A 107,515-nucleotide genomic window follows, 5' to 3' on the forward strand; every position below is an offset into this window, starting at 1 on the left:
CTTCTGCGGAACCGCCTGCCCATTTGCTTGCCAGCTCCCCGAACTGCACCATGCCACACTCCCCTTCCCTGCTTTTAATGCCGTTCGTGTAGTTGTCCTCGGGTTTGGGAAGCAGCAAAATTGTACATGTGGATTCAATTCACATCTCAACCCAGACAGACCCTAATTATTCTGTGCTTTGATGAAAGTGAAGTTTACATGCGACCAAAAAAAACTTAGAGATTTTAAATAGCCTTAATTAAAAAACAAAACAAAACCATACGTATATAAATACGACACTTGTCCCTCTGCAGATTCCTTCATTTCTGGCAATTTCGAAAAGCGGCTAAAATCTTGAAAGTCACAGCAGCGTGGCTGCTGCACTGCGGACGGCCCGTTAAAAGGGATGTAATTCAAGGCAGAGACCCCCACGTACAGACCAACTGGCTCTACTTCTGCTGGCCAAGACTTCTTTAAAAACTGCACTCCTGTCTTTTGTCACTTCTCCTGTGACATTACTGCTTCAGTTTTCTTACCTGTAAGTAAGGTTAGTCACACCCCTCCACCTCTATTAGGTTGTTGGATTAAATGAGCCACAAATTAGTAATCACTTTGGGTCTCAGGGCTCTACGCCAGTCACTGCCCTCCATCCAAAGGTCTGCGCCCTTGAAATGCTCTTTGCCAGCTGGCCCCGCGCTGCACTGGGTCTGTAGGGGGCACCAGAGAGACACCACAGGAAGCTGGCCTTGTGTCTCTGGGCTGTGGTGCCCTGGGTCCCCAGGGTTCTCCACTGGGAGCGGTGCACTCAGGCAGTAGAAGCCCGGGTGTGGGGCTGACATCTGCTGTACTGGTGTGACGTGTGGGCGTTTGTATGCGTGCAGGGCGTGTGTCCACAGACACATTTAATTCCTAGTTCTGTGTGGTTCGTAAGAAACGACCCCTCGTGGGGCGCCTGGGAGGCTCTCCGTCGGTTGAGCATCTGACTCCGGCTCAGGTCACAGTCTGTGACTTCAAGCCCCACGTCAGGCTCGGTGCTGACGGCTCAGAACCTGGAGGCTGCTTCGGATTCCGTCTTCCCCTCTCTCTGCTCCTCTCCCCCTCGCTCTCTCTTGCTCAAAAACAAGTAAACATTAAAAAAAAATTTTTTTTTTTAAATAAAAAAGAAATGATGCCTCAGTAGCTATGCACACACCTACCTCCAGATCTTGGTTTCCAACCACCGTGCTCCGTGAAAGCAGGGGCTCCCCAGGGGTGACTCCAGGACCCAGCATCTCACCGTATGAGAAAGCAGCATGACGGGTGCATGTGCAAGGCCAGGGGGACCAAGTGGAAGCAGCTCCCAGCAGCCATTTCGGGGACAAGGTGGGCAACATCAGGGATATACATAAATGAACGTGAAGTGACCAAGTGACCGGAGGAGGAGGAGGAGGAACAAGGAACGTTGAGGACAAACCAGTAACGTGGCAGAGCGGTGGGGGACAGACCGCCCGGAGACGCTGCAGCCGGGAAGCCTGGTACGGAACAGGTGTACGCAGTCCTGCGGCGTCTCCCGGCAGAGTGCGGGACCTTCTCGTGGGGACACGAGGCCAGCACACGCCACGCGAACCATGGGAAACCACGGGAAACCTACCAGGAGGCAGACAAGTCCACGAGGGCCTTGTCCCACGTCCCAGTGAGCGAGCGGAGCTCCTCTGCAATATTCTTGCTGAACACAGGACACAGACCAAAACCGAAGCGGTCCACAAGGTAACTGACCTGTGACCCCCAAAAATGTCACGATCACGGAGGACAGACAGCCGCTCCGCATCGGAAGGGACTCGAAAGGCGGGACAGCTGGACCGGGCCGACAGGTGGGATGGGGGCCCAGGACTGAGGGTCATCTGACGTCAACGTCAACGCTAACATTTATGCTGCAACCACCTACCAGGTGCCGCAGGAGGACACGGGGTCATTTGCCACAGAGAAAAAAGGTCCTCATCTTGGAGTTGTGATTCAAAGAGGTGGGTGGGGGAGGGGAATCAGCAAGGGGCTCTGATATACTAAGATGGTAACAACTGGGCCAGCGAGGGGGCAGGGACCTGACGGTTCTCCACACCGCACTCTCCTTTCTCACAACCATCACACTTCTGGAAAACCCTCGCCACCAGCCCCAGGACCTTGCCTGGCACGTGGCAGGAACTCAGGAAGCAATTGAGGGAAAGGGCCCCCTGCAGCGCCTGCCTGAAGTGTATCACCTGCAGGCTGGGAACCACGGTGCCCCAGGGGCCCAGGTGAGCCCCCAGCCAAGCCCACACCTCCTGTGACCCGACCGACTGGACCCTCTGGCACAAGGAGGGCGAAGCCCACAGGAACGCTCTGTGACACCTTCACGCTAAAAGTCCTTTGACCAGCTAAGAATGCGTGAATTCTACCATTTCCATTTGCCCAAAAGGAAGTTTAGTCCTTCCGCCTCCTGAAGACTGAAACGGGTCATTCGCACATACACATCGTCATCAACAATTTATTTAAACGTTCCAAGGATCCCAACCCCATTTAAAGACTAAAACCGCAACGTCCCCCATTCAATAAAAGCACACAAAGCTCTCAGAGTTAGTACCACAGCCCACGAGACAGCTCTTCCTCTGAGAAAAGTTTATTTGACTTTTATTACGAAGGCACACAAGTCATCTGAGGCTTCAGATATTAGCCCACCGCGTGTGAACGTCACACTGTTAACGTGCAACTTCACAGCTATTAAGGTTTACAAAACGGTCTTCCGACGATTCAGGACTTAGATTCTTTCTATAAATAATAATTAAAACAATAATTAAGCCCAATAGAGGCGTAACAAAAGGGACCTGAAAATTCCTTCAAGGGCAGTTTTGTTTCTCGATAGAAGTTTAAGACCTTAACGGTGAAAGTCTACGACTGCCTGAAACACGCACCATGGACCAGCTTTGCCAAAGAAACCGTAAACGGGCTAAAAAAGTATCGTGAAAGCAGCACTGAGGTCATTTACAGACTGTTCTATCATTTCCACCAGTTTTCAAAAATATGCACTTTGTGGGTCAGAAGCTCCGGGTTTGGCTCTGGGCACCAAGGTGGAGGCCTCCTCACCGGGGCAGGGTGCCCTCGGCCGGGTCGGGGCCCGGGGCCGCATCCACGCTGGCACTGGCGGCCGGCTCCACGCCGTGTTCGGCCCCCGCCTCCTCGGCCTCCGGCGGCCCCGAGCCGCCCGCGCTCTCAGGCGCCAGGACGGTCCCTTCCTTCTTCTTCTCCGCCAGCACCTCCAGCCCCATCATCCTGAGATAATGAAGCCGTTCGTTCTTGGGCACGAAAGTCCGAATGGAGGCCTTTCCCCGCCATCCACATAACACGATGGGACACTGGAGGGTGTCCGGTTTCCTACGAACAAGATGGCTGTGCGTGAGCGTTAAGCGTCCTCCCTTCATCTAGAGAGGGGAACACGCAACCTCTCCAGAAACAACATGCCCAAACCCCGGGGGGGCATTTTAGTCTGTGATCCTACGGAAGGTTTTCTCAAAGGCCGATCAGCAACTTCCTCACGTCCTAAATATCCTCGACATCCTCACGTTGGCCGGTTTTTCTTTCTACAAGCTCCCAGTGGAATAAGCCCCAAATCCAGAGTTCACACACACTGCCGATGCCAGAATCTCTAGATTCTTCCAGCTGCTCAAATGCGAACACGGGTCACACCTCACACCACCGACAACAGGCACGGCTGCCCGGGGCCTCCCCGCCCATCGTCGGAGACGAGGCTCCTTGCAGGTTGCAGAGCCGGGCCTGGAGCCACACAGCCCTTCCTCGCCACCCTCAGTGCTTCCCCTACCTCGGTCCAGGTGACCCCGAGTCTCCTTGGCCCCCCCCCCCACCCCGCAGAGCAGCGTGGGGCCCCCACACACCGTGCTCACTTGTTTCCAGCCTGCTGGGTCACCGCCTCCCACAGTCCAGGGATCCGCCTCAGACCCGCCCACCCGCTGGCCTTTCCTCGGCTGACGTGGCAGTGACTGTCCCGCCCCCGTGTCCCTGACGAGCACTACGCAATCATCACTGCCTTTCAAACGAGACTCTGGTCTGGTTTTGGGGCTCCTAAAGCCCTGCTCCATTAACCCCACGTCCCACCGCCGTGCGACGCCAGGCATCAGTGACGTGGGCGGAGAGAGGAACACACTCTAGGTTAAAAAAGCAAACAGGGAGGCTCCCGGGTGGCTCGATCCGTTGAGCGTCCAACTTGGGCTCAGGTCATGATCTCGCAGTCCGTGAGTTCAAGCCCCGCGTCGGGTTCTGGGCTGACAGCTCAGAGCCTGGAGCCTGCTTCGGATTCTGTGTCTCCCTCCCTCTCTGCCCCTCCCCTGCTCGCTCACTCTCTCTCTCGCTCTCTCTCTCAAAAATAAATATTGGGCACCTGGGTGGCTTAGTCGATTAAGCGTCTGACTTCAGCTCAGGTCATGATCTCACAGCTCTCGTGAATTCAAGCCACGTCAGGCCCTGTGCTGACAGCTCAACAGCCTGGAGCCTGCTTTGGATTCTGTGTCTCCCTCTCTCTCTGCCTCTCCCCTGCTTGTGCTCTCTCTTTCTCTCTCAAAGAATAAATAAACATTAAAACAAAAAAATTTTAGGGGCGCCTGGGTGGCTCAGCCAGTTAAGCATCTGACTTCAGCTCAGGTCATGGTCTCACTGCTCGTAGGTTCGAGCCCCACGTCAGGCTCTGCGCTGACAGCTCAGAGCCTGGAGCCTGCTTCGGATTCTGTGTCTCCCTCCCTCTCTGCCCCTCCCCTGCTCGTGCTCTGTCTCTCAAAAATTAACAATGAAAAATAAAAACAAACAAACAGAAAAAGGGGCTGAACCAACACGAGAAACAAGCCACTACCAAGAGAGGGAAGGACACCCGTGTCCGTCTCTCCGGGGGGGGGGCGGGGGCGGGGGGGGGGCGGGGAAACGTGGACAGCACGTTGGTAAGAAGGATGAGAGGAATCGACCAGAATTCCCGAACTCCCACTTGCTTCTTCTGTGCTTTCTCCCCAGTAATCCCCGCAGCTGTCTTTCCGCTCGTACAACAGGTCAGCACGGGAGAAGCACCTGGCATCACTATTGCTAAAGACCGCGTCCGGGTCCCTGTCTGAGCAGTTCTGCGAAACCGCCCCCCGTTCCCGACACCACCGGCCCTCCCTTTTTCCTTTCCGTGGACCTTCCGGGGGTCCGGGAGTGGGAGAGGCATCTCCCACCTGAACCACCTCCTGGCCCGGCTGCGCCAGGAAGGCCCGTCTCCGTCGTGCACAGAAGACACCTGGCAAGCGAGGTCGACGCGGGCGCTCCGCGGCTCGGTGTGTGCCTGGGTCTCCTCTGCCCTGCTTCGTGCCCCTCCCTTCTGTGCCCGTTTCACAGATGCGGACCTCGGATGCTGGCCCAGGAGCCCGCGAACCCTGGCTCCCGCCCACACCGCCCTCCGGAGCTCCGGCACTGTGCTTGTGGCGGGCGCGGCATCAACACACTCGGGCCCGGAAGGTCCACACCTGGGACTCCGAGTCCCCTCGCTTCCCAAAGCGTGTGAGCGGCGGCCTGCCAGCGTCTCCAGCACGTTCCGACCCCGCAGGTGAGCTCTGCCCTCACTTCCCCCTTCATCAGACGACACCTGCCCAGTCAAAAGCCAGAAGCCGACCCATGAGCTCCCGTGCCTTCGCCCCCACAACCCACCTTGTCTGCACCAGCCCCAGACGCACCAACCCTTGGTCCCCGGCACCCGGCTCCCACTCCCCTGCTGCCCGATGCCGCACAGCTTGGGCCACCGTCTTCACAGCAGCCGGAGGCCGTGGAGACCGTGCGGGGTGCTGGGGCCTGCCCCACCTCCACAAGCTCCACCCAGGCTGCCTTCCGGCCCGTTCCATCCCCCGGACGGGTGCTTTCTCAGCCTCCTCGTCACCACCCAGAGTCAGGCCAAACACACCTCCCCGAACACGGCCCGTGGCCCCACCTAAGCTCTCCTGCAAACCCCTCTCCAGCCCCGTGTTCTTGCTCCTCCTGGAAGAGGGGTTTTACTTGAGAAAGCGGCCCTGGGTGCAAACCCTCACTCCCCTCTACCTAGCGGGGTGCGCTGGCCACGCCCCCTGGGCTCCTCGCCCCGCTTCCAGCAAGTGCTGCCCACGGGACCTAGTGTCCGCGGGCACGCGAGGGCCGCCAAGGAACAGCGGTCAGTGAGTGAGCTGTCTGTCTGCTTCAGCGAAACCCCACACCCGGCCTTCGAACAACGCTGCCTGATGCATGACAAGAAGCCCACGGACACTGGCCGACCCCTCAGTAGAGACAGGACTCCACGTCTCCTGACTGTTCAACCTGTATGCTCCTTCTGCGGGAGACAGAAATCAGAGCTAGATTTCCCAGGCCCAGGGAGAAAGTTCTATACGTTTAATTCTCTAGGTAGAAGCTGAACGTCCTAGGAGAAGATGACGTACCGGAACGCCTGTCCTCAAGTTCCCACAAGGCCGTCTTCAGGAGCACATTCCCGACAGGCCCCACGGCCACCCACAGCCTCCCCCCACCCCCCGCTGGCAGGAGCGCCCGCACTTACGTGGGGTCCGGCTCGTACTTCAGGACGATGCTCCCCTTGGCTGGAAGAGAGACAGACAAGCGTGGGCCAGGCTGCCGGTCAACGGACGCCGTCTGCGTGTCCGGCACTGTGGACGGCCAGCAACACACAGCCTGCACTCCTGGCCTCGAGGACCTCCGTGCGGAGATGGGGACTCTTTGTACCCGGACACGCAGAGCCTCTGGCAAGCCCGGCACCGAGTGGGCGGTCCACGCAGCCTGGCGGAGGACAGGTGGGACCCTCAGGCATTTCCGGGAAGCCTCTCCGTCACTCTCAGCAGCAGGGGGATGGGGAAAACTATGGGTGAATCCTCAAAATTTGAGACGAAACACGTAACTGCTCCAACTTCCAGAAACAGCATGACACACATGTGAGAACCGTCAACAACGAGACTGCCACCACCCCCCTGCAGGATGAAGACGAAGAAGAAAACAAGACGGTGCCCTCGTCCCTGCGATCGCGTCTACTTCAGGTGCGGCTCCTGCCCGAGACCACGGGACACCGCGTCCACCCAGCACGTTTTACGCCCTTCCATTCCAAACAGAAAACACAGAACCACAGAACCACAGTAACTTCGTGGGTGCAGTGTGTGTGCAAATTGAGCCAGAAACCGTGAACACGTAATAAACAACAAGAAGAAAAGAAAACTTAGCACCTCTGGTGGGATTATTTTTATTCTTAGGTGAAAACATCACCAGAATAACTTGAAGTGGAAAGTTTATGAAATACCCAAACAACTTGACCAACAACCTTTTTTGGCGGGCTAGGAAAGCAGCCTGCTTCAAGCTGGCTGATTCAATGCCAAACGAACCTGACGGCCTGTGCTGGTGAGTGCCCTGTGCCTCCGCACAGGACGGCCAGGCCCCAGCACCCACAGAGCACCCCCCTCCCCCCACGAAGGCCTGGGGAAGCAGGGCAATGTAATGGATGCCTCTGACCCTCAGCGTGCTAAGACACCAATCCCATTTCCACAGAGCCCTCTGGAAAATGACAGTAAAAAGAAAGCCACGCTGTGTTAAACGTAAGACGGAGGAAGATCTAAGCAGCTTGAACACCGACACCCTCACTGTCTTTATAAGAGCAAATTACGCTTCTATGCAAGTTAAACTGCTTACCCAAGTCCTTGGCTTGGCTGTAGGTCTCACTGCTAAGTTTTCTAAAAAATGGGTTTTCCTGGGTTAACAGAATTTTAACATCTTCCATCGACACAGTGATAATTCTTGAATTAATAAATGGATACAACGTGTATATTCCCTGCGGGGAATAAAGAGACGCCACCATTATGAACGGTAACAATCACCCACTGTCCCCAGGGCCTTTCCACATGCCACGCCCAACCCTCCCCTCACCACAGCCCCTGGAGAATGTGTAAGCGAACGCGCCCAGGGGAGTCAAAGAGGCCGGCAGGGCTCTATTCGCCCGGACCCATCGGACTAGCTCAGCAACAGCCGTCTGCCACAGAGCACGGCAGGTCAGCTCACGGCTGCTGCTACCCCAAGTCTCTTTCCCAAATTACCTCCTGCGCTAACCGAAAAGCACAATCAAACTCTTCGCCACTGTTATTCCGACACCAGACTTTTATCCCAGTGTTTATAACCTGTCGGTGAAGACACAAGACGAAACACGTATGACCAAAAGGCAAAGAGTCGATTGAAATACTCCCTTCCACCACAAGGCAGAGCCGCGAGGACGTGCTGACAGAGAAGAGACGGCAAAGCTGTGGAAGTCGTGGGATCGGAGCAGAGGTTCTCCTAGCCTGACGCTCTCAAACGGCGTTGGTTTTAGGTGGCTTAGATCGACTAACTATCACCACAACAGACATTAAAACCAAGAAAGCTCTGAAAACGCAGGGACACGACACACACATTCCATGGGCCGTCAAGAGCAAGGAGGCCGTCGCCCTGGAAAACACCAGGGGACACCCAAGCGAGCAGAGAAGAAGGGGCGGAAATGAGGTCTCAGCATTGGTTCAGAAACCACTTAGATGTCGTGCACCTCCAGACCACACCTGGAGATCTGCCAGGGAGGAAGCAGTTGGGAAAAGAGCAGAGCAATGAAGGCAGGGCCGAGGGGCAGAGAAACGAAGGAGGACAGAAGGGCCCGTAACAGCAAGAGCGCCCAGGAGCAGCAGCCGGAGCTGTGGACGCCCCGTTCCGTCCTCCCGGACACGCCCGCCGAGCGCGCAGCCCGCACCTGCTGGGCGGGGCTCAGGGCCCCTGTGCGAGCCACCCCAGAAGCGCACCCAGCCGGGCCGTCCGGCAGTCCCACGCACGGCGTACCTTCACCCTCTCGCTGTTATTCAGCAGGACGTTCCTCAGCTCCTTGGAGACCATGTAGAGTTGCCTTTTCTTCCCTTCTGTGGTTCGAGTCAACAAATTCATCTTTGGGAACGAAGGATCCAATGCGTAAAATTTCCTACGCACAAGACAGAGCTGCTGACGAGTTCGGTTCAAGTGTAACAGACAGTCTCCAAGCAGGACGCTCTTCCCCGACAGAATTCGGTTTCAAGACTGTGGCTTACGGCACTCGCTCTGCTGTGCGGTCCCGTCTCCTAAGCTCGATCGAGTTCACCCAAAACCCCAGGCAAGTTTTACTTGCGGCACAACTAGACCAGGGACGTGGGCAGACAAGTGCGAGGCCTCTCTGTCACCTGCTGCTCCAGTGACCAGGACCTGAGAGAACACCTCTGCTACTTGAGAAACGCCCTAAGGGGCAGATCCGAGAGAAGGACCAGTCACCCACATGCAGCACAAGTGCCCACCGTGGGAAATGTATACTGACGGGAAGATGAACGGCAGGAGCTGTTTACCCTCAACCCTTCCTCTCTGTTCCGCTTGGAGGTTTCCAATCAGGGTCCCCAACCTCCCACCCAGACCCACTCTTCTCCCCTTCCCACACGGGGGCCCAGGCAGGCAGCCCCCCGATCTGGAAGCTCAGCTGGGTCACGGACATCCGGGGCCACAGTGCCCCCCACCCCCCGGCCCCGGGCACTTCTCGGTCGCTGGCCGCCTACACTGAAGTGCGTGGTGAACACTCCCTAGGATTTCACCCGGCTCTAGCGTGCGGTTACGTGGAAGGAGATACTACACACGACTAAATACAAGGCATGATGAAATGCGATCAGTTACACACTTATGATGAGAATTTAGAAGCCTGAATTAATTCTTACTGGATCGGTGGAAATAACGGGTCGTCTTCAGGAATAAACACGAACGGGTCTTCTTTAAACCCAAACAACTTCATCTTCTTGGATGGAGGAGGGCTGAAGACAGAGGCAGGACAAACATCGCCCAGGTCGGAGGGGAGCATCGGATGCCAGCAGCCCACTCTCCACCCCCCGCCCAGCCCTCCTCCTCAGCCTGCGCAGCACGGGCCCCCCGCACACAGGCTCTGCAGGGACCGCACCCCGTCCAGCACAGCGGAGCCCACACTGCACCACCTCCAGGAGGCCAAGGGGCCGGGAAGACACGAGGACGTCAGGGACCAGACGGATGCCCTCTTCTTACCCACACACTCCGTCTTTCTTACTTCCGTTGTTCTCTACGTTCTCAGCTCTTTCCGTGATCTCTGTGTCGTCAATTCCACCGACCGGTTTACTCTCCAGCTCGGCGGGGTCCGTGGGGCCCGACCGCACAGGCTCTCTGGGCTCGCCCTGCAGCTGCAACGGGAACAAGTGTGTTTACGCTCCGAGAGCAAGCCACTCTGCACTGCCACAGGACCTCGGCACCCAAGGTGCATCCTGTTTTTCTACAGCATTTTATATGTAAAAGACAAGAGAATTTTTGCAACTATCTGAAATCTATTTGCTATGATGAACAGAATTCACGGGCATGGTTTCTTTCGAAGTTCTGACTTGGGCTCAGGTCGTGATCTCATGGTTTGTGGGTTCAAACCCTGTATCAGGCTCTATGCTGACAGTGGGGAGCCTGGAGCCTGCTTTGTATTGTGTCTCCCTCTCTCTGTCCCTCCTCTGCTCGCACTGTCTCTTGCTGTCTCTCAAAAATAAACAAAAACATTAAAAAAAATAAAATAATTTAAAAAACATGCCCCCCAAATTCACGAAGCTCTAAAGCAGACGAGCTGGTGGGACTCATGCTGTGCAACACTGCCTCCCAGAAAATGTTTAATTTAAAAGTAAAAAACAAGGGCGCCCAGATAGCTCAGTTGGTTAAGCATCTGACTTCAGCTCAGGTCATTATCTCACAGTTCGTGGGTTCAAGCCCCGCGTCAGGTTCTGTGCTGACAGCCCAGAGCCTGGAGCCTGCTTTGGATTCTGTGTCTCCCTCTCTCTCTGCCACTCCCCCCACTCATGCTCTGTCTCTCTCTCTCTGTCAAAAATAAATAAACGTTAAAAAAAATAAAAAATAAAAAAAGTAAAAAACAGCCACCCAAACCCCCTGCCCAGGCTGCCTATGCCCTGCCCACCCCTGTTGGGCTCCTGGAAATGCGGCCCTGCCCTTCACAGCCTGTCTCAAGTGCCCCTTCCCCACGGGCCACCTCTGCACACTGTCAACGCTCGAGTCAAACCTCACTTGGCCAGCACACCTGCCCTGGCTGGGATTCCAGCCGTGTTTACGGGCCTCACTTCTACACCAGGGCATCCTGAGGACGAGGCACCGGAGTCCTCAGCACGGCCCCAGCAGCGCTGAGCTGTGCTCGTGTGCATGGCAGGTGACCGAAACACAGCGACTCAATGAAAAGGAAAAAGGAACTGAAAAAAACAACAGAAAAGGAAAACAGTAGTAACGCTAAACAAGCAAGTGACGCCACGCTGGAGCAGGCGGATTGGAGGCAAGTTCAACGCCCATCCACGTAGGCTGCACCGGGACAAGAGTGTCCACGCGGCACGTGGCGAGGCGACGTACCGTGTCACACGACAGGCCCTGCACCTGCACAGTGCCGCGGCCGTGGGCCACGCGCACTTTCTCACCACTTCAGAGGTGACCAGGGCAGGGAAGAGGCATCTCAGAGTGTAAGTTCACACGGTTTTAAAAACCGCACAAAAGCATGTAAAATAACTCATTCATAGTTGGTTGTACGATTCCCACAGAGTAAACCTTTACGCTGGGATAAATATTACTAAAATTACTTTCGCTTTGGTTTTTGCACGTCTCAAAGCGGCTGCGAGAATGTGGAAGTTACACGTGTAGCTGGCGCTCCAGGTCTGAGAGGGCAGTGCTCAGAGCTCCCGCCCCGGGACTCGGGGGGCCTGGAGTCCAGAAGACGAGCTCCACGAGCATTGCCCTCGAGCCCCTAACTCGGGCAGCACAGTGGTGCCCAGAGGTGCGGGTTCACCCCCGTGCCGGGCTCTACGTGCACACGGTCATCTGGATCAGCCACGACCCAGGGACGGTCGGTCTCCTGTCTGCTTCTCCGAAGGCTAAGCATCATTCATCCACGTCTGTAAGCTCTGATCTGAAGGAAATGCTGACCTTCAGACTGTGATTCCCTCCACGTTCTGACACGACGCAGGCTGAGGTACGCACTAACGGAGAGAGGTCATGTCGATACAGAGAAGAGCGGACACCACGTGGCAAGACTCGAAAGGCCGCCCTCTCACCGACCTCCCTGCTTCGGGGCCTCCTACAGCATCCAGGAGGCAGGGGACTCAGGAAGACAGGCCGGGCCTACTCGATCTCCTTTTCAGCCAGGCCTGGACAAAGTTTCATGGCCACCGTTGAAGACAGGCTGGCTTGAGGCTGGCAGAGCTCTATCAACCTGCAACAGGCTGAACGGAAGCAACCTCTGGGGACACAGCACCGCAGCCAGCTCGGGGGGCTCGGATTCTCAGGGGACACTGCACCGCAGCCAGCTCGGGGGGCTCGGATTCTCGGGGGACACTGCACTGCAGCCAGCTCGGGGGGCTAGCATTCTCAGGGGACACTGCACCGCAGCCAGCTCGGGGGGCTCGGATTCTCGGGGGACACTGCACCGCAGCCAGCTCGGGGGGCTAGCATTCTCGGGGGACACTGCACCGCAGCCAGCTCGGGGGGCTAGCATTCTCAGGGGACACTGCACCACAGCCAGCTCGGGGGGCTAGCATTCTCGGGGGACACTGCACCGCAGCCAGCTCGGGGGGCTCGGATTCTCGGGGGACACTGCACCACAGCCAGCTCGGGGGGCTCGGATTCTCGGGGGACACTGCACCGCAGCCAGCTCGGGGGGCTTGGATTCTCGGGGGACACTGCACTGCAGCCAGCTCGGGGGGCTAGCATTCTCAGGGGACACTGCACCGCAGCCAGCTCGGGGGGCTCAGATTCTCAGGGGACACTGCACCGCAGCCAGCTCGGGGGGCTAGCATTCTCGGGGGACACTGCACCGCAGCCAGCTCGGGGGGCTCGCACTTGAGCCACAGAGCAGTCATGGTGTGTTTTCGATGTGCATCTGAGATGCAGAAGGAGCGTATTCGCCCAACTCTGCCTCCTCCAGGGACCTATCCCTTTATGGCGCTGCCGCTTGTCTGCAAAGTACACATTTAGATGAATCCCTGCCCCTGCCACACACACGCGCGTGGACAGCTGCTCTCCACACCCAAAAACTACCCCAGTGACCATGGTCAGCGTCTGCCTTGAACACACGAAAAGAGCTCGTAATATGCTGTGTCACTTACCCTTGGTGGACGCTTATTCCATGGCATTGAAGACTTTTTCACCAATACTGCCACAAAGAACCCGCCGGTATTCTGATGATGTGGTAATATTCTAAGACTAAAAAAAAAAAAAAAACACAGTGCAAACTTTTTAACTGAAAATACATTCTCTTAGGGGCACTTGGGTGGCTCAGTCGGTTGAGCGTCCGACTTCGGCTCAGGTCACGATCTCACAGTTTGTGAGTTCGAGCCCCACATCTGGCTCTGTGCTGACAGCTTGGAGCCTGAAGCCTGCTGCAGATTCTTTGTCTCCCTCTCTCTCTGCTCCTCCCCCACTCACACTCTGTCTCTCAAAGATGAATAAATGTTAAAAAAAAAATTAAAAAAAGAAAATACACTCTTCTAGTACTAAGACAAAAGCTGCAAAGGTGATCTGTGACAGAGAAGTCACGTCTCCCTGCAAATATTCACACACCCCCTCACATGTGGAACGGCCAGCGTGTAACGTGTAGAAAGTTCGTGCGGTTTGCGGAGCACAACCGTGTAAGTTCTTTCCGCTTCCGTTATTTATAAATGCTCAATGCCAGCAGCCAATAGGAAATGGGAACTTCTTTCTTGCTGGGAAGTTCACATGCCTGGGGTCAGCTACGGGCATAGCCCAGGCCTCGCAGGAATGCCGGGGGCCCAAAGTCCCCACCTCCCCAAGCCTCTGAGAGCCCCCACAAACCCACCACCGCTCCAGATGCATCGCCTGTAACCGCTCCGGGTCCTTTGGTGGGAACATGGTGGGCCGGATCTGGGTGTGTCTGCCGTGAGGAACAGCCTCCCACTCTGAAAACCACTGTCCATCTTTTGTCATCACCTACGGACACGATGGCGGAAGTCTGCATTACCAGCACTGTCCAACGGTAAGAAATCACACGGTGCCAATGTAAATGGTGTCCACACGATAAATGGCGAGTCTCATTTCTCTCCGAAGCTGAGACTGCGTGTGCATGTAAAACTGCGATAATCTCGTGATCCGTAAAACACGATGATCATTTTATAAAACAGCATTTTCCGTGTAGATTTTTTTTTTTTTAACAAGCCTCAGAGTGTTTCTGGTTTAAAACTGAAAAGTAAATTGTTTCATATTGGAAATGAAGCTTGAACCCCAGCCAATAATAAAAATAAAGCACAGCTACACTTACAGGGATAAGAATAAATAGCTGATTTCTAACTGCAGAATAAAGACAGGGAAACTTTTCCACTGCCAGAGAAAAATACTTGTATAATCGTGTACCATTTGTCATTATATCTAGTTTTGAAGTTAATTCTACAACAAAACTGACCGCGTCACTAAAAGCAGCGTTTATGGAAGTCACCCAAATATGGACGCTCTCAAAGCGCCTGCTTGCTCAGCGGTACGTGCTCCCACAACCAGGCTCCTCCCAGAAACATCACCTTCCACTGTGTGATTCCAGGCATCCATTTCAGTCCCGGCAGCTCGGAAGACACGTCAGCGAGCTCCAAGGCACCTGGGGACCAAAAATAAAACCTTTTCACCTTATACCCAAAGAAGCCAGACGCACGAGATCACACACCGTGTGATTTATTTCTACAAAATGCCCAGGGAGGGCAATTCCATACACACAGCACCTCAGTGGGTCAGGGGTGCAGGCCGCACAGGCAGTGACCACACGCGGGCAGCTCTCCGTGGGGGGGGGGGGGGGGGGGGGGGGGGGGCAGGGGACCGAAACGGCCGGGGACCGGACCGCAGGGAGGACTATGCGCGTGTGAGGTCACTAGTCGTACCCTTACAACGGGGGACGCTGAGGCGTGTGCATCACAGCAAAACAGAGCTTCAGAAACGAGGCGGCGGCAGGGTCCCGCCCGTGTCCCAGGGGAGCCCACGGCAACCGTGCCCGCTCCACCCCCGGCTTCTAGACACACACACGCCAGTTAGAGGACACGGTCTTCGTGCCCTAGTGTCTAACACACACCCCAGAACCAGAAAGCAACATATAAAGGGAACTGTGAACATCTGTAAACGTTCTGTGTCAGGCCCAAGCCAATTTCCTAAAAATGCCCAGCAAGGCATCGGTCCAGCTTTGAGGACATCGTGTCTACGGTAACATTACAAGAGGTTGTAAGATGGGGCCATTCCGGGGATCCTTTCAAATAAACCTCCATCCACAGATCGTGGATACAGACTGGACAGCCTCACAGAAAGGGAACGTCCAACAAAGCTCCACGGAAGCTGTGAAAACGCACATGATCGTAAAAACGTAGCAAAAGAATCCTCAAGGCCGAGGTGGAACGGTACGAAACCCCCCACAAGAGCACGGCCCTGACTTCTACTACGCTATCTGAATATTCTTACTTTGTTAAAAGCAAACACCAAATTCTAGTGCAGGTTTGAGGAAACCAAACATAACACACAAAATTCCAATCGAGAGGACTCCGAAGGGGTGAACAACTAAGGGCAGACTCCACGGCACGGGTCAACCGGGCACTGAGAACGAGGTAACTGGAAGCCTAGACAGTTGGCTTTCAGTCAGGTTTCAAGCTACGTCATACACGTGCATGTGGTAAGTTCGGAAGTGTCTTAATCTGGATCGTAGTTAGTTTGAAACTCCTCGTTATTTCCTTTAAGGACAAGATGACGGGAAAAGCTAACATTTCAGTAAAGGCTTACACAAAGGAAGAAATATTTTACGACAAAACGTTGTGAAAACTGGTTTAAAAACGTTTTAGGCACCTGTCCAGTTTGTCCGTATCCAGCAGTGTGGTAAGACCTCACACCCGTTAGGACGCCTACCGCCACAAACATGGAAAATAACAAGGGCTGGTGAGGACGTGGAGAAGTCAGGATCTGTGCACTGTCGGCGGGAATGCCCTCCAAACTGAGCAGTGAATCATCATCATCCAGCAATTCCAGAAGACACTCACCAAGAAAACTGAAAGCAGGGTCCTGAGCTGCGTGTACAGCTGGGGTCACAGACGCACAATTCCCAACAGCTAAACTGAGGAAGCAACTCGCGTCCATGGACAGATGAATGGGGTCAACAAAATGTGGTGTAGGCCTGACGTGGGAGATGTTCAGCCTTGAAGGCTGAAGGAAGGGAATTCTGTCACCTGCTACAGCGTGGATGAACCCCGAGGACAGTGTGCTGGGTGAGCTACGCCAGTCACAGATACAGCATGATCCCACAGGGAGATCCCTAGCGATCCCTAGACAGACTCGAGACAGCAAACAGGAAAGTGGGGACTGGTTTCACGGGTCCATAATTCCAGTTTTGCAAGACCAAGAGCTCTGGAGACCGGCTACGCGACAGCGTGTTCCTAATGCGACGGAAACGTAGGCTTTAAAACAGTTAAGGTGGTAAAACTCCAAGTTGCGAGTGTTTTACCACAACTACAATTCTTTCAAAAAAACCATCGTGGTAAGGACGGACATCGTCTTTCAAACTCGAGAGATAACGAAACATACGAAACAGACAATCCTCGAAATTCATTAACTGCGACACATCCGCCACATAAGCGTGTTTTTAAGTCAGGGCACCTCACCGTAGGGTTTAGAGTCTAATTTAGCAAACGCCCAGGGAAAGGTCCACGAGAATATAGACTCTTACCTTCACTTTTCTCCAGCAAAGACGCTATGACCGCCTCGTCTTCGATGGGGTTCAGCGAGCACGTGGAGTACACCATGCGACCGCCCTCCACCAGCTGCTCAGCACCGCGCGTGGCGATCCGCAGCTGTAAGCTAAGGGTGGACACCAGGTCACCCTGGGACCGAACGTGTCCGTGCGGCCCACAGAGCACAGGCACCTACCATACCACGTGTTCATTACACATTGTCATGACAGACTTACGACAAATTACAAAACAACCCTGAGGAAAAGAACTCTTTAAGGCTGCAAATGAAGTTAGAGTAAACCCACAGGAGGTGGTTCGTGTTCACCAAATCAGCATGTGTCCATATAAACAACACGTATGCTATTCTGTTAGCCTTTCCCAACATGCCAACGAGCAAAGCACGAAGCTAATGACTGAAAGCAACATATTACGGGAGTTTCACTGTGAAGAGGCCTCCGTACCTGTGCAGATATGTGACTTTTCTTTCTACGAACAACTCATAACCCTTAGCACTTTCTAATCCTAATACCCACTTCACAAAAGCGATAAACTATTTAACAGAGAAACCATCTCCCGCCGGCATTATTTACGGTGAATACTCATTAGGACACTGCAGACCGCCCACAAGTCTACAATTACGAATGTGTAATTTTAATGTTAAAAGGAAAAAAGGACATAGTCCTGTAGACAATATAATCCAAACTGGTGTGGCTAACATCCCTACACACAGAAAAACCACTGAAAGGCGTTAGACATTACAGAAGTTATCTTTGACTTATGAGATGTTCTTTTTCCTTCTACTTTTAAGGATTTTTCCAAATTTTCTTTAAAGACAGTCAATAAATATTTGAGATCAAAACGTTAAGCAAAATAATTCAACACAAAAGAACAGAAAGCAGAGAGAAGATGAGTGAGACACTAAGTTAGGTTATTTTGTGGAAAACAGAGGTTTGAAATGTTACAGGAAATGGTCCCAAAAAGCATTTTAAACAAATGTGTACCTGAAATGCATATGGTCTTCAGTTTACTACTCCGAAAATGTTCCAAAAACAACCGCTTCTGATACGTAAGCAAACTCTCTCGAAGATGACCATTAATTGGCCCTTAGAGTCCGGTGAACTCAAGATCCGGGCACCGAGTTACGAAACTGGGCGATAACCCTTCCCGACCCTGCCTGTGGGACGCCGGACTCACCCGTGCAGCTGCAAGCTGTTCAAGGTCGTCCACTTTTTCCAAACATCAATGTTTTTTCTCATAGTGCCATCCCCACTGGAAAGGAAGGTATTTAAGAACTTACAGGTCTGTTCAGGTAGACGATTCGAATTTATCAATTATGTCCTATTCCAGCTAAATTACAAAACAGGTTGTTGTTATTATAAACACCAACCAGAACAGCTAAACTCTCACAGACTACAATCAACTTTCTATTTCTGCTTTCGGGGCCACTCTAATTACATTAAACTTTTAAGTTATACTTGAATTTGCAATTAAGTAAGGAAATAACAGATTTGAACAGAAAACCTCATTCAAAACTTAAAGAGGTAAACATACGCTTCCGTGTGACAGAAATACTAGCAAAACTAATTTTGAGACCAGGACATGGAACCGTGAATATACAGAAGACGTGTGGATCCTGTTACTTAACAATTCGGTGAATCAACGGTGGCATTTTAATCAGATTTACATGAATAACAACAAACTTACACTCACAGGGATTTTCCACAGTGGATTCAATTAAGCCAATGGAACTTCTTTATCAAGAGCTTTCTGCGCAGCAGTTAAATATTTTTGATTTTCTACTTTTATTTAATAGAAATGACTTCTATGTTAATTTTACAATACAGACCTGATGAACTAATCTTTCTGTCCACATCTAACTTTATCTACCCATTTTTTCCCAGGATAATTCCTGGAGCTGCTGGCTTTCTGTGTAAAGTTGAATCTCCCTTGGACATCTAGGTATCTGTCTTGAGAGGAAGGGGCTGCGGGGAGAAAACATCCCGAGAGATCTAATGGCTTTCAAATGACATCCCTTGCCTGCACAGTGGTGGCTTCAAATTCTGCCGTAATGTTTAGAGATTTCCTCAGCTTACGCCTCAGTGCTCAGGTTACCACATTCTCCTAAGATGACACGAGACAGGAATTCTAGGTTTCTTTTCTTTCTTTTTTTAATGTTTATTTATTATTAACAGACAGAGAGTGAACAGGGGAGGGGCAGAGAGAGAGGGAGACAAAGAATCCGAAGCAGGATCCAGGCTCCATGCTGTCAGCACAGAGCCCGATGCGGGGCTCGAACTCAGAGACCGCAAGATCATGACCTGAGCCAAAGTTGGACGCTTAACTGACTGAGCCACCCAGGTGCCCCAAGGAATTCTAGGTGTCTGACCAGAAGAGCACAGGGACGGGAAAACACTGATCCAAAGGAAAATCAGACAACTGTGGCTCGTGACCCATGTTAAATTTCCCTTCACAGGGGCATCCTTTCCGGGATTTGAAAGCACACTCACACTCAGTATGCCCAACCACAGCTTTCACAACGAGCTCTGCCACAGGCAGGCAGTCTGCCGCGGTTTAAAGGAGAGAGTTTGAGATCGGCCATTGTACTCAAAACACTGTGTTCTGGGCCGACGGAGTTTTCCGGCAGACAAATCCACGTGTTCAGAGTCTTAAACACCTACGTCACTGCCTCTGGGAACTTAAAAGATGGCTTCAGTGTACAAACACAACTGTACACACGCAATTACAATAAGTTTCTCCAAGGCGTCAACTCCTGAACTGCAGCGTGCCGAAGGACGTAAGACTTGCCATAAAAACCCAACCTGATGAGGTATGGCTCCTCAACGAACTGCTTTACATAGTCACCGCTCGTGCGAAGAGGAGTGACGGGGTCAAACAAATCATTCCTGACATCCACCACGGCGAGAGTCACTGCTGTCATTCTCTCGGGGAATTTAACTCTTGTGAAGACTGTACAACCGTCCCGCCTTGTACCTCGTTTGGGACCCTATCTCTGCTGTGCTGTCCATCACTAAAACCGTGAAGATACGGTCCAGGGCCACAGAGTCTCTGTCCTCCTCCCAGCTGCCCCGAGAACGGCGCCTACAATTGTGTGTGTGTGCGCACGCGTGTCCAAGTTAATCTAGGCCACACCTCATGTGATCTCCTTAGTGGATTTCCGGCTTTCTGGCCTCGTAATAACACAAATACCTGCAAGGGACATCACACAGAATGCGATCATAGAAGAGAATCTCTTTCTTCCCGTTCACATCTATCGTGAGCCGAGGTATGCTGGACGCGTCGTGGTTCACCACCATGATGCAGGGGCTGCTCAGCCTTTTGGCCTGATGCACGAGCAGATAGCAACGCTTGTTGTCCACATCATTCGCAATGACAAACCCCTCTGAGAACATGAAATGATAGCGTCAGGCGAAATGTAGCACCCGCAGGATAATTTTCTACAATGCTCAACCTCCTGGTTGGCCGGTGAGAAGAAGCAATCCACCAAAACGTAACACCCAAGCTTAAGATCTGCCAGAATTATCTGAGCAGCCCAAAACGGTGGCTCAGCGTAGATTTTTACAGTCACCTAGGATTCCCAAACCGCAAGATTTATTTTTCCGATTATTCAACAACTATTCATTTCGTACCAGTTATCATGCCAAAAGCATCTTTTCCGTTATCTTCACTAACAACTAAAATGGAGGCTGAGGGGAGAGACAAAGCTGTAGAAAACAAAAGAATCACCCGACAAGTGTTCAAAATACTGCACCTGTATGCTGGGTCCCCACTCCAGACCCTGTGAATCGGAAGCCCTTTTAGCAAAGCGATTAGTCAGAGAAGAGAACGCCTAGGACAAAGCTAAGCAAGCAGGCCCACTAGAACAGAGCGGGAGCAGGGGCACGAAAGGGGAAGGCCGGGAGGGAGGGACGTAAAACGGCACGAGAGTAGCGACAGCATTCCTCAGCCGCGGGGAAGGAGCCCCAGCAACGCTACAACGGCCTGAGCACTCCGAGGGCTCAGAACAGCCACGAGTCCGGGCCTGACGCCCACGTGACGCGCGAGGGCTAACACTGTCACCTATGCCGCAGGGGGGGCGGGAAGCTCGGGCAGCTGATGGCGGCTCCTAACAGCTCTACAGCCTCTCGTGCGGCCGGGGAGTCATCACAAAACCCACCGAAACAAAAACCCAACGTGATAATGTTACCACCGGAAACTCAAACTGCAATCTACCTACTACTGAGTTAATGGAGAAACGCCACCTGCTTTCACAGAGGACACACAGAATTCTCAAGTGAAGCCACCGTCCCACCCCCACATATGAGCACGGTGGCTTGGGAACTGGTCACAGTGGCGTGCAAAATGTTTCAGAGACAGAAAGCCATCAGCTTGTCACAGGAGGCTTCAGGACCCACCCACAAGTGACGTCACCACTCTACCTCACCTACCCCAGCACAGGAGCACACTGACCCTCTGGGGCAGCCCAGCGCGTACCTGGGAAAGGGACGTTCATGTCGGCGTGTAACATCTCAATGAGCTGTGTGGTCTTTGATCCGGGCGCTGCACACATATCTAAGATCTATGAAAAAGCAAGAAATGGCTGACGTCTTTAAGATATCAAATACTCTACACTCATTTTAAAACAATCTTATGAGTCATTCTAGTATTTTAATTTCTAAGATCTAAATACGTTTCTTTATAGAATGAATCTACAATGTGATATACTGAACCTCCGGGGATCACAGGCACAGAACGGCACTAGAAACCAGTGGGAGCAATAAATTCAGGGGTGAACGGACAAGGCCACAAAGTGCAAGCAGCGCTTCTGTTGACAGCCTGCTAAGGGACAGAACTACCCGGCCTCAAATCTCCGCCTGGCCCCTTCTGGCCCCGGGACCCTGAGCTAATTGCTTCGGTTTTCCTTTGCCTCCTTCCCCTCATCTGGAAAAACAGGACAGTGACAGCATCTACCCTGACAGGGACGTGCAGATAACAAAATGAATTAATCCACAAGAAGAGCGCAGAGCAGCGCTTGGCCTGTAACAAGTTCTCAGTACGTGCCCATTACGATCTTAAAGCTGATGGACTCAGTCAAGGCCACTGAAGATAAACAGTGCAGTAAGTAAATGAGGAAGCAAATCTTAAAACAGGAGAAAAGTTATGGGTTGTAAATTTTAAATATGACAAAAATGCAAAAACAGAACCTGAAACAAAATACACAGCATTCTCTATCAAAAGTAAACGGGAAAAATCCAAAGATTATACGAAGAAAAAAAAAGCGTCAATAAACAAAGGCGCTTTCTATCTAATCCACAATACCTTATGGTGAGGGTGAGCATTAAGTAACAGCGGTGGAATCATGCTAACGGCTTCTTGACGACTGATATTTCCCTTAGAAAATTAAAAAAAAAAAATCAGAATGTTTAAAAAGGCAGAAAAATTTCAATATTGGGCATTATTTCATACGTAACAGAATAAGACCATTTATTCACCATACGTGAAACGAAACAGCTAATACTATCACACAGCACATGATATGATTAGGACGTATTTTCATACTAGTGGGTAAATGGTTACTATTTCAAGGCCAAAGAAGGACCGTTTATGGCAAAACTTACCGTTAGGACATCAGAAAGGCAGGTGTAATACTCAATTTTATAAAGAACGAGGATTTAAGCTGACATGGTCCCAACGTGCCATCAAGAATGGAAGCTGGGGGTAGCAACTCTCAAAGGTGGACAATGGCCCTAAGGCACCGGCAGCAACAGAGAGAGCGATCCCTGCGAGCACAGGACAGAGAGCCACCCAGCAGGGCCTTCCCTCTCAGCTAAACCTGTACCTTCCATTTTAGTCCTCATCTGGTTTTAGGAACAGCCCGTGTCTGCTTTCTACTCCTGAGAACTGCCCCTCAAAAAGACGGACACACCGACCGGCGCTCCCATCTCCCCGCCTCGAAGATACACAGGATCTACCATTCTCACGACACCAAAGGTCCTCTAGGTCTTTGCTGGTGGCTCAGGGGACCTGTGACGACCCCTCCACGTTCGGACAAACGTTCACGATGGAGTCCAGCACTCGCCTCAATCACCACTCTATTTTAACAGCCTTAAGACTGAACGCCTCGAAGATAACAGTACTTTAAGAAGCAGTGAAGCTTCGGCTGCCGGGAGACTTCGGCTCCATTACAACCTGGGTCTTCTGTACCGGAACAGCCATCCAGGCAGCCTTCACTTACCCCACACTTAGCATCTGTCCGAACCTGAATACAGCCTCACATCCGAACCCGATCTTCTGGCCAGCAAGGGGTCTCTGAAGACGATCTGACTCCCCATTGACTCTCAAGACACGCGGACTCCTGGCTCCAGGTTATACGTACGATACTGATAAGCCTGCCCTGTCCTCATCCAAGTCTTCGTTCAAAGCATCTGAGTAGTATGGGGACACACAGTCCCCGACCAGACAGCCTGGCAGGCAGTCACTTCTTCCATACACGTTTGGAAGCGGCTCGCGGGCAGCTTTGAATACCCCAGCACAATCTCACCCTACGGACTCCCGGCCCAAAATCCATACTGGGTCCCTACAGTCCGTATACGCCACCCACACTCGACACCCACCTCCCCACAAACCCTCTGCTCTGCTGACGTTCACACTGGAACTGTTCTGAGTTTCTCCTCACCTGACATTCCACCTAGGTCGAAAGTAGAGCCAGAAGGTCCCTGCTTGTACCCACGCAAGGAAAGAGCCAAGAATGTGGCAGCACCTGTTTTTTTCCCTTACGGGGGTGGGGGGAAAGCCTGGCCAACCCAAGCCTGGGCAGCGGGTTACCTCCGCGGACAGAGTGCCAGGGTGGCAGTTAAGAGCTGCAGGTGGAGCAGAGGTCAGGACTGGGCAAGGTGAAGAGCTTCTAGACTGATCACGGCTTCAAGGGGAGACACGTGGGAAGCACAGGGGTCCTGCCAGTGTTCCCAGAAGCTCAGAATGAACAAAATGAAACGTCATCTGGGGAAACACAGAGGGTTTCTTGGCTAGAGAAAGCAGACTAGAGGGCAGGAAGGGGGAACCCTGGTTTCAAACAGGAGAGTAACGATTCCCAAAGACCAAGATGGAAGCAGCTCGTCTTACAACAGCCAAACCCAGGGGTGTCTGTTTAATCACGTGGGGCAGGAGGGGCACAGCTACTTTGGGAGAGGAGGTCTGATGCTGAGGGTGAGTCCACACACTGACCCACAATCGAGAGACTCGGGATGGCAAAGAGACAGGGCGAGGGCACGGTATCACACAGGAGAACCTGAGTCGTCAAATTCAGGTCCTGTTTTTTGGGGCAAAGGTGGGGTACAGACAGGAGCAAGGAAGGAACAGAGATGATACACCGAGAGCAGACCGACAGCTGTCTCCAGAAGGACACCTTACTGCGCGGAGGGCCGTGCTCCGTCCGCTTTGGTGGCAGCCAAAACCCCAGAGAGGCAGGAAGACAGGACGCCCAGCGGACAAGCGTCCCTGACGTCCTCCCTAACATCCTCCCTACGTTCCACTGGGACACGAGCCAAACCAGGGAGCAGCTGTGTGGATCACTGGAAACGACTGGCGACAAACACGCTTTTCCGTGTGCCCCATCTACCTCACCGCTCCCAGGAACGCGTACGGAGAAAACATACCCGTGACAGTCACGTGCGGCTAAGGCTTTAAGGAAACCAACAGATGTAAAGAAATCTACTCACAGATTCAGTTTCGCTAACCAGGAACTGGTGAAACTTTTCCAACTGTGGAGACTTTCTCAAGATTTTTCGACTTAAGTTTGTGTGCCAGGCCAGTTCTTCTGGATACCTGACCAAACAAAAAGAAGGAAAAGCAAGCGTTTACCGCTTAAATCTATCAAAGTGCTCTCTTGACAACCCCTTGCTCACACAGATCCTGCAACCAGAGACACCCAATTCTGCTCGGTTCCTCACTTCGGTGGTCTTCGCAGGCCGCCAGCGAGCACGGCACGGGGCCCCCTAGGCCATAGGGAGCCCGGCTGTAACCTTATCATGGCCCAGGCAGGAACAGCAGAGCTGACCGTTTTGAGAGAGACGTGTACAACATCACCATGGACCCACGATGACGAACGTGCAAGAGAAAATGACAAAGAGCTGCTCTGCTCTCCGCCGCTGATGGTAACGACGGTAGAGAGGCTGTCGGAAGAGACGTAACGAATTGAAGAAACGCACATCACACCGTCAAACAATGCAGTCGAAGACCCATCAGAAGGCCTGGCGAACATGTAATTGCAACCTTTCCCGCTGTATCTCTCACCACGTCTAAAACAAAACAGCCCGATAACGTACTCAACTGTCTTACACACCAGAAAACCTTAGCGCCACCGTGTTGACTAGCACGGCCAGGCTGTTATTTACACACACCCGAGAATGAAGAAACTTCTCCTGCCGTTTCCATACACGCGTTTAAACTTTCTGTGATGATGACATCGCTGATTAATAGGTCTCTTTTTTAACATTTATTTTTTAGCGCGCGCGCGCGCGAGAGAGAGAGAGACACCGTGTGTGTGCATGCAATCGGGGGAGGGACAGAGAGAAGGAGATATAGAATCCAAAGCAGACTCCAGGCTCTGAGCTGTCAGCACAGGGCCCAACGTGGGGCTTGAACCCACAAACCGTGAGATCACGACCTGAGCCGCAGTCAGACGCTTAACCGACTGGGCCATCCAGGCGCCCCAGGACACAGACCTCTTCAAACGTGGCTCAGCCCTGATCACTGAGCTCCAGCGGCTCCAGGAGGCACACTGCTGTGACACAGAGCCTTGCTCCAAGGACCCAGGCTCAAGCTATGCACAACATGGTACTCGGTGGTCTCACTGCGGTCTTAGTACTTACAGCTCAGTCTCAAGGGAACAACCAGCTCAATTTAACAATGCAGGATGACAATATTTCCACGTGTCAGTTGCAGCTAAGGTGACAGCCATGAAAGTGAAATGAGAACACTGGCAAAACAATACATCTGACTCCCATGAAGCAGAGTGATTACTTGAAAGAAACTCAGGCCTTGAGATTTTAACACATGACCCAACTGTCAGATTACGGGACGTGTCTTGAGAAGTACTTTCCACCAGGTAATAGATTAAACTGGCTGAATCTCTCTGTGGCCACCCCCCAAGTGTCTCAGCACCTTGTCTCTATTTCCTATGCCTGCTTCCTTCTTCAGTATTTAACCTGCTTCAAAAATCTAAAACCAAAACACAATCATACTTACTCGGCAATTAAAGCGTTTAGTCTGAACACTTCCCTTTGGCCTCCTTGGAGGTGAAGCGCGGAACACATTCAAATGTGCCTTCCCCTGCAGGGTCTGCAAAATCTGCTGTTTCAACGAACCTTTCCAAGACTGGAGAGCCAGACACTTCGTTTTGTATAATTCCTTGCAATCCTGAACTGCCTGCTATCAGAGACAGTGAATTTTGCAAGGGACTGCCGTAGCAAATCACCAACACATCATAAATTTGAATGCCACATGCCATAATTATTCGTCAATAGCTGAATTTTCATTTTCAAATATAGGTCAACAGTCCAGATAGAGCCAGAGCAAACATTTCCTTACGTGCCTTTTAGACTGAATTTCCAATAGTTAAAAAACGTTAAGTTTATTAAGGTCAAAATTCTTCTCCAAGTGGTTAAGGTCGTGAAAGCTACTAATGTCACAAAAAAAATACATAAGGGGCACCAGAGTGGCTCAGTCGGTTAAGCGTCTGACTTCGGCTCAGGTCATGATCTCACAGTTCATGGGTTCAAGCCCTGCATCCGGCTCTATGCTGACAGCTTGGACCCTGGAGCTGCTTTGGATTCTCTGTCTCCCTCTCTTTCTGCAACCTCTCCCGCACACTATCAAAAACAAATAAAACCATTAAAAAAAAAAAAAAACCTCTGTAGATTTTAACATCAAATAAAACATCTTTAAAGAACTAATTAGTTTTCAGTTAACGCAATTTGACTGTAACTCCTCAGTCTTTAAAGTCCTGTTTGGAAATTTGTTGTGTCTTCTGATAAAGTAAAAGCACCACTGTCATCTTTATGCCTCGTGAATTCTTACAGGGGAAAAGTAACATTTATGAGAAGTCATCTTCAATCCAGACACTGAAAAGGACACAAACAGAATGACAATAAGGTGTATTCTCAACAACTGATCATCAAAAAGAGGCTTTTATAAAAATACTTTGGGATAATTCCTTACAGTTCTGAGTCTACAAAAAGGTAAAAAAGAAATCAGTCTGAGCTATGCGTCCTATACTTAATATTCCTTCAAGAAAAACATGGTTCCCTTGGGGTGCCTGGTGGTTCAGTTGGTCAAGCGTCCCGACTCTTGGGTTTTGGCTCAGGTCACGATCTCATGGTTTGTGAGTCCAAACCCTAAGTTGGGCTCTGCGCTGACGGTGTGGAGCCTGCTTGGGATTCTCTCCCTCCCTCTCTCTCTGACCCTCCTGTGTCTCTTTCTCTCTCAAATAAATTTGTTAATAAATCATTTAAAATATCATGGCTCCCCGGGGCACCTGGGTGGCTCAGTTGGTCGGGCGTCCGACTTCAGCTCAGGTCATGATCTCGTGGTCCATGACTTCGAGCCCTGCATTGGGCTCTGTGCTGACAGCTCAGAGCCTGGAGCCTACTTCCGACTCTGTGTCTCCCTCTCTCTGACCCTCCCCTGCTCACTCTGTCTCACTCTTTCTCTCAAAAATAAATAAACATTAAAAAAAAATTTTTAATAAAAAAAAATAAAAAATATCATGACTCCCCAAAACGCTTTCCTAAATTTAATTCTACCATGTACCAAAAAATTTAGACTATTTTACGACTTATTTGTTTTTTGAACCATACAGAAAACCACCAGAAGTGTCTTCTTTGCTTGCTTGCTGAGAGATCTATGGGTAGCCTACACCTGACGAGTGACTGTGACTGAACGTTTGTACAGTACAACTTGTCATGTAACTGTCACAGATCATGGAAAAGCTGACCATTAGGAACCCAAATAGGGCAGTATTTGAGTTGTTTACACCCTTTAGCTTGTGCTCAGATGAAAGTGGAGAATGACTGGTAGTTACTAGAGTCACTCCCGTTCATCCTTCAACCAAACAACCCACAGGGCCTTTCTCAGATGTTGGAGAACTGCCTTTTCAGGTACCCATCGCCATTCTTCACCAATCAAGATGGAAAAGTGTCTGTCAAATGTTAAAAGGGCAGGGCGACTGGGGCGGCTCAGGACACGATCTCATGGTCTGTGAGTTCGAGCCTCGCATCGGGCTCTGTGCTGAGAGCTCAGAACCTGGGATCCTGTTTCGGATTCTGTGTCTCCCTCTCTGCTCCACTTCTGTTTGCACTCTGTCTCTCAAAAATGAATACACATTAAAAAAAAATGTTAAAAGGGCTAATCAAACAAAATTTTAACTGTAGTTTCCAGTGAACGATAAAAATAGCAAGACTAATTCTCATAGATCTTTTGGAACCTGCAGAAGAGAAGTCCCACAATGACCCACCCAGAAGCACTTCTTCCCTTACAGGATGCACGCTTTTCAGCTCCTCCTACGGGCCAGACTTGCTCTTCCAAAAAACTACATTTCTAAATATAAGGCTGAAGGAACAAATGTTTTCAGGTGATTATGTGAAGCAGTCAACACATGCAGAACTATTAGAAACGTACACAAACACAACCTTAAACCCACTTCTGAAAATATCAGATGGCCCCTGCTACAAACACCAGTAACATCAGTCCAATCTCCAAACCAAGGCACTGGGGGGAGTTAAGTCAGTAACCTTGTTACTAAGACAGCAGAGGAAGCTGGATTATGCGAAGGCGAGGTGACCTAGCAATGTCACAGGTACGGCAGTTGGAAAAACATTCCTTTTCTAATGACCTCAGTACAGGGGTCCATGCATCTAGTAACCACTCAAGTCATTTCCTGCGTTAGAACATTTGAGCTTTTAAAATCTTCGTACAAAATCCATCATGGTAACCGTAGATTTATTTTCATATCCAAGAAGTGCATTCTATAATGGTGTATCTGCTCTTGAGCTTGGCTGAATGCAGACTTAAACGTTTGGCCAGTCTGCATTCACTCCAACTGTGTGTGCTGCACACATCTGTGATATGGCCCCTGGAAAGCCCGTATGACCCCTGGAAGAGAAAATTCAGCTTTTTACAGCAATCATTTAAAATCATCGCTTTGGGAGGACTCACAATGCCTCAAAGTTGATAATCCGAAATGTGGAACTCTAACAATTCAATGACTTTTATGTTTACAGATTACCCTGGGCTTGGCGCCTCTGGAGTCTGTGCGTGAATACTCCAGGCGCCTTCCAAGACTTTTGGGACTGCCTTCACTTCACTGAGACCTGAACTAGGCCATGATGAGCAAATAATCCACAGGATACTTCCAGGGCAAGTAAAGAAAGGGTCAGCACGGAGGGCAGGAGTCCCCACCAGCGCTGGACACAGTGGAAATCCACAATCAGCTGGACTGGTCCGTGGCGACCCTGGTCAGGTGGACTGTATCCTTCTGCTGAAGGTAGAAACCACACAGCAGCAGTTCTGACGTGAGAAAACAAGGGGTGCAGGTGAAAATAGGTACAAGTGTCCATCATGGAAGGACAGAGGCTGATGCACTTGGAAAAATTAACTGAACTGAATGACTCCGGGACAGCTGCAAATCACATGTGAAAAGCTATATACTCCAGTATAAAGTAACACAGATAAAAAGTACCGTGTAAAAAGAACACGAGGGTGTCTATAAAGTACATTCAGATTCTCACACGCTCCTAACAAACATGTTGCCCAGAAAACACGCTGCCAAACGACAAAGACTAAAATCCCAAAGAAACATCCAACAGGATGAAGACTTGTTTTACCTACCAACTCAGGGGCTGGGGAACTTCAACTTTCTGACCGTCCACCTCCAGGTCCTCCAGTTCCTTGAAATACTTGTTCTTTAAGCAATGGAGAATCTCTTTTGCATGGCTATTAAAAAAAAAAAAAAAAAAAAAAAGTAAGTTTCAAACCCATCGGAAAGACTACTATGAATGAATCTAAGATGACGAGTGTTTTATTTAAAACAAAACCATCTTAGCGCCGAACGAAGACATTCTTGCATCCTGCCCTTTTCCTCTTCCTTCAGAGTTTAAACAATCCGCGCTGCTCCTTGGCTAACCGATAAGCTAAAGGGACGACTACCTGCATTCCTTCCCTCCTAAACATTCCCACAGGTTCTCATTTGCTTGCAACTCCTCGCGGAAAGATGCAACGGACAGAGACGCGGGGTTTCTCAGGAACTCTGGAACGCCACTAACGTTCACGCGTTGCAAAGGGGGAGGCGTCCTCAGCTCACGAATCCCTCTCGGATCGCACTTTCACGTCTGATCCTAGCCTCCCACCTTGCAACACCTCCTCGGCCTGTTCCGTCCGACCCTCGTGCTCCCTCCTCCGTGCTATGTTTGCAGACCCTCGGGTCCACAGCGCCGACGAGCAGCAGCTCTCCAGCACCGCAGCACTTATCGGGGTGACGGGGGCGCCCGCGTCTCTAGCCAGCCCCAACTCCCCCGGCACAGGAAGGCTGGGCGCGGCCCCTTACCTCTTGTAGCCAGTAATTCGTAGGGTGGCGGGGAGGGGCTCCCTGAGCGCTTCCATGAACTGGTCCCACTCTCCCTCGGGCACGATCTTGAGCTCCTGGTAGTAGTGCTCGAAGAGCTTGTTCTCCTTGACGATCTCGGGGTACCCGCCTTCCCAGCCCTGAGGAACGAAAGAGGGGTCTACCCAGGGCCGGAGGAGCCGCCCCGCGCCGTCCCGCAGGCCTCGAGGGCCGGGCGGCGGACGGGGGACCCGGCCCGCCCTCGCCCCGACTCCTACCGCCTCACGGCGCTTCCCGCCGCCCTCGGCGCCGTCCTCCGCTCCCTGCGGCCGCTGCTGGAGCCGCCGGCCCCGCGCCCGCCGCCCCATGGCCCACGCGGCCGCGCACGCCGCCCGCACACAGCGCCCCGCCACCGTCGGCCGCGCGGACTTCCGGGCTGGGGCGCGAGGACCCCGGCTCCGCGCCTGCGCCGCCCCCGGGCCTGCAGGGGCCTGCGGGGCCGAAGCGCGAAGCGCCGGGCCCCAGGTTCCCGGAGAGCCGCGAGCTAGGGGGAGGGGGAGGCGCCTCCGAACCGCAGCCCCCAGGGTGCCAGTCCCGGCTCCGGCAGCTCCGCGGACAGCCCGCGGTCGCGCGTGCGCAGAGCGGCGAGGGGCGGGGAGCCGGCCGCGGGGGCGGGGCCCGTCGGGCGCGGTGCGTCGAGTCCCACCCGCCCGAGCGGGGCGCCTGCCCTCGGGGCCGCGGGGGGCGGAGGTGGGGCTCGGCGCCCGGCGTCTGCTGCCCGCGCCAGCCTCAGGTAACCGCACCTCCCGCCCCCTCGCCGCCGCCCTATAAGTTGCCCGGCGCGGACGCCGGGCCATGGGGCGCGCCCGCTGTCCCCCGAGATGGAGCCGGCCGAGGGCTCCCACCTGGACGCGCTCGCCTACCTGGAGTGCGCGCTGGGCTTGCTGGGCTCCGTGCTGCTGAAGCTGGTGCGCTCGGCCTACGGGCGCTACGCGTCTCCGCGCCCCGCCTGCCGCGTGCCGGCGCGGGCCGCCTGGGCGCTGCAGGAGCTGCCCTCGCTGGCCGTGCCGCTCTGGGTGTGCGCCCGCACGGCTGCCGAGCGCCTCCGCCACGCGCCCAACCGCGTCCTTCTGGCCATGTTCCTCGTCCACTACGCGCAACGGTAACCGCGGGCCGGCCCGCGCCCCTCCGCCCGGCTCGCCGCCTGTGCCAGCCCCGGCGCCCTCTCCCGGGGTCCCCTCCTCACTGGTCCCCGTCCCTTCCTTCCTCCGCCCGGTGCCTCCTTCCCTGACCCTCCCTGCCGCACCTCTCCGCTCGCCCTCCCGTGCTGTCTCCCTGCTGTCCCCTCCCCGGTGTCCTCTCGGGCGCCTGGACCCCCTCTCCGTCCCTGCTGCCCTCGCCCTCTACCCCGCATCTTCCAGCTCCTTCCCCGGTGCGTGCGGACGGTTCCTTTAGCGCTGTTAGTCTGGGAGAGTGGGGGAGACGGGTAGAGAGGACTGGAAAGGGAAGAGGACTGGAAAGAAGAGAAGGGCTTTTTTTGGTTTTGGTTTTGGTTTTGCAAAACTTTGGTCGAGAAATGGGTGTGTTACACGGTAAGACTGGTCCGTGTTCTCTTCTATGAAGACGAGATTATCTGACCCAAAAGTGAATGCAGATGACCTCAAATTATCTTAGGCAATGGTTTTTGGCTCCTTTTTGTGCTTTTTCCATTTTGGTCTCATTGTAGTGGGTGGAGCTGTTTTTATCCAGCCAAGTGATCACCTGCAAGCTGGAAGCCTAGTTTTCTAGAAGTGCATGCTTGGTGATACCGCCTTTACCATACATGGACTGCATGCCCTTGAAGGCATCGTGTGCAGAGACCTTCACCCCTACATTGTGGAAGGGGTCCCAAGACTGTGGGAGTAGCTTTCCAGCCAATGACCTTAAAGACATAAAATCTGTAAGGAGATTTCCAAATGTTTTGGTAATTTAAAATGGCTGTGCCTGAAATCTTCAGGTCTCCCAGTAAGTTGGGGCTCTCTCCAGCTCTTAAGTGTTGACTTTTACACAGCTAAAACAAATGGCTGAACAAAAGTTTCAACTCAAAATTTAAAATTTTTCATTCGGGGGCACCTGGGTGTCTCGGTTGAGCGTCCAACTTCGGCTCCAGTCATGATCACGGTCCATGAGTTCGAGCCCCACATTGGTGTCTGTGCTGACAGCTCAGAGCCTGGAGCCTGCTTCGGATTCCGTGTCTCCCCCTCTGTCCCCTACTCGCGATCTCGTGATATCTCTCTGTCAAAAATAAACATTAATTTTTTTTTTAAATTTTCATTCAGACTTCAAACAGCTGCACAGTTTAAAAGGACGTTTTTGGCATCTGAGAGAGCTGGGTTCACTTACTCTAACTGGGGGCAGTTGACTTGACCTCTCTGATTTTGGGTCCCACCTCACAACACCCACTTGATAAATAGGAAAAAGGAAGCATCCGTGTGTGCCCATCTTCCGGACTATTCTCGCTTCAGGAGTCCCTGGTTCAGTGTGTTCCCCATCTGCGTTTATGCAGGTGCTTTAAACAGGCAGAGTCAAATGTTCAACAGAGGCTTTCTGAGTCCTGTGTTCCTGACTCTCCACGATTATTCCCGTAAGCAAAATTGTTGTCCGACTGCTAGTTTTCTTTTGTAACATGTTTGAGCATTATTGCAATTTGAACGTCGGTACAGTTCTCATGTCTGCCTACGTTTCTCCATAAACATGCTGGAACACGTGTCCGTCCATTTTTCTAATGGCCAAAAGCAAGTTCTGGGGTCAGACTGCTATGTGGTCGGGTCAGATCCCAACCACATCACCGGGGGACATGGGATAAGTTACAAAGCTGTTCTGCACCAGGTTTCCCATCAATGAAATGGGCACAGTGATGGTGCCAGCCCGCGGGACCGGCATGCATTTAAATAAAGACAACTCCATAAAATGCCTGCACAGTGCTGGCAAATCTAAATGCTCAGTAGACAGTTAGCAACCCCATTCCATATCACTGTGCAGATGGGCACATGTACATGTACTCCAGATATTGTTTGTGGATGCCTGTGGCCAGTCTCAAGTACCAATAAGAAGTTTCTGAAGACGTGACACTGAAAATGTGTAAAGGGAACACTTTACAGAACTTTGAAAGCCTGTGTTGAGCTTTTTAACTTAAAACATTATGTTTAATTGTTTCTGAACTCACTGTAGTGGGAGACTGGTTGAATGCAGCGTCCCCCGGGGCCAGAGTCACCTTGAGCATGACAGAGCTTGACTAGACCATTCAGATAGGGGAGGCCACTGAGACTCAGAATTTGGGTGTTTTACCAGAGGCTATTGGACAAGAGGGTGTTGAGACTAAGCCCTGATTCCAAAAACAGTGGTTCTAAAAACGACTCCAGAGAATTTGCTAGGTCAGGCATGGGTTTTTAACCGGCTGGGCTATTTCTTTTTCTTTTTTTCTTTTCTTTCTAAAGTTCATTTATTTTTGAGAGAAAGAGACAGACAGAGTATAAACAGGGGAGGGGCAGAGAGAGAAGGAAACACAGAATCCTAAGCAGGCTCCAGGCTCTGAGCTGTCAGTACAGAGCCCGATGCGGGACTCGAACTCATGAGCAGTGAGATCATGACCTGAGCTGAAGTCAGATGCTTAACTGACTGAGCCTCCTGGGCACACCCCGACCCCCCCACCCCCCGACTTTGTTTTTATGTTTATTTGAGAGAGAGAGAGAGCGAGCGAGCGAGCGAGCACGAGCCAGGGAAGGAAAGAGAGAGGGAGACACAAAATCTGAAGCAGGCTCCAGGCTCTGAGCTGTCAGCACAGAGCCCATATTTTCAAGTCTTACATGTTATAGTACATCTATAGCCTGTGGGTTTTGGGACATTTGTTTTCAAATAGGGAAGATCAACATTTTCCATTCTACTCAAGCAACTAATTTATTAAACGGTCATTTGACCTAAGTGAGAGCTTGGAACAGAAACGCAAACAGCATTTAGCACTTGTTGTAAAGCATCCGGCCAACCCAGCCAGCATTTGTGCAACCCCGCCATTTGCACGGGGCCCTGCCCAGGACACAGGACTGAGGAAGACCAGACACTGTGAGCTGCGGAGGCCCTATGCTGAGCTCTGAGATCACCCAGGAGTGAGGCAGGGCCCTGCCCCAGGGAAGTTTTAGCCACCTGAAGGAGTGGGGAGGACCAAAGGCAGGTGCAGAGACTTTCCCACCGTCAATGGGAAAGGGGGTGTTTGCTTACAGGAGAGGGGCAGCCCATGTGTCTTCATGCATTTATTCGGCACACATTTCTGAAGATTGATTAACATACCTGGCACTATACTCATTACTGGGGATGTAGAGACAAGATACTTCCTTAAGGAGTGCAGGAATGCAAGACAGAAGAATCTACAGGATCTTCTTGGCAGAAGAGTCAGAGAAGGAGGGGAAGAGGGGATAGGTGTGGGAAAGAACGTCCTGGGGCCCTGAGCACTTCCCCCATAGGCAGGAAAGGACATTTGTAGGCGCATTTTTAATCCATGGCAGACAGCACAGTCCCACAGCCCTGGATGGTTACAGTGTGCACCTGAATCCCGTCTGCACTGAGCTCCCACGCTGATCGCAGGGCTTCTGGGTCCTTGAGGGCTCGGGTGGTATCTTCTCACACCACCCTTGGTTTTGCTGTGCGTGGAGCGGTGCCTGGGGTCCTACAGGCAAGCGCGCGCTGGCCATTGGCAGTGGTTCCCTGCGGGCACTCACCAAGCATCCCTGCGTCTGCAGAGTCCCTTGGTATGGCTCCCTAGACTGCCCTGGGCCCTCCTGTTCTGCTGCTCTCTCTCCTGCCAAGCAGGTTTTTTCAGTATTCACTGAGCCGAAGGCTGCCCTTGCTCATGAACTTCTGCTTCCCATGAGGCAGTGAGTTAGTGAACTAGTGAACGAGGGAGTTGCTGGATTTATTCATTCACTTGCCCGTTTAACCGTTGTCAGGAAGTCCCACTTGAGCACATGGCGCTGGTTACCACCGAGGCCCCAGTGACCACCTTTACCCTGAGGCAGAGGGAGAGAGCTGGATGGCCCCCGGAGGGCAGACTTTCAGATGCCCACAAGGCCCTCGTCATCCTAACACCCTCCCCCAAGGTCTGTGCCCAGCCAGATCTGTGACCTTGCAGGACCTCGATTCTGTTGTTAACCCCTGATTGTGATCCCCAAAGAATCTCCCCTACATCGACTCATCCTTTCTCCTGTTCTGTTCTGCTGGTGGCCCCTTGGGGAGATCCAGGCCCTAGCCTCACTTTTAAATGTGGCATATGCTGGGGCGCCTGGGTGATTCAGTCGGTTAAGCATCCAGCTTTGGCTCAGGTCATGATCTTATGGTTTGTGGGTTCGAGCCCCGCATCGGGCTCTGTGCTGACAGCTCAGAGCCTGGAGCCTGCTTCAGATTCTGTGTCTCCCTCTCTCTCCCTGCCCTCCCCAGCTGGCACTCTGTCTCTCTTTCTTTCTCAAAAATAAATACACATTTAAAAAATAAGTAAATAAAAGTGGCATATGGCGTGTGTGATGTTAGAAGATGTCAGGAAACACTGGCGGTGGGGGATACACCGAACCCCTGGCCCTTGCCTTGTAGACGCAAATAATTTGAGAGAAAAAAACCTTTTATACAAAAGTATAGAATTACAGGTAGTGAAATATTCATCGTGTCTGTAACCTTGCCTTAAAAGCGCACAGAGCTTAATTAAGTATGTGGCCTTATAGGGATCTGTGCAGTTCGTTGCAAAAGAGTGTTACAGAGGGGAAAAAAAAAAAACCCAAACAGGAACTGATCCACATCTTGGAGGTGCTGTAGAATTCAGTGACGTCGAATTGTTGAGAAAAAAAAGTGGTGACAGCCTGTTATTAAAATTAACAACCATTCTCCGTTTTAAACGTCTAAAATGATTAAGTCGACCATTACCTAAATGGCTGCCAAATCACCAAAAGGGGTGTTTTGTTGTACCTGGGACATGATGTCCAGTTGCTTTTATTTCGAGAGTCAAATCACTTGCTGGATGAACATGCTGTTTCTCTTTGCAAAAATAACTACATGTTGTTATTCTAGTTTGCTGGGAAAACATTTCAGGAGATAATTCTCATAGTTCAGTTTGTGAATTACGTGGTCCCACAGCTCATATCTGGATTTGGAAACCCGAAAATCAGGGGCGCCCCGGTGGCTCCATCGGTTAAGCCTCTGACTCTTGATTTTGGCTCGGGACATGATCTCAAGTTTTGTGGGTTCGAGACCCCCGTCGGGCTCCCAGCTGGCAGCATGGAGTCTGCTTGGGATTCTCTCTCTCTCCAAATGAACAAATCAATAAAACTTTAAAACTATTAAAATAGTAAATAACTATGTCCCAAAAGAAACATTTAACATTTTAGAAACCTGAAAATCGTACCTTAAAAGTTTAAAGGATCGTGATTTCAAGTTGTTGCCCAAGTGTTGACGTCTGATGGGGATGCTTCCCCTCAGGTATTTCTCCCTCCGAGCAGACCACACCTAGCACACGGGCGTGGACTTACTGACCAGTGAGTTGGGTTTTGTACGGCATCAGTCTCTCTGGCTCGTAGCCCAAGGAAACACTCCATGCAGCACAGGGCTTGAGAGGGCGAGGAGCACGGAGCTCTGGTCACCACTGTGCAGCAACCACAGTGACACAGGCTAGCTTTGGTGACCTTTGTTCTTGTTGGTAATCCATTTCCCTTCCCAGGTGTTTACAGAATACTTTCTGTTTTCCTTAACATCCAGGAACTTGCCTGCAGACACTCTGCGTGTCTACTTGTAGTTAGTTTTGCCCGATCCTCCCTGAGCCCTTCTGATGGCGATCACAGACCTTCAGCCTGGGAAGCCTCATTTCTCTCCCTCTTACTCCTCTGGTCTGTTCCAAATGTATGAGGGGCCAGGACTTGCAATCCATGCTGGTATCACATGCAAATACACCTGCAGTCGAAGTATGTGCTCCTTGTAGAAGACTTAGAATCGAAGGAAGCGATTAAAAACCACTTGAAATTTCATCACTTAAAACGCTGACAGAATTCTAGTGTATCCTTTTCCCCCGTCTGCCATTGTCTTCAGGAGGTTTGGGGTTGTCTTTTCAAAGCAGTAAGGATGTATACAGGCATAAACACACAATCTTGTTACCCCCTCCCTTTGTCAATCAGTATAATAACGGCAGTGTCCTTCTGGCTTAGTAGAAACACTTAACAAAAACGACCGTGTCATGTGCCATGGGGTGGCCAGGCCAGTCCTGCTTCTCAGTGTGTCCTGTGGATGCAGTAGGTAGAACACCTGGGAAGGTGACATTGCCTGAGTGGGTCTGTCACCGAAGTCACCGTGCTCCTCTGAGCCCCCCGGGTCCCGATCTGTTAAATAGGGTAATAGTAACAGGTTTGAAGTGTTAAAAAAAAAAAAAAAAGCATGTCGTATAGGATTAGGAGTTACTAGGAACGTTTCATCGGGAACAGTGAGAAACACGTACATCATGCTCTGTGCCCAAGCCTGTAAACTCGCCCAAGTGGGAGACAGACAGGAGCCCCACAGACATTCTGAAAGCTCCCTGTCCAGCCCCCTCATTAGACGTGTCCCACAGCCCTGGTGGCCCGACAGCCACAGAGATGTGCACGTTTCCGTGGCTAAACACAACTTGATGGAAAGTAAGTACTGTTTCTTTACACGGGACAGAAAGAAAGAAAATAAATAGGATATTGTTACATGGTGGAGAACAAAGCATCAGATTCAGTCCCACACTCCATCTGACAAGTTGGAAAACAGAATCTCTTTGTAGCTCCCTGGGACCTTACCGTTTCATATCCTTCAGCTCATTATCAGAACCGAACGTGGATTTGTGTAACACATCACCGAAATAAAGTATTTTTAAGTCTGAGCACGTCACAGTTTGTCTTGCAGATGATTTCGGTGTTCGGGGATTTTCAATTTCTGACTTCATACCTCTTCTCGAAGAGGGGTAGTGTTCATTCCCCACGGTTCCTGCGGAAGGGTGCTTGTGCACGCAGATGAGACACCACGTGAGGGCTGTTGACACGCGGGCCTGTCATCACCGAGGCGGCCTGGGCTCCAGAGCACCGGCTCGCGACAAGTGCCGTGTGGCTCCAGAACATGTGTCCACCTTCCTCACTGAGCCCGGCCCCGCATCTTAAAGAGATCGTACGCCATGATAAGCCGCCTGGGGTCCACTGCAACCCTTGGTTTGCCCTTGTCCATCTAGAGACTAGATGAAGGTTCGGATAAAATTCATGCCCAGAAGCCCCCGCACCCACCCACCATTTTGGTTCCTAGTGGGCCCAATTCAAAGAAACCCTTTAGGGGCCCCTGGGTGGCTCAGTCGGCTAAGCGTCTGACTTTGGCTCAGGTCATGATCGAGGTTCATGAGTTTGAGTCCTACATCGGACCCTGTGCTGACAGTGCAGAGCCTGCTTCAGATCCTTTGCTCCCCATTTCAAAAATGAATAAACATTTATTTAAAACAAAAACAAAGGAAACCCTTCCTGACATGCTGCATGGACTTCCAAGGCAAAAGAAGTAAAGCTGAAAGGGATAGCCTAAAAGGAGAAAGACAATCCAAAACCTACCAAGATCAAGCAGAGTGGTTCGCCTGGGAAGGTGCGTTGCATCTGAAGACCTCAGGGCCAGGAGCACTTGACCCACGCTGGTGCACGGAGCCTTTCGGAAGGCGGGGGGGGGGGGGGGGGGGAGGAAGATGTTATCTCCCCGCTTGAGGTCTGAAGGCATAGGCCGCATCGCCTGAGCCAACGTGTTCTCCTGACCTCGGTGGTTTTATGGCCAGGCCTGTGGACGTCCGGGTCACTGCTGTCCCCTCAAGGGCAGAGATAAGAGAAACAGGAGAGGTCTGTGTCGACCTTTCTGAGGCCCTATTTCCAGTCCTTGCCACTTTTCTGAAATTCACCTTCTTTGAGACTAGACAGAAGTGAATCCTCTCCCCGGGTCCTTTACGCGCGTCCTTTCCGGGCTCCCCCAGGACACTCTGGAGCAGATCAGTGCGACTCTCTCTCCCATTGCGTAGCTGAGGACACAGGCGTGCTGTCCCCACCTCGTGGCCCAGACGGACCCCAGACCCAAGGGGCTGGCTGCCTGCAACCTGAGTCCTGGGGTGTGGAGGAAGCGAGCTTTCTGAGGAAGGCAAACTGACGTTTCCAGAGTGTAACTCCTATTTCCATTTCAGTTGGAGGTCAAAACTGCTTTTTCAGAAAGGGCCAGATAGTGCTTTTTCTAAGCTTTATGGACCAAGGGACAAAGTAAGGGATATTGAGAAAGAGATATTTCACAAGACGTATACTTGTAAAATTCACGCTCTGTTACCTTAGTGTAATTTTTGTAACACAGGTGTGATGGGAAGCATGGAATTCTTTATTTGGTGGGGGGGAGGGGTCACATTCCCTTTTTTGGCCTCAGAGTCAGTGTGCACGCTTCCCAATACCCACAGTAAGCATTCACCCCTTACTGCTGATGGGCAATGAGACTTTAGCTTTGAAAATGTCTTCACGTGTGTGGGTTCTACCAAATATTAATTTCAGTCCACAAGTGTCTCTATTTATTTATTTAGAGAGTGAGTGCACACGAGCAGGGGGGAGAGGGGCATAGAGAGAGGGAGGGGGAGAATCTTAAGCAGGTTCCACGCTCAGCATGGAGCCCGACACGGGACTCGATCCCATGACCGTGAGATCCCGACCTGAGACAAAATCAAGAGGCGAAATCACACTTACCTGACTGAGCCACCCAGGCACCCCGACAAGTTTCTGATTTTAATTTAACGTATTCAGATTGCTCGAAAGGCATCTCTGGAATTCTAGACTCTTCTGCCGAGGGTTGTCCTTCCGAATTCTAGATTCTTCTGCTGAGGTTTGTCCTTCCATGCATCATTACATCGTAGATGAGTCTCTTCCACTTGGCTGGTGGAAGCTCCTCAATTATACAGTGAAATAGGTTTTGAAATGTTCAAAACACACTGGATTTCTAAGCTCTGGTTTGAGCTGAGAAATCACATCCATTTCAAGTTTCTGTGAGAATGGAGATCTCGCTGCCGGTTTTGATTTCAACGGCACAGAAAGTAGTCTGGCATGACCTGTGGTTCAGACAACGTCCGTTTTTGCTGAAGTGACTAACATAGCATAGGTTTTGCACAAAAGTGATATTTTGCCTTATAATTTTAGGTCGAATTCCCTGAGGAACGCTATCAACTCTGCAGCAAAAAAGGCTAATTTCCAGAGCCCTTCGAAACGCAGTAATAGTGGTCGAGGGCCATTTTTCTCATAAAGAAAACATTCAGTCTTGGCTCTGAACTGAAAATGGTGGTTAGGTCCAGGGAGGGACCATCAGGTTCGCTGCTGACACTGTTAATTCAGTCACACGCAATAGAGTTTGCCAGGAGGCAGGGGGGGAGGCAAAGTACCTGCTGATCCAGAGGGTGGCTTTCAACACCTGACATTGGCACGGGCTGTGTAAGTCTGCCAAGTTCGTTTCCACCCCCAGCAGCTACAACACCCTAGCAGATCCCACCACGGTTGTACCGAGTCAGTGTTTCCTCAATGGCGGAGACACTGTCACCATCAGTTGCTTCTCGAGGACCATTTAGAGCCAACTCAGCCTCGGCCCCCACTGCTCAGCGGTACGGGCGACACCCGGGACCAGGAAGATGGCTTGCTCAAACGTTGGCCTTGATTTTGGACGGTTTGCTGAACTTCACTCCTGGCGTCCAGACTCCTGGAGCAGCCGTCCTCACCGAAGGGCGATCCCACGCTGCACGCCGTTCTGCCATCTGAACGTGCTTCTTGGCCGCAGGCGGCGAGCTCGGGGCTGGCACGCGGCTTTCCTCGGCTAACCGAAGGGGCACCGGGCAGCTTCGGTGCTTGCGGCCTCATTTGCATTTCTTCTGTAAAATTGTGTCACGCGTTTCCGTTTCCAGTTCTCCGTTTTTTTTCTGACCGTCGCTTTCCCGTGTGTCGGGGACAACGTGGCGGTGACCTCTTAGTCCCGTCGTGCCAACCTCTGGCGTGGTCTCCCGGAGGAGCCCAGGCGTCATTGTGAACCACACCGCTTTGCTGTCCGGAGCAGTAATAAACTTAGCCACACTCCACCGTACCTCCCGAGCACGAAGAGCCCGCTTCCCTGTCTGTGCGGGACACGTGTGCGCCGGTAAGAGAATAAGGTGCGCGGTACAGGGACACAGGCGGCACTCAGAATGCCACCACACGGTGGTTTGTGGCGCTCCGAGCAGGGACACGGACAGGTGAGGCTTGAGACGCCGCACCACAGACCACGTGCCCCCCCAGCCCCTCCCCCTGTCCCCGGGTCTGCAGGCCTAGCTGGTGAGCAGCCCCAGGCAGGACCCAAGCAAGTGACCGTGGCCATGTTGTGGTTTGGTCAATTTTGAGGATTGTAGACCGCGTGTAATCATCACCACATTCAAGATACAGAACGGCTGCGTTCCCGTCAATGTCCCTGTGCCTTTCCGAAGCCATCCCCCTCCCCTGACTCCAGTTGTGCCTGTTAGAACTTCCTAAGTCTGCTTCCGTTTCTTTCCTTAAGAGATGGCTATTCAGCCTGTCGGTTTCTCCTTGGGTCAGCTTTGGTCGCCTGTGCCTTTTAAGGATTTTGTGTATGCTGTCCAGACTGTCACATTTATTGGCATAAAGTTGTAGATGACAGTTCTTTACTATCCTCTTAAGGCCCATGGGATGTGTAGTGACGGCCCCTTTCGGTGTATTACGTATTGATGTTACAGAAGGAATTCACACTCCAGTATCGCCTCCTCTTTTCTTCACAAGGGTCACTTACTTGTCCTTACGTTTTCTCTCCCTAAACTTTCAGTAGTGTGCTGGAACAGAGGAATGTGGCCTTTGAGTTACCTGGGTTTACACTTGAGCTCTGTGACCTTGGACCGATTGCTTAACCGCTGTGAGTCCGTTCTATCTCCCTACCCTCCCCCCACCCCCACCAAGAAGGTGTAATGGTGTTTCCTGTGCGGGTGTCTCTGAGTGCTGTGAGTGGGGTGGTGAGTGCTCAGTGAATACAGCCACTGTGCTGACTGATGACATGATGGTGTCCCCACATCCCACTGCTCAGACTAGAGCAAGGGAGGATCGTGCACATTCCGAGAGCCTCTGGAAGCCTTCGGTTCTCTCTCAGCATGTCTGTTTCCCGTTCTGTATCATTAGAATCCTGAGTCTGCACACCGTGATGAGCATTACTGGAACATGGTGAATTCTTGATTGAGGAATTCTGCTTTGAACATAGTAAATGAGGACCAGTAGTACTGACGATGACTTGTGTACAAGGAAGGAAGCAAGATGAAAAACCCAAGACTTTAAAGAGAATTGCGGAAATGATGTTCTGGACCATCGGTCTGTGTTTTATTTAAATTTGTTTCTGTTTCATGTTTCCTAAGGTCCTTGATTTTCCCGCTTCTCATCCGAGGAGGAAAGCCGATGCCCCTGTACACGTGTATGTTGGCGTTCACGTTCTGTGTCTATAACGGCTACTTGCAGAGCAGATATTTGAGTCAGTATGCGGTGTATGCGGATGACTGGGTCACTGATCCCCGATTTCTAGTAGGTGAGTGTCGCCCCGGTGATGCATTCTGTCGTTCGAGTCATAACTCGGATTGTAACGTCCCGGTGGCTCCTAGATAGAAAGCCCACGCTTGTTGAGCGAGAGAAAAGTCTGTGACGGTCCATGACCTGGCGGCAGGGAGGCCGAGCGCCGGAGGGAGAGTCAGGCGGTCCCAGCAGCAGCATGTGACACAAATGCCTGGTACCATCGCCCTCTCGGCACTAAAAGCACAGATACCTGTCCCTAAAGCGAGCCTGAAAATAGCAGCGGGCAACAGGCTCCAGCAGAGAGAACAGCAGACTACGACTGTGGGGCGTGGACGCTAACTGGCCATGTCATCCAACAGAGTCGTCAAATCAAGCCTCCCACGGTTTCCTCCAGAACACGAGAAGAAGTCAGACTGGGTCGCCTTCCAACGAGGCAGGAAGAGTTTTCTGATTATACTAACTTGAATAAACTCTTAGGTTTGCGAAGTTTTCAATTTTTTACCGTCCTTATCGGTGAATGTAAATTACCGTACATTTTCAAGTCCTAATTATAACCTCGTAAGTTCTGAGCCAAAAGGAAAATAAAACAGCAGCAGTCAAAAAGATTGGCAAGCGTGTGAAAGAATACGTCCTCTCGAGGCTCTTGTATATAAGGAGATTGCTTCTAAGTTTCAGAGCGCCCCGTGGCTCCCGGCTCCAGCCCCGTGACACGGCCTTCCCCTGTCCGCTGGCCTCTGTCTGCGTGAATGTCTGATCATGGAGAGCCTCACGCTGGGGCACCGCTCTGTTGATGACGAGGCGTGTTTATGTTTCTCGATCGTATTTTTTTCTGTGAGTTGAAATTCTCGCTCATCATGCCTGGGCATCATGGCCGTGGGCGTGTGCCCCCCCCCCCAACCCCGCCAGATGAAGGATGGGCAAGAGAGTCCCCAAGGGGCTCGGCAGCTCCACAAGCCTGTGCCTCCACGAAATGCCAGACCCAGGTTATGTTGTGGGTGCAGTGCCCCCAGATGCTTGCTTTCCTCACCCGCCGTTTGACTACCTGATTTCCTTCTGCCCAACCAGCAAGAGAAGGAGGAAGAATGGGCTGTGGTCGCTGTGGTCGCCCTGTGGAGAAGATCCTGCTCTCTGCCAGGAGCCACACACATGCTTCCTGCCGCCCCACGTTCCTGAAAGGGCAGAGATTAGGGTCCTTTCACACGCACAGGGACGATCCGATGGCTAAACACCTGCTCAAGATCTAAACTGAGTAAATAGCGGAGCCCGGGGTTCAGCCATTTCACTGTCCTGGTGCCCCCAGAGCAGGCGGTGAGGGACAAGGGAAGGGAGGTTTTAACGAAGGGATACAAGCTTTAAACGTTTATTTGAGTTTCTCCCGCAAATCATTTCTGTGATGAGTTGTTTGGCTACTTTTGATGAACCACGGCAAAGCAAAGAATCCTCTTGGTATGTGAATTTCAGTGTCGTTTGCAATAGCAGGGCAGACAGACCCCGTCACCTGCAGGTGTCGCCGAAGCTGGTCTAAAATTAAAGACTCCACTAAATTGTATGCAAACCTCTCAGCTTCTCTACCGTTGAACAGAAGGAATCAGAAATGAAAAAAATATATATAACGGTTGGGAAACAAACAGGGCTACTTTTTTGGTGTTATATTTATTTCATAGAGTTTATAGTTTTTGTAAGGAGATAAACGTGAAATGACGCGAATATTTAGCAGCATTTATGATTCTTACCGTGAAGAACTAAGCAAATAGCAATAATAGTAATAGCCTAACAAAAACTTTTTCAGAGCAGTGAAAGTGGTTAACATAAAAGATTACATACCAAGACTTTACGATTCCTAAAAACAGTTCAATGTGTAGCTTAGATGAGCGCAAATACTAGCTTTCTTTACCAACCTGGGTGATAAAGGGAGCTTATCTCCGAGAAGAGAAATAAAGTCAAACATGGAATTGTGAGAACATAATTCTTTCTGGAACCACAAACTGCGGGACAGGTCACCTGGAGGTGACATACTGAAATGCAAGACAGGTATCGAATCGACTACAAATTTATGGATCTAGTAAGTGACTTATAATACATATTGCAAAATTTGGTATGAACTCTGTAGAAAAACCTGCCTATAATTGGTGCAATCGGAAGGAAGAAATTTTCCAGAAAATTCCAGAAATGTTCTGGTCCTGGCTGTGGACCAGAATGTGTCACGTGTCCCTGTTGTAACTGACAGATGATTCCATGCCACTGGGATGACTGGGGACTCATTACTGACCAGGCTACTCCAGTTGTATGTTTCCTTGACAATGACTTGAACTCCACCAATATGCACCGTCCCACCTTCGCATTTCTGTAGTGTCAGAGAGTGATCAAACTAAGTCAAGTTATTCCTTTTCTAAAATTTTTTTTTTAACGTTTATTTATTTTTGAGACACAGAGAGACAGAGCATGAACGGGGGAGGGTCAGAGAGAGGGAGACACAGAGTTGGAAACAGGCTCCAGGCTCTGAGCTGTCAGCACAGAGCCCGACACGGGGCTCAAACTCACGGACTGCGAGATCATGACCTGAGCCGAAGTTGGCCGCTTAACCGACTGAGCCACCCAGGCGCCCCAAGTTATTCCTTTTCTAAAACACTATTGGGCATTTTACCTCTTCTTGTTGGAATGAAGACACATGATACTAATAAATCTCCTTTTTTTAATTGTTTTTAATGTTTTTATTTTATTTTTGAGAGACAGAGAGAGACAGCATGAGTCAGGGAGGAGCAAAGAGAGAGGGACACGCAGAATCTGAAGCAGGCTCCGGGCTCCGAGCTGTCAGCACAGAGCCTGAAGTGGGGCTTGAACCCATGGACCGCAAGATCATGACCTGAGCCGAACTCAGACGCCTAACCGACTGAGCCACCCAGGTGTCCCAATAAATCTCCTTTTTAAGTGATGAACAACCTCTGAAGGCTTTTCAGAGCCAGCGAGGAAACACCCAGGACGCTACTGGATGTCCAGGGAGAGGCGTGGAGCCAGCAGCAGAGGATGCTGTGCGGAGCTGGGGGTGTGACTGGCGAGTGGGCAGGTGGGTGGCAGGCGAGGCTGTGGATGTGCAGGAACCTGTTCCAACAGGGCTATAGAGAAAGAAAAGCGGAGTGCTGGAAATGAGCTACCAGGAACCACCACCCCGGGAGCCCGTGTGCAGCTAGCCTGTCGGGGGCGGGGGCAGCATGTGCCACACGAGGAGGCCGGCCACACCGCGCGTGTTTTCCGCGAGGACCGAGTGAATCTTGTGGGCCGCCCCACGGATGGTGACACTACCTCTCCCTGGAAAGGAGCCCTGTGCCGGGGTCCTAGGTCATGTCCAAGCATGCCAGCCCTTAGACGTGGGCCACGAGGTCCACGTGTTTAGGGCAGGTTCGATTACACAGTAGTGGTATTAGAAAAACATAGCTCTAGGGGCACCTGGGTGGCTCCGTCGGTTGAGGGTCCGACCTCGGCTCAGGTCATGATCTCATAGTTCGTGAGTTTGAGCCCCGCGTCGGGCTCTGTGCTGGCAGCTCAGAGCCTGCAGCCTGCTTCGGATTCTGTGTCTCCCTCTCTCTCTGCCCCTTCCCAAATCTTGCTCTCTCTCTGTCTCTCACAAATAAATAAATGTTAAAAAAAATTTTTTTAATGAAAAACAGAACTCTATTTAGCAGACCTAACAGCAGTGCTGTGTAAATTATTTTTCTAAATGAAACATATTAATTATAATGATTTTTACTGTCATTTGTGGCTAACGTGGTTTGCTAATAATGAATAGAACAGATTATAGTAACACCATTCATTCAGGCTTGGGTTTGTGAATTTCGTAGTTTATTGATTATAATACTCTTGTGTATTTTCTTATCTTTAGGTTTCTGCTTATGGTTAATAGGCATGCTGATAAACATCCATTCCGACCATATCCTGAGGAATCTCCGGAAACCAGGGGAGACTGGATATAAAATACCAAGGGGTACGTACTGAAAAATGGAGAACTGATTCTCAAGTCATTTCACACGATGCCTCGCTGTTGCAGTTTTGTCGGGATCCAGTAACTAAAGCATAGTATTGGCCGCAGGTTTTTGACATGAGTCACAATTATTGATGGCAATCGCTGTGACCGTTGTTCTATCAGATTCTGGCTAACTGAACGGTTATTAAGGAAAAAGGAAGCTAGTCCTATCTGTGCGACAGCATAGACTAGACAACCAGTCCTCTCTCCGCAAACAATTAAAATCATTGGGTAAAGGTGTTTTTTTCATCTTTTAAAATGCATCCACATGGCAGGATGGTAAAAAGGAAGTAATAATCATCGAGAGGGCAAAACCTGGGTGAATGTCGGAGGCCAGGGCACGTCTCGTGAGAGTCCATAACCACCAGCGGCCCTCACGTAGGTTTGTGGCCCAAACGTGCACCTCAAGCCGTGAATTAGGACCCACGTGACCCTAGGGAGGTGGTGCCCTCATGCACGTAGCCTGTACAAGCCCAGATCCCTGAGGGGACCTGCCTTTAACCCAGGCCTCAGGGAGCCCGATGGACCACATGCCACACAGTAAGGGCCACACTCAAAAGTGGCAGAACCCACGAGAACATGTGCTACCACGAGATCTTAGAGTTAATAGAAACAGATCATAAAGTGATTACCTAATTGTTTAATAACTAAGAGAGATTGAACTTATGAGAAAAGGAGTAATATACGATAGAAAGAACTAAGTAGATACAAAACAGAAAGCAAGACAGCTTCTGAAACTGAAAAACGTTAAATACTCAGGAGGTAAAACTAAAATGCCAGGGGCCCATGACCAGGACTGTCTCCACCCCCAGTCTGACTTCTGGCCCCTCTCACCTGCTCTGGTCCTCCTCACGGCCCACCTCCTGCTGTATGCCACGCTTTCCTTGTGCATCACGTTGGGGTTTAATGTTCTAGAACAGGAGGCAGGGTCTTGTCCCGGTTCACCCCGAGCGCCTAGAGCAGGGCCTGGTCTGTGATGTAGACTGAAGGGTCTGTGAACATTGAGGAGGGAATGAACGAAGGACGGAAGGAAGGAGTCTGCCCTTGAAAATTATTATTTTCTTCCACTTTGGGTCCAGGGCCCTGTACAGGTCCGTCTTCTTAAGCTGGTTCGTTAATTGTTATCCTGTGTTCTCTGTGTTTACTTGGGTGTTACCAGTGTGATTCATGAACTAGTGAAGGGATTTTAAAAGGGTAGTTTTTTATATTCAGATAAATGCATAGCTATTCATACAGGTTTATGCCACCAGAAAGTGTGGTGTGAGACAGTAAAACTAGTAATGTTGGGTGTTTCATTCACTCAAATTCTCTGAGTTGTTTTTCCCGGAGTTGGATTTATGTTCTCCAGGTACGTATCCACTGCTGCCTCGTAGGTCAGTAATGTATCACGTTGTGGGAAACGCCTCACTTGCCTGTGTGTCTTTGCAGGAGGCTTATTTGAATACGTAACAGCAGCCAACTACTTTGGGGAGGTGGTCGAGTGGTGTGGCTACGCCCTGGCCAGCTGGTCCGTTCAAGGCGGGGCCTTCGCGGCCTTTACCTTCTGTATTTTAGTCTCCCGAGCACAACAGCACCACCAGTAAGTTCTAAAACACTCTTGGCACATTGCGTCTGTTCTCGGGCCTCATTCTAACAATTTTCAGTTCCATCTTTGAAATGTTAATGTGCATTTGAATTGCCAAAGCCTAGTGTATACCGTGGGTTAGCCGACCAAGCGCAAAACCACGCACACGTCCCAAGAATAACCTGTTCCGAGGGACCGACAGGTACACGTCAGCATCATTATTTGCTCCGCCCCTACTCTGAGCCTCCTCAAATTTTTGCCGTTGGGCCTGATAGTCAAGTGAAATGTGAGGCAGGGGACCCGTGGTCTGACTGGGAACCCGCGGTTTACGGTGGAGAATGCTGACCGCCAGGGACAGGGCGCAGAGGAGTGCCGTGCTCAGGAAGCCTGACTTGGCCATGCACCCGGCTCCTTCATGCAAGCGTCCTGTGCCCTGCAGCCCCGCGGTTCCTGTCAGGCTCCCGGGCTCTGTGCGCCCTCGAAATCACGTTGTTTTCCAAAGTGCAGGGCCATAACCTCTATCCAGTCCCCAGAAGGGCCTGTCACCATTTGACCAACAGGAATGCATATAAAACAGTCCAAGGCTGTTAAAGCTGACGTGAACTTAGGGAGCGCCTTGCCCATCCAACACGTGAAGAGATGAGGCTCCGTGAACGAAGCCTCAGGCTTCCTGGAAGGGAGACATCTCGGGGGGGCGCCTGGTTGGCTCAGTTGGTTGAGCATCCGACTCTTGATTTCAGGTCAGGATCCCAGGGTCATGGGATTGAGCCCCATGTCCAGCTCTGCACTGAGTGTGGAGCCTGCTTGAGGTTCTCTCTCTCTCTCTCTCTCTCCCCCCCTCTCCCCCCCCCCTCCCCCCCCCCTTTGCCCCTCTTCTCTGTTCATGCTCTCTCTCTCTCAACAAAACAAAACAAAAGATTAGAAGGGAGAGATCTCAGGCCTTCCCCTGATGCCACAGCGATGATGGAAATATGGCACAGGCACTCACCCTGGTGCCCACGTCGATCGCTCGTGCCCTCCGAGCTAGACAGGGCGCTGCCCTGCTTCCCTGGCTTCATTCACCCAAAAACATTTCCTGGAGGCCTTTGATGCTGGCAGTCATCCGTAGAGATGCAATGTTGTCTTCCTTCATGGCGTTTGTCACCGCTTGGGAATGAGGAAGAAGGAAAAAGCCAACAGAAGAATAGATTGGTATCATGGCATAGTGGAAAACACACAGACTTTTTAGAGCCAGAATTCCCAGGTTTCTTTCCAGGCTCACCATGTATTTAAAGATGCAGAGGATTATTACCGGAGACACTGACGAGAACGGGCAGAACTGAACTGTCGGTTTAGCTAATATTTGTGGACATTTCCCCAGAAGCATGCGAGTTGAGATCAGAGGAGCACTACCCCACGTGGCCAGGTGCTCCGTTGTGCCCCATACTGACAGCAGGGACCTGGGCCCAGGACCCGTCTTCATCCAGAGCTGCTGAGAAGGACGGGGGCAGAGAAGAGCCCCCACCATGGAGGGCTCAGGAGGGGGAAGCACTGTGAAAAGTGGCCGAAAACAGGATGATTTGCTATGATGGCTTGAGTTGTGTGTCCCCCTCCCCGAAATAGGTTGCCATCCTAACCCATGAGAGTGACCTTATTTGGCAACAGGGGTCGTCACAGATGTAATTCATTAAGGGGAGGTCACACTGGAGTAGGACTGGTGACTTTACCAGGAGGGAAGTCAGGACACGCACACAGGTCACGTGAAGACATGTGGACGGCCGTGGGAGGGTGCAGGCAGGGGATGCGCTGACACCACGAACTGAGGCTGCCAGAAGCCGGAAGCTGGAAGAGGCAGAGCTTGGGAGGGAGGACAGTCCTGCCCACCGCTCCACCTCAGACTTCTGGCCTCCGGACCTGGGAGAGAATACATTCCTGTTGCTTGAAGCCCCCCAGGGTGTGGTCCTTTGTTACAGAAGCCCCAGGAAATGGGACACCAGCCTTTCAGCCATTTAAAATCAATTGGGCCAGAACTGAAGGCAACACGTATGAGTTCTGAAGCCCTCCTTCCTCCTCTGCCGATGATGCCACACCAGGATGCCTTCAGGTCTCGTGCTGATGCAGAATGCGTCTTTCGTAGAAAGCATTTCATAGAAAAATAACAGTGACCACAACAGTCAGTGGATCTTGGCCCAGCCTGATGGTCCTGTGTTGCTGGGGACCTCTCCTCCCCTCCTCCCCTCCTCCCTCCTTGTTCCTCCTCTTCCCCCCTCCCCTCCTCCTTCCTCCTCCTCCCTTCCTCCTCCTCTCCCTCCTTCTCTTCCTCCTCCCTCCTCCCCCCTCCTCCTATCCCTCCTCCCCACTCTGCTCCCCCTTCTCCTCCACTCCTCCCCTCCTCCTCCTCCCACTCCTCCTCCTCCCACTCCTCCTCCTCCCGCTCCTCCTCCTCCCGCTCCTCCTCCTCCCCTTCCTCCTCCTCCCCCCCTTCTCCCCCTCCTCCCCTCCCTCCTTCTCCCCTGGCAGGGGCCCGAGACCACCTTCTCATGAGCAGCATCACCTCTGGAGGAAGATGCTATTCTTGAATGTTTGTTGCATTAGACAGTAAGAAGCAAATATTGGCTAGTTTCTAATAGTAGAAGCACATGAGATAATACTGATATTTTAAGAAATTGGATCAGAGGGAGATTGAACAAAGAGCATGCCAAGTCAGTTGTAAAGATGTTTTCTCAAATGAAAACAGGAAAATCTCTCTTCAACATTTGAATAGGAAACATATAGAAACAGAAATAAATCATTTCATTTTCCAAATGAAAGTCTAGGGTACTAAAAACCCAAATGTATTCTTGGCGGAAAGCTTCATGAGTTGAAAGGGCTCTTTTTCATTCATTCGCTACTTATGTTGATGTCCGTGCAAACCCGATTTTAATTGCTGAAAAACTAATGAATTCAGCTTAGTGGCAGTACGTTCAGAAATGTTGGATTTATAAGCTGAGGACAAAATAAAAGCTATCCTTTTTTTTCCTTTAATAATCCAATGAACCCAGCTAATTAAACTAAAAGAAAACAATCTATGGGGCCCTTCTGAGCACTGTATTTGACTTATTATAATGTTCTCAAAGCAGTATTTTACTAAACGAATTTATTTCTATAATTAGATGTGAGGGATTTAAATTCACAGATAACTTACCAATAATTAAGCTCTAGGTCGGAAACATCGGGTCAGCTGTGCCGAGTTGCTAGCAAACTGTTTTGAGGGCAAAATGTCAAGGAATTAGAAAGACGGCTGTTTTCATACCGTTCTCTTCCCCGCCAGCCCCTAGCAGCCGTGCTCATTAGTGGAGCGACGTTCTTGGTGCCCAAGCTTCTGCCGCGTCCCGCCAAGTGTGCTAGCCTGTGTGCAGATGTTTGCTTGTTCACACCAAAGTCCTGCAAGTTGGAGGCCAGCCGTCGAGGGCAGCCTTGGAGAAGGGACTCTGTTGAAATAAAATAAAGAAATATGCAGTGTTTCCCCAGTAAGTTTTTTTTTTTTTTATGTTTATTTTTGAGAGAGAGAGAGACTGCAAACAGAGGAGGGACAGAGAGAGAGGGAGGCACAGAATCCAAAGCAGGCTCCAGGCTCCGAGCTGTCAGCACAGAGCCCAACTCAGGGCGACAACCCACGAGCTATGAGATCATGACCTGAGTCGAAGTTGGACTTTGAGCCGCCCAGGTGCCCTCATCCCATTAAATTTAATGTCACTTAGAAAAATGAAGTCAGCACGTCTTCAAGACACTATGACAGATGGCATAATGACCTAAACATATAAGGACACACCAGAATAGGTTTATGAAAGACTTCCTCTCTCACAGCTCCCATCACCAGACTTTAACAGAAGACGTGACTTGTGAGCACTTGGAGGACGCTTCCTGTCTTCTCAGTGGCCTGTGTCCACCAGGGGAAGACTTCTTCGAGAGGAGCTTGGGGACACTTTGGCTGTTTGTGAGCCGGAAAAACAGTCAATGCTTTGAAGAATAACTTAGTAGACGCCAAATGTGATGCAGTGGGCATCCGTTCGTCAGGGGCATCTCACTTTCCACCCTAGTTCGGGCTTAGCGAGAATAAAATCAAGACAAAAAATTCATGTCAGTGTCACCTAAGCGACACCTTTGATTCTAGGGACAGAACAAGGGAGAAAAAGAGTAGAAATGGTGCTGCCCTCCCTTTAAAAAGACTGATACATACGCACGTCTATGTATCTTAAGATACAGTCTCTCGAGGTGGATTTAAGATCCCAGGGATGTACGCGAATGAGAGAAGCTGAATCATTTTAACAAAGTAAATTTTATTTCTATATGATGGTTTCTGTGAGATGAATTTAACACATTTGACAAACCCGTCCATCCTCATCGGGGGAGAAAAGTCTGACGCTGTCCGACGTCATACGGAGCTCAGCCGCTCATGCGACAATCCCGTGGGCATGCGTGGGCCTTGCTGCCCTGGTTTCGCAGATTTTGAACTGCCCTTTGCTCCCGTGCACAGTGCGTGGCGCTGCTGAAGGTCCCGGGTCCTAGCAGGCCTGGTCCGTTCGGCTTCTGAATAACGTAGATTTCTCGCAGATCTAGAGGCCAGAGGTCTGGGGTCAGGGGCCAGGATGGTGGAGTTCTGGTGAAGGCCACTCTGGGTTGCGGAGGGTACCGTCTCTCTGTGCCCTCGCGTGATGGGGGTGGGGGGTGGGGGGGACCGGAGGACAGGATCCCATTCCTGAAGGCTCCACCTCCCAAAGGCCCCACCCCCTCATACTGCAACAACAGGCACTGGGTGTTTAACATATGAATTTGAGGGGGGGAAGGGGGGGGGACATGTGCAAAGGGTGGCACAGGCCCCCAAGAACCTCTGTACCCAGAGAGCATGCGGCACCTTTTCCCGTACTTGGCGTTGCAGTCGTGAGCGCCCCACGCTGAGAGGCAGGCGCCCTCGTCTCCAGGCAGGTCACTGATGTGGAAGAGAAGGGCTGTGACCGTGGCCTCGCGACAGAAGTGACGCTTGCTCCAGAGTCCACCCACCAGCTTCCCACTCGGTGGCTTCCCGGCCGTTGAAAGCGCACCCAGCAGGCAGACACGCTGGGGCGCCCCGTTTGCAGACTGAGCGTGAAACTTACCTGAAACCGGCAGATTTTGCCGATTCCCTGGCCGCTGGCTGTTGCCACCTGTTTCTGCCCTGTAAACAAACAGTCGCTTTCCACCATGAGTTTATCTGTTGTGCTTATGGAAACTCCTTCTCTTCTGCCCATTTCTCCATCTCCTCAAGTTACTTGAGGTTTTCACTCCATCCACTTAGCCGCCACCCTCCCCAGCCAGCCAGTACCGCGGAACCAACGGGCATCAGCCTGGCTGGTGTCATTCATACCAAAACTGAAAATACCTGTTTGTTCCGAGTGCAGGGTCCCGTTGCGTTCTCCCAGCTTTGTCTGAGAGCCCCCGGGGCGCGTGGCTGGGCGCACATCTCCCCCACCCTGGTCTGGAGGCACTGTCCTCTCCTGGGGAGACTTCCTGCGGGAATCTGAGTCACCACAAGTGCCGGTCCTCTGCCCCAGTCTGCATGCTCCCGGGGTCTGCAGACCTTGCCCCCCCCCGCCCCCCCCGCTGCATTGATCGGCACCCTCACACGCCAGTAACCTTCGTGGCCAGCATGAATCCTGCTTTTGTGACCCAAGCAGAATCAAACTGTGCACCTGAAATGCCGAACTTTTTGTTACTACTTTTAAAAATCTCTGTACTCCTGCATAACGAAAAGTGACAAAATCATTTCCTTCTCTTAGTGTGTTTTTTTTTGTGTGTCTGATTTTAGGTGGTACCTTGAGAAATTTGAAGATTATCCAAAGTTCAGGAAAATTATAATCCCGTTTTTGTTGTAAATTTGTTGTCAGTGGATGGTCTCCGACTTGCCGCGTTTCAGTGATGTTTCTCTAGGGATCGTGTAAATGAATTGCTTTCTGTCATTTTCCTGTTCCTTCATCCGTTTCAAGATTTGCTCTAGGAATGTGTTCCTGGTAAGTGCGTCAGCTGCCTAACACCAAGCTAATGAGACCGAAATGCAGGCTGGAGTAGCGGGTTGCACGCCGGCTCGAGAATCTGCAGCTCTGGGTCATTCCCGCTGACCACTTCTCGGACTTTGGAGTCTCCTCTTTTGGCTGCATACAGCTAAGCGAGCACAAGACCAGGATTACGAGCCATTTCTGATGGCCTCCGTGGACTGAAACATGTCACTGCCCCTGTACCACCCATTCCAACCATCAGTTCAAGGCCGGACGTGATGTCGCCCCCTCCCCTGATAAAGGCAGAACTGTCTCCATGGTCCCGCTCACCCCGCTGGGTCAGCGAGGCCAGGGGGCACCCAGAGTGGTCCCAGCCCCGGGGAAATGTCCAGGCTCTCACTAGGGTGCTGCGCAGCAGAGAGCTTGGGGGCAGAGAGAGGAGACACGGGGCCAGCTGAGGCCTGGACAAGAGGCCTCTGGCACCTGCAGCATCCTGGCTCCCCGGGTGACTAGACTACAGGGCAGGGGGCTGTGTGCACTCATGTAAAGGGTAAGGCGCTCTGTCCCCCACGGAGAGGACTTCTTGGAGGCCCGGGTGGGAGCAGGGAGCCCCTTGTGCCGATCACCACAGGCACCAGCAGTCTCTGGTTTAAGATGATTTTTCTCCCTTCCAGGTAGAACTAGCAAGTGTTAAAGCACTTTTTTCTCAGTACCCTCAGTATCCCAAAACAGTATCTTGAAACAGAATGTCTTACTCTAGATGCCCTTGAGAGGTCCGCGGAGGTAAATCATAGGAATAAAATGGACCACATACTGCCTGATATGTAAAAGATATCTCAGAAGGCTGAGAATCTGTAAAAGAAATCTAACAGAAGGCTACTAAATCTCTGGGCCGCTCTGTGAAGCTCTGATGGGACATGTGGCGGAGGTCCCCTCCTGGCTGTGGCAGCAGTGCCTCAGTGGCCACCGCGTCTGTGGAGCCAGAATCTGCAGGAGCAGGGGAGGAAGGAGGAGACTGTTCACTCTGATCCGCTGACCTGCTAGGTGGGTGGCTGGGGGCACCAGAGCATGTCCAGAGCATGCGCGGCCCCAGAGCCCCCCATGGGCTCCCCGACCCCTCTCCTGGCTGACCTTCCCAGCCACGGTCTCGCCCCTCTCGAGGTTTTATGTAGGAGCCATGTTCTCGGTGTTAGTGATTTGTGGAGTCTTCGTTTGATTTCAGAATTACGCAGCCAACGTCTCCGATGGAACTATGCTTCATTGTAACTGGGGACAAAACGGTTTTGAAGAGAAATTTTGGTATTCAATGCACTTCGTTCCTTTTTCTGAGCCTTTTCCAATTACTTGAGAACACGAAGCAATAAATATTTTGGATCTCCTCGGGAAAACTCAAAAGTCCAAGCAAGTCACGATGGATTTGGGCTGCTGTGCTCTGGAAGGTGCACGCGGCCGGGAGAAGGATGCTAGTCTGAGAGCCGGAGAAGCTCGCTGTGATGTTTTTCTCCTTTTGTGAACGGCCCGAGCGAAGGAATGCTTGGGTTGACTCAGGCTTTGATGTGTGGTTCATGCTTTCATCCGCCCGCACTGGGTGGACGATTGATAGGAACAAATCTTCCATCTTGTCTCTCCGCCCTCCCTCCATTTCCTAAAAACTGCCACTTAGCAAATTGTCATCAATTACTGTGTTAATCATAACAAGGAGATTAATAAAATTACTTCAAGCCCAGTCATTTTGTGTTCAGGGTTACTCCAGTGTCTCGGCACGTTTTCACTCCACAAACTCACGCCGTATCGTTGTGCTGAGCCCGGACACCTGCTTCTCCTCGATGTCCCCATTCCATCGTGTCAGACACGATGACGTGTCTCCGGTCCTCGGCGGAGCTGAGGGACACTCTGTAAATGCCGTGCCTGCCTGTTCAGGTAGTTCTTCGGTATCTGACGGTTTGCTCATTGTGGATGACAGTGCGTCCCCAAGCACGTTTTGTAACGAGGGTAAATGAGCACCATCGGTGTTCACGTGTTTGTCCTGCCAGCCCAGCCTCTGGGGGCATTTTGTGCATCCCTGCCATTCTCTCCGGTTGAGCTCCGGTTCTGGAGCGTCACCGTCCCACCATCCGCAAACCTGTCACGTTCTTGTTTAGCGGTACTTGAGGCTGTTGTTTCTGCTGTCGCTTGCTTCCTATAGTAACAAGAAATTCGAGAACAATGCTGATTGTCAGGATTCTTGTGCGATTTTAACAGCAGTGCCATTCTGTGAGATTACGGTTTAGAACGTTTCTTTTATTTTCTTACTTGGTCATTGGTCTGTTTTCTACTGGAGCCAATGGAATTGTTTCTTTGCTTTAAAAAAAAATCTGCAATATTTCTCTTGAGATTTTCAAGGGGACTGCATACACATCAGAAATGAGAAAGAGGGCTTTCCGTCAGGTGCAGAGGGGGAAGGCGAACTGAGAACACACCCACATGGGACGCTGATCTTGTGGGTTTTCTTCATTAAATGTTCTCTGCATGTCCTTTATGATGGTGATTTCCTCTGTGTCTCCTGACTTCCTATTTGCTTATCTTCACTGTTCTAATTTAGGGGAAATCTTTTCATCGTGCTCGTAACTGCTCGGGAGGACCACCTCAGTCATCTGTTTGCCTAGCAGGTGTATTTGTAGCTTTTAAGGCTGTGTGTTTCTGCTCTGTGACACTTCCTAAGGTTTTACAGGGTTTTTTTTTTTTAACACATTAAATTACTTTTGAGAGAGAGAGAGAGAGAGACACAGAATCTGAAACAGGCTCCAAGTTCCGAGCTGTCAGCACAGAGCCCGAGACGGGGCTTGAACTCACAAACGTGAGATCATGACTTGAGCCAAAGTCGTTTGCTTAACCCACTGAGCCCTCCAGGCGCCCCTGCACTTCCTAGAGTTTAATGACCTTCCTATAATTATGACCCTAAATAGTCTCCAGCTGTACTTGTTAGGTTTGTCTCAATCTCACAATTTCTAGGAAATTCATTTTGGTTTGAAAGGGTGCTTTTTTTCTTCTCAACCGTTTGAGAGATTTCATTGAAAGGTTTTTCTTCTTTTTCACACATGTGGATACAGTAGAGATCATTTTCTGTGAAATCTCTCCCGCGCAGATTTTGAGTTTTCCTTCTGTGGCCTCAAGCTCTTCATAACAAGGCTGTTCTCGAAAGCTGATGCTGTTTGTTCTGTCGTGTGTTAATTCAGAGATATTGACCCCATTGTTAAACTTGTCTGCAACCTTATTTCTCGTCCAGGTCAGATTTCCCTTGTGTGTCTAATAGTTTTTGCTTTGTGTTTTGCTGCTGGCATTCTGCAAAACTTTTCATCCACCCTGTTATCGATGTGAGATAATCTTCCCGCTGAGTGCTGCTCTCCTGGGATCCGGCTTTGCTCCGAATACTGCCATGCTATGGCTTTCGTTGGCACATTCACCCGGCGTTTCCCGGCCCTTCCAAGCGCTCAGATTTGTTTCGTTTTCTTTAACAACACAAGAAACAGACTTGGCTGTGGAATAAGCTGGCTCAGATTCTCTCATTAACTGCGATACTGAAATGTCCTTTTATCGTGTTTTCTATTTTTAGTATTTGTAACTTCCTTTTTTAAAAAATTTTCTATAGTGACTTAGGGAAATATTTCCTTTAAAGAGGCACCCGTGTCTGACTCTTGATTTCGGCTCAGGTCACCATCTCACGGTTAACAAGTTCCAGTCTCGCATCGGGCTCCACGCTGACAGTTCTGAGCCTGCTTGGGATTCTGTCTCTCTCCCTCACTCTCTGCCCCTCCCCCTGCTTGTGTGTGCACGTGCATTCTCTCTCTCTCTCTCTCTCTCTCTCTCTCTCTCTGTCTCTCAAGTACACTTTAAAAAAGGCAACATTAGGAATGGTTTTTATATTTTCAGGAGTACATTTAAACTCTCTCAATTCAAAATGATGAACTGAACACGTGCCTTTCCTCCCCCTCCTGGTCCTGAGCCGTTACAATCACTGTGAAGGAATCTAAGGGCCCACGGCTGGGACTGATAAAGCAGGGCAGGGGGCCGTGGCGCTGGAGAGCCCACGGTGTGCCCTGCTGAGACGGCAGGTCCTCTTGCCACGGCTGACAGAGGGGGAGGTGAGATGTGCCCCTGGAAGTGAGTCCGTGCACCTGTGCACCTGGGCTCTGGACTCAGAGCTGACAACAGTGCCCTCTCCATTCTTGCTCCCCACAAACAGCACATAAGCCCCAGGAGCTCTGCACCCATTTCTGGGGAAAATGCAGTGGGAGCAGGGTCAGGGAAGGAGCTAAGTAAAAACTAGCTATCTGGGTACAGCCAGAGTAAGCAGATGTTGGCATCCCAGAAAAAAATAAATCCACATTTTGGTTCTTAGGGACCCACCAGTGTAGTAGCCAGCCACCTTCTGCCTCGTGTTGCAGGAGAGCCCCAGGAGGTGTGGTCCCCGCAATCACAGGCTCCCACTCAGCTCTTCTGGAGCTTTTTCAGAAATGTGCACTGATGGTCAGGGATCACCAGATACTTAGAAAAGGTTACATCGTGGAAGAAAAGCAAATGCCTCTGAAGAAAACATCATTCCAGAAGCAAAAGGGAAATGTTTTAGAAACAAATTGTAACATCAGGGGATACTGGGCCTCGGCAGGTGAGTGGCCAGAGGGACGAGGTGCCCTGGAATGTGACCCAGCAATGTTCAGGAATGGACTGCCGGTGTGACTGACAAATCGCGTGTCCGATAAGAGTTCTGCATCCAAATACACAAAGAACTCTCAAATTTCAACAATAAAAACTTCAGAACAATCTTTACCACAGGCAAAAGATTTGAACAGACTCTTCATCAAAGAATACATACAGGCGGCAGGCCAGTAAGTAGGTGCAAAGACGCTTACCACCTCTAGTCGTTAGGGAAACGCCAATCACACCACACTCCCCGTCCCTTAGAATAACTGAAATCGAAGAAAACGACCAACGAAGGCTTCGTGAGGAAGCAGAGACTCTGAAACTCACACACACTCGCTGGTGGGAATGTGAGATGGCGAAAACACTCTGGCAGTTTCTTTAAAAGTTAGACATACACTTGCTATATGACCCAAATATTTCACTCCTAGGTAATTGCCCAAGAGAAATGAAAGCGTAGAATGTATACAGAGACATTTACGGGAATGATCATAGCAGCTTTATTTGCAACAGCCCCAAACCGGAAACAACCCAATTGTCCGTAGGCAGGTGAATGACTAACTGTATTGTGGTATATCCATACGATGGAATACTACTGTGCAGGAAGAGAGGAAGAAACTATGAACAGTAGCAAGAAAATAATGTCTCAGCGTCACCATGCTGACAGAAAGGGGCGAGACAAAAAAGAACGCATGCTGTATTAGGTATGGGAAGCGTTTGCCTGCGGATGGGGGCTCTCGGGTGGGGGCTTTACAAAAGGACCAGAGGACACATTCGGGGTTGATGCTCCTTATCTTGCTTGTGCGATGGTTTCACATCTGTATGCATCATGTTATATGCTTTATAAATACATGCGGTTCATTGAATGTCCATTACACCTCAATGAAGCTGTTTTTAAAAATATAAGTTTATTATACCCGCATTAACAACAGGACGCCATGAAAGCAAAATTATCCGAGGACAGTGACTCTCGGAAATGAGAGAACAAAAATGTGGTAGAAGAGATAGAAGGTGAAATCAAGTCTATCCTAGAAAATAATCACAAAAGGCCAAGAAGCAAGAAACACGAGATGGTGTGGGAGCCCAACATGAGACCGGTAGGTGTCATAGAACAGCACCCTTCCCAGCATTTCTTTGGCCTGGGTAATTTCGGCCACTTCTCTCCACAAGAGCTCATCAGAGGTTTGCTTCGAGGTGACCCTCAAGACAGGGCGGGCTCACCAGAACCGAAGACCTTTCTGGTGAAGGAAGGAAGCAAGAGGGAGAACAGTTCACTGGAGAATAATACAGGGTTTGCCGTCGTGAGGAAACCCAAAGCAACACTACCAATACCACATGCAGAGAGCGAGTGTCGTAAAAGTATGAAAATATGGATTGGAGACTCATTAAGCCCATGACTGTGGTTGTCCTTGAAGATGAGGGGACTGAAGAGGGAATCTAGGTGATTGTCACATTCTGTGATGGGCATTTCTTCTTGTTTGAGAAATCTGAAGCAAATAGATCAGATCTGGTTTTTTGGATGTTACTATTTATACTGGGTGGTTATGTTATACTTTGTAGTTTTATGTATTGTTTATTTCTTAACCAAAATAAAAAGAATATAGAGAAGGCCGTGGAGCCTAGACTGTGAGGAAAGTATGTAAATGGGAAGGGAGAAAATGTGTCTCAGGGTGGGGCCCTGGAGAGCCCCACGCAGGCACCTGTGGCTGCCACTGTGTCCTTAGGACCGAGAGCCTTACCATGTTCTTTCCTGTCATCAGTTATTATTCTGGGGCTGGGGGTCACATAGGGAGTTCAGTTCAATGACAGATCCTGCAGACTGGGTGGGGCAGTTTAACAGGATCAACACTATATCCCCCGAGCCCTGGTACCCAGGGGAATAGCACAGGGGCAGGTCACCCGATACATGGCCCGCTGTGGTCAGGCTCGCATCAGATGACAGAGGTCAAAGGCAGAACGCAGTTTCGTCCTCAGGAGACCTGCGGTCTAGCGTGGAGACAGACGTACCATGAGAATACAGTGGGATGTTTGCATTATGGAAAATTACGAGGGCAGAGGGACCTCCAGTCTGCTCAGAGAGTGTGGCTCCAGTATGACTCGAGGAGAAACAGTCTCGGCAGAAGTCATACCTGTAGGGGCTGAAAGTGTGGGAGGGCCCCTGCTCTTCCAAGGAGGCTTTCCCGGGGCTGCATTTAGGCTGATGTTGGTGAAAATAAAGTGAGAAGGGAGGTAGGGGATGGGCGCCAGGGTGAAACGGACAGGGGAGCAGCAGATCGAGAAGGTGCCCACGTGGCAGCTGAAGGACGATGGAAAGACCCTGTCGCTCAGCACCCTCTGGCGATGCCTGCACGGGAGGACGTGAGCCCCACGCGTGGACGCGCTTCTTCTGGTAGCGTGGCGGGGGCGCAGTGCAGGTGGCGGGGCCGTGGCTGGGAGACGGGCAGGGAGTCTCCATAAGAGAAAATGAGGATCGGAACTAGAGAGTGTGGGAGGGGGTGAATATGAACCCCATTTGGGAGCTGGCAGTTGAAGGCTGTATTTTTAAATGAGCGTAACATTCGAACAGACGTCTCACTAAAGAAGACACACCTGCGACTGAGAAGTACCGGAAACGATGTTTAACCTCTTTACTCACTAGGAAAACGCAAGTTAAAACCGTTACCACGTACCACACACGTGGCAGAAGGGCTGAAATGAAGGGGCCAAGTGCTGGCGAGGGGCTCCAGCCGCCCAAACCGTCACCCTGCATCACGGGGGGACGTGAGAGAGTGAGGCCACTCGGGGGAACTTCCAAATTCCGATTTCCTTCCCTTCTTTCCTCTTCTTTTTTTCTCTTTCCCTTCCTTTCATTTTTTTCATTCTCTCTCCCTCTCACCTTTTTTTTTTTTTAATTTTCAGAATTTTAATGCTAATCAAAAGCCCAGTAATTCATGGTCTTACTTTTTACCACTATTTGGTCACAAACGGCAAACGCTATTGGTCTACAACATTATCATCTATCCATACACAAGAGCAGAACATTTTCTTAATCTTTTAAATCTGAGTTTCAAAGTTTAGCTGAATTTCTGTTGAAACTTAGGTTTTAGTCATAAATAATTGAATTAAAAAAACATTTTTTTTGCATGTTCTTTGAAGGACATTCACGGTGTGAATTGAATTTAGTAAAAGCACCACTACCAAGTTTAGAAATTACATTTCTGACATTCATCATCCCTGGACTTAAAATTACTGAAAGCTTTCTCCTTCAGTGTCAAAGATCTGGAGTATTTATCCCGTGGCATACTGAATTAGAAGCCTGTTGTTAGAGGATTTGGAAACAGTTTGTCACATGCTGAGTGTAGACTGTAATACGGTCAGATATTCCAGCTCAAGTTGACAGGCAAAACATCATTGAGACTTAGAGTTCTGTATTGTGTTCTGTATTTAACAAGAAAGTAAAATTTCAATTTGGATAAATAAAACTAATTTCACTTTCAAAGGCCTGACATTGTAAAGAATGCAATGTGCACACAAGAACCATTACCACACCCTTGCCCCACTTCCCTCTTTCGAGAAACTTGCAGCTGGTCAAGCAGGGAAGACGTTTGATGAGTCATAACCCAAGAGTTCACAGGCTCTTACAGTAGCTGGCTTTACATAGAGCTCTCAGATGTTAAAAGTTGAAATCTATAAAAATTTATTCTAAATATGCCAGTTACCAAAATATGAACATTTTCCCAGTAACACTCAAAAGTCATAACTTAATTTATACTACTGTACTGTGGATATAGCATCGATATACTATGTATATACCATAAGACACTAGTATACTATGAATATAGCATATATATGCTATGCATATACTATAAGAAACTATACTATGGATATAGCATATGTATGCTGTGTATATACTATAAGTCATACTACTATACTCTGTGTGTATACTATAGTTATATATGCTATACTAAGTTACAATACTTCGTTAAATATTTTTACATTTACATCACATAGTTTAAAAACTACAGGTTTGCTCAAAGTGAACCTTCACTGGTTGGACCAGAAAAAAAGGGAAATATTATTAACTAAAAATATCAATTTTAATTAACAAAAATTTAAGCCTTTTTTTAAATTGAAAAAAAAAACTAGTCCAGAAGTGGCCTCATCCCATAAAGATGGACCTTTGCCCAAACACAGTGAAAGAGACCTGAATAATTTCCTATCTTAGTTTCCACTCTGTGCCTTAGAATCCCTCACTCCGTCACCCTCTGACACACAGCACAGCATCTGCAGAAGATGTGATGGTAACGAGAGTGTATGGACCGTCAGACACACATTCAGCAGAACCAATAGGTCGATTGTCAACATGCTAAATTGTCCAGATATTGAGTGGTTGGTTCTACGCTAACTACTTACCTCGAATGTTGGCATTTTCCCAAGTTATTGCCTGAAGAGTGTGCCAGTGGCCATCCTAGGCAGTAGACCACCCAGAGTGTTCCCTTCACACGAGCTGGTCAGTGCCCCGGAGGCCGGCCGCCAAGGATCCGAGGCGAGCACTGCACGGCCTCCTCCGCGGTTACACCCACTGTCCGCCACCGACCACGAGAAGACCCGGTAGGGAACCTGGAATGATGGTCCGGGCTCAGAAAATTGTTAAACGAAGAGAACGACTTCCACTTTGCCTCTCAGCTGGACGAGAAGGCCAAGGTCGAATAGCTCCACGCTTCAGGGAGAGCGGGGACACGGCAACAAAGCCTGAGACTCTGGGTCCCGAAGCGTCCCGTGGGGAGCTAGTGGCTTTCAGGAGGACAGTCTGCAACACTGTGCCGGTCTCTGCCTCTGGCTAAAGGCCGTTCATGTCTGCTGCCACACACAACTGCCTGTGTATTTTCAGACCTATGACAGTCGTGGATGCCTATGGGGGTGGCTGTGGGAGTGTCCCGTCAGGGGGCCCTGTGGGGCAGAAGCAACTTGTAGAAGCTAAAGCCTCTCCCTAGGCCAGTTTGAGGCCCTACATCTGCCTCTCTCCTGTTACTGGACCTCCTTCTCAAAGCCCTCACTCAACCCCAACTGGCTTTGCCAAGGATGACATTTGCAGTTTCCTTGGGCTACAATGAAGTCCAAGATCACCAAAGAAGTGGCTTTAGAAGCTGTACTAAGTATGATTCAGTGGTTCCTGGCCCTGCGGCCTTCCACTCCCCCCCGGGGAGGACTCATTGCCTTGTCAGTTCCCGTGTGGGAACACAGGTCCGCCACCCCACCGTGGGCCCCGTGCCCTGTCCCCCAGGGCCGGCTGGGCAGGAGGCTGCTCCATAGGAGGACGGCCCTGCTGCTGGCGCTGCAGCCTCTCCTCAGGGACCTGTGTCCCAGCCTTACTTGTCAGGGTGGTGGCCCCCAGTCCTCCCTCTGGGAAGTGGGTGCATCCAAGAGCCCCGCCCACTGCTCTGCTCCCTTTGGAGACACCCCCCCCCCCAAGTCTGGAGGCCCCTCTGAGCTCCTGTGTCCCCACACCTGCCTTCCTCTGCCAAAATTACTCTGCTGTGGCAGCACCTGGGGCTGGGGCGGAGGCAAAAGCCCTTTCCCACCTGTTCTGACCCTCTCCCTGCTTCCGGCCAGGTCTGGAGAGCACCTCCTTCCACCCTTCGGTGTCCCCCGGGTTGGAGGAGGCAGGTTCCCCGGCTTGTCCTCTGCAACCCAGCTTCTCCATGACGTCAGCTGTTATGCCCAGAATTCGTGATCCCCAAAAACCACCAGGGAGCCGAGTCCGATGCAAAAGCAAAGAGCCTTCATTCGAGCTAGCTCGAGCTCAATCCCCTACCTGCACCGATGCAGCGGTGAGATACCGGAGAGAGAGAACGAGTTTCAAAAAGCACAAAGGTTTTACAGGGATCATGGCCTCAGCCGATTGGCTGCCAAAATGTGGTCCCAGATCAGCAATTATCAGCATCACCTGGAACTTGTTAAAAAATGCAAATGTTGGGCCTGGTGGTCACAGACCTACTGAATCAGAAACTCTGGGGGTGGGGCTCAGCAATCTATGTTTGAACAAGTCTTCCAGGAGATTCTGATGCACCGGAAGTTTAAGAACCACTGTGTCTGAGGATCTCTAACATGTTTGGCCTCAGCGTATACAGAACGTTTCTCACTGGTCACCTATGAACCATTGGCTGTCAGCCTTGCTGTGCTATATAAATACCTAGCACCAAACACCATCCCCAGAGACTCTGATGAATTGGTTTGGGGAGGGGTAAAATGCTCCCAGGTCATTCTAAGCCTGGACAGGGTTGAGGGCTCCTGCCTCTGGCCCCTCCCTGAGAGAAGCCCTCCCTCTTCCACTCACACTTTCCACGCCTCTCACACTCCCCTTCCTCCCCCCTCAGACTTCAGAAGAATGCATCAATCGGTAGCCTGCTTTCTTAGAAAACATAAGTTACTCAAGGGGAGGAGGCGTGTTCTGAGGTTTGAGCGGGAACTTCTTTCTGCGGCCACGTTGGGGACACAGTCACTAGTCAGCCGGCCTAGGTCTGCTCTTTCATCAGCCTTGTGGTTGGGATGTTGCACGGGCTGCAGGGCGGAGGGACGGACTGGCCTGGCAGGAAGGGGTGGGAGTTGGAGGACATCCCAAGGTTGTCACCATCTTCCAGTCACCAGCAGCATCTGCCTCCAGTGCCCTGAGGGCTCCGTTGTGAAGCTTCTCCCCACTGGGCTTTGCAGCATCCGGCGGGGACCGCCCTCCCACCTTTTACCTGCTTTGCACCCAAACCACGTGTCGTCCCTCCTCGCTCAGCAAGGCCGCTGGGCACGGTCACCTGCTCTCTGGGGACGTGCCGTGGGCTGCCATCTAGGGAGGACTTCACCCACTGGCCATGTTGGTTAAAGTTGAACTGCAACGAGGCAGGGGACTCATTGGACCCGTGTCCTCCTCACGGGACGCTTCTCCAGGGCCAGGACTGCACTCAGTACTATTTACTGAACACAGACTACGTGCCAAACGCCGTCAGAGATGCTCCGACGGATGGGCAGCTGAAGCAGTCCCCGCCCAGGCGCCGTGAAACGCAAGAAACTAGTAAGTAGCTAAAATAATGACCGGTAGGAAAAAGTGACAGAAATAAACAACACGAGGCCAAGTGAGGGGCTTACGGTCCATCCCAGGCCATTGTGGTGGCCAAACCCTGATCAGTGCACTCCAGCCCTCTCCCACTGTCGCCCTCCTGGGGACACACTTCCCTGTGTCCTGCTTATAGCAAGCACAGGCTTCATCCCGGTGCATTCTTCCTCAAACCCTTCTAGGTCCTTCCATACTGACTGGATCCAGGGGCATCTACTGCTCTGGGTTCTGGGACGCTGTCCCACGATTCCACCTCGAGAATCGCTGATCCTGGTGGGTAGGACCCTACATTACAGGAAGGGAAGTGCAGGAGGGGCCGCACGTCAGGGGCCAGCTCCTGAGGGGAAGCCTCGCCCTCCCCTAGCCAGCCTGGAGGGGAGCGGGAGGGGGTCCTGTGGACCAAGCCCACCCCCAAGGCACACTTGCACCCTGTGCTCTGAGATTTGCAGTCGCTGCTGGGAGTCAGGGAAAGCACTTTAGCTCTAAAAAACTCATTTGAGTCAAGGTGCCTGGGTGGTTAAGCGTCTGACTTCCGGCTCAGGTCATGATCTCACAGTTTGTGGGTTCGATCCCCACATTGGGCTCTGTGCTGTCAGCTTGGAGCCTGGAGCCTACTTTGGATTCTTTGTCTCTCTCTCTCTGCCCCTCCCCACTTGTACTCCGTGTCTGTCTTTGTCTCTCTCAAAAATAAACATAAAACAACCCCACCTCCTTTGAATCAAGATTTTACAAAACTTAGATTCGAATCCCTTGTTCAGAAATCCATTGTTCAGAAACCATTTGGAACAGTTGGGGGAAAAAAGACATCAGATACGATGCCAATAGATGGAGAATTCACAAGAGGTAAAGTCACATCTTGCTTCTTTTCTGGAGACGTGTGGTGGCTGCTTTGAGGACCCAGCTGTGCTGGCCGTCTGAGGCCTCACCCCTTGGAGACTTTCACCAAATTCGTCACAACGGATGGTGCCAGTCCAGTCCACCCCGGGCCACGAGTCGCTGCCCCCGCTGTGCCAGGCAGGCAGCACGAGGCCGCACACTAAATGCACCACCCGGTGTCCAGGTGTCTCGGGCCACCTGGTGCACTGTGCGTCCCAGCTTCTAGCACTGGTAGGACCTCACTCAGGCTCAGCTGCCTCTCTCCCGGCCCCGATGCCAGGCCTCTTCCTCCCCCGGATCCCTGCCTCTTCCTTCCATCATGTCCCAATCTGCCCCGTGAGTGTGAGTTTTAGGGGGCACGGATAACCTGTTCACTAGAGGACACGTGTCCCCGGGCCACAGGCTGCCTCCACCTTAGTGTAGACCAGTTAGGACACGCAGAGCAGTTGAAATCACCGGGCTGAACCCTGGCTCCACAGTCTCCTACCCATGTGACCTTGAACAAATCATCCAAATCCTGTGCCTCCATTTCCTCGTTTGCAGAAAAGGGTAATAGCATTGGCCACCTGGCACAGGCATGAGCATTATGTAAAAAATAACACTTGGAAAGGGGCGCCCGGGGGGCTCAGGCGGTTGAGTGTCTGACCTCAGCTCCGGTCACGATCTCGCAGTTCGTGAATTCGAGCTCTGCGTCAGCCTCTGTGCTGACAGCTCAGAGCCTGGAGCCTGCTTCGGATTCTGTCTCCCTCTCTCTCTCTCTCTCTCTCTCTCTCAAAAATAAATAAACATTAAAAACTTAAAAAAAATAACATTTGGAAAGCTCTCAGACACTGTTGGGCACATGGACGTATTTAATAAATACTAAAAAAATAACGTCTGCATTGTTGGAGAATACCAATATGGAGCCTCCGACTCTGCACCCCTATGCTGTTGAAATCACCCATTCGGAAGAAGGATACTGTCTGCCTCTTGGTCTCAGCTAGATTCCTTCTTAGGACAGTGAGCACCTTCACCTCCTTGTCTCGTGCTCTGAAAGTGACATTTCTCCCTGCAGAAGTACAGTATTTAATAGCTCTGTAAGATGTGTGGTTGTAGGATGCACCTACAGTGGTCCCGCGGTCCCTCCCTCCTGCTAGGCTCATATGACCAGGCTAGGCTAGGCTTACAGATGACTAGGATCATATGTATAGAACTTAGTATATGGAATTGGCTTATGCAATTACGAAGGCCGAGAAGTCCCACAACCAGCCACTCACAGACCGGGACTCAGGAAAGTCAGCGGTGGGTGTGGTTCCAAGTAGTTTGAATCCAAAGGCCTAAGAACCAGGAATGCCAACAGCATGGGGGCCAATGTCCCAGCTCAAAAAAGGCAGAGAGAAAGACATTCTCACTCTGTCTTTTGTTCTGCACAGGCCTCTGCGGGACTGGATGAGGCCCCCCCCCGCACTGGGGAGGACCGCCTGCTTTGCTCAGTCTATCAAAGCAAATACTGTCTCATCCAGACACACCTTCACAGACATGCCCAGAATCAAGCTGAACCAAATATCTGGGTACCCCTGTCTTCCTCGTCAAGGTAACAGGGAACTAACCGTTACGTCTCCTCATGCAGCAGTGCTAGGAGGATTATAATTACACATATGTGATTATGATACACAAGACTGTAACACCCATCTTGTGAGGAGATGCCCCCCCTCAGCTGGCATCTTCAAAGTCACTTTGGAAGCTGCCCCCCAGAGAAGGCCACATGGCCAGCAGACTCCCAGCAGGAAACAGAAGCCCTCAGTCCCACAGCCACCGGCCTGGAAGTAGATCCTTTCCCAGACGAGTCTCTGATGAGACCCCAGCCCCATTGACACCTTGTCTACAGCCTGGAGAGGCCCTGGGCAGAGAACCCGGCTAAGCTGTGCCTAGACTCCCGAGCCTCAGATACTCTGAGGTCATGAATGTGTGTGGTTTGACCCCTCTACATTTGTGGTGCCATCATTATGCCACGATAGACAACTAATACGATTACAACGCCCACGAGCATAAGGGTTTGCTTTTTTTGAAAACCACAATTGTCCAGGGATGGGAAACTCAAAATGGCTGAGACGAATATCCATGTGTCAAGGTATCAGTTCTCCCTTGCAAAGAACAGACCTTGATGGCCTTTGGTCTGTCTGTCTGTCCCAACCCCGCTGGCAGTAGAACGCTCTGGTCATACTGTTCTGGCTGCTTTGGGTCATTTCAACACCCAAAGCATAGGAAGAGAAAAACAGAACTGCTAGGTAAGCAAACCAGTTTCCCTGGACTTTCAGGACCTCACCATGGAGGAATGGGGTCTAAGTAACACTACCAATCAACTGAGAACCAGTTTGGAAACTGTTGGAAGGAGACGGCTTTCCCGGGCTTTATTTTTTTAAATGACATTCTCCCCTTTCCCTGAAGACAATAGGGCTGGAAAGTCACATTTCTGTCACTGCTGACTAACGGAATCCAACGATAATATTTCAGAACGCTCACCTGTCATTTATAAAAAAAAACCCACATCTCTGTCAAAGATGATACAAATGAACCATTACGTTGTCATTTCTTCAATGCCTGGTTCCACTAAGGCAATCAGTTTTTACTTAAAATGAATAGCTATCCGATAGGCAATATAAAAATCCCTCCGCATTTAGTGGTCTGTCTAGATATCTGCTGGCAAACGGACAGTTGTCTGTCTGTGGGGTGGAGCATGAGGGGTTAGACACCTGCATTCTGGAAGAATGATGGCCTCTTTCTCCCACCAAGCAGGAAACAAGACCTGGGCTGGAGCATAGATGGTTGAGGGAGGGTCTCGGAGGGACTGGGTATCTTCACCTTTCGTGCGGCTAGTCCTGTGATGAGCGTTGTTTCTGCCTTGAATGGGAAGGGAACATGGAATTTATGTCCCTGGAAGGCAGATGCAGGCTTATGTTCCCAGAAGGCCGATGCTGGCCTCCTGGTGGGAGGACAGCCTTGTCCACGGTGGCCCTTTGCCAGGGGACCTCTCCAACTTTACACTTCCTTTAAGAAGATGCTGGAAACCAGGTGGCTTTATGGATTACACTGGAAGGATGGGTTCTTCGGCATCTACAGAAGAGCTGGTTAAGAAAGAATGACCAAGGGCCGCCTGGGTGGCTCAGTCGGTTAAGCGTCCGACTTCGGCTCAGGTCATGATCTCGCGGTTTGTGGGTTTGAGCCCCACATCAGGCTCTGTGCTGACAGCTCAGAGCCTGGAGCCTGCTTTGGACTCTGTGTCTCCCCCTCTCCCTCTCTGCCCCTCCTCCAATCACACTCCATCTCTTTCTCTCTCTCTCTGTCTCTCAAAAATAAATAACATTAAAAAATTAAAAAAAAAGAAGAAAGAATGACTGAGATTATTACAACTCTGTGTGCTGGAGAGAATATGTGGGAAGCCTTTGTGTGATGCTCAGAGCCGACTGAAAACCACAGTCAGTGAAGGGGCCTTGGCCCAGACCACAAACCCCAGATGATGTTACAAGACACGTCACTTCCCATCTTGCTCGGAGCGACGCTCCTCGGAGCGCGGCCAGGACGGGAATGAGCATAGGAAGCTCGTGGTCAGGCTGCACAAGTGTGGGCGAGTTTAGGAAGAGTCTGGCCTGGATACCCGGGAACAATGAATTAAAGAGACATTTCGGAAAGCGAAACGTTCATCAATTCCCAATGCTTAGGGAGAAAAAGCATCGAAGACTCTAGGACCAGTGCTGCGTGCCTGCTGACTGTTGCAGGGTCCCGTTAAGTGTCGTGGCCCACAGCCGCCCAGCTGTCATGCAGCCCCACCTCCAGAGGCGCACCCGAGAGCAGACAGCGTCCAACTGGAGATTGCAACAGCTCAAGGGTCATGGTCAAACTGGACACCGAAAGTCCCGGCCATCATATTCTTTTTTTTTTTTTAATTTTTAAAAATTTATTTATTTAGATTGAGACAGAGAATGAGAGTTGGGGAGGGCCAGGGAGAGAGGGAAAGAGAATCCCAACCACACAGAACGTGGAGCTTGAACTCACGAACTGTGAGATCATGACCTGAGCCGAAACCAAGAGTCTGACGCTTAAGCGACTGAGCCCCCCTGGTGTCCTGGGCCGTCACATTCTTATGAGTAGATGTTTGCTATCCCTGCTGATGTCTGTATATTAATACTGTCTGCCCACGGTGGTGAGGATAGAGCCACCGCTCTGTGCATCTCTTGCTGAACCTGACTCGGTGGTCCTCAGTGTTACTGTCCTAGTAAGCAGTGGCTTAGGGAGAATTTTCTGGAGCAAGCGCAGACACTGAACTTCTTCAGTTTGACAGAATTAAAAGCAAGCTCGTTCTGTCAGTGAGATGATGATTTTCTTTCTCTCTTCAAATCCAGCTGGCCTGGCCTAACACACACACGTGAGAGGCAGGATTGTGGAAATACCTCACATCTCTTAGTGTCTTACTCTTTGCAAAGTAGTCGGCAGTCTGGATTGGTTGCTTTTGCTCCATGGCAAAGCGGCAAAATCTGTTCTCAAAGGCTCCACGTGGCTGGGAAAACTTCATTCCCAGCTGGGACCCCCTAAGGAGGGGGTCTTATTTATTTTGAGAGAGAGAGAGAACGAGAGCAGGAGTATGAGTGGGGGAGGGGCAGAGAGAGAGGGAGAATCCCAAGCTGCCTCCACCCTCAGAGTAGAGCTTGACACTGGGCTCGATCTCAAGACCATGAGATCATGACCTGAGCTGATAATCAAGAGTCAGAAGCGTAACTGACTGAGCCACCCAGGAGCCCCTCTCCATTACTTTCGAAAGATGTGTTAAGAGAAGGTTGGGCCCAATTAGTCTAGAAACATATTTCTCTCATAACGATAAGCCAATTTATTCTGCTTACAAGAAGAAATATCTACATTAGGCCCATGAAGAAGAAGAAGAAGAAGAAGAAGAAGAAGAAGAAGAAGAAGAAGAAAAAATACCTGGGTAACAGGCATATGAACAAACACTCAATATCAAATTAAAACCACCCCAAGGTACCACTACATGCCTATTAGAATAGTCCACATCCAAAACCCTGACAACCCCAAATGCTGACGGGGTGTGGAGCACAAGGAACTCCCGTACATTACTGACGGGAATGTAACTTGGGGCACCCACTTCGGAAGACAGAACTGACCCCATTCTTACCAAATGATCCAGCGTGTCAACTCACCTGGTTGAAATGAGCTGAACATTTACATCCACCCCAAACCCCGCACACGAACGCTTCTAGCAGCTTTACTCACAATTGTCAAAGTTTAGATGCCTTCCAATAGGTGAGTGGATAAAGACACTGGTCCCTCCAGACAGTGTGATATTTACAGCCACAAACAGACAAGGAAGAAATTTGACCCATTTGCCGCGTGAAAGAAGCCAATATGGAAAGAGTTTATGCTGTATGACTCCAACTACATGACATCCTGGAGGAGGCGGAACCACGGAGACGATAAAAAGACGAGTGGTTGCCAGGGGTTGGGGGTGGGGAGAGGGATGACGCGACAGAGCCCGGAGGATTGTTAGGACAGTGAAACCACTCTGTGTGATACTGTAACGATGGACACACTCCATTATGCATTTGTCCAAACCCACAGGGTGGACAGCACCAAGGAGGCACGCTAACGGAGACCACGGACTTCAGTTCCTAATAATGGATTGTTATCATAATGTTATTTCATTATAGTTAGGTTTATCGCTTAAATTTTAATCTACTTTAGTTATTAAGTTTAAATGCTATTTGTGTTTTCCTCCATTTGAATGATCACTACACTATTAATATCTCCAGCTGTTACAAATGTGCCACGCTAACGGACGATGTCAGTAACGAGGGAATCTGTGTCCAGGGAGAGCACAGTAAGAACGGTAAACGGGAATGCCTCTTCCCACCCAATTTCTGAGGCTCGGATTTTCACGGGGCTCTGCTCCAGCGCCCTCCTGCTCAAGGCGGCCAGGCAAATGGACACTTGACTCTGAGCCGCTTCACAGAGCCCTTGTGCTGGACGGATTTCTCACAGGCAGGTGTGTGAACTCCCAACAGGGGCTGCCCTCCCAGGAGTCGATCCCAGGTCCCACTGGCACAGCTGGTCCCTTCTGCAAACCAGACCATCTGGAGGGACAGCTAAGGTGGGATGGGCCTGCCCCACGTGGTTGTATCTCAGGTGGCACTCTGGGGCACGTTATAAAAAGATGCCCTTCTCGGGGCGCCGGGCTGGCTCAGTCGATTAAGCATCTGACTTCGGCTCAGGTCATGATCTCTGGGTCGGTGAGCTTCGAGCGCCGTGTTGGGCTCTGTGCTGACAGCTCGGAGCCTGGAGCCCGCTTGGGATTCTGTGTCTCCCTCTCTCTCTGCCCCTCCCCTGCTCATGCTCTGTCTCTGCCTCTCTCTCTCAAAAATAAATAAACATTAAAAAAATTTAAAAAAAGAAAGTTACAAAAAATAAAAAGGTGCCCTTCCTCAAGACACTTCACATCTATCTGTCAGAAAATTGTTGCAATGTTCTGATTATTTCAGAACCAGACCCTTCCGTCCTGCTATATTACTGTTTAGAGAAACATAAACCTGTGCTGTTCACACCTCTGAGGGCGTCCCCGAGATGTGGTACCCCAATTCAGCCACCACCCATCAGCTCCTGGCACATCCCCGGCTCGTGATGGACTCCCTGGACGACAGACCAGGACCCAGAGAAGCTTCCTTCTCCATACTCACACAGCCCAGCTTAGGACCCAGAGACATTTCAGATGATGGTCAGAATCCCTTTGTGCAACCTCATCAGGAGTCCTTTGTTTCTTAGATTAATAGGAAACAAACGGGCTATTGTCCCACATGTCTACGTATTTCAATCAGTTGATTGGACTCAGTTCTGCCTGACCAGAAAGGGTTTCTATCTTGAGCCCTTTGGATAGAGAAGTCTTGGGACACAGTCCTAAATCTCCAGGGGACAGACTCCCCACACATCTCCCTCTGGTACTAAGTGGCAACTTGGGTCCTGAGAATGTCTGATGCCCACATCTTTGGGCTTTTTTTTTTCTCTTATACGTAACAATTTAATATAGGAGAAGAGATACTATTCAAAGAAATAGAAATAATGGCCTGTACTGAGAGCTTTCATTGCATGGAGACTAATCCATTGGGAAATGCAAAATTACCAAGTAAATGCCAAGAATGAGAAGGGGAAACAGTTTGCCCACTTGAATAAATTAAAGAGAGAAGGACGTTACTTTCATTTTTATTAGAAAATATGTCTGATAACGACCCTTGATTTCCCCCTTCCTGATGGAGAAAACCCATCCTGCTCTACACAGAGGATAGCCTCTCAATATTTACTCCTAGCCTGGCCTCCCTCCCGTCTCAACCTTCTCTTGACAAACGCTCTCTCAGCACCCGCGTGTGCCAGGCCCGGCCAGAGCACCAGCTCACGGGCTAGGAGACGTGTCCGGGACAGTTCCTAACCCCAAGGCCCTCATTACCCGGCGGGTCTACAGACAATAAAATAATTTGTTGCCACGATGCAAGTTACATACGAGACACAGCATATGTGGAGGGGAACTGCCTGATTCTGCAGAGAAATCAGGTGACTCTTCAGATTGGTCTTTGCAGCAGAAAGAATTCTAATTATTGTCAACCATTTAATTACCTTCCTGGGCACCCCAGAGGATGACATTTACCAGCCCCCGTGTACCTGATGGGGCCGTAAAACTAAGTCCGACTGATGGAGTGCAGGTAGATGTGACGTCTGATACGTCCGGCCCCATAAACTGCCTCGTACATCCGATCCTTTCCCTCCTTCTCCTGTGGCAAAATTGGAGCCACTTTTTGGAAATGGCAGCATCCCAGGATAGAAAGAGCCTGGATCACTGAGACGTCGTCTGAAGGAGGTGCCCTCAATGGAAAATCTTCAAAGGACATGGGGAAGACAGGAAGCACATTTATTTTGCTGTGCCTCTGCAATTTGGGGGCTGTTTCCAGCAACTAGCACGATTTATTTAATAGCATGGAGACTGGTATCTTGCAGGGGGTTGCTGCTAAAACAAAAAGACGTGGCCATCTTCTTAGCAATTGGGCAAGAGGTGAGGGAGACCTAGGCAAGCTGGAGGGCTGGACATCTGTGGTACCTATTGACAAAACACGGCAAAACGGTTGTCTGCAGGGACTTGGAAGGCAGACCCATCACTGTAGGCTCCTGGGAGGAGTCACTGGAAAATGGAACATTGGAAATCTCTTTTAACTGGAAGTTGGCTCTGTTTGGAGAGGCAATGCCAGAAAGAGATGAGCTCAGGAAGTAACTGGCTGTTTTTAAGCAGAAAATGACAGGTAATAGATGGAGTCCAGAAATCCTTGGCCGTGTAGGGTTGCCAAAGGTAAGCTGCTTCTAGTCCCCAAATGGTAAGTATGGGAAGGAAGAATAGTTTGAACTGATTGAGTGCCGGTGAACCGTCTCAGCTATGTGAAGTGACGCGGAGCAGAGGTGCGGGTAAGTGCGTGGACGTCCCGCTCAGCCCTGGGGCCTCAGAGAGGCTGCCGTCGTGTTGAGGGACAGATTCAGAGGAGTGGAATCGATTCCAGAAGGACATCCAAGAAAGGACGTGGAGTTGTGGTACGGATACAAACAGATCAGAAGTCACTAAGTTTTTGAGATGATCACACCGCCAAGAAGACCACGCGTATCTGGACCAAAAGAAAGAGAAAAAATCCTTTGATTGTTTGGGACTCGAAAACAATCTTTGAGTCCCCAGCCTCTCTTAAGCAGGAGGCGAGCTCCCAAAGCTGTATTGCCACAAGGGGACAAGGGGAGGACACCACCCGAAGTCCATGTGGCCCTGCAGAGAGTAAGGAGCACCGAGGAGCCCCCCCAGACGGTGAAGTCGGGGGCCGGGACCATGGGGGGCCCGGCATCCCGAGCAGAGGAACTTGGGCACACCCGTCCTGCAGGACTGAAGCACGTCTCTGGGCTTGTGCTGGGAGGAGACGCCCCTACTTCCTCTCTCCAAGGGGGGAGGCCTCCATGCAGGTCCCCTGCCCTGATCCATCACTGCTGATTGGAAATCAGGGAAGCCAGGGACAGATCAGTGCTCTCTCAGGTCACAGGCGACCGGACCTCAGGGCTGCTCCTGCTTTTCACCGAGAGGCCGAATCCATTCAGAGATCCTGGATGGGTGTCCGCGTTCTCCGCCTTGGGCAGAGGGGGGCAAGTTGTATTATTATGTGAGAAGAAGAAGAAAGCAATTTGGTGACTCGACGGGCCCAGCGGCAGAGACGATTCTGGCTGGCACTTGATTAGGCTGCTTCATTTTCGTCCTGGGATCCAGTAAACGACAGTGCCCTTCCTCCTGCCTGTGGGTATGACCTACGATTCGTTCTGACCAGAACTGATGGGTGGAAATGATGCGAGCCTGTGTCGGCTTGTGCTATTTATTTATTTATTTATTTATTTATTTTTTTTAACGTTTATTTATTTTTGGGACAGAGAGAGACAGAGCATGCACGGGGGAGGGGCAGAGAGAGAGGGAGACACAGAATCGGAAGCAGGCTCCAGGCTCTGAGCCATCAGCCCAGAGCCCGACGCGGGGCTCGAACTCACGGACCGCGAGATCGTGACCTGAGCCAAAGTCGGACGCTCAACCGACTGAGCCACCCAGGCGCCCCTCGGCTTGTGCTATTTAAATAAACAACAGGGGCGCCTGGGTGGCTCCGGTCGGTTACACGTCCGATTTTGGCTCAGGTCGTGATCTTGCGGTTTGTGGGTTCGAGTCCCACATCGGGCTCCGTGCTGACGGCTCGGAGCCTGGAGCCTGCTTCGGGTTCTGTGTCTCCCTTTCTCTCTCTGCCCCTCCCCGGCTCACAGTCTGTCTCTCTCTCTCTCTCTCTCTCAAAAATAAATAAACATTAAAAAAGAAAAAAAAAATTAAAGAAACAACAAATGCTTCTGCACATCTTTCTGCTGCAGTGAGGACAGATGCTGAAGTGAGTTCACTGGAGGGGACCAGGATGGACGTCACCGAAGACAGGGACAGCCTGAGGATCTGTCACAGGCTGGAAGAGACTAAGGACACAACAAATTAGACCTGATGTGGAATCCTGGGCAATGAAAGGACATCTCTGGTAAAATTTCACAAGATCCTCGGGCACGTGGGTGGCTTAGTTGGTTAAGCGTCTGGCTCTTGGTTTTGGCTCAGGTCATGACCCCAAGGTCATGGGATCGAGCATTGCTGTCAGTGCAGAGCCTGCTTGGGATTCTCCCTCCCCTCCCCCCACCTCTCCCCTGCTTATGCTCTCCCTCTCTTTCTCTCTCTCTCTTAAAAATAAATAAATAAACTTAAAAAAAAAAAGTCACGAGACCTGCAATTTAGTGTTGATTTCCCGGTGTGATGACTGCATGAAGGGTGTAGCAGGTACTCTCTACCATTTTGCAACTTCTCTGTGTTCATCTAACCCCATGACAAAGTGAAAGAATTAAAAAACACATTGCAGGACATGGTATCAGATTGAACAGCGGAGCAGGTATTCAGGAATTCTGTCAAAAAGGCCTCTGGCAAGAGGTGGGTGGGGGGAGGGGTGGGAAGGCCGGTAGGATAGCAAAGGTGGACAGAGGGGCAGGTGGAACCCTCTAGCCATCAAAGCCACGTACAGGTTATTCAGTCAAGGCCTCAGACTTGGACCCCAGCTGCCCGTGAACGTGGATGGGGCATGAGTCCTGACTCAAATGGATGTCAAGGGTGACTCAGTCTCAGAGATTGGACAGGCGCTTCTGCAGTCCTTTTTGTGTTCAGCCAAGATTTATCCTTGGAGCTGAGACATGGGTAAGCCTGGACGTGGAGAGCGGCGAGGTGAGTTGGGAAAAGAGGCCGTCTCCAGCCAAAACAAGAGCCTATCTCCGGTTGAGAGATGGTCAAGATTCGGTATTCCACCGGCAAAACCCGAACTTTCCATTACGGGCTAGGTGCTACCTGACCCAGCCGGCTGGGCTGAGTGTGGCAACATTCATCATCAGGCGGGTGTTGGCGTCCACGCAGCTGGCCTCCAGCAGGTACAGAAGGCCCCAGCGAGTTGCATGATCACGAGGTTCAGGGTCTGACACCTGTCCCTGCTATGCTGCCTCCTTTTCCTCGTGGGGAGCTCTGTATTCCAGTTGACCGGGGGAGGCCGTCCTGCGTGCCTTATGGATGGTCCTGCACGACGCAGAGAAGCCGACTGGAAGCGGTCTACTGAAGCATGTCAACTGACTTTCCAGTCAGGAAAGTCCCAGGAAGACCATGCAGGAGGGAGAGCTCCCCGAAAGGCGGGGCGTGAAGCAGTTCATCCACTCGTCCACTTTGCCTGGACCGAGAACGACCGGGACAGATCTACACTCGTTTATGCGCGACTGCTGATCTGTGTGGTCGCTCAGAGACTCAAAAGGCGAAGGATTGGGAGACTGGTAACGAGGAGACGGGAGGAGCAGGTATGTGCATGATTCTCTCGGAATTTTATGTGAAATCTCTGGAGTTTTTAGATGTAACTAATTCAAACATTTCAAAAACACTGCACAGACCCAAAAATCCATGTCCTTGAGACACCTGTAAATTGTAAAAACACAATTAAACAAGCGCTGGAGACCTGACATGTGCCTGCACTTCTGGGACAAATTGGGACAAACAAAAAATCGAGACAAAAGGAGACATGTGTAAACTTCTTCATTTTGGGCTCTGAGGATTGAGGTTGGGGATTCAGGTGAGCAGGGGTGCTGTGCAGTGGCCTCAGTTATCGTGGGAGAACGGCTACCACAGCTGACGACACCTAGGCCATGCTGCGCGTCGTATTTCTGCGACATTAGATACAGCCGGTTCCCGCCACCCCCTTTCCTTCTGCCTGCGAAGCTGCCCCACATGTCAAGTTGGCAAATCCTGAGCCACCGCTCCTTGAGAGGTGCAGGGTTAGCGTCCCGTGAGCCTCCCGTCATGACATTTTCACCGACCAATCAATACAATATTTTGTTTCATCATTGATTGATTAATGAATTATTGAAGGCGCCTTACCTGATACATATAATTGATCATTTCACGTTGGATTCACTGTCAATAGTACACTAGCATATGCGTGAACCTGGGTTATCGGACGCGCAGATCTCCTCCGTGAGGTGCATCACAGCCCTCTTGCCCTTAGGGTCACTAGACGGCACGGCAGCATGTGCCGGGGCCACTTTACACGGGGAAATCCACAAAAGGCCCCAAAGTGAGGAAAACGGGGTCCTACATACGCCACCTAAAGGACTCTCGTGTACAGTGTGCAGTTGGGGGCAGGGAGACCAAGAAGGCAGAGTGCTGCTCTGTTCTCTCTCGGCAGGAAACGTGCACGTTGGGTGATTCTTTTTATCCTCGCTCTATGCATGTCCGTGAATGGCCGCGGCAGTGCTGCAGGTGGTTGACGGGGAGGGACATAAATGTTAGCAAGTAGGTGAATTCATGGATATGGAATCCATGAGTAATGAGGGTTGACCCCATATGTGTGTGTCCACATATGTGAACATTACGTGTGTGTGTGTGTGTGTGTGTGTGTATGATGGGGAGGGGTCAGGAGGCCAGCACAGACAGGTGCCGAGACAGCGGGGAGAGCTCCACAGCATCCGGGCCCCCACGCCAGCTGCAGCACACCCATTACTGGGGCGTAGACCGCGGACAGGGCCGGGAGGGCACAAGGTGTCGCAGAAGTCGGGGAGAACGAATCTCGGAAGCTTCCATCCGGTGATGGATCTCAGGGGCTTCGTGTCCTGCGTAGAGCCCTCCCGGAGCACCCAGCCCCGGGGGAGCAGTGCCGGGGGACTGGAGAGTGTGCGGGCTGGAGAGCGGGGGGGGGGGGGGGGCAGCAGGTGCACAGCCCTGCCAGCTCCCGCTCAGCAGTCCTACCACCTTTGCAACATTCCGGTGGGTTCCTACCACCAGATCTCTGGCTGCGAGGATTTTATTTCAAAGGTCAGATGGTGTTTTCATTTGTCAGTGGTCACTAAGACAGACGCTTTTACGCATGAAAGAAAAGTAAGGAAGTTTTTTTTTATCTTGTTTCAATTTTTTGAAAAGAACAAATCGATACCTTAAATTGATATAAAGCAGCGGAAAACAACCCCCCACTCCCACCCAAGGGGAACCGTTCAGAAAAAGTACAAATGTTCATGCAGCACACGTTTCTATTCATCATGACCAGAAATGAAAGTCCCCCGGGAATAAAATGCAGATTCTTGCCATTATATTGCCTGTTCGGTGAGTATAAGCAGACCGCTGACAAAACAGCCCGTGCATTTTAAGTACGATGTTCCTCGTTTAAGCCCGATCGAGAAGTCACCAGAAAGAAGCCGGGCTCCGGTTTTCTTTTGCCCTCCTGTTTGCCCCGCGTTTTATACGCTCTCTGGCATGTGTGCTATGCTTGGAAGTCTGCCTTCAGCTTGTTCTTGAACGTTGTGCCTCTATATTTTGAACACAGAAACCTACCAATTTTGACTAAGTTTTGACTAAATTTTGACCAATTTTGACTAAACCTACCAAAATTGACTAAATTTTCTTCTCTAGTCAAAACTCAGCAATATTTATATAACTGAGAACACTGTGTTTTAGATGTGATAATTAAATATTAAAATATGATGCATAATATTAAGACTATCTTAGGATGAGTCATTCATAATAATAGTGAGGGCTTTCTATGAAAATTAAATAAAAAGAGATGTTTGGAGTCATTACGATGAAAGAGGAAGATAAAGTAGAGGGAAAAGGCAAACCCTCTGACCGCCCGTGGCAGGGTTGGGCAAGCTTTATCTGAACGGCAAGACGGAAAATATTTTTGGCTTTGTGGGCCATAGCGTCTCAGTCACAATGAGTCAACTCTAATGTGAAAACAGAAAAGCAGCCAGAAACAATATGGGCCAAATGGACATGACTGTGTCCCAATAAAACTTTACTTATAAAGACAGAAGGCTAGAGCGGGCAAGGGCCATAGTTTTCGACCCGTGATCTATGGGAGACAGACTACGAAATTAATGATGAGTAAGATGAAACAGCGACCATCACAGACCCTCCGTAACCACACAGAGAATATTAAAAACCACTCGGGATTTGATAATATGCCCGGGGCATCCATCTGCTATGAATTATTTCATACCTGCCCTTAAAGGGAAAGCGTACATTTACTTTTTCATTTCTAGGATTTTAAAGTACATGGAAGATGTATTTTGTTACGAGATAAACTAGCATAGCGGATACTCACAATAAATTAAACAGTGATTGTTCTCAGGGAGTAAGTGATTCTGTGTTTTCCAAAAGAAGTTGCTTTTGAATTTCTTTAATATGCATAGGCCGTTGCATTTACTGTGTGGGATCTAGAAACCGGGATTTTCAATATGGGTAATTGGGGGGTAAGTGGGGGCGGGGGATATTTCTAACCTGATGAAGTGTTGTAGCTAATTCATTTCAAAATAGTGAGAGGCCCGATCAGTGGGACGGGCTTGCGTGGCCCTTGAGTTGCTGTGTGTGCTTGTGTGCCTGGTTGCATGCAGGTCCTGTCTTTCTCCCTCTGACGCATGTACAGCTACCCTCCAAATGGCCACAGGCCACCCCTGTCCTGGAGCAGGCCGCATGGTGGGCAAGGATGGCTGAGACAAAGACCCTTCGGGAGGGGCGGCCACCAGGTATAGGGTCTCTCCTCCAGGCCAGCTTAGACTCCCTGTCTCACTCTCCTGTCCTCCCCCCGGGGGCCTGCGTCGTGCTCCAGAAAGAGATGGAGCTCTGGATGGGCCCCCAGCACCCCCCTCACCAACCGTGTGCTTCTTCATGTCTCTAACTGCTCTAAGCCTCAGTTTGCCCATCTGCAAAGTGGGAACAATCGAATTTTCCTGGCAGAGTTCCTCTGATTAAATAAGACAGCGTTTGAGCTCCCAAGACGGGGACCGCAGGCGAGGCTGGCTCTTAGCCCAGTTCAAGGTCTGCTTCCTGTATTCATTCAGCCTTCGGTGAACATGAGCTCTGGTCCGCGTGCTTTCTTTAACAGAACATCACACACATACAGGCACGCTTGTTTCAATACCTACATCACGTTTAAATATGTACCTTTTCAGGGGCGCCTGGGTGGTTCAGTTGGTTAAACGTCAGACTTCGGCTCAGGTCACGATCTTGAAGTTCATTCTCTCTCTCTCTTGGGATTCTTTCTCTCTCTCTCACACACACGTTCAATTTCTCTAAAAAAAAAAAAACAGAAACAAAAACACTTTTAATATGTATCTTATGAATCAGAGTTTTCAGGAGAAATGGAACCAATTGAATGGAGGGATGGATGGATGGATGATCAATTGATCAATCAATAGATAGAAATAGAGGGATCTATTTCAAGTAATTAGCTCGCATTTTTGTGGACCTGGCAAGTCTAAAATCTGTAGGGCAGACCAGCAGGAAGGCAGGCTAGAGATGATGTTGATGTTTCCATCTTGAGGCAGAATTCCTTATTCTCTGAGAGACTCCAATGTTTGCTGTAAGGTCTCCATCTGATTAGATGAGGCCCACCCATGGTATTACTTGTTCTCTCTGACTTAAAGTTGGTTGATTATAAATGTTAATAATACCTACAAAATATCTTTACAAGAACGCCCGCATTAGTGTTTGCCCAAACAACCGGGCACCGTGGCCTAGCCCGGTTAACACATAAAGCTAGCCATCCCAGTAACATTTACAAGCCCATAGCCTATTCCTAAATTTTAATCAAGAGGGATCCCACTAGGGGCGCCTGGGTGGCACAGTCCAGTAAGTGTCCAACTCTTGATTTCAGCTCAGGTCATGATCTCGTGGTTTGTGAGATCAAGCCCCGAGCTGGGCTCCATGCTGACAGCACAGAGCTTGCTTGGGGTTCTCTCTCTCTCTCTCTCTCTCTCTCTCTCTTTCTCTCTCTCTCCCTCTTTGTCCCTTCCTTGCTCTCTCTCACTCTCCCAAATAAATAAACTTAAAAAAAAAAAAGAGGGATCCACTGTAAGAGTTTATAACACTGCGGGGCAGGTCGAGGCCTCGGCTGTTGGAAGCTGCCTGGGGAGGCAGGCACGCCTCCTCAAGCAGAGGGAAGTACAGAAGGCACACAGCCTGCTGCTCTGGGATCACCCCACAGCCCCCAGGGCTGCCATGAAGTCACACAGGCCTTCCTGGGCTCCCGCCTGCTGTGTCAGATCCCTGGGGAGGTCCCAGGCTGGCAGATTCCTGCCCTCAACCCCCCCACCCCATGTTTACCCTTCCTTTCACAGTGGATTTATTCCCACCTTCATATTCATTGAGTATCTGCTGGCCCTGGAATGTGAGACCAGGAAGCCAGAAACCCAGAAGTCAGAAGGGGGTGGCCTCTAGGCTGACTGTGGGAAGGATAGGTTAGCTGTGGGTGGTCATGGGAGCTTGGGGTGAGGGGGGAGGGGAGGAAGGGGGGAGGGACATTCCTACATTTTGAGAAGGTCAGGGAAGGCTTCCTGGAAGAGGTGACCCCCAGCAGTCTTGAAAATCCTTTAGCCCTTTTGTAAAAACAAATAACCTGAGGCCGTTTGTTAAGGTTCCAAATGATGGTGGGGAAATACAACATGTTAGGAAAGACTTCAGACTTTCTCTGTGACATGAATTATATAAACGGTCTGAGCTGAGTGTCACAAACTCCCATCTGCCTACTCTTCTCCTATTTCCCGTGCATCTGAATCAGGGTTCTCAGAAGTTATCTCTGGGAAATCTTATAAAAGTCTCTTCAAGACAACTTAGACTCATTTACACGCCATCTATAAGGCAGCTCAAAACCCAGCAAGCTGGGGGCGGGGGGGGGGGGGGAATGACTAAAAACCCAACAAGCAACTTGAGCCTTTCCAAAAAGGTTGAAAATCCAGTACGGGCGTGAAGCAGGTTGGAGGCCACCTAAATTAGCCGAGTGCCTTTGAAAGATCCATCAAGGCAAGTTTAGGACCCAGCAAACTGACAAACCCACGGGGACATCCGAGTGTACATTTACGGTGTGAGCCTTTCCGCTTGAGGGGGAGTTAATGAGTCATTAATACACCACAGCTCTTTATTGAAGGCCCTCTCGCCACAGCGGCCCCTATTCAGTGGCATTCTTGGAGGGGAAAGTGGGCGCAGAAACGAATGTGTGCTCAGTAGTTTAATTTATACGTGAATGAAACTCGGGGACTCAGCAAGAGGAACAGCACGGATGCCTGTGTGGCCGCCACACAGACAGGGCACAGAGATGTTAATCCATGTGGGGTCGGTGAGCAAACGGTCCAGAAAGAATTCTTGAGATGTTTTTGGTGCAAAAAAAGCTGTCTTTATTACAGCACGGGGACGGGACCCTGGGCAGGAAGAGCTGCTCTGGAATCACGGGACTGGCTGATTCTATGCTTTTTAGTCGGTGGGGGTCAGGGGTAGCATGTCTCTAAGGAATTTGTGTCTGCTGAAAGTGAGGTTTACGGGACCTTAGAGGGCTGGCTATCATCAAGATAAGGTTACCCTTTATTATCTAGTAAAACATTACTCATGAGACCACCTACGGATGCCATGTTCTATCTGTCTCCGACGTGCATCAGTGAGCCACGTGTAAGATGATTTTTTTTTTTGGTTACATTTCCCTTGCTTTTGTTCTCCTCCGCATTCCCCTCCTGAACATTTTTGACTCTTCAATCTTTAAGGTTGCCGAGGGTGGTAGGTCTCATCTTCCGTAACTTCTTTGTCTTGAACAAGGGGTGTAGAGACATCCCTTCCTAGAGGCCAACATTGGTCAGTATGTAGGAATTTCGAAAGGCAGGGGCTGCTGAATCCAAGATGGACAACATGTATGAGTCTCCTTGAGTAGAAAGGATCATCTTTCGGCTTCAAGTTACGGCAGTGAGAGAGACATTGGAAAAAAAGATCAAAACGTGATTAAAATCATTTTGAGAAAAAGAAGCCCGAATAAGAAATCTTTGATGATCACAATCCCCCTCCAGTCCAGGAGTTTAATTTTTTAAGAAGAGGAAGGGATCATTTCAAGCACCAATTTGAGTATTCATATATGTTTTTGCCACGCTGTTACATTTTTGCGATCATCTGGAATATATACACAACATTCCATTTTAATAAATGGTGCAGGGGCGCCTGGGTGGCTCAGTCGGTTGGGCGTCCGACTTCAGCTCAGGTCACGATCTCGTGGTCTGGGAGTTCGAGCCCCGCGTCGGGCTCTGGGCTGATGGCTCGGAGCCTGGAGCCTGCTTCCGATTCTGTGTCTCCCTCTCTCTCTGCCCCTCCCCCGTTCATGCTCTGTCTCTCTCTGTCTCAAAAATAAATAAAACGTTAAAAAAAAATTTAAATAAATGGTGCAAATACCTCCTCGTGCTCCTGTCAGAACCTCCAGTGCCGTTCTGTTTTATAGAAGTTCTTTATGCAGGTGTGTGACTTCAGTATCTAATAGGGTCATGCTATGTTGGGAGTCATGTAGGGCTCTGACTGTGCACTTACTAAGGATTTCCATGTGCCAAATGACATCTTCTAGTTCTAAATAGGGATCAAAGATGCATGTTAGGTGGTCATACCAATGAAACGTAGAACATGTCCACGGTTGTTTTGAACTTGGAAGGTTGGCTGGGTTGGGATGGTTTTAACGGCGTGTCCATTTTTTCAGACAAAACCCAGAGTGCAGTGACCTCTGCAGCCTGGAAGAAGCCATGCCCATAGCTTAGAGCTGCACAGCCATTGGGTTCTATTAGGAACCAGCCACCTAATTCTGGGCCTCCTTCTCCAGTCAGTAGCAAACCCATCAGTGGCCTGAAGAATAATAATTTATGAACATATTTCTTTTTTTTTTTTAATTTTTTTTTCAACGTTTTTATTTATTTTTGGGACAGAGAGAGACAGAGCATGAACGGGGGAGGGGCAGAGAGAGAGGGAGACACAGAATCGGAAACAGGCTTCAGGCTCCGAGCCATCAGCCCAGAGCCCGACGCGGGGCTCGAACTCACGGACCGTGAGATCGTGACCTGGCTGAAGTCGGACGCTTAACCGACTGCGCCACCCAGACGCCCCGAACATATTTCTTAACCATCGTGTGCTGTTTGCCCATGTATCATAAGTATGGTTTCTCTGTTCCCAGCATAGAATTGCTTTTTGCCTTAACTGTCCAATTGTGGGGGTGAGCCATATGCATTTGTCCCAGATTTGATACATGCCTTCCTGTGTATACCGATTAGTTGGGGTCTGTAATTTAGGCACCCTCTTGTGCCCATTCATTTGTGGACAAGTGAAGCCAGTCAGAACCTTAAGGGTTTGAGGGTATGAAGAGATCTGATTGTGGCCTGGGAGATTCCAGGTGGTACTGACGGTAGGCCAGAGGGCAACATTTTGTTTTGTGATAGAGCTATCACGAAATACAGTGGTCCTCGAGTCACGCGTCACATCTGAGACACAGGCGTACAAGGAACGCCAATCTGTGTGCGGTGATGAGGAGACCCACCAAGGCTGACCGAATGTGCTCGATGCAGGCAGAATTCCACATATCTAGCCAATGTTCGACTTTGAAGTTCGGCATAATGTTGTGTCCATGGTAAGAGGGAATCGTCAGTGTAAACGGGGGGAAAGAGAATGAGAAAGACGAGTGCAGCCTTTCTTGTCATTTGAAGAGAAGTTCGAGGTCTTCTAGGCTTCGTGTGGCTTGCCTGGCTGCACGGTCTACTTGGTTATTTCCTCCAGATTCCATAGACATGTCCTTATGACGTCCCCTGAGGTGAATTACAGCCACCTTCTTAGGCATGTGTACCGCCTCTAAAAGGGCTATTAGTTCAGGTCCGTATTTAATGGGAGAGTTATGACGTGATAATAACCCTCTCTCTTTCCACATTGCCCTGTGTGTGTGTAGGGCTAGGAAGGCATAGTTAGAGTCAGTATAGATATTAATCCTGAGGCCCTTTGCCAGTTGTAAAGCACGAACGAGGGCTATTCGCTCCGCTTTCTGGGCCGACGTATTTGCTGGGAGAGCTTTGACCTCAATAGTCTGGGTTAAACTGACTACAGCCTACCCTTTACCGTGAAACTGCTGCCATCAGTAAAGCAATTGTCATCTGCATCATCAACAGGAGAATCTTTTCAGGTCTGATCTGCTGGAATGAACAAGATCAAAAGCGTCTGGACAGCTATGTTCTGTAGACGTACTGTGGTCAGGTCCCAGCATAAGGCAAGCCGGGTTGAAAGCCGGACAGGTCTTGAGGACCACTTTGGGTGTGTCTAAAAGCACAGCCTTCTTTTACAGTCTTGCTGCAAAGCAGTGGGTCATTTAGGACATGGGTCGTCCATTGGTGGCCTTGAGTTTCTAAAACACTTTGGACCAGACGTGACATCATCACGGTCAGGGACCGTCCCATGGTCACTTTCGAGGCTTCCTCTTTCAGGAGGGCTGTGGCAGCCACCGCTCTAAGACAAGCCCGCCACCCTTGTGCTACACTGTCAAGGGACTTTGAGAAATAGTCTGCTGGTCTTTTTTCATTTCATAATTTTTGGGTAAGAACTCCCAAAGCTTGACCCTGTTTCTCTGCTACATATAAAGTGAAAGATTTTTTCTAAGTTTGGTAGAGCCACATCTGGTGCTGATAAAAGCTTAGCTTTTAATGTTTTGAAGGCTGTCTGCTGGGCGTTAGTCCAGAATAAAGGCTCTTTATCAGGGCCTTTCACTGAATCATACAATGGCTTGGCTAAGAGCCCAAATCCAAAAATCCGCAGGCGGCAAAAGCCTGCCATGCCCAGGAAAGTGCGGAGTTGTGTCTTTGTAGTTGGGAGCTCAAGATCTAATATAGCTTTTTTCCGATTAGTCGATAGAGTATGGTGACCTGGTGTTAGTTTATATCCCAAATATTGTACTTTCTGTTTAGATATTTGAGCTTTTTTTTTGGGGGGGGGACATGATACCTTCTGTCTGCCAAGAAATTAAGTAAGGTTAGAGAATTGTTACCAGACGTTTCCTTTGTGGGACTACACATTAAAATATCATCCACAAATTGAATTATATAGTCGCTCGAGGCAAGGCGACATCACGGAGGTCTTCACTAAGTGCAGCCCCGGATAAGTGAAGACTGTGTCTAAATCCCTGCCACGAGACTGTCCAAGTTCATTGAGCAGCCCGTGGACTTGAAGGTGAGGTCCATTCAAAGGCAAATAGTGGCTGCCTTCTCTCACTTAGAGGGCTGCAAAAGAAGGCATCTTTTAAATCAAGTACTGTGAACCAGTTAGCCTTCCCACGGACCTGGGTGAGAATGGTACATGGATTTGGCACTGTGGGATGGGGAGACCCTGGTGCTTCACTTACGGTTCTTAAATCTGGGACCATTTGATAGTCCCCATTTGGGAATGGTAAAATGGCAGGGTTCTAAGAAGACTGACGAGGCCTCAAAATACCAAGTTGGAGAAACCTGTCAACAAGTGATCGGAACCCAGCTTTTGCCTCTGGTTTTAAGGGATACTGTCTCTTATGAGGTATAGTGGTTGGGCCCTTTAAGGTCACTTGAACTGGTTGGGCTTTTAGAGCCTGTCCTGCGACCCTGCAGTCCCAGACGTGCAGATTTACTTCCTTCCAGATATTAGAAGGGATATCAGGGTAAGGTTTTAATTCTCCAGGTGTTAAAGGGAATAAGCCATGCCCTTCTTTAGTAACAGCAAACCTGCTTCCTAGACTGTACATTAACTCTTATCCAAGTAATGGAGTGGGACAAGATGGAAGGACTCGAAAAACATGAGTAACCAACTGACTTCTGTATTTACAAGTCAAAGGCATTGTCTGAGGGCACGTTTTAGTCCCCCCCTCCCCCCCCCCCCCCCGCCATGCCAACAGTCTTATGGTGAGAAAGACAAATACCGGAGTGCAGAATAAGAAAAGACTAACCGTTCCTGTATCAGTAAGAAAATTGATAAAGAAATTGTTGTTGACATACACAATGGAATACTACGTGGCAATGAGAAAGAATGAAATATGGCCTTCTGTGGCAACGTGGCTGGAACTGGAGAGTGTTATGCTAAGTGAAATAAGTCATCCGGAGAAAGATAGGTACCATATGTTTTCACTCTTATGTGGATCCTGAGAAACTTAACAGAAGACTGTGGGAGAGGGGAAGGGGGGAAAAAAAGTTAGAGAGGGAGAAGGCAAACCATAAGAGACTCTTAAAAACTGAGAATAAACTGAGGGTTGATGGGAGGTGGGAGGGAGGGGAGGGTGGGTGATGGGTATTGAGGAGGACACCTGTTGGGACGAGCACTGGGTGTTGTATGGAAACCAATTTGACAATAAATTTCATATTTAAAAAAAAAAAAGAAGAGGAAATTGATGAACTTACCTCCCACATCCAGGGTAACCCGGGGCTCAGACATCTTGATGTCAAAGGAAGTCAGACCAGCCTCAGGGCCGCGTCATGCCAGATCCCCCAGTTCCTGCTTTCAGGCGGGGAAGTGATTGCCTGACCCCCTCTCTCTCTCTGGAGACGAGGACAGTCTCTCTTCCAAGGCCCAGGGACCTCCTCTGCTCCAATGCCAGTCTGGTCACATCTGAAACATGGGCTCTCACCTGACTTCTAATGTGGAGCCGGCCCTTTCTCTGGCCCCTGGCTAGCCTGGTGTTATACAGAGTCCACAATAGCAGCAGCCAATGCTCGGACGTGTATCTTACCCTGTAACTTAGCCCTTTGATTCTTTTCCTGTTTTAATAGCACGTATCTATTATTAAAAACTCCTGTAGTCACCTCCAGGAGGTGTTGAGTGGGAGTTTGAGGGCCCAAAGCCATTTTAGTTCATTTTCACCAGATGTAAGGTGCCTACTGATTTATAAAGTGCACATTTAAAATAGTTACTCCCTCAGGTGTAGTCGGGTCCAGGTTTGTGTATTTACAGACAGCTTCTGTTAAGCGACCCTGAAATAGAGCTGGATTTTGATCAGCAATTTAAAGGACTTTCTGAATTTTGTTGAATTTCACAGGTTTGAAGAATCCTTTTTTTTTTTTTTTTTCTCATTCCTTCTATCAGACCAGTGATCATAGGAGCCCATCTCCCTCTTCTTCGACCCTTTTCCTGGTAGGTCCAACGTGGCTCCGGATTGGGACAGCAGCGCCCCCTACCGGGTAACGTCCCCTGTCTCTTCTCGCCTGTTGGTCAGCAAACCCTGGAGCCCCTACCCAGATACGGTTCTCTTCCTCAGGGGTGCAGCGGTGAGTTAGTCAGGTCCAACCAAACATGATGGATACTTGTTGAAAACCCTCGATAAATTAAGGGATAGTGACAGAATCAATGTCCTCTCTCTTTGGAGAGGCTTGTGATCCCTCTGGTAGCCTGGGCTTATTAGGAGGAATGGGCCCCTTTAGACAATCATCATCCGGTATGTCGGGAGGGGTTTATGAGCCTGGTTAGTGGCCAATCACATTCCGCAAGAAGCCCTTAGGTCGGGGTCCTGAACTAGAGCCACCAAGGCCTGGACATAGGTACCTCAGCCCATTTGCCCTGTTTCCTGCAGAAGAGATCTAACTGATAGATCATACTGAAGTTTAATGTCCCATTAAGGGCCATTTTTCCTCATCTCCTAAGAAGTACCGAGGCCATACAGTGTTACAGAAGAAGATCAGGCTTTTCTTTCTTAAATATTGCAATCCGAATTGATTCCAGTGGGTTAAAACGCATCCCAAGGGAGCATCCCTGGGGACTAAAGAAGAAGATCTCATGTTCCTGGAAAAATAGGGAAGGCTTATTACCAAAAATCCACCCCCCCCACCAACTCTCAGGTGGCACCCTATACAGGGTATGTCAGAGGTTCCTAGTGTCAAAGTGACTGGAGGCGTTCCTCAAACAAAATCACTATGAACACAACCTTGCCCTCTGGGAGGGATCATGGCATCCCTCCACTACCCCATGGCCCCCTAGGCTACAAATGGGTGCCAGTGAACAGACATAAATAACATGCTGTTTTTAACCCATGCAAAACACTAGAAAAGTTTTACAAGTGGAAACTACCCAATATTGTAATTTAAGTAGTCAGTAGGGGACACTGATGAAAACCAGTGGAGACGGAAATCCGCCATATTCTAAGTGACATCCCAACACACGCAGTCGTCACAGCTGACTTCCCTAGGAAATGCCCCTGGTTGGGTTTTAATTCGGTCGGGTCCTAGTTTCAGCTGGTTTCTGGGTGGAGGTCTTGTGGAGGTCTTGGTTTCTGGTTTCACCTAGTTTCTGGGTGGAGGTCTTGTGGCCCAAAGTGGCTAGACCAGGGATGTGGAGTGGACCACATTAGACCCATGAGGAGGACACCTCACATCTAAGTCTTTTTTTTTTTTTATGTTTATTTATGTTTGAGAGAGAGAGGCAGAGCATGAGCAGGGGAGACAAAGAGAGAGAGGGAGACACAGAATCTGAAACAGGCTCCAGGCTCTGAGCTGTCAGCACAGAGCCCGACGCTGGGCTCGAACTCACAGACCATGAGATCCTGACCTGAGCCGAAGTCGGCCGCTCAACCGACCGAGCCACCAAGGCGCTCCTCACACCTAAGTCTTAACTGAAAGCCGTGCTAGTCACTTAGGTGGCTGTCTCCTGCCCAAGACAGGCAGCTTTTTACAAGGACAGAAATAAAGAGAAGGCATCATGTTTCTGGGTCTCACTACCATTCTGGCCAGGGTACTAACTTCTGGTCAAAAGGGAGGCTTTTGTGCCTCCCTGTAGAGTAGCCATGGGCTACAGGATTGCAGCCTGAGCAATCGATATGAAAGTGTTCCAGTAAGACCACACTCTCTGAAAAGGCCCTGGTATGAAAGTAAAGGAAGAGAAAGTACTCACCGAGTTTGCACTAAGACTCAGAGTCCCGATGAGAAGACAGACCCCATGTTGGGCACCGAAATATGATGTATTGTCAGTGAGCGAACAGTCAAGAAAGAATTCTTGAGATGTTTTTGGTGCAAAAAGGTGCTTTCGTTATAGCACAGGGACAGGACCCTGGCCAGGAAGAGCTGCCTGGGATTGTGGGACTGACTGATTCTATACTTTTTAGTTAGTGGGGGTTAGGGATAGCATAAGTCTCTAAGGAATTTGTGTCTGCTGAAAGTGAGGTTTACAGGATCTTAGAGGGCTGGCTATTGTCAAGATAAGATTACCCTTTATTATCTAGTAAAACATTAATCATAAGACCCTTTAGGGATGCCATGATCTGTCTGTCTCAGACGTGTATCAGTGAGCCGCATGTAAGACGATTCTTTTTTTGTTACTTGTGTTCTCCTCCTCATTTATGTTCTACCAGTTCTGGAGACTGGAAGTCCAAGACCAAGGTGTTTCTCCTGAGGCTTCTCTCCTTGGTGTGCGGATGGCTGCCTTTGCACTGTGGCCACATGTGGTCTTTCCTTTGTGATGATATCCATGGTGACTCTCTGTGCATCCAGGACACCAGTTCTGGGGTGCCTGGGTGGCTCAGTCAGTTACGCATCCGACTTTCACTCAGGTCATGATCTCCTCGTTCATGCGTTCGAGCCCCGCGTTGGGCTCTGTGCTGACAGCTCGGAGCCTGGAGCCTGCTTCCGATTCTGTGTCTCCCTCTCTCTCTCTGCCCCTCCCCCACTCATGCTCTTTCTCTCTCAAATAAAATGTTTAAAAATTAAAAAAATATAAGGACACCAGTTCTGTTTGATTAGGGCCCACTCCAATGGCCTCATTTTAACTGAATCCCCTCTTTAAAGGTCCTACTTCCAAAGACAGTCACATTCTGAGGTCCTGGGGTTAGGGTTCACATAGGAATTTGGAGGGACACCATTCAGCCCATAGCGCTTCTTTAGATGTTGGGGAAATGAGGAGGGGTGTCTGTGACCGCCTCTCCAAGAAGGTGACACTAAGGTGAAGGTGGGACAGGTGAGGAGTCAGACACGGCAGGGGGTGGAGGGCCTTCCAGATGAAGGAAGTGGCCAGGGGCTCCGGGCATTGCCAGGAGGCCAAAGCGGCTGCAGTTGGGTACAGTGGGGTCCGAGGGACTAGATGGGCTGGGGGGAGACCTGGGTCACATCTGTAGGACCCAGGAAGGGGTTGGGCTTGATAGAAACATAGGGACTATCTGGTATAGTTTTAACCCCAGAAGTTGCCTTTGCCTTCCTGGTAGCTGGCTGCTATTATATGTGACAGTGCTAGAGACCTGGAATGTTTTCTCGGTCGGGTAGTTTTTACAGGAATTCCTTTCTGTCCTCAAGACCAGCCTCTTATGCCCTCCCCCCATTACCCCCAAGGCCAGATCAGCCTGACAAGTGCTTCCAACTCCTTGGCCCAATTATTCCCACCAAATTAAATTTCTAGTGCGCAAAGGCCTCACTCTGTCTTTCTGGCCGTTCTGTCTCTTGCTGTCAGCCAGCGGGGTGTCAGGCCCGTGCCTTGATGGAGGGAGGAAGGCTGCTATGAGGGCTCGGGTGTTCCTGACGGTGGTTAGGGGTCAGAATCCCAGCGGACAGGAAGATGTTGGTATAAAGGGCCAGGGCCACACCCACACCTCCTTTCTGGGCTGTCCTGTCCCCAGCTGCCCTGCCCAAGCCCTGGCGTGTATAAAGAGAAGAGCCAAGGTCGACCAACATTGCATTCCAATAGATGCCAGATCTCTTGTAGGATAGCAGACATTTGTTTTTCTCAGGGAGTCCCAAATTTAAGCCGGACGCTGTTCCCTGCTGCTCTCACAAGGCCGTTCTGAAAAGCAGAAGTGTCTCAGGCATCCCGTGAGGTGTTCCGGCGCAAGGTCAGCGAGGCTGAGTCCGTGAGCGGCAAAGCCCGCCCGGTAGAGCCGCCATCCAGGCTCTACAAAGCATTCGGCGAGACGGGATCGGAGAAACCAAGTTCGAGAGAATTGCCATCCCCTGTGGCCACACTTGAGAGGAGAGCGCACAGTCTGATGACTGGAGGCAAGAGAAGAAAAGTGTGGCCTTGACCTTTAAGTACCGTCCCCTGCGGCATCCCGCGGCGCGCCCCGCCCCGCACAGGTGAGCAGTGCAGGGCGAGAGGAGCGGAGCGAGGGCCACGCCTGGGGCAGGGGGGCGGATGGCTCACGGGGACAGGGAAATACACCAGCAACACGGAGGCCACGCTGCCGTGGGCGAGAAGCGGGCCCTGGGCCCGGACAGCCCGAGGCTGGACTCCTGGGAAGAGTGGCCCACGAACCTCCCTTTCTTACCTGGGAACGGGGACGCTCCCATCGTGGAGTTGGAGGCCCTCGGGGATGCCGTTTTCCTTGCAGAAAACCGTTAGGACCACCTGCCTCACCCCATCACTTCCCTCTACTGTTCCCGTTTCCGCTTTATAAAAATCAGATGTTCCTGAGACGGAGCCGTTTCCCACCTCCCACACACAACTGCGCCCCAACACACACCCACACACCACACACTCCCTCGCACGCACACCGCACACTCGCTCACACATATGCATTCCCACGCACACTCACTGGCACTACACACACTCACACACATTCGCCCACATACACACACTCTTGCGCGGGAACCCACACCACAACAGGCTCGGAAAAGTGTCAGTCATTTCGCTAATGCACCAGCCTCTCAGGGACCCAACACGGGGCCGCCTGCATCGATGTTTATGAAATTTGACAACTGCTTCCGAGCCACGTTACCTTTTTTTCTTTTCTAGGAAAAGCCAGTACCTGACCTTTTCCCCAAGTGTTTGAGACACCACATCTTTTCATCCACTAGAACTTACATCCACTGGGGTCTGTTTGGGTGCTCCCTACTTTGCTTCTTAGTGCACCAAACACAAGAGTCGCAGAATACCCTATTGTTGGAGCGTATTCAACTACCCAATACACCCAATGGGTTGGAATCCGATCCTTTTACGCTATTGTTTGATATCCGGAAGGACACGTTTCCTCTCATTAGTTTTCTTTCAAAATGTTTCTCGTTTAAAACATTTTTTAATGCTTTCAGACATTTTCCATTATTGCACGTCAGTTTTACTTTATCCCACTTGCAATTTTAGCCGGTGGAAGGGGGCTAGATGACCCATAGTACGCTTTGCTGGGCGATTTGTTCAAGTTTTCCTGGCTGGAAGCACCCGAGTGAGTTAGATGAGGATGTGCGCCTCTCGGCTAAGACGTAAAGCAAAAGCTGGAGCCTGGAAAGAAAGTTAGACGCACGGCTGGCAGTGAGTGTAGGACTCTCGGAATGTAAATAATGCATTTGTTCTTAAAAGAGAGGATTGAGAATGTAAAAACCAGTGAAATTAAATGAGTGGATACAAGATGCCAGATCATATTTAAAATGTGCAAAAGTGGATAGAAGATAGCGCTAAAATCAGCGTAGGGGGCATGTGTGCACTTGTGTGTACTTGGGGAGTTGGGTGAGATCCAGAAATGGATGATAAATCATAAAGTAACATGTAAACCTTCACTCTGAATTCGGGAAGGCTAGCTCATAAGCGTATATTAAAAGTAATCCATATAGTCATTGCCAGAATTAAAAGCCACGATATAAAACTTTTAAAGACCAGAGCATATAAAGCACCTCCTCCAAACCAGCAAAAAAATAAATGAAACAAATAAAAACTAACAAATAAATAAACAAATAAGGGATATCAAGGAAGTGGAAGACAAATCCAAAGAACAAGAGAAATAAGTAATAGACTAAAAAAATATAAATGGGGTAATACCCTAGAGTAAGAAAGAAAACTTCCAGAAAGTTCCTTAAGACAAAATACAAGCATGTGCTCTTTATGAGTCATGTCTACAAAAAAAGCCGATGTTCATAGGTTAGAAGTTGAAGGAAGTGTCTAACAGCAGAAGGAAGCCAACTCTGTTCTAATTTAAGATTCTCTTGGCTATTTTAGCATTTTGCATTTCCATATACATTATGGAATCAGCTTGCCAAGCTTCACGATGCTGGAATTTTGCTTAGGATTGGGTTCAACCCACAGATCAATCCAAGAGAGTTGGCATCCTTACAACGCTGGCTTTCCAATCTATGGAGATGGAATGTCCTCCGCTCACAGAATCCTCCTTTCTTTCTCCCAAGAATGCCTCTTACCTTTCAGTGTAAAGATCCTACACGTATTTAAAAAAAAGATTTTTTTTTTTACATTTATTTATTTATTTTTGAGAGACAGAGAGTGAGTGGGGAAGGGCAGAGGGAGAGGGAGACACAGAATCTGAAGCAGGCTCCAGGCTCTGAGCTGTCAGCACAGAGCCCGATGTGGGGCTCGAACCCACGAACTGTGACATCATGACCTGAGCCAAAGTCGGACGCTCAACCGACTGAGCCACCCAGGCGCCCCAATCCTGCATGTATTTTGATAAATCTTTATTTGTAGGTATTTTATTTTTATACTATTGTAAACGACGCAGTTTTGAAATTTCATGTTCTCCTTGTTTACTGCTGATATTTAGAAATACAATTGATTTTTTTTTTTTTTTGGTGTATTGGCCTTGTGTTCAGTAACCTGAATTTCCAAATAGAAATTGTTTCTTTTTCCTTTTTCTTCATCAATTTTATTGAGGATAAGAATACGCTTTTTGCTTTGTTTTTCTCTATTGTAAATTTGCTTTCTATTTCGTGAACCTCTGCCCTTGTTTTTATTCATTCCTTCTTATACATGGTAGATTTGCTATTCTTTTTCCAGTTTCTTGAGATGAAAGCTTAGATGGCTGACTTTTAGCCTGTCTTCTCTGTAATATATGAATTTCAGGCTGTGAAATTTGCTTTCAGCTTTGGCTTTCTAGTACAGTCTTAATATGTCATATCCTCATCATCACCTACTTCCAAATATTCTCTAATGTCTTTTCTGATTTCTCCTTTTACCTGTGGATTATTTAAAACTGTATAGTTTAATTTTCAAACAGTTGGAGATTTTCTAGTTTTTTTCTCCCGCTATGATACTTCCATTGTGGGAAGAATATTCTCTTTATTATTTTAATTTTTGAAAAGTTTTTGGAGGCTTGTTTTATTGCCCAGCCATGATCAATTCCGGCAAATGCTTCACATGTGATTTAAAAGAATGTGCATGTCGTGGGTTTAGAGTGCAGGATTCTACATATGTCAATTAAGCCAAATTTGCTATTTGTGTTATTCAAGTTTTGGTTTTTTTTCTTTTTATAACACATCTGAACGTGTTAAAATCTACCATTATGATTGTGAATTCCTCTATCCTCTATATCTTGTCAATTGCGCTTTACATATATTTTGAAGCTCTGTTATTAGTTGCATAGATTAAGATGTGTGGTATCTTCTTTGTAGACTGACCCCTTTATCATGTTCAGATGTTTATCTCTAGCAACTCTTGCCTTAGAGTTGACCCTGTCTGATGTCAGTATACGTATATCAACTTTGTTTGCTTTACCTGCCATATCATTTTCCATCCTACTACATTCAACCTTTCTGTGTCTTGATATTTAAAGTCTGATTTTGTAAACAGCATACAGCTGGGTTTTAAAAGCTTTGAGTTGCAGACTTCATCTTTTACACGGAATATCTAGACTGTTTCTGTTTAATGTAGTTAGTGACGAGAGTTGTGTTAAACTTGCCTTTTATTCCATTCCCCTGCTTTCTGTTCTTTTTTTTCTCTTTCACGCCCTCTTTTGTGCTAATTAGATATTTGCATCATTTTGTTTTCCCCACATTAATATTGGTTACACATTGGGGTGCCTCAGTGGCTCAGTCGATTAAGTGTCTGACTCTCGATTTTGGCTCAGGTCATGATCTCACGGTTCGTGGGATCAAGCCCCAAGTCGGGCTCTGTGCTGCTCTCTTTCTGCCCCTCCCCCATGCACATGCTCTCTTGTGCTGTCTTGCTCTCCCTCAAAAATAAATACACATTAAAAATAATATACCGGTTACAGATTCTTGCAATACTCTTAAACTGGTTAGAGAACTTTGTATTTTAAAATCAGAGAAAAAAAAATCTAGTTAAACAAGTATCAAAGCGTGCTCCAGAGCATATTGGGAAAATATATCAAAATGAAAATACCAATGACAAACTATAACTCAGTGTATGTTGGTTTGTATTATATAAACTGACTGCAGGCCTGATGAAACTACATTTCCCAGAACCCCCTTTTCTCTATGGCTCTGTTTAGAGTTGAAAGGAGAAATGCGCAAAATTTGGAAGGTGGGATTCCTAAGCCTTAGAGGCAGAAGTCATTAAACCTAACAGGTTGTCGTGGTCGGCCACAATGACAGGCAAATGCAGAGACGAGTGGCAGACCCCAGCTGTCTTCACTCCCCCTTGCTCTGGGTCCAACACATCCTCCTAACTGCTGGCCCTGCTAACCAACCCTGTCTGCAGGCCACCACCAGGCACCTGGTGTGGACCTGCACAGGTGGCAGTTACTCAGAGGCAGGCTCTCCCTTGAGGCAGAAGTTTCCGTAGAGTTCACCACAGACGCCACCCTCTGTGATCCCACTCTGGAGGCTAGACTTGCAAACTCCCTTATGTCCACCAGCTCTGGCACTTGCACTTGAGGGGAGCTGGTGCGTAGCTTCTCTGATCCTCCCCTTCCCTTTCTAGACCTCCACTCACTGAGCTCCGCCTGCGCCTGTAAGCCTTCATTCCTAGGAGAAGTTCCTTATTCTCGTCGTGCTAACCGTGGCTCTGTTCTTCTGATAGAACGCTGACTTACATACAAGACAAAAAGGACTGAATGGAGCACGGGAAGCCATTTTACACTGTTAGATTATACAGTTCAGAATGGATATATGACTCTAATGAATCTTCGGTTACCAAACAACAGCGCTTAAAAACAAAAGGCGAAACCGTTCGGAAATAGAAACAAGAAATGGATAGAAACGCCGGTTCTTGCTCTGTCACCTTGAAAACACTGATGTTTTGCTAGAAAGACGCAAATAACTCAAGATAATAACTCAGGATTTGATAAGAAATAGGAAACCGGGAAAGAGCTCTTGAAATTTTGGAAGTTATCAAAAATCTGTCTTCAGTAATATTGTTGTAGCCACCTAATTTTACAAATCATTATCATGAAATCTTTAGGGAACAAATGCCACTCTTTAAACTATATAAGCACCTCACAGATGCAAAAACTTTAATACAACATTAACGTATATCATCTAGTGGTCTATTCCAGTAATAACCCACCCAAAGTATGTCTTATTGCTGGAATGTAAAAATAATTTTAACGTAAATGAAGCCATTCTATAATTCTTTTTTTTTTTATTTTTTCAACGTTTATTTATTTTTGGGACAGAGAGAGACAGAGCATGAATGGGGGAGGGGCAGAGAGAGAGGGAGACACAGAATCGGAAACAGGCTCCAGGCTCTGAGCCATCAGCCCAGAGCCTGATGCGGGGCTCGAACCCACGGACCGCGAGATCGTGACCTGGCTGAAGTCGGACGCTTAACCGACTGCGCCACCCAGGCGCCCCTATAATTCTTTTTTTTAAGATGTTTATTCATTTTTGAGAGACAGAGAGCAAGCGTGAATGGGGGAGGGGGAGAGGGGAGGAGGACAGAGGATCCAAAGCGGGCTCTGCGCTGATAGCAATGAGCCTGATGTGGGGCTTGAACCCACGGACTGTGAGATCATAACCTGAGCTGAAGTCGGATGCTCAACCAACAGAGCCACCCAGGTGCTCCAGGCATTCTATAAGTCTTTTTTTTTTTTTTCAGGCATTCTATAATTCTTGAATGAATAAATAGGTCAAAGGGAAAAGGCTATATGCTCTTTTGATAAATATAAGAAAGGTATTTGATAATATTCATTGCTAAAATTTAAAAAAAGCTTCTAGAACTAGGAATATAATGCTATTTTCTTAGTAATCTAATAACCTATAGGAAACTATCAAAGTATATTTAGCAATTAAAAAATATGAGCACTCCCATTAAAATCAAGACTAAGGAAAACGCCTGCATCACTGGTTTGGTTCATCATTGATTTGAAGTTTTAGATAATGAAATAAGATGAGAAAACCATGAAGCCGCATATACTGCAAAGTAGTAAACGGTGTTGGCTGTCTTTACAGACAGATTGTCTACCTGAAGAGCCCAACGGATTCAACCTATTAAAACTACTTTAATTAATCACAAACTCAAATGGAAGGGCCAGTTAGCAATCCAATGTACAGAAATCAATATCCTTCTGACATGCAACAATAAAGTCATCTATATATTTTTAATAAAAACAATAAAGATAGTAGCAATAAACTTAAAAAGAATGCACAGTCTCTGTGAAGTCGCTAATCGTATTCTACTAAGAGACACAAAATTCCCAAATAAGGGAAGACACAGAAAATTCTTCTGGGTTGGAAGACATATTAATTTTTATATATACCTAATATGATTTAATAGAACTAATTTATAGAATCTAAAAACATAATAGTTAATGTGTTTACATTTATAGAATTCTATTAGTTTTTTTTAACCTTGAAAAATTATTCCAAGATTTACCTAGAACAATAATACATTTACTGAAATTAACATGATAATTTGTTTCTTATAAAATAACATTCAATTTTGGAGGACGGGAGCTCCCCCTTCCTTACCAGACATTAAACATCTCAATTTATAATCTAATAATTAAAATGGTATTTTTCTGGTCAAGCAACAGACAAACTAATAATGATCAGAGCAGAGAGAAACTTCAGAAACACACTCAAGCATTTGTAAGAATTTAGTATGTCATTATCTCAATAATCATAGAAATAGTATATTGGATGGAATGACTAATTATTTGAAAAAAGTAAATTAGATTTCCCATCTCACATCATATAGGAAAATCAATTCAAAATGCACTGAAGATTTAAATGTAAAATACAAAGGCAGATGGTGGAAATATATGTATTTGACTGGGGGAGGAAATGCTAAGCATGACTCACAGAAAAAGTATCCCATAAATAGCTCTTCTCTTTGCTTTGGTTGATCATTAGCCTTCAAGTTTGGGCTTTGTTTTATTTTTTTTATTCTTTAAATTTTTTTTAACCGAATCTCTACACCCAACATGGGGCTCAAACCCGATGACCCCGATATCGAGAGCTGTATGTTCTACCAACTAAGCCAGGGAGGCACCCTGGACCACCATTCTTAAAATATTATGCTAACCCATCAAACTGTTGTTTTATGTTTCATGACCTACTAGTTGAAAACAGTGGACAGGCTTTTCTCCCAAATTATTCAATCATACAAGGAAAAAAAAAACCCTCACAAATGTAGAACGTATTTTCCAGTGCTGGGCTTACATTTACTATAAATATTTTTTTTCTTCCCATGAAATTATGCATCATATTTTAAACATCAGGAGACTGGGTCCTCAGCTGTCCCAGGTTGAATTTCAACTTTTCTACCTTTTAAAAACCAACCGTAGAGAATGTGCCTGTATTGGCAATAATTGTTCACAGCTATTTTCGAATCTCGAATTCTGGAAATGCCTTTGCCTGGCTGGCATGTTTTGTTTGCTTTGGGCATTCTGCAAATAAGATGCTTTTGGAACAGTACTTTCTGTCTTCCCCCAAGATAATCTGAAAAACACTCCCATGGTTTGTCATTTCATTGTTTGGACATGAGGTGGATTCATCTGTCCATCACCAATCAAGCCTTTATTAACTACTAACATAATTACAGCATTTATGCGTATATTTCCTAAGACACTTCAAGTTTCACTGACTTGTTCTTAGAAATCAGTGGTAAAGAACAAGGGCAAGGTTCCCCCATCTCCCTCCAGCAGCTGTGTGCCCTGTGGAAAACATGTACTATGTTCTGTGTCTCTAAAATAGGCTGAGAGCATTGTCCTAAAAAGAGCCAGCTTCTTTGGAGGAGAAAAAAAAAAAACTTAGCCAACTCAAACTGTATGATAAAATGTAGTGTTCCAATGAGAAAGCACAAATTCCATCACAAAAGGAACGGAAGTGAATTTTAGAAATATTGCTTGAGCCAAAGGTGAAGACTAAATAAATTGAATATTTCCCTTTACTGTAACTGACATTTTCTCCGAAAGTTTTAGCACCCAGATAATCCAACGGATTAGCGATTCTGTTGAGTTCATAAATATTACTTGACTAATTAAGCAACCCACTCCAGTCGTTTAGTTTTTACTTAATAAGTACTTCTTTTTCCAAACCAGTGTGAAAACCTCTCTCTTATCAAGGACTTGTAGACGGTGGCTGGTTCAGAGGCCGACAGGCACCCTGGGTCTGGAGGGGATACTCCTGAAATGTTCACAGATTCAGATACATTTTTGTCCTCAGACTCCTTTGTTCTGTCTTCAGTCCGGAGCGTTTGGAGGTGAACAGTATCCATCACCTGCCAGTTTGGGATTTTTTTAAGTTTTTTTTTTTTTTTTTAAATTTTAGTTAGTTAACACACAGTGCAGCACTGAATAGAATTCAGTGATTCATCACTTACAGACAACACCCAGTACTCATCTCAGCAAGTGCCCTCCTCAGTGCTCACCCCCCATCTAGCCCACCTCCCTCCATCAACCCTCAGTTTGTTCTCTGTCACTAAGAGTCTCTTGTGGTTGGTTTCCCTCTCTCTTCTTCCTCCTCCCCCTTCATATGTTTGCTTCTCAAGTGCTTCCAAAAGACCTACACCCAATCGCTGCTTGCCTGTGCGATGCAGGGGTCTCAGGACACCCCTGTCCCTCCGTGAATCATAGGGGAGGGTGCTAGAGGCTCTAAGTCGCCCACGCGTACCGAGCGCCTCCCGCCGGCAGGTGTGGGGCTGGGGCTGAAGGGCTCCGTCGGATTCCCAAGGAGGTTGGGCTGAAACTGAACACTCCTCCGATTCAAGGATGTACTTGAATGCACGACGGCAGAGAATGGCGTCCGGGCCTCTATCGTTTTCTTAAACGTTGGTATGTGCCCTTTCTCTGCTGGTGGGGGAACTCCTGCCTTTTTCACAACTACTGATCTGTTAAGGAAGCACTGTAGCATCCCCGACTGACTCACAGCCTCGGAAATGCATTCCCCCGATCGCACACGCGTTTTCTGGGGTGTTGCCCTGTGTTTCTCACAGAAGGGGTCCATCTTCTGCTTCTCCCACCTGCCACGTGGCCCCCCTTTGCCGGGGCGGGGATCTGGCCAACGTCCTGCTGTGCCTCACATTCAGAAGGAAGGAGACGTTACGATGAGCACTTTTTCTCAACCAACAGCCGATTGGTGGGCTGGAGACAGCCCAGTCATAGCCTCCATCTGTTTTTCTGGTGGCACGGAATTCACTGGAAAGCTCTCTGCCAGCACGTCTCCGTGTCCAGCCTCCGACTGTGCCTCTAAGGGGGCCCTGCGCCTCCCCCCCCCACTTCCTGGCTGGGCCCCGGAGGCCTCGCTGTCATGAGAAAAGAATCCACAGGTCCGCAAACTCGCTATTTTTAGGTCTTGGTGGACCTGAGCCAGTTTCCCGAGTGTAGTAATTATCCAAATATTTTATTGAATAGGGCCTTGAAAAATAACAACACACATCTTGAATCTGCTCGGAAATTTAAACAGGTTTAAAATGCCATGCCGCTAACTCACAAAGACAAATGGCAGGCACCTTGGCCCTGCGCTCTGGGGCGGGCCGCACCCTGCTCCTGGGTTCACGCCACACCCACCCCTCACAGGCCAGCAGTGCCCGGTTCGTGCCCAGGCACGCCTTTGCAGACCAGCTTCTCTTCTAAATGCAGCACTTGTGTGCCCCGCTGCCTCCGGGACCTGTCCTCAAACCTGACCTTTCCAAAAGGGAACGCCTCCTGCTCCCCACAAGGCGCTGCGTCTGGGGAGAAGACGACTTCTTCAACTGCTCAGGCCACCAAACTGGGTCCAATGCTTTGCTCTTCCCTCTGCCTTACTCCCCAGTTGAGCCTGATGACTCTCCCCTCAGACTCTCCGCTGAATCTGCTCCTCCGACCAGTGCCCTTGCCTTTTCCCGAGGAACTGGTTCCCTGCCTTGAGACTGGTGCCCCCCGCCCCAGCCCAGGTACCTTTTCACAGACACACAGATTGATCTGTTAGAGAATGTAAACCCCATTTGGACTGCTTGGCACAGACACCCAGGTGGTTCCCACCTCTTGTCCTGGCCTGGGACGGAGGGGTGGCGTATCTGTGGGTTTTGAGGCCCCTCTTATCTCTGGTTGTTACATGTCAGCTACAGAAGCTCCTGAGTCAAACGGTGGTTTAGCAACGAGAGGTGCCTTCAGCCTATCCCCCTCCTCACCCCCAAGTCCCAGTTTGCACAACAGAACAAAACACTCACCCCAAGGGTTTGGCTGGGAATGGAGAACAGTTAGAGAAATAGAAAAATTAATGAGTTCATTAGGGTGGGGAGCAGTGAGCTGTTCCCTTCCATCAACGGGCAGTTGGGGCCTGCCCAAGAGCCGTGCGCCCTCGGCCCCGTCTCTCCCTCATTAGAGGACAGACCGGCAGGAGACAACATTGCAAGGGAAATTCCAGCTTCTCTAAGAATCTCGGAGGCATAACATCCTGAGCACAGTTCTGGCAGGTGCCGTGTATGGGTCACTCTGGCAAGCACCTGAGGTGCACTGATCCTTTTAACCTTCACACAACCCAAAGCTTCACTTACAACTATTGTCCCATTCTGCAGATGAGGAAACTGAGGCCACTGAGGTTCATGAGCTTGCCTGAGATCTTGCAGTCAGGAAACGGTACAGCCATTGCAAAGAAAACTCGCTCCACAGTCCCTGCTCCTAACCAAAGAGACAGATCTGAGTTTGGCAATGGGCTGTATGCCCTGACTCAAGTCCAAAAACAGAGGAATTTCAGCAAACTCCCTAAGCTGGACCATCGGGTTCATTTACCCACAACAGCGTCCCCGCACAGAGTCACAGCTCACGGCGCTTTGGGTTATGAAGACAAGGTTTGGACAAGGCTGCTGATGAGCTCAGTGCGAGAGGGACATGGCAGCCTGGGGGCGACTCAGCTGCAGGTGTCGGGATGGAGGAGGGCAGGGGATCTGGAGCATCACACGCTCCACATACGTAAAACAGTAAGTGCTTCTTGGAAAGAGTAAAGGCAGGGAGCAAGGAGCATACTAGGAGACACTGGTCTAAGTGGAACACAGGTCACACAGTAAAACACGTGCCACATGTCAAGTGTCCTGTGATGCTTCTGGGATGGACCCATTGCGTCACCTGCTAAGGCAGGGGCTCCTGCGTGCACCCCCAAGGCATCCACCCCAAGCCCCTTGGTGGGAACCCGGAGGCTCCCCGCTCCGCCATGTGGAATCAATTACGCGGCTCGATGATGATTTTACCCCTGAAACATTCTGTGGCAGTCAGGGCTGTCTGTTGGCCAGACCCGTTTCCTTTCTGCTCTGGGCTCCCCGCTCCACTCCATTTTCGAGCCTCCCTCACGGAATATGGGGCCACGGCCCCGGTTCTGACAGGCGGGATGCGGGCAGGAATTACGTGTGGGCTCCTCAGGCCTGGGCCCTCAGCCTCCCGCAGGATCTCTCATGCTATTTGGTCCCTCTCCCACTGGCACTCTGCCGAGGACCGCAAGGCCCTGGGAATGGCAGAACTTCTGGATGGAGGAGGCTGGGTCCCCGAGTGACTGCGTGGCGTGGGCCGCCCCCCCCCACCCCCCCGCCACAGCCGGGCCCCATCACAGACTCACACTGGGCTTGCGTGCGAGTGAGAAGGAACTCGGCCTCGGGCAGGCCCAGAGACGTGAGCTTGTTTCCTCTGCCAACCGCGGCTGCTTGACCAATCTCTTCTCCTTGGAAATCCCTCTGAAGTTAATGCTGTGCCTGTCACTGCCTCTCTGCTTCTCTCCAAGTCTAGGAGACACCTCTCCTCCACCTCCAACCTCTGCCTCACAATGCCAGCCACTAAGGCAGACTCAGCCTCTTAGGCCACAAGTCAGTCCATCGGCTCCTCAGTGTAGATCTTTCAATGGCGCCTCCAGACACAGCCTTCCAGGGGCTCTGATGTGGCGAACGGACTTCCTGTGACTGTCGGGTCTACAGCACCGCCCACGGGGGCCCGGCCGCGGGACCGCTGGGCATTTCTGCCCTCGGGGCTGTTTCTCTCACCAGCCTCATCCTGGAGCATCCTTCCATCTCTCTGCCTTCTACTTCCCTCGGCCAGCTTAACCCCTCCGCATCTTGTAGGATCAGTCTGGCAACATCCACCGTGTGGTTCCCCACCCCCCCACCCCGCCCTGGTCAAGAACCTGCACACTGTGCACATCACCATGTCTTCTGCACCAAGAACACTTAGGACAGAAACTCTGCCTTGGTTGTCTGTGTGCCTGACACACAGAAGGGCCTCAACAGCTACTTCTCAGTCGTGACAATGAAAAATGTCTCCTGTTGGGGCATCTGGGTGGCTCAGTTGGTTAAGCATCTAAATTAAAAAAAAAAAAAAAAATTTTTTGTTTATTTTTGAGAAAGAGAAAGACAGGGTGTGAGTGGGGGAGGGGCAAGGAGAGAGGGAGACAGAGAATCAGAAGCAGGCTCCAGGCTCCGAGCTGTCAGCACAGAGCCTGAAGTAGGGCTTGAATTCACAGACTGTGAGATCATGACCTGAGCTGAAGTAGGACACCCAACCCCACTGAGCCACCCAGGTGCCCCAAGCATCCAGCTTCTGCTCAGGTCATGATCTCATGGTTTGTGAGTTCAAGCCCCATGTCGGGCTCTGTGCTGATAGTGCAGAGCCTGCTTGGGATTCTCTCTCTCTCTCTCTCTCTCTCTCTGTCCTTCCCCCACTCATGCTTTCTCTCTCTCTCTCTCTTTCTCTCAAAATAAATAAACTTAAAAAAATGGGCTCCAAGTATTTACCACTAATTTAGTCTTTATTTTTTATCATTGAGATGTTTAAAATAGACACCATACATAATACATCATTTATCTTATACTCTGAGGGAACAGGACTTTCCACACCAACTGATACTACAGAGAACTTTCTGTGTTGACAAACTTCTAATATTCTCTACTCTATACCTACTTAATATTAATCCTGAAGCATTTTGAAATATGCATTTTCTGCTTTCTCAAACCAATCTTTTAAAAATATGCTTTAATTTATGAGAATTAAAAAAATTCAATCTCCTTTATATTAGTTTAATAATGATTGTATGTATTTAAGGTATACAACATGGTGATGTGATACACACAGTAACATGATTACTACAGTGAAGCTAATGTATCCACTTTCTCACATAGTTACTCCCTCCCCTTTTCTTTAGGTGGGGCCCTTTGACATCTTCCCCCTCCTACAGAGCCCACCTTCTGTTGTGCCCACCATGGTCAGGGAGTGCCTTCTTGGTCCAAGAGAGTCAAGGCATAATTTGGGGCTCCCTGTTTCTAGATTCCCTAACAGACTATTTCCCCAATCCTTGCACATTCGATTATGTCATACTCCGCGTGACATAACAAAGTTAATTTTTATGGGGTCTAATTAGTACAACTTGCTCTGCTGA

General features: G+C 49.7%; 2 protein-coding genes and 1 long non-coding RNA gene across 7 annotated transcripts; 1 reads left to right on the forward strand and 2 right to left on the reverse strand.

Annotated features, from left to right (window-relative positions):
• Positions 1–2,595: 2,595 nt before the first annotated feature.
• Positions 2,596–30,977, reverse strand: NSUN2 (NOP2/Sun RNA methyltransferase 2). Its single transcript, XM_086675736.1, has 19 exons — positions 30,642–30,977; positions 30,367–30,524; positions 29,652–29,756; positions 24,485–24,590; positions 22,086–22,157; positions 21,261–21,345; positions 19,977–20,169; positions 17,964–18,038; positions 16,766–16,896; positions 14,595–14,668; positions 13,883–14,013; positions 13,173–13,269; positions 10,069–10,220; positions 9,732–9,824; positions 8,842–8,977; positions 8,079–8,159; positions 7,678–7,816; positions 6,545–6,584; positions 2,596–3,363 (listed from the first exon to the last, which is right to left on the reverse strand). Exons 1-19 carry the CDS (start codon positions 30,729–30,731, stop codon positions 3,072–3,074), a joined length of 2,250 nt encoding a protein of 749 aa, XP_086531862.1. The 5' UTR covers positions 30,732–30,977; the 3' UTR covers positions 2,596–3,071.
• A 187-nt stretch (positions 30,978–31,164) lies between these two features.
• On the forward strand, positions 31,165–58,322 carry SRD5A1 (steroid 5 alpha-reductase 1). Of its 5 annotated transcripts, none has more exons than XM_086675749.1 (5): positions 31,165–31,525; positions 42,809–42,975; positions 46,837–46,938; positions 48,406–48,556; positions 52,367–52,730. In XM_086675749.1, the coding sequence occupies exons 1-5, from the start codon at positions 31,245–31,247 to the stop codon at positions 52,530–52,532; spliced, it is 867 nt and encodes a 288-aa protein (XP_086531875.1). In that variant the 5' UTR covers positions 31,165–31,244; the 3' UTR covers positions 52,533–52,730. The 5 variants fall into 5 exon arrangements, with proteins under 5 accessions (XP_086531875.1, XP_086531886.1, XP_086531882.1 ...); XM_086675760.1 differs by lacking the exon at positions 52,367–52,730 and adding an exon at positions 57,797–58,322 and having other exon boundaries at positions 31,166–31,525; XM_086675756.1 differs by lacking the exon at positions 52,367–52,730 and adding an exon at positions 53,482–54,301 and having other exon boundaries at positions 31,166–31,525.
• Positions 45,658–72,588, reverse strand: LOC147583999 (uncharacterized). The gene is made up of 6 exons (XR_015240393.1): positions 72,431–72,588; positions 63,601–63,807; positions 51,813–51,990; positions 49,530–49,687; positions 47,812–47,969; positions 45,658–46,072 (listed from the first exon to the last, which is right to left on the reverse strand). It is a non-coding gene; the product is annotated as an uncharacterized LOC147583999 (long non-coding RNA).
• Positions 72,589–107,515: the final 34,927 nt, after the last annotated feature.

The sequence above is a fragment of the Puma concolor genome, chromosome A1, assembly GCF_028749965.1.
Source record: "Puma concolor isolate L17-30 chromosome A1, mPumCon1.1.hap2, whole genome shotgun sequence".
NCBI classification, from domain to species: Eukaryota; Metazoa; Chordata; class Mammalia; order Carnivora; family Felidae; genus Puma; species Puma concolor.

Coding starts and splice junctions, on each gene's coding strand:
- NSUN2 (XM_086675736.1), bottom strand. CDS start 30,731: ATGGGGCGGCGGGCGCGGGGCCGGCGGCTCCAGCAGCGGCCGCAGGGA. Junction 30,525..30,641: donor GCGGGAAGCGCCGTGAGGCG/GTAGGAGTCGGG, acceptor TTCGTTCCTCAG/GGCTGGGAAGGCGGGTACCC. Junction 7,817..8,078: donor CTTTTCGGTTAGCGCAGGAG/GTAATTTGGGAA, acceptor TATTCCCCGCAG/GGAATATACACGTTGTATCC.
- SRD5A1 (XM_086675749.1), top strand. CDS start 31,245: ATGGAGCCGGCCGAGGGCTCCCACCTGGACGCGCTCGCCTACCTGGAG. Junction 46,939..48,405: donor TGGATATAAAATACCAAGGG/GTACGTACTGAA, acceptor GTGTCTTTGCAG/GAGGCTTATTTGAATACGTA. Junction 48,557..52,366: donor CGAGCACAACAGCACCACCA/GTAAGTTCTAAA, acceptor CCTCTCTCACAG/CTCCCATCACCAGACTTTAA.